Source organism: Miniopterus natalensis, chromosome 4, assembly GCF_054644295.1.
Source record: "Miniopterus natalensis isolate mMinNat1 chromosome 4, mMinNat1.hap1, whole genome shotgun sequence".
NCBI lineage: Eukaryota > Metazoa > Chordata > Mammalia > Chiroptera > Miniopteridae > Miniopterus > Miniopterus natalensis.
In genome coordinates this window covers 12,064,190-12,208,368 of record NC_142084.1, presented here as the reverse complement: position 1 = coordinate 12,208,368, position 144,179 = coordinate 12,064,190, and the positions used below count along the sequence as shown (strand labels likewise).

The following is a 144,179-nucleotide window of genomic DNA, read 5'->3' as shown; positions in this document are numbered from 1 at the left end:
ATGCATTCGATTGTCCCTTTCTGTAGCCCAAGGATGACCGGAATATGGGCTGTCTCTTCAACACCTCAGACTCCTCAGACTCCAGCAATTCTTGGTGACTGAAGTTCTGCAGTACTACACACTGTTTCATAACTGTGCCTTTGAACATTTACTTCTCTCTGTAGGGAATACCTTTCCCCACCTCCATGAAGGTGGTGAATGGCTCCATTAAGGCTTAACACAAGCAAAGCCCCTCCTTACCTAACTCATGCTAATGCTGTTGCCGGCACTTATCCTTCATGACAGAATCTCATTGTCGCCAATTGCTTATTTACCTGGCTAATGTTTCCACAATACCATGACCTCCTTGATGTTCCCATTCATCTTTGTATTCCAGCATGTTGAGCACTGCAGATACACAATATGCTCAATAAATGTTTATTGCATAGATTAGTGAATAAATTTTAAACTGATTCCATCTGAATGTTTTTGAGAATCCAGTTGAGGGGACAGAAAATGTTTAAACATATTTTTGTCCAGACAGCTCTGAAAGCTTGTATGTACACACACACACAGGCTCCAGGTGTACCATGCAGTGTGTTTGAGAATATTAGCAAAGGGAATGCTCTACCATCTACAGACCTTCTCCCAAAATAGCACCATCCATCAATCACACAAGTTTGGGCTGACACATCAAGAGGTAAACATGTTCAGAGTTTTAACCCAGAGGATGACATTTTGTCTAATGATGTTAATTTTATATTATAAACACTTTACATTACCAAAAATAATAAAAATAAATGCCTGTCAGGTCGACAATTACAAATGGCAAAGGAGAGACAGATTAATTCCTACAAGAAGGAGTTTGAATTATCCTAAAGACAAGTATTTAAAACACAACTGAACATAGATGAATTAGCTCTGTGTCTTCATAAAGCGAGATCTTTACACTCCAATTTGCCTGTAGTGTTAAGTATACAGATTTGGGATCCTTTACTTGCTTCCCCTTTACCTCTTAAATTTTCATTCTGAATTTTCCATTTATTTACAGCCCTTCCCACAATCATGTCTCCATTTAGGAACACATTTTCACTTGTATAGGGTTGGTTACCAAGTGGATTTCCAGCAAAAGCAACTATTTAATAAGAAAAGGAAATACAGGTGTATCTCACAGAAATTCAGGAAGAAGCTGCCTAATACTCCAGATGAATAAAACCAAAAACTGTCCACTTTAAACATTTCTTCCTCATAAATTCCTTAAATTACATAATTTTGTTGAACTTCATAACCAGTTCGAGAAACTTAACCTAAGGAGGACACCATATACGTATGCAAAGAGTTATCTTCACTTTGCTTTATTGTAGAATTAATCATAACAGCAATAAAAAGAATGAATTAAAAAAAGCATTCCTAACAATTCTTCAAAAATAGAAGAATTACAGTATTCAAGTAATGAAACACTACATAGCCATTAGAAATAACGTTGGAGAACAGGTAACAGTTGGGGAAATGTTTAAGCAGGAAGAAAAAAGCAAGTGCCAACCAATATTGTAAACACCGAAAATAGTGATTAAGAGCATGGATTCTGGAGCCAGAATGCCTTGGTTCAAATCCCAGTCTACTGCTCCCTAAAGGTATGACTTCGGGCAAGTTACTTAAGCTCCTCAGTATCCTCATCTGTAAAAGGGAGGTTCAGATCAGGACCTAGATCATAAGGTTGTTGTGAAATTAAGTTTATATAAACATAAATAAAGCACTTAGAACAGAGCCTGAAACACAGTAAGTGCAACATAAAATTGCTCTTATTAACATTTACAGCTTGCTCCTGTTTTTAAATACAATGTATAAAAATATTACATGCAGAAGGAAAAAACTTGGAAGAATATGCACCAAAATATTACCAATGGTTATGTCAATGCAAGTAAGGGCAATTTTTAGGTTTTTTCTTTAGCTTAATAATTTTTTACTATTCTAGAATAAGGATGCAGCATTTTTGTAATTTTAAAAGTTGGTAATTTTTAATGAAATATCTTTTCTTATATGCTTTTGCTCTTAAAATATTTTATTAATAAAACATCATTTTTAAAACAAGTATAGTATATTATGATATAATGTACAGCTGCAGATTTCACTTGAAATTACATATAAATACACTGTAGCTGAAGACTGTAGTTTTGCTTTGTTCTGTTTTTAATTGTTTAATTTCCTGGGATTAACTATCCCTGTATGGCATTAAGAAATGTCATTCATTTATTCACTTAACAAATATTTTAAGTGCCTACTATGTGAATAGCTACATAAAAATCCTTACCCTCATGTAGTTTATACTCTAGTGGGGAAAACAAACAAAAAACAAAATATACAAATAAATTGTGTAGCATGCTAGGAGATGGTAACTGGATTTTAAAAAAATGAAGCTGAGTGGCAGGGACTGGGCAGAGGGGAAGGAGAGAGGGCTACAGTCTTTAAAGGGGTATTCATCTGAAGCCTCACTGAACAGACACTGTGTGCCAGGACTGAGGAAAAGCCCTTTACAAAACACAAATATTTATTCCATCATTCCAAAAAGAGTTAATGAGCACACCATATGTGCCAGGTGCTGGGCTGGGTGCTAAGAATGCACAGTGTCCAAGAACTCAAGGTTCCTGCTGTACTTAGGGTCACAACACTATCTGACCCTTTACAGGAAAAGTTTCTTGACCCCTGCTCTTCACCATTATCATATCCAGAAAACTAATTCGAGGATTTGGGGAAAATCATAATTGCAGTCCATTTATATAAGAAAAGCTTCTTGGGAGGTAGTTGTGCCTCCTTAGTTTAAATCTACAGTGAGTTGAGAAATGCAGACTGTGCCTTTAAGGTTTAATGCAGTTAATGCTTGAGAAGAATTACAAGAAGGCATTTTGTGACATTTGAAGCTGTTTCAATTTCAGCTGCCTGTTATCTGACACTACAAAATAAAATCACTAAAAATTTGCAGCCTACTTACTTCGAAGTTCACATATGAGACCTGTGATTTTCCTGATGCCCCTCAAATACACACCAAAAAAAAAAAAAATCATTTTAGAGATCTGCAAGGCAGTGAAAAATATAAATTCAAGACTTTAGGTATTATTAACTAAAAATAGCACCCATACCTCTTTGCAAGCTCCATCATATAATATTCATATGCTCTTGCTCTTAAAATATTTTTTATAAATCTTAAAATGTAATAGAGATTATAAGTCTACAGAAAGTTCAGATTTCAATTCCAATCCACAAAATCTCATGTATTCATTCAACAAATTTTCATTGAGGGCCTACTATATGCCAGGCATTGGTATTAATTACAGAACAATTATTTGCCAGATGTCAGTAGCCTATTCAGTATTACATACCCTTGACCGATGATATTTTTACTTTTACTTGAGATGAAAGAACACATATGTCCCTATTATCTTAAAGTGTACAGTCTACTGGAGAAGAACGAACTGAAATAAACACAGTAACAAAAGTGATATCATTACAACTGTGTAGAATGTGTAAAGAATAGGGTTCTAGGAAGGAGAGTAACAGGGAACCTTATTCCTACTGGAAGACTTAGAAAGCTCCTTGAAGAAAGTGGCATTTGAGATGGGGCCCAGAGAAGAGGCAGGGTGAAGCCAAGTGAACTTTGCAGGAAGAGTACCCTTGCCCCTTGCCACAACATTCACACACTGAAATGCTAAGGACTGGGGGAAACTGGGACCAAGACATAATATGTAATATATGCAAGTTAGATATGAGTAGCACTATCAGCCTTGTGCACACACACATACACACACACACACACCAACTTACAAATGGGTCAACTGAGGCCAGAAGAACTGCTGATTCATCCATTTGCCAAATAATTGGCAAATCTGGGGATCAAAGGCTGGCTCAGTGGCCAAAGCTTTTCCTGCCCCATCATGTGCTGCTGAACACTAATGAAACTAGGAAGCCCCACTTCCTAGCTCCCATTTCAGGTCATGTGACACTGGGCTATTCTCAGGAGACACTGATTTCAAAGCCATATGATTTTGCTTTAAAATTTCCTAATTCAGGGAGAAGAAATGTCAAAAGCTGTCATTTAAACTAAGCTCAGTTTCACATGCTCCAGCACTCTAGCCACCCACACACCCCACCTTCCACAACACAGTTGCTTCACAAATTTCTTTTCTGGAAAGAAAGAATCATCATTAATTCTTTGGACTTTTGGAGATTCCAGAAAGAGCCCCTGGTGTTTTGTAAAATGCAATCTCCACTTCACCTGGCTTCCTGGTCTGATGGGGTTGCTCACTTCCTGAGTGAGTTCTGCAAATCTCTGAAAAATCCCAAGCAGAAAGCCATGTGCCTTTCAGAGCAAACACAGATATGGATAGACACAGCCACACATCTATTTGTGGCAATTTAATTCCCACTTGACAGGTAATGAAAAGTGACTGGAGGGCAGTGATGGGACTTTCACAAGTCTAATAGCCATTTAAGATGATACTTCTAAAGAGTGACTGGAACCCAGAGGTTTTTCTGATCATCCACAGGGCCCCCAACTTTCTTTCTTCTAGACACTAACCTGTACTGATCCTAGAACCAAGAGGCTCGGATTCAAATCTCAAATCCTCCATACATTGGATGTGTGACCTTGGGAACTTAACTGATGTATCTGAACCTAAGTTTACTAATACCATGTGCTCAAAAATTATTAATTTACTTTCCTATATCCCCTTCTATTGATATCCTGCTGGTTTTCACCAGTAAGGCAGTACTGGTTTATATAAGATTAACTGTATCTGCAGTTTTAATAAATAGCCACAGCTGTGAGCTCTCCCAGGAAACCCCCTCCCAGTATCCCAGAATGTCTCCATAATCCAGCAACAAAAGGGTTAATAACTAGCACATATGGGACCTCTAAGACCCCACAGCTAGTATCCATTCTTACTGGCTGATGCCCAAGACAGTCAAAGTGCCAAACAGTATCTATATGCTTGCTTCCCACCAGAGGTTCTCCCAGAGATCCCCAAGGCTCCCTCCATGCAGTCCTCCACGTGCTGGGGATCCATGACTATCTTGACACCCATATATAACAGCCAGTCCACTATGCTCCCATATGCCGATATTTGTTCCATCTGACAGTGTCTTGATCTGGCAAAAGTCGAGTGGAGGATGCCTTTGGCAGCACTGCTATCACCCATGTGAGCAAGCACTGCATGCCCATCTGGACCACAGAGCTATGACTGCCCACCTCGGGCCAGTGTTCCATAGAATCATCTCTGTGCGGCCACTTCTGGACATTGCAGCCATAATGAGCCAGGCTCTGAGAGAACCACAGAAAGATGGGACAGCAGATGGTCAGGCCAGGAGATGGTAAGAGCCACTGCAGGCTCAGGCCAACGGCTGGAGCTTCCAACTCTATGGCTGGCACTCCCAAGGAAGGAAAATACTTTTTTGAAGTCCTATATTACTATGACTTTTTCCCATTTCACAGATAAAGAAACTGAGGAACAAAAAGGCTATTTAAAATGTAAGTGGCAGAGTCCAAATCTAAATCCAGACACCTCAGGGGCAGAGGGTGTGTATTTACCCTTTACCCTGCACCACCTCTCATTTGACCTTAAGTATAGACTGAACTTAATTAAAAATGACATTGTAGTAAATGATTTTCATGGCTTAGTTGACTGGAGAATTCGTCCATATAAAAACCATAGGCAACATTATAAAATCTAGAAAAAAAATTAATGTAATTGCTTAGGTAAGCAGAAACTGAAGGAGATCTCGGGACTGTAAGCAATAGTATTAATTTTAAAAGAAATTCTCTACTTTTTAAGACTGCAAGTCACCTAGTGACTATCAACTGAACAGAGAGGTGAATTCCCTGTGTCAAACGACATGGTGTCACTTAGCATGTGACAGCACACTATCAAAAGATCACACTAACATCTAAAAATCAACAAATGATCTGTAAATCATTATCATTCTAATGAACTATGTGCACTACAACTTCTACCACTTGGTAAGCAGTTCTGTAAGTTTAGTTCAGAGAATAAAAAGAAACATTTAATTTCTGTGGCTTGATTTGATTGATACATTAACTTGTACTGCTATAATGCTTCCTTAGTATTTTTTAAATGCCATCCCTGCATTCACTTACAAAAAGGATGTTTCATGAGTGTACATAAGAGTGAGCTAGCAAATGTATGGGAATCTAAGTATAGTATTCAAGCACATTACCTTGCACAAAACGGCCCTCCTAACCTGGGAGTCACACAAATCACACCTTGTCCATGGCAGGGGTTAGAGCCACACACGGAGAATAAGGACATCAGATAAATGTTAAGAAACTATACTAGACATAGTTCACTTTTTTCTTTCTCTTTTTTTAGTGGGGGAGAGGGTGCTCTCAGCATCCCTCCTTGGGGAAATACACTCTCCCTTACTTTATGTGGTCCTGGCAGAATGCATCAGACTGCTTTCTGTGGTGTAAATTAAAAAAGAAAAAACAAAAAACCTGACAACTAGCCTCACATCATAAGACAACAATAATAACTGTGAAACAACAATTTCACATAAGAAGAAGCCAAAGAGAAAGCAATTCAGGGACATCAGGTCCCCTGTTCTTCAAAGAGCTAAGCAACCTTTCCTGGAAATAATCCCACCCCCAGCGGACAACCATTCATGTCTCATTGGCTGGAATTGAGCTACATACGCAGCTTCTAAGCCAAGTATTCACAAGGGGAAAAGGCACTGTTTCCATGATGCAGATTCATCCAAACAGTACGTCCCTGCATTCCAAAGCATGTCTAATGAATCATCACCAGCCAAAAGTCAGAAGATACCTCTTGGGCCTCAGTTCTACATTCGCTAGAAAAACTCATAAAGGTAGACCATATGGAGGAAAGGGAGTCATTTAACATATTGATATATAATTATTTCTCTTTCTAAAAGAGAGTGAATACTGTCAAATAAAGCAATCACTCATCTTTCAACCCTAACAAAAATGTATACTAGCCATGCAAACAGGAAGCTGGATCCAAACTGGAAGCTAAATTTGCCATTCCTTTAGCGGTCTGTGCAGCACCCACTGGCCACCAAATTACAAGTGTGTTAAACCTTTAGAAGGAGCTGGTTAAATTGCTAAGCAAATACAATCTATTCAGAGCAGACAATTAGTGATACTACTTATATCTGAGGGATAGTTTAAATGCTCATGTGGCTTAAGCAATCCATTCAGAGTTAGGGTGGGCTTTCAACGAAGTTTATTGATTCAGCAGCTCAGACATTTTCACTAAGGATCCCCCGGTGTCTCATCTTCTTTCTGCCTCTTAGTTCTGCCTCGCATGGGGCTGGCTTCATCATCACACTCCATATGGTGGACATGCCCCACACATACGCAACAGCTCAAGCTTTACTCTTAGGACAAAATGGCTGCCCAAATAATCTATTGGGGCGGGGGGGGGGTGCAGTTCCAATAGTACATAACCAAGTCCTGGGAACTGCCCTAGCCCTGAAATAAGTCATTTGACTAAATCCAAATTAATAAGTGCAACCAGGGGAAAGAATACACAAGTTGGCATGGGTCAATCACAGTCTATCTTTTGAACTGCATGTGGGATCAGTCCCACCCCCCGACCACAAGGAGAGGAGTATGTTCAGGGTACAGTTAGAGGGAGAAGGGGAGAGAAAAGCAATGGTTACTGATTGACAAACAACAAACTCCTGCTGCACCTGTCCTCCACACCTGAGTTCCTCTCTACATACAGGAATGATGATTCCAGCAAGCCTCCAGTTCCAGAGCTATTTCAGAGCTACGTTTTACAAAACCACATGGCTCATTTTACTCAAACTTAAAAGAAAAAAATCCATAAAATGATAGCATATTTTATTCAACAAGTGCCTCAGAATCATAGTCATGGTACCTGTGACGTCCTCCTCAGTTGGCTCAGCTGCAAATTTTGCGGATACAGCTCTCACTGATAAGACATCACTGTCAAAGGGGTTTCTGGATTCATGCTCACTTGGGCCGTAACCACTGCTAATCGAGCTTGGAGATTAGTTGCTGGCATTAGACATAAAGATGTGAGACAAAAAGCTGGCTAGGCGCTGAGATGCTGACCCAGATTGGCCAGTGAATCATTTTCACTCAATTTCCCTCTGTTGATAGATCAAAGTAAAGTACTCTGAGCACAGCAGTTAACCAGGAGAAAATTCCAAAACCCACATCTGTCCATCCGCCTCCCAGCTGCAGCCTGGAGACAGTAAAAGAGAGAGAGGGAATTCCCAGCTTTCAAAGACACACCAAGCAACAAGATGAAAAGTGAGCAAACTATGATCTGCAGCCCAAATAGGATGTTACTGCTGTAACATCCCAAGTCCACGGCAGGCAACAAGCAGCAGTTTGAGTTTGGTATACTCAAAACATGCCTGGGGTTGAAGTCTATAGACTCATATTTGACCTATTACTTTGCTTCTTGAGTAATTCACTTGGTGTCTCTAATACTCAATTTCCCTCTCTGAAAAATGGGAGCAATATAATGAAGTAAATAACTTTTGAAGTATCTGCAAAATTTACAATTATCCCTCTTAACTGTCCCCCAGTGTATAGAGAACCCATTTTGAAAGTCATTCCCTAGAAGCCATGTTCTATACTGGTTATGAGTGATGGGACCAGGGGTAAAATCTGACCAATTCTGAGCCAACTACATTTATCTCCCTGATAACATTTAGAATTGAGCCCAAAAGGCAACAATTGGGCCATCAGGCTCCTTCAGAGTGTTGGGGACCAGTAACAGGGAACCTCCTGCTGTTAGGAACCAAAATCTACCACTTGGACTTACCAGCAGAGAAAGCCAATCTATGGGAAAAGATTTAAAAGCTGACACACAAATCCCATAATCTCTAATCAATCCTCCTCAATCCGTTTTTCTTGTTTAAGACACTTCAGTTGGTTTCTGTTACTGACAAGCAAAGAATTCCCATGAACTCCTAATGTCTAACTCATGAAGAGGCTATGAAAATTAAATGAGATAATAATGCTTTGTAAATGAAAAGTACTATAAAAACTGATAAGGATAATAAAGTTATGACTGACAAAGATAACAGATCTGAACAAAACAAATTCACTGTGTGTTTAATTAAAAACTAAAATTTAACAATAAACAAGTAAATAAATAAATCTAAAATTATTTTGGAGGAAAGTATTTTCTTGACATGGAAAATGTTTAAGATGTATCATTAAGCAGGTGTTTAGGTAACCAAAGTAGAAATTGTTTATAGCAGGGGTCAGTACATCTTTTCTGTAAAGGCTCAGAGAGTAAATATTTTTAGCTTTGTAGGCCATACCATCTCTATTAGAACTACTCCACTATTGTATCAAGAAAGCAGCCATATATCATATGGAAACAAATGGGTGTGGTTGTGTTCCGACAAGACTTTATTTATGGACAATGAAATGCAAATTTCATATAAGTTTTACATGTCACAAAATAATATTCTTCCTTTTCTCTTTTCAACCATTACAAATATTAAGTGTAAAACGTATTCTTTGCAGAGCCTGCACATACACACATATACATACAACTTCGAAATTATTACTCCAAAATATTAATAGAATTTATCTTAAGGTGGTGGGGTTTCAAGGAAACCTATTTTCTTCTTTTTGATCAGCCATATTTTCTATTTTTCTAGCATAGGCATATATTACTTATGAAATTATTTTTCAGTATTTTTTTTTTAAGTGAAGTGGAGCCATGAAATATAGTTAAAGATAAAGGAGGTGGGGAAACAGCAGAGTGGGAATGTGCAAGCCCTCCTGAGGTCCCCTGGAGCATCAGTACTCTTTCTGGGAGCTCAGCTGGATGAGTGTCTCACTGAGAACCATAACTACACTACTACCACAAAGCAGGTAGTCCTGTCCGAAATGACCTTCCCAGATCAACACAGAGCCACCCTTACCAAGTACATGAACCTCAGCTATCCCAGTCTCTAGTTCCAGATGTTATAATAAGAATGCCAAAGCATGAAACCATGGTGTTTTGCAGAAGAAAAGAAACAAAAATTAGTTAAGTGTAACTCCTTCTTTTTGGACCCAGATGATCAATGAGTAGTGGGATTTTCTTTATACAAGGGAGCTCAAGAGGCCATCCACCCAAACCATCAACAAGGTCCAAATGCCTCCACACAGCAACCCTTCCCAGTCCTTAGCCAGCCTCTGCCAATACGAATATCATGTGCAACGCAAGTCACCTCCTATGTGGCAGGCACTGTGCTAGGTGCTACTGAAAAAATGTGCTCCCTCCACCAATAGCTGCAGGTCATGTTCTCAATGTCAGTACTGTTAGTGTTTGATTTAACATATCTAAAATAAAAATAGCAGTAATAATAATGGTGCTATGCTCCTGGCACCCATTGTCTCAATTTAAGTCTTCACTTTACCTATGATGCATAATAATCACAGTTAAGAAAATGAGGCTCAGAAAGGTAAAGTGACTTGCCCAAGATCACCCAGCCAACAACTGGTAAAGCCCTAGGAGTCAATCAGAGGTCTGACTCCAAAGTGACTGAGCATCCATGCCTTAGGACCTTACCACACAAGTGAACACTTGGGAGCCTGTCCAAAATGCAGAGCTTTGGCCCACTCCCAGGCCTGCTGATTCTGAATCTTCATTTTGACACAATCCCTGGGTGAGTCCTGTGCCCAATAAAGTCACTGTCCTAGGAGACTAATTCTTCCAAATCAAAGGGTCGACAGAAAGGAAACAAGATGTATTAAGTGCCCATGGGCCAGAAACTGTACCCCTTTAATCATTCTTTTTTTTAATCACACAATGATACTGTTTTCACACCCACTATAATAATATACAGGTGATGAACCTGAGGTTCAAGGAAGTTACATAACTTGCCCAAGACTGACAGTCACTAAGGCGCAGAGCCAGGATTTGACTCCAAGAAACCCTTCCTTACCTTTCCTGTCCAGGACTGAAGGGAGATGGAGAACCACAGAGCCAACTTGGAAGAGGGCTCAGTGAACTTTAGGACTTGAATTTACTAGCAATGTTGGAAAGAGATTAATTTCTATATTATAAGCCTTAGGCTTATAATAAGCTACATTAAAGGACAGTAGATATAGAATCCTTCATTGTATCCACCTGAAATGGGATTTTTATTTTTTTTTTAACCTCTGTTAAAGTAGAGTGTGTAATTTCCTTACAAATTTTATCCAAAAGGTGCTGAAAAGGCAGCCTTTGGGACTGGCAAGTTCCTCACCTCTAATAAAAGTAGAAAGAGAAATTAGTCTCAGGGCAACTAAGCCCTCTGTCACAGCTAAAGAGAAATAGAAGGCTCAGAATAACACAGAAATGTTGGATCTTTTCAGAACAAAGAAATACCAAACAATTATTCAAATCAAGTCAGAAAAATAAAAGACTTGCAGCATGGTTTAAGATCAAGTGTTGTCCCATATTCGAATGATAAGAGATAACCAAAACTGCATAGAAAGAAAGGCTGCCACAGGCAAGCAAGAGACAGAGCCCGAGAGAATGTTCTGCACCCTCAGCCCCACCCACACACACATCTTGCTTTTCCTTTCCCTATTTTCTTCAAGGCTCTATTCCTTTCACCTCAAAGGGTGTCTGGCTATAGTAAACACACAATAAAAGTTGCTGAATAAATAAGTGAATGAACAGTATCAGGCAATGATTATTAAATGTATCCAATGTTGCTCCACAAAATCTGAGGTGTTCCATGGGGGACATGAGAGGTGAGGATAACAGACCTTCAGCTCTCTCTTCTAAGTGAGATATGACTTAAAGAAAAAGTATCATCACAAAAAAAGAAAAAAAGAAAAATTTGAAAATCCCTGGAATAGAAAAAGGTTAATCAAGAAAGAAAATGAGGGGGAAGGGAGGATGGCAGCACTCAGACAAAAAGCAGATCGCCCTTGCTTCCAGCCAAAGACTGTATTTACAGTTAAAATACTGCTTAGTCACCTTGGAAAACCAAGAGAAATACACCTGAGTGGACATATTTCGAGTAAGGAGCACTGAAGAAACATCATAGAGTCTGGTAACAGAAAGGGGGCGTAGAAAGGGGGAGTTCCCCCTGAAGCCAGTGCTGGGCTGCAAGGCCCCAGGTTAGAGGCTGCAGCTCCCTCCCCTTAGGAATGTGGACTGGCATCTAAAAACTCAGTTCTCAAACCCAGAGTGGGGGAGAAGGGAAGGAGAGCCCATGCACTGTGGGCAGAGTGAGCCAAGGGAACAGTGTGCCTGCAAGGAGGGGACTGTGCCTTCCCAGTGAAAAACGTGCGTAATGGCAGCAGCACAGGCGGGAGACTTTCACCCCAGATGCTGACCACAGGAAAAGCTGTCCCCCCGAGGGTGTGGCTCCCAAACAGAAAGGGGCCAGAGGGCTGCATGCAGCAGTGACCTACAGAGACCCTCTGCTTTCCTACAAGGCATTGTGTAAAACCCCAGAAAGCATTTGAACTGTGTGGAGAGGAGAAGGGGAAGAGAGCCCTCCTGCCACCAGAAAGGGCCCAGAGCCACCAGCCAGGTGGATCCGGACTCCAGCCACTGGAGCTGCTGGTGAGGTGAATCACAGATTTTTGACCTGCTCTGAGGGGAGCCAGGAAGCGCACACAAGGAACTGCCCCAGCTTTACTGAGATCAGCTGTGCAAGAGACCTGCATGGGGCTGACTTTGTGAACCCTCATGCTTGGTCTGAAGCACAGGGGCTCTAGGACCTCGCAGGGCAGGTTCTCTGCCTGCTTGTTGTTTTGTGTTTTTGACTGCTGAACGGGCATCCACCTTCCTGGCTTGCATTGAGACAGACCAGTGAAAGCTGGGATTTGTGCTTGCATTGTGGAGAGTTTGAACTGAGCGCCCTGTGAGACCAGCCAACCAGATCTGGGAAAGGGGGGGAGCCCGCAAACCTCTCCTGCAGGCTAAGAGCACCACCCCCAACAGGAAAGAGGCTGGTTCAGCTCTCTGAAGCCCCAGATATTCCCCACAGGGCACAGTCCTCAGGGGGAAGGGAGAACAGCTCACAGGACGCCAATACAAGGATAAGACTCTCAGGAACTTTTGTTTGGGAACTGGAGTAAAAGCTTAAAACCCCCGCTGGGGGGTGGGCAGGCAATGTGCTCACCAGTCTTTTTTAATCAAATGCACTGAGCCCAGGCCACTGAAACTGCAGATACAGAAAAGGCAACAGACTGAAGTCAATCTGAACCTGCAGCAGGCCACTGTATGGGGAACTAGGGTTGGAGGATAGGGTAGAGGCTGAGGAGTTAGCTTTGAAGCAGAGATTAACTTCCCCACAGTGAGTGCCTGACAGCAAAACCTCTAAGTAAGGGAAGCAATATCCCGAGCTACACTAGCCAGCCTGCACCCTAAAGGCTCTCTTTAGAAGACTCTGGAGGAAGACCAGGCAACCACAAGGGGGAAGCAAAATAGCTGACAGGTAGAAGTGGCCCAAAGAGAGCCTCAGATCAGCCAGCTACCTAAGGACACCAGAGCCAAACCTAAATAGGTCCTCACATTGGCTGATACACACAAGTACCTTCCAGGAGACCAGAAATCACCATACAAAACAGTGAGCCTCAGACAACATAAGCTGCCCAGACGAAACTCACCTGATTGACTTGTGTGTTTTTTTAGAAAAAAGAGGGAAAGGAAAAAAATTTTCCTTTTAAATTTTTTGGTTTTGATTTTTTAATTTTTTTTGTTTTGTCTTGCTTTGCTTTTTTTTTTGCTTTGTGTTTTGTTTTGTTTTTTGTTCTATTATCAAGATTTTCTTGATATTCTCTGCTTTACTGCTGAAATATTATCATTATAACCAATAAGTCTACTGCCTTTCTCTATCGTTGCCCCCATATCTCTTATTGGCCTCCTTCCCTGCCCTTCCTTTACCTCTTTCTCTCTTCTTGTTCCATTGGCATAATTTTCTCTTTTTTTTCTTTTCATTTCCTACCCTTTCATTCTGTCTTTCTTTTTGTTTGTGTTTGTCTCTTTTTCATATTTCTTTTTCAACCACTTTCCTATTCCTACTCTCTACCCTTATTTTTTTGCTCACCCTTCTTTCCTTTCAGAATCTTTTCTCTGCCCCTTTTATCTCCCAGTAGCATGTTTTATTTTTATTTTATTTTTTTAGCTTTTTTACTATTAGCAATAATATTCTCTCTTTTTTTTTTTTTTTTTTGGCTTCAGCAATTGTGTTCTCGCTTCACTCTCCCAATTCTACTTTCTCTTGGGTTGTTTTCATTGTGATTGTCAGGATACTTTGTAAGTTACTGTTTGTTTCCTGGCTATTTGGTTTTGTTTAGTTTTGCCCTGTTAGCACCTGTACAGCAGCTCACACAATGGAGTTGTGTCTGAGCCTCACAGTTAAACAACCTGAGATGAGAGTCCTCCCAAGAATGGGTCAATAACAATCTAGACCCAATCACAGCAAGAAGGCCCAAAGAAACCACAAAAGGGATACCCACAAAGGGAACACGCCTAGAGCAAATAGCTCAGAAGTATAAGAAAAACACACCTCTGGGTCCCACTGGGAAAACACTACAAAATCCCACCCCACAAGACTGGGAGACAGCAAATATATATAACACACAAATACAAACACTAAGAGTCACTAAAATAGGGCAACAACGAAACACCCCAAACTAAAGAAAAAGAAAAATCACCAGAAAAAAACCTTGATGAGATGGAGTTTAAGCAAGTTATCAGAAATAGAGTTCAGAGTGATGGTTATAAAGATGTGCAACGAAATTAATGAGAACCACAAGACACTTAATGGGAAGGTCCAGGAATTTAGTGAAAACATGACAAAAGAGCTGGATATGATAAATAAGAACCAGGCAAAAATAAAGAATACTGTATCTGATATCAAGAATACGCTGGAAGGAAAAGCAGGCTCAATGAAGCAGAGGACAGAATAAGTGAAGGAGAAGATAAGGTAGATAAAAATCACTCAATCAGAGCAGCAAAAGCAAGACACTTAAAAAGCACAACAGCTTAAGGGGACTTTGGGACAACATGAAGTGAAACAATATTCACGTCATATGGGTACCAGAGGAGGAGGAAAGTCAACAAGAGATAGAGAACCTGGTGGAGTAAATAATCACAGAAAACTTTCCTAAGCTGGTGAAGGAGAAAGCCACACAACTTCAGGCAGCACAGAGGGTTCCAAACAAGAGGAACCCAAAGAGACCCACTCCAAGACACATCTTAATTAAAATGGCAAATGTTAAGAACAAAGAGAGAATATCAAGGGCTGCAAGACAGAGACAAAAAGAGACCTACAAGGGAACCCCCATAAGGCTGACAGCTGATTTCTCAACAAAAACAGTTCAGGCCAGAAGGGAGTGGCATGAAGTTCTCAAAGTAATGAAAAGCAAGAACCTGCAACCAAGACTGCTTTATCCACTGTCATTTAAAATTGAAGGTGAAATAAAGAGCTTCCCAGACAAAAGAAGGCTAAAAGAGTTCAGTACCTCCAAACCAGCATTGCAAGAAACGCTAAAAGGACTGCTTTAAGAAGAAGGAGGAATACTGAGAGAAAGGTACATCAGCATAAAGGGGAAAATGGCATTAAGTAAGTACATATCAATAATAACCTTAAATGTAAATGAATACTTCAATTAAAAGAGGATAGCTGAATAGATTAAAAAAAACAGGACCCATATATATGCTGTCTACAAAGACTCACCTAAGAGCAAAAAGATTCACACAGGCTGAAAGTGAAGGGACGGAAAAAATATTCCATGCAAATGGAAACGAAAAAAAGCTGGAGTAGCAATACTTATTTCTGACAAAAAAAGACTTCAAAATAAAGACCATAACAAGAGAAAAAAGCAATCACTGCGTAACTAAAGGGATCAATCCAACAGGAGGAAATAGCCCTTATAAATATATATGCACCCAATATAGAAGCACCTAAATATATAAAAATTTCTTGGTGAACTTTAAAACAGAGATTGACAGCAACACAATCATAGTGGGGGTCAGACAGACAGACAGATAGATAGATGATAGATAGACAGATTTCAGAGAGGAAGGGAGAGGGAGAGAGAGACAGAAACATCAATGATGAGAGAGTCATCATTCATCGGCTGCCTCCTGCACTCCCGGACTGGGGAGCAAGCCAAGGCCTGGGCATGTGCCCTGACCAGGAATCAAACCACAATCTCCTGGATCCCAGGTCAATGCTCAACCACTGAGCCACGCCCAGACAGGCAGTGGTGGACTTTTAACACCCCACTGTCATCACTGGACAGATCATAAATACAAAAAATCAACAGGGAAACAAAGACCTTAAATGACACACTAGAGCTAATGGATTTAATTGACATACAGAACATTTCATCCCAAAGCAGCAGAATACACATTCTTCTAAAATGCACATGGAACATTCTCAAAAACAGACCACATGTTAGGGTACAAAGCAAGTCTCTACAAGTTCAGGAAGACTGAAATCATACCAAGCGCCTACTCGGATCACAATGGCATGAAACTAGAAAAAAACTCAAAAGCATTCCAAGAAATGGAGGCTAAATAACATGTTATTAAGCAATGACTTGGTTACCGATGAAATCAAGGAAGAAATCAAAAACTTCCTGGAAAAAAACAAAAATGGACAACAACTCAAAATATGTGGGACACAGCGAAAGCAGCCCTGAGAGGAAAGTTCATAGCATTACAGGCTTACCTCAAGAAACAAGAAAAAGCTCTACTAAGCCATCTAACACAACAACTAAAAGAATTAGAAAGAGAACAGCAAGAAAAGCCCCAAGGAAGTAGAAGGAAGGAAATAATAAAGATTAGAACAGAAATTAATGACATAGAGACTAAAAATACACTACAAAAGATTAATGAAACAAAAGAGCCGGTTCTTTTTTTGTTCTTTTTTTTTTCTCATTAAACTTTCTTTTAATGGGTTTCAAAATTCTTTAACAGAATTTTGGTCAAGTTGTTTCCATTAAAAAGTACTGATTTTAAACACTAATAACTTAAAAACTGCCACACACATCAAAAAAACCCAATGGTCCACAAAACATTCTCCTTTCCTTCTGAAGGTTTTACGATGCATTGTAATCATTAACCAGTCTTTTACTATTAAACTTAAAAGGCCAATTGAGACAAATAATTCTGAGACCGTTCTTCCACCACTGATTAAGACTGGGGTGGCAGGTATTGGGGATAATATTTATTTAGCCTTCTGAGCTTTCTGGGAAGACTTGCTGACTTTGCCAGCTCCAGCTGCCTTCTTGTCCACTGCTTTGATGACACAAATAGCAACTGTCTCATATCACGAACAGCAAAATGGCTCAGAGGAGGGTAGTCAGAGAAGTTCTCAACACACATGGGCTTGCAAGGCACCATATCAATGATGGCAGCATCACCAGATTTCAAAAACTTAGGGCCATCTTCCAGCTTTTTCCCAGAATGACCATCAGTCTTCTCCTTCAGCTCAGCAAATTTGCAAGCAATATGAGCTGTGTGACAATCCTGCACAAGTGCATACCCAGCACTGATTTGGCCTGGATGGCTCAGGATAATCACCTGAGCTGTGAAGCCAGCTGCTTCCACTGGTGGGTCATTTTTGCTGTCACCAGCCACATTGCCACGATGAACATCTTTGACAGACACATTCTTGACATTGAAGCCCACATTGTCCCCAGGAAGAGCTTCACTCAAAGCTTCATGGTGCATTTCAACAGGCTTTACTTCAGTTGTAACACTGACTGGAGCAAAGGTGACCACCATGCCGGGCATGAGAACACCAGTCTCCATTCGGCCTACAGGGACAGTACCAATACAACCAATTTTGTAGACATCCTAGAGGGGCAGACGCAGGGGCTTGTCAGCTGGACAAGTTGGTGGTAAGATGCAATCCAGAACTTCAAGCAGTGTGGTTCCACTGGCATTGCCATCTTTACGATGACTTTCCATCCCTTGAACCAAGGCATATCAGCACTTGGCTCCAGCATGTTGTCACCATTCCAACCAGAAATTGGCACAAATGCTACTGTGTCAGGGTTGCAGCCAATTTTCTTAATGTAGGTGCTGACTTCTTTAACAATTTCCTCGTATCTCTTCTGGCTGTAGGGTGGCTCAATGGAATCCATTTTGTTAACACCAACAATCAGTTGTTTCACACCCAGTGTGTAAGCCAGAAGAGCATGTTCACAGGTCTGCCCATTCTTGGAGATACCTGCTTCAAATTAACCAACACCAGCAGCAACAATCAGGACAGCACAGTCAGCCTGAGATGTGCCTGTAATCATGTTTTTGATGAAGTCTCTGTGTCCCGGGGCATCAATGATGGTCACGTTAATACTTACTGGTCTCGAATTTCCACAGGGAGATATGAATGTTGATACCACACTCATGTTCAGCTTTCAGTTTATTCAAGATCCAGGCATACTTGAAGGAGCCCTTCCCCATCTCAGCTGTCTTCTCCTTAAATTTTTCAATGGTTCTTTTGTCAATCCCACCACATGTTTAGATCAGATGGCCAGTAGTGGTAGACTTGCCAGAGTCTACATGTCTAATGAAAACAATGTTGATATGAGTCTTTTCCTTTCTCATTTTGGGTTTGATTTAGTGGTGGTTTTCAAGACAACTGTGTTCTGGCTGCAAATCCATGGCAAAAAACCAAGAGCTGGTTCTTTGAAAAGATAAATAAGATCGATGAACCTTTAGCCAGACTCACCAAAAAACAAAGAGGACTCAAATAATAAAATGAGAAATGAAAGAGGCGATATAACAACTGACCCAACAGAGATTCGAAGGGTCGTAAGAAAATACTATGAGCAACTAAATGCCAACAAACTGGACAACCTGGATGAAATGGACAAATTCCTAGAAGCATACAACCTTCCAAAGCTGAATCAAGAAGAGGCAGAAAACCTGAATAGGCTGATAACAACTAATGAAATTGAAACAGTAATCAAAACACTCCCAGCAAACAAAAGTCCTGGTCCAGATGGAATTACAGGCGAGTTTTAGCAAACATTCAAAGAAGAATTAACACCTATTCTCCTCAAAATATTTCAGAAAATTCAAGAGGAGGGGAAAATCCCAAGCTCTTTTTATGAGGCAAGCATCATCCTAATCCCAAAGCCAGATAAAGACACTACAAAGAAAGAAAATTACAGGCCAATACCCTGACGAACACAGATGCTAAAATCCTCACTAAAATACTAGCAAACCAGATCCAGCAATACATTAAAAAGGTCATACACCATGATCAAGTGGGATTTATTCCAGGGGTGCGAGGCTGGTATAACATATAACATGCACAAATCAATAAAGGTGATACATCACTTAAACAAAATGAAGGACAAAAATCACATGATCATATCAATAGATGCAGAAAAAGCATTTGACAAAATCCAGCACCCATTTCTGGTAAAAACTCAGCAAAGTGGGAATAGAGGGAATGTACCCATATATGACAAACCTACAGCCAACATTGTACTCAATGGTCAAAAACTAAAACCATTTCCCTTAAAAGCAGGAATAAGACAGGGTTGCCTGCTTTCACCACTATTATTCAACACAGTACTGGAAGTCCTTGCCACAGCCATCAGACAGGATGAAAACAGAAATAGTATCCAAATTGGAAAAGAGAAAGTAAAACTGTCATTATTTGCAAATGACATGATATTGTAAATAGAAAACCCTAAAGACTCCATCAAAGTACTACTAGATTTGATAAATGAATTCAAGAAGGTACCTAGATACAAAATTAACATCCAAAAATCAAAGGTATTTTTATACACCAATTCTCAAAAAGAGAAACTAAAAAAACAATACCATTTACCATTGCAACTAAAAAAACAAGATACCTTGGAATAAACTTAACCAAGGATGTAAAAGACCTGTACTCAGAAAAAATACAGGACACTAAAAAAAGAAATAGAAGAAGGTATAAACAAGTGGAAGAATATACCATGTTCATGAATTAAAGAATTAACATCATTAAAATGTCCATACTACCCAAAGCAATATATAAATTCAATGCAATCCCTATTAAAATACCAACAGCATATTTCACAGATCTAAAACAAACACTTTTAAAATTTACATGGAATCAAAAAAGACCCTGAATAGCCACGGCAATCTTGAGAAAGAAGAATAAAGTTCGAGGGATCGCTTTACTGGATATCAAACTATACTACAAACTCATTGTAATCAAAACAGCCTGGTATTGGTACAACAGACATACAGATCAATAGAACAGATCAGAGACCCTAGAAATAGACGCATGCCATTATGGTCAGTTAATATTTGACAAAGGAGGCAAGAGCATACAATGGAGTAAAGACAGTCTCTTTAATAAATGGTGTTGGGAAAATTGGACAGGTATATGCAAAAAAAAATGAAACTAGTAGATCACCAAATTACTCCACACACAAGAATAAATTCAAAATGGATAAAAGACTTAAATGTAAGTCGTGAAACCATAAAAATCCTGGAAGAAAACATAGACTACTAAGTCACAGACATCTCATAAAGTGGAATTTTCACTTATACATCTCCTAGGGCGAAAGAAACAAAAGAAAAAATAAACATATGGGAGGACATCAAACTAAAAAGCTTCTGCACAGCTGGAGAAATCAGTCTCAAAATACAAAGGAACCCCACAGTATGAGAGAACATATTTGCCAAGGATACATCTGATAAAGGGCTAATTTCCAAAGTGTACAACGAACTCATACAACTCAACAAGAGGAAGACAAACAATCCAACCTGAATAGGCACTTCTCCAAAGAGGACATACAGATGGCCAACAGACATATGAAAAATGCTCAATGTCACTAATCATCAGAGAGATGCAAATTAAAACCACAATGAGATATCACTTCACACCTGTAAGAATGGCTACCATCAACAAATCAACAAATGACATGTGCTGGCGAGGTTGTGGAGAAAGGGGTACCCTGGTACACAGTTGGCAGGAATGCAGACTGGTGCAGCCACTATGGAAAACAGTATGGAGGTTCCTCAAAATATTAAAAATGTAACTGCCTTTTGACCTAGTGATGCCATTTCTAGTAATATATGCTAACAATCCTGAAACACTCACTAGAAAGAATATATGCACCCCTATGTTCATAGCGGCACAATTTAAAATAGCTAAGATCTGGAAAACGCCCAAATGCCCATCAGTAGATGAGTGGATAAAAAAGCTATGGGACATTTACACCATGGAACACTATGCAGCTATAAAGAAGAATAATCTTGTACCCTTTGGGATAGTATGGATGGACCTGGAGAATATTATGCTATGTGCAATAAGCCAGTCAGAGAAAGACAGTTATCACATGATCTCACTTATATGTGAAACCTAAAGAACATAATAAACTGATGAACAAAATAGATTTAGTGACATGGAAGCATGCATCAGACTGATGAATCTCAGAGGGAAGGTAGGTGGGTGAGTGGGGAGAGATTAACCAAAGAATCTATATGCATATATGCATAACCCATGGACACAGACAATAGTGTAGTGAAGGCCTGAGGGGGGGAGTGGGTGTGGGGAACAAGGGGTCAATGGGGAAAAAAGGGGACATCTGTAATATTTTAAACAGTCAATCAATCAATGGTCAAAATAAAAAATAAAGAAAATGAGCCCTGGCTGGCGTTGCTCAGTGGTTAGAGCATCAGCCCATGCATGGAAGGGTCACAGGTTTGATTCCAGGTCAAGGGCATGTACCTCGGTTGTAGGCTCAATCCCTGGCCCTGGTGGGTGTGGCATGTGGGAGGCAACCAATTGATATGTCTCTCTCACATTGATGTTCATCTCTCTGTCTCCCTGTCTCTCCCTCCCACCCCTCTTCCTTCTAATCTCTCTAAAAAAAAATTAATGGAAAAAATATCTTCAGGACAGGGAAAAAAGAAAAAGATTCTAAGTCTTCCTGTTATTAGCTATGTGACCTTGAGCAAGCTGCTTAACTTCTCTGAGCCCTGGTTTCCTAATTTATAAAAAGGTTTGTTCAGTTTGGTTAGATTATTTCTAAGGTCCCTTCCAACTCTACTGTAATCTTATTTCATTTTAATTACCTTTGAATTTTACTTTTTATTTTTATTTTTTATTTATTCTCATTTCTTTACAATAAACATGTGTATTTTTGTAGAAAGAAAAGATTTATTTTCAAAGATACATAAATTAAGTTAAACTTTAAAAGAAATCCCTCCCAAGTATTCCCTGCATTTGCATGGTTTCTAACAAAAGCTAGAAGAGATGTTTTCTATGTGCTCACCTGGGGAGAACAGAATTTAAAGTCATACTGTAGGGAGAGCTGTAGCCTTCAAAACAAGTAATGCTTAATCTGTTCTATTTCTGAAGCACAAAATAAAACCAAACAAAAGAGAAAAATAAGCCACCGCTTCTCCAGTGCCAAGTTTCCTCATGCATAGAGATCCATCCAGAAAAACAGCCTACCCAGTCGAGTGGGACAAATCCTGTGTGCTTTTGTGGAAAATTCCCCCAGCAAACTGGCATCAAGGACACTATCTACAGCTGCCTCCACGTATGGCCAGAAAACTGCACAAATGTTGTGAGATGCCATGAGCTCTGCTGGGACAAACGCCTGAATGAGAAAGCTGTTCTACCCGATCCCATGGAATAAATGTGGCGGGTAATTCTTGAGCTGATTGCAAGGCCATCCTGAGCAAAACTAGCATAGGAGAGGTCTGGTTTCAGACCGACCGCCTCCTTTTCTGTGTCTGTTCCTGGTCCATGAATGCCCTCCCCCCGCCCAATCCACTGTGCATCTCAGTAGTGCTTGGTTCTACATTTTCATGGGCCTAAGGTAATCCTCTCTCCTCCTTCCTCATTAATCTCTCACTCTGGAAGGGACCCTAGTTATCATTCCAAAACATAAATAATGATGTGACTTCCTATAACATCTCTCCCAGGTGAATATAATTTAATGGAAACCAAGGAATAATTTCTGATTTGGGTGACCTTGGTGGCAGGCATCAGGAGCAGGGGCAGCTTCTGGGTCCATCTGAAATCAGGCACCAAAACTGCCACATTCTGAAATTACAAGATGGGGAGCCGCCTCTTTCTCTTCTGCATCTACACCTTCCCTGTAGGTGAGCCCAAACCACCCCATGGCTTTAAATACCATATCTGTATTGAAGACTTCTCTCTCCAGAAATCCACACTCAGATAATCAAATTTCTGTGTGTCACTTCTAGTTGGATATGTAATGAAAATTTTTAATATGATCAAAACAGGACTTTTTCATTCCCTGGGAAGTCTTCCATCTTCTTCAGAGTACATAGCATCACCACTCACCTGATTAGTCATGACAAATATAGGAGTTTTCTTTGGCTCTTTTATTTCACTTATGCCCCACAATCAATCCAATGGCAGGTGCAGATAACTTTATATTTAAAAGAACCCCAACAACCATTTCTCTCCTCCTCCACTGCTAACACGAGCCATTATCATCTCTTGCCTAGGTTACTGCTATACTCCCACCTGATTTCTCTGATTTGAGTCTCCCTAAAACCCACGTCCCACAGAACAGCCAATTGGATGTTTCTTGAACATAGATCAATCAAGCCACTCTCCTACTTAAATTTATCAGATGCTTCCTATCCCGCTTAGAATAAAGTCTAAACAAACTCCTTGTCCTAGCTTACAAAGCCCAACACCATCTGATGCCTGCCTTCTTCTCTGACCTCACTTCAGCCACACACAGTCCAGTCACACACTGGCCTTTTTTCTATACTTCATACCCACCAACCCGGTTTCTGCTTTAGTCTTCATGTGTGCTATTCATTCTCCTGCAATGTACCTCCCAGGATCTTCCCATGGATGGCTTCTTCTTGTCATTTAGGTCTCAATAAGCTGTTACCTATACAGAGAAATCTTTCTTGACCGCAAATTTAAAGTAGTTACCAGGTCATATCACATCACTCTACTTTAATTATCTGCATAGCACTTATCATTGATATTTTCATTTGATGATTTGTTGGTTTAAGTATAAGACTTGTGTTATAATGCAAAATCCAAGAGCTTCCCCATTGTTTACCATTGTCTATCCAGTGCCTAGAACAGTGCCCAGCACACAGTGGGCTCTCAATAAATATCTACGAGATGTATGGACGAATAACCAAGAAGATAAAACAAAGTTGTTTGTAATGAAGAAAGAGGAGATCATGAGGAAGTCTTCATATCACGGTGAGCTACTTTGGTCTTCACTCATCTTGGTCAGAGCCACACTGGATGAGGGACCCAGTCTGAGGGTCCTCAGGATTTTATTTCTCATATTCAAGGGCAAGTCTAGATTTCTTCTCCTGTTTCTACATTTCTTTTAATTTTACATTAATATAACATCAAAGGCATTTTGAAAACATGAACAGCAACCCACAATACCATCATCATAAGCAAAGCAATTCTTTCCGCATATACATATTTCCTTTGAGTTTTATTTATAAGCAGATATACTTTTCACAAAATTGCAACCAAAAAATATACACTATTTTATTGGGTTGCCTTTTATCCTTACTATTATATCATAAATATTTTCTATGTTACTGCAGATCTGGATATTTTTATATTAATGAGAGCTAGCTAGCACTTATTGAGAGTTTGCTATTTGCCAAGCATAGTTCAAAGCACTGATGTTATTTTATCTGCACAATAACTTTTTAAGGTGGATACTATTATTATTTCCATTTTGTAGATTCTCCTGTTACACAAGGCACTTGCATGTGCACACCGTATGTGTCAACAAGTTTCAGTATGAGATTGTTGATAATATTAACTGGCTACAACTCATATATCCATCAATAATTGAATGCCTCAATAAACTATGACGCATCTGGTCTATATATACTATACTGCCATTAAAAATAATTACACAGAAATATATAAAATGATATGAAAAAAATATTAAGAGAAAAAATAATCAGAATGATGTGTTTATGATTCCATCAATATTTGTTTTAAAAAGTTCTATGCAGCTAGGTAAAAAAAAAGAAACTATGTATTTTATTTCATTTACATGAAATATACAAACAACACAAATCCACAGTGACAGAAAGTGTATTAGTGTTTGCCAGAAGCTGGAGAGAGAAAGAAATGGAGAGTGACAACAGGTATGGGGTTTCTCTTGGGGGTAATAAAAATGTTCTGGAAGTAGACAGTGGTAATGGTTGCATAACTGTGAATATACTAAAAACCACTTAATTATACACTTTAGAATGTTGAATTTTATGGTATGTTAATTGCATTTCAACGAAGAATACATTTTAAAAGTAACTAAAGAAAAAAAGGTTGATATATATATATATACACACATATATATTTATACACACACACACATACACACGATAAAAGGATGCCCAGAAAACTGTTAATAGTGGTATAAAGAGGTGGAGATGGACATATAAAATAAAAGGAAAGGGGTTTTTTTCCTATCTAGTTCTACATCATATGAGTCGTATGATTTGAATAATTTACAACTAGAATGTTTTATCATTTGTTTAATTTAAAATAATAGCTGATGTAGCTCAGTAGTTGAGTGTCTACCCATGAACGGGGAGATCACAGATTCCCAGTCAGGGCACACGCCTGGGTTTCAGGCTCAATCCCCAGTGGGGGGGGCACGCAGGAGGCAGCCAATCAATGACTCTCTCATCACTGACGTTTCTCTCTCTCCCCCTCTCCTTTCCTGTCTCTGAAATCAATATAAACAAATAAATAAATAAAATAATAAATTGTGTAATAAAAATGGCAACAAAATTTTTAAAATTCAAATCAAGTAAGAGACATTTACATTTGATTTGTTAGCTCACCAAAGTATTAAAATCAACAGATACTATACAAATGAAAAAATTTGTAAGAAATGTCTCTTTCTTAGTTTATTTGGTCTTCAAAGGCTAAATACTTTCTCCTCCATGGTACAAAGAAAGATATTTTTGGATTCATAACGGGTTTTAACATAATACTGTATTAAACATATACTGCCAGCTCTCAACCACACAGTAAGGGTAAGCATAACTGAAGTTCACATAAAGAATAAATCTAACACTGCTATATTTTGTTACTTTTATTTCACCAGAAAGTACAAAATAAAATGCTCAAAATGCAAAAGTTAGAACGTGGAGGCATTATTTATAGATTATATGTGATCATCACTTAGAAAAGCCAATATAATCTAGAGACAAACTATTAGAAAAAGTAAGAGAGCTTAGCAGCGTTGCCAATAAAGGACTGACCTACAAAAATCAATAGAATTTCTCAACCGTCAGCAACAAGCAATTAGAAGATACAGTAAACAGTAAGATACACAACAAAAAAACAAAATATTTAGCAATTAAGCTAAGCAATAAAACAGAAGACCTCTCTAAAAGATCATTTTTTAAAATCTAATAAAGGACATCAACAATATTAAAAATAAAGTGGAAGTTGTAATAATTTTTAACGTAAATTTTTCCATCACTAATGTATAAATTTAATTTCAATGTGAACACCTTTGAAAAATTCGTATTTACTCTAAACTTTACATGGGAGAATAAAGGTCGATGCATAGCTAAGTGGACTTTAAAACAGAAAACTAAAAAGCTGGTCATCGGATATTAAAGACTCACACGATAATGCCATTAACCACCGAAAAATAGACCCACAGGACAGAATAAATATCAGAGAATCACAATCATGTGTACATAAATGCGGATAAATAAAAAAAATTGATTAAGAAAGGATATTAGGAAAAAACTTGATCACTACACGGAGGAAAATAAAACTAAATCCCTTTATAAAACCATATAAAAAGCAGCAGTGGCCACACCAACTCAGGTGGTTGGGGCATCCCCGGGTCCACCGGAAGGTGGCGGGTTCCCTCCGGGTCTGGCACGTACCTACGTAGGCTGCGTGGATCCTGGCCCGGCACGTGCAGGACCTCCCCCTCCCCCTCTCCCTCCCCTCCCCCTTCCTCCTCCCTTCCCCCTCCCCCTCCCCTCCCCCCGATCAATTTTTTTTTTAAAAACTATAAAAAGTTAGACCCAAAGACAAGAGAAGTAGAAAATTAACTTAAGAAAATACCTTGGACTTCATTCTAAAAAAAAAAAGCGACAAAACAATTCCATTTAGATGACGGCACTCGGGGGTGTTCGCTTGGGTTACTCACACCTGAGCATCTCTGCTTCCGGCTCGGCCGAGGGTGACGGCGGCGCCTAAGTCCTAACCACTTGGCAGTTTTCCCAAGCCAGCTGCACAGATTACGCAGAACTACTACTAAAACCAGAGGCCGCCATCCCTTCGGGAGGCACAGGGCTCCCCACTGCCGCGTTCGCGGAGCGGGGCGGAGAGGGGTCCAGGACAGCGCTGCGGGGGGCGGGAACGGGGTGTCGGCGTGAGGCCGGCCTCGGGCCCTTAGGGCGAAGGGCTCCACCGCGGTTGGCAGCAGGTTGAATAAGCAAAAGAACTTACTTGGGATCAGATCTCCATCGTCCAGACCGAGAGGATCGTAGAAAGGTTACGTGGAAGCCTGGACGGGGTTCAGTCCCGTAGACCGTCCAGCTGGTCTCCATGCCTCGCTCCAGGGCCGCGGCTGGAAAATGGGTCTGGCTGTGGAAAATGGTGGCGTCTGGAAAATGGCTCTGGCTGTGGAAAATGGTGGCGTGTGGAAAATGGCTCTGGCTGTGGAAAATGGTGGCGTGTGGACAATGGCTCGGGCTGTGGAAAATGCTGGCGTCTGGAAAATGGCTCTGGCTGTGGAAAATGGTGGCGTGTGGACAATGGCTCTGGCTGTGGAAAATGGCGGCGTCTGGAAAATGGCTCGGGCTGTGGAAAATGGCGGCGTCTGGAAAATGGCTCGGGCTGTGGAAAATGGCGGCGTCTGGAAAATGGCTCGGGCTGTGGAAAATGGCGGCGTGTGGAAAATGGCTCGGGCTGTGGAAAATGGCGGCGTGTGGAAAATGGCTCGGGCTGTGGAAAATGGCGGCTTCTGGAAAATGGCTCGGGCTGCGGAAAATGGCGGCCGGAACCGCCGGAAGGCGGAACTACATGCCAGGGTGGCGGGAGGGGGTGAGTGCGCGTGCGCGCGGCCCTCCCCGTGGCCGCCAACAGCGCAGGTGTCCTCGCCTGAGACCGAATTAAAGTCACCTCCAGAGAGACAAAGTGCGTACTAATGGTGGCAAAACGCACCCTAGAAATGAGTGCAGGGAGGAGACCGGCAGGAGCGCAGGACCCAGGCAGCCGCCTAGACGCGGACACCTGGAGGACCGAAGGCCCGGCCGGGGCGCCGAGGGCGGGCGTGCGGGGCACAGCCGGGAGCTGGGGCGCCGTCCGCCGAGGAAGCCGCGGGGAAGCCAAGGAGACGCCCCGGCCTCCCGCACTGCCCGCTGGACTTACAGAGTGAAGACCCCGGAGCCGTCTGTTTCTACGCACACTCGGAAAACTGAAACGTTGAAAGCGGTGAAAATGCTCCCCTGTCACCCCCAAAACAACAGCAAAGCAGAAGAAACTGCAGAGCACAGCACTCCACGCGACACGCGGGGTCCTCGGCAGGGACGCGGGGCTGTGAATAACGCCGGGCGCGGGCGGCGAAAAGCTAACGCACAGGAGTGGATATAAAACAGAGTTGATTCAAAGAAACAAAGAAATGGAAGAAAAACCCTCTCCGCTAACGTGGCGGGGGGCTCCTTCATCACCACCCACGCTCGGGGCCAGCCCCCAGCCCCCCCCCCCCCCCCCCGGCGCGTCCCGCTCGCCCTTAAATTTCAAAAGACCAAACCCACCCTGCGGTTAGGGTCAGGATTTGGGTAACAGCCGCTCCCCTGCTCCAGCCCCTGTGGGGTTCCCGCCACATCACAAACCCCGGGCGCTGGTTAGACTACAAGCGCGCTCCCCCCGGTTCTCCCAGGGGCGCCCCCGGTTCTCCCAGGGGCCCCGCCGGCTGGGCCGGTGAAGCCCGTGAACGTCTCGCCCTTGCCGCGGGGCGACTGCGCGGGGCCAGCGGCGGCCGCCGGGGACCCGGCTGGAGAGAGGGACCCAAGCCGGGGAGAATGGTAATGCAGTCTTGTTCATGCACATCTTGAATTTTCCCCCTAAGAGATTCTCTTTTTTTTGGGGGGGGGGGGAGTAGGGAAATGGACTCCTCATGAGGATTTAAACATCATAGATTTTTCTGACTTTTTAAATCCTCATCATCATTTGTATTATTATTATTAATCCTCACCAGGGGATACTTTTCCCCATTGCTTTGCGGGGGGGCATCGATGTGAGAGAGACCCATGGATTGGTGGCCTCCTGGACATGCCCCACCCAATCTCGATAGGGAAAAGGGGGGGAGTGGGGGGGGGTATGACTAATTTACAGAGGAGGAAACACAAAAAGCTACCAAACATTTTTTAAATGGAGAATCATTGTTAGTTTGAGAAATGCAAATTTAAAAAACAATGAGATATTACTTAACCCTATTAATTCACCAACATTAGAATTCTAAGCATTCTAATGGCCGGTAGAAAGGCGGAGATGTAGGAACTCTTGGGCATTGCTAGCAGATCTGTATGGAAATGTAAACCGGTACAGCCATTCCCTATAGCAATTTGGCACTGCTGAGTCAAATCAAAAGAACGTACACTGTGAAACACTTCACTGGACACTTGTTAAAAACTTGAACCACTGCAACAGGAAAGAGATTGAACTCAACTCTGCTAAAACAAAAGGCAGGTGAATTTTTAAACACTGGGGTGAGCTAATGGAAAGGTCTAGAGAACATTGGGGAGGGGTCCATGTGATTGGGCCATCGGTGTTACACTGTCACGTTTCCAAATTAAGCCCCCTTCCAGAGAGACTGGGGGAGAGGGTGCTATCTCCTCCCATGGTTACATTTCAAAGGGATGACTTCCAGATCCCTGAGAAAACTTCTGGGTTGTACAATATTTACAGTACAATTACAAGACTTCTGAAGTAACTGCTCTAAGAAAGAGGGAGATCGGGCCTATAATCAGGAAAAAATTTGTTTGAAGCTTAGTGAAATTGAGCAGAATGCTAAGGCAGCCTTGGTCAACACCCATCAGTAACTCCACTCTGAAGATCTATACATAGATGATAGATCGACAGACACAGGACAGATGATAGATAGATGATGATAGATAGATAGATGATAGATAGATAGATAGATAGATAGATAGATAGATAGATAGATAGATAGATAGATGATAGATAGATAGATAGATAGATAGATAGATAGATGATAGATAGATAGATGATAGATAGATAGATAGATAGATAGATGATAGATAGATAGATGATAGATAGATAGATAGATAGATAGATAGATAGATAGATAGATAGATAGATAGATAGATAGATGATAGATAGATAGATAGATGATAGATAGATGATAGATAGCCAAGCAGATATGTGCAAGTATGAGGACAGGATTTGGAGCACAGGGACTCACTAGCTGAATAATCTCAGGCATGATTCTGAACTATTCTTAGCCTCAGTGTCTTTACCAGAAAATGAGGCTACAATACAGCAGGTCCTTCCTCCCTCCCTTACCTCAAGTTGTTCCCTCTCCCCCTCCCTCCTATTGAAATTAAGCTATGAGAAATGTCAAATTCAGCAAAGAGAAGGATCTATTTGCCTCCATTCAGAAATCTAAATACTCGAGCCTCCTATTAATAAATAAATTAAAAAATGGCCAAGGCCATAGGTTCTAGCTTTCCCCTCTCAGCAGGGACCAGAATAGAGAACTCTGTGTTGCTGATTCCAGGAAGCAACCAAAAGGTAGGAGCCTCACTTTGAAAACTGACAATTAGCAAACACGGATGATTTAATCACATGGACCTGCAGGCCTGTCTGGATATTCCATGCACAACCCCTGGTTACAATAATGACTCTCTAAACACAACTTTAAATCAACAGGTTTCCAAATTACAAAGCATTATATGTATGAGCGGCTATAATTATGACCTCAAGGATTAAAGTCCGTCAGTGTGGGATTCCTCCAGGCGGCAACTGGGTAGGGGCATATATGTAGTCCTTCAACTTGCTGGATCTAGAACTATGACTTCCAAGTCACTTACCCACCGTGAGCCTTTGATTCCTTATCCGTAAGTCACCTCCTATCATCTTCCCAGGGTTGCTTTGGGGACTCAATGAAATCATGGGTGTGGAAGTTCTTAGTCAATAAACCAGAACATCCCCGACAGATATGAGAGATTACAGTCACCTGTGAAACAGGTGAAGCGAATGAGCAGCACGACCAACCAAGTCATGAGACAAAAAGTCTTATCGGGGCTCCCTCTGAAGCAAGGAGAATCTTAGCTCATGGGGAAAATGCCAGCTTTTGTTTAAAACTTTGCTGATGTTACAGGCTTGTCACCCAGAACCACTCGTCATTGTCTCTGACATCTGGGAAATGCAAATCCCGTATAGTTTTAAAAGAAAACAAGATGACAAATTAAAGTCCAGGCAGGTTCCTTTTCATTTACATCCTAACACTGCAACTGGTTCTTGGTAAAATGGTTTCATTAAATCCAACTGTTCAATTCCTTCTTGCAATGTTACAGTGTTTAACCATTACTACACAGTGAGGACACACACTTATTATAAAAATAAAATACCAAAATCACAAGTACTTTGCCCCTTTTCTTTTTAAACAAAGGTTTACTCGGGTTCTTTAAAGTATAAACAATATAGTGATAAGTGGGCTGCTCAGACCTGTTTTTTGAGAAAAGCATGTTTGTTTGAATGTGTGAGCTGGGGAGGCAGATTAGAGGCTGAGTGAATTGTGAAAAGGATTGTCTTAATTTTCTCTCTCCTACTCCTGAGCAAAATACTTGATAGCCCTACAACTATTGAAGAAATTACATTTGTAGTTTAAAATCTCCCCAAATAGAAATCCAGGCCTACATGGTTTCACTGGAAAATTCTATCAAATATTTAAAGAATTAACACCAATTCAACACAATCTCTTCCAGAGATTGCTGAGTGTCTACTACGTGCCAGGCACTGTTCCAACTGTTTTTACATGTCTCGAACTCTAATTGTTTCTTTTTTTTCCCTTTCATTTTTTCTTATCCCCACCCGAGGATATTTTTTCCATTAATTTTTAGAGAGAGTAGAAGGGAGGGAGGGAGAGAGAGAAACATCAATGTGAGAGAGACACATCAGTTGGTTGCATCCTGCATTCACCTGGAGTGGGGCTGGGATCAAACCTGCAACCCAGGTATATGCCCTTGACCAGAATCGATCCCTTCAGTGCTCAGGCCAGTGCTCTAACCACTGAGCAACACCGGCCAGGGCTCCAATCTAATTCTTTCAATAACATTATAAAATAGCCCCCATTATTACTCCCTCCCATGTGAAGAGAGTGAAGCCCAGAGAGCTTATGCAACAGCTAGGGCATAGCATAACCAGGACTCCAGCTTAGGTTTCTGGGCTGAATTTGAATCAAATCAGAAGCTCAGATTTCTTACATTTCAATCTTCATCTAATGCCAAATGTACTGTCAAATTTCATTCTGGTGAAGGGAAATTCAGATCTGACCAGGATATGTTATTTCAACAAAGAAGCTGGGCTACTACCATAGTTGGCATTGTCAGCAGAAATATGTGTGTTGTGTAAATAACAATAAAGGTTATTCCTGCTGGCAACTGCCATACAATTTCCATCTAGATGACAGTTGTAATATGTCTGAGGGAATAAGCCAGAAAAGAGGTTCGTTACTGGAAAAGGCGGGAGCTTCCTTACAGCAGAACCCACTGCACCGCAGTAATTGCCAGAATCAGGAAGCCAGCCGCTGCTTCACTAATTTTTCCCTTGTTTTGTTTTTTCAGCCCACCAAGGTTAATTATGCCCCTTCCCACTGATTTTAGCAAGCACCCTGGATTCAACACTGTAGAGAAAGTGGCAGCCTATAAGTATATCTGAACTGCCTCCATTTAGTTAAAAACATTATATTGACAAGTAAAATTGTCCTGACTAGTGTTTGCTCTGAACAAAAGAGAAAACATGACTGCCCCTCCCCCAAAAAATTACAGAGAAAGCTAATTTAAAATTTAATATTCAATAAATGCTCTTTATTCTTACATACTCCTTCTCAGCAACTAAGAGCGCTCCATTAACTCAGTCTAAAGTAAGCCGCCAGGCCCTGATGGCAAAGCTTGCCCCAGTTTACTGGGTATTTGCCCCGTTTTGCAATACGAGGTGCTGGCAGGCCACGGCAGGCTGCTGCGATGGAAGGCTGACGCCGGGGCACGGGAAGTCTGCGAGTTCCAGGGGTCGGCGGTGGTCTGCATCAGGGCTTCTCAGCTGTCCCAGAGAGGGACGTGCCTCCCACATCACAGAGCCCCGCAGCAGCCGGCAGCGTTTGGGGGTGTCCTAACGGCCAAGCGCTTGTCTTAAGCATATCTAATCCCCTTCTATTCCACCTAACGCCTGCTAGGTACAAGGCAGCTTTCTAAGCAGTGCCCCGGGCAAACAGTCTTGTCTCTCTTTTTTCAAAATTAAGAATCTATTCCAATTTTATATTCTACAAAGTTATATGTTGGTTTTGATGTAAAAATAACATTTTCCCCACTAATCTGTGAGAAAAATGAATGCACTAAATGGAGGATTTGCCCATCTATCTCGAGGCTTCACACATAACCTCACTGAGGTGGCCATACATCCTCGAGGTACAAATGCCCTGTTTTGAGATTGCAGGTGATAATGCCCCCCAGGAAGAGGTTTCACAGGCTGATGGCTGGTGGGGGGGAGTGAATAAAGGCCTGGCTAATGCTTTGCTCTTCCCCCCTCTTCTCTGCAAAATCCTTCCCTTTAATAAAGCCCCAAAACATTGTTAGCACTTATTTTTTCCAAAAAGAAATGGTCCCCACAGCACTTGACATAACAATTAACACCCAAGGAAACAAGTGATAACTGGCTTCTCACTTCACACTTACAAAAAGAAGACTCCACACTGGATGAGTTCCCATTGTCTTCTGATGCCAAATTTAATCCAATTTAAAACTGTAATGTAAAAAGTGTAGTCAGTCACCTGGTGCCTCAGATGTGACTCCGCGTTTTCCAAGGGCCTTAGATCCAATCACCAACATACCAGCAGAAAATGTGCATTGAACTTTTTCTGCTCAATCTATGGATATGCTCAGAAAAAAGGGGGAGGGGAGACATGAACTGAGGGGCTTGAAACCTCCATGAGACATCCTCCAATCCTCTGAAATGTCATTTCAGGCCATATAGGTTTCTTCAGTCACCCCTCCCATTTAATCAGTGACAGGTATGGCCTTGGTAGCCTCCCCTTCTTCCCATCCGTGCCCCATATCCTGTTTCCACTTAACAATGACTACACTCTGGGGTAATTCATTCATTCACCCATTCAATTCTTTCTGGCTGCTTTTTGTAAACTTTCTGTCCTGGGATCAGGGAAACTTTTTTTTTTTATTGATTGATTGATTGACAGCAATGACTTGGGTTTTGATGAAATTGGTAACACAAATAACAGAGGAGCTTCATTCCAGAAAATAATTCCCCCTCAACATCTCAGGAAATGGGCAATGCAGGCATTTCAAAGTTTGAACAATGGATGGACTTTTGAATTGAGAGAGACACCGAAACCCGAAATGGGAAAACTAAAACATACAACTGGGTGGTTGGTTAGCATTTTCTCATTTGTCGTCGGATCTCAAAGTTCATCCTGGCACCAACACAGAGAATTAATGATTTCAGCAGCAGCCTAAACAGATGGCAGGCACGGAATGGCTCTAATCTTCTCCGACAATGCTGGAGAATAGCTCCATGGAGTTTAATTTAACAGGATGGGGGCTGCTATTTTCTCTCTGTCTCCTCCTGCACAGCACGCCTGTCCGGGGCTCAGAGACCTACATCTTAAGGTCCAGCAGTGCAGTGACTCAGGGTTGACCCTTCGAGACAAGCAAGGGTCTCGAGTTACTATGGGATCCTTTTCCTGCATGGAATTCTGTTCCAATAAACACAATTCAAACTTTTAATCATAAAGTGGGATGCCCACCATGGGGGACTTTTAGCATCTATTTTCCTCTATTAGCTTTGAAGAGACACTGAACCACATTTTTTCTTGGACAGTGAATATTTTTCTGAAGGGCTAGAGGCAAAGCATCAGAGAGGTCTCATTTTGCAAACTCTGGCCTCCAGCTAGCTTTTTAAGGGTCACCACTGATGGGACAAGACATTACTTCTGAAGTTGGTCGGAATCACTGCTCATGGCTTCAAGATCCCCTAGGGAGCTATATGCAATCCTGATTCCAGGGCTGCAACCGAGAATCTCTGGGGGTGGGACCTAGTCGTCAGTATTTTTTAGAGCTCCCCTTGGAATCCCCAGCAGGTTCCAACGGGCAGTCAGGTGTGCAAGAAATATTGCATCTGACATTTTAAATACTTCATTTTACATTTCTATAAATCGTTTCGATAAGTTAATTTCCATTCAGAATCCCCACTACAGTGGGTTTGCCTCTACCTGCTTCAATCTCTCCAAGGCCTGGTTAAGGTTCTGGGGTTTGCAGGGTTAGCACGCCCGGCCCAGACATCAGGCAAACACCGCTGGTGCCGCAGCCCTGAGTTCAGGGATGTCCTGAGACCAGGCTGTAATAGCCAGGACAGTCTGAAAGTAAAAGACATTTCTGCCTGAATATCCTGTACCTGCAGGCACCGTGCACTGCGGAGCTGCTCTGGGGCTCAGATGAGGTGGTCTCCTGCAGGCCGGCTCCACCCTTCTGCAGGTAAGGCGGGGCCTAAAGAGAACTGGTTCTCTTCCAAAAGGCCTGATGTGCGCCTCCCTATTCAGACATTGTCATCCGCAACTATGCAATGTGCTGGCGAGGCCCTGGGGCCACCGAGCTACGCATTTTTGCGCTGCTCTCCCCACTGTGCACCCTGTACTGACTTTCCTGCATCCATTAAATGAGCAATCATCGTCTGCTTTACCCAAGAGGTCAGAGAGCCTGGTCTTACCATCAATCGGTGCCTACTACTGCCATCTGTCAGTATAATGATGGTGCAGCGCTTCTGGAAACCCACTGGATACAGACACACAGTAGGTGCTCAACAGTGCTGGTTAAACTGAGGAATCTACCCCAAAAGGCACCCAGGCTCTAACAAAAGAAAGGTATCTGTACGGCCTGGACAAGGCTTTCTGGAGGCAAGGCACAGAAACCCAAAGACAGTCAAGTGAAAAGGAGACAAATGGCAGGAAAAAGACAAATCTCATGGAGACAAAGTACAGAAAGTACAGCTGAGCCTCACAGGCCCACAGGCGGCCGCTCCGTCCCTCCCTCTTTGGGACCACCTGACTCCATGCTGCTGTGTGTCTGCGCTGTGCTTCTGTCCTTCACCCTCTGCAGACCCCAGTCCTTTGCTCCATTAGCACATGGCCCCCTTGAGTGACCCAATAAGAGCGACCTCCATTTATTTCTGGGAGAAACTTTAATCTGTCACCTCAGGGGAAAGGGGGTAGCTAACGTATGGTTGGAATAATACTCTTATCTGGGGCCACTGAAAAGAACCAGGGTCATCAGAACAAATGAGAAACACAGCTCTGCTGAGTGATGTGATGATACCCCAAGAAATGAGAATTCAGGCACAAACATGAGTTGTAACACCTTTATTTCACAATGACTGCAGGATCAGATTTCACAGACAACTAATTTATAGCTCCAATCACAACAACACTGAATCAAAAACAATCCTTCATAAAAACTTGGCCTGAGAAATGTTCATTTGAATTTTAATCTACTTAAATTTCACATCATGGAACTGTACATATAAAAGTACTAACACGATTGGGGGAGACAACAGATTACAAATGAAGAGGAACCACTTGTAGCAACCTCTCACTTGTCCTGACCAGGAAGCGAGCTGGAAGGTGGTGAGTAACTTAAGGAACGTCACTAGGTCAATGCACTAACTTCCACTCATTTCTCTGCTGGAAACGCCGCTCAAAGCCTCACTCAGATCCCGTCTGCTGTGACCCGACACACAGCATGCAGTTCCATGGCTTCCCAGCTCTCGGCACAGGAGAGGCACATTCGGAGAGGCAGGCAGGGGACTGGCGGAGAGAAGCGACAAATACAGCGAGGGGAGAGAAAACTGACCACAACTGCCACGGAACCCCCATCAGAGCCATTCAGGGCCACTCAGTGCAGGGGCTCCAACAGCTGAACAGGACCTGAAAGAAAGAGTTCAAAACATACGCAATGGCCCTGAAAAGATGTCATTAATCTTGGTAGATTCTGGTTTGCAAAACCAGGGACGCTACGCTGACTCAAGAAAGTGTTCCATGAAAATGGCTGAAATAAAGCCAAAAAGACGTGCAACTCTAAAGAATAACCTCGCGTTGTCGGTACCGTGCACCCACAATGTCTGGTAAATGAGATCTTTCTACACACACACACACTACCTACATAAAACAAATATAGCACCGCTTTTTTATCCACATATGACTGAAAACATAAAAGCCCCTTCATGGTAAAAGCACCTCCATCGCGTAGAGACAGCTTAAGTCAGCTTCTCGGCGTAAGAACTTCGTATCGTGTCCTGAGCGGTCCACTGTATTGACCGGTGGGCCCAACGATCTGCAAAACCTTCTTTAAATGATCGAAGATGCAGAGGCCAAAAACACCTCTGCTAGACCGGTATTTCTCAAAACATGGTCTGTGCAACAGCACCACCCACTCTCCTGGGGAACTTGTTTTAAATTGCAGATCCCGAGTCCCTACCAAAATGGCATGAATCCGAATCACTGGGGGAGGGCCCGGACGCCCCAGGATTTCTGGTCCAAGTGGAAGACTGGGACTCGCTGGAGTGAACCATTACCTTGAAAGGGGAGACTGACCACAGCTGTGAATTAACCCCTTCCCAGCCGTGTTCCTAATGTGCCAATAAGGCCATACCCCTGGTTTTGACATTTCTTATACTAGACTACAGAATAAAGATGAACGTGGGCTTCTAAATGTTTCATCCCAGGAAAAGGTCTCTAACATATCATAAAAATGAACTCTAACAAGCCCTAAGGAATTTTTTAAAAGCCTCAGATTTCTAAGCCATAGATGTGAAGCCTGTAGCCATGGGTGTCTGCAGGAGGAAAAGGGAGTGAGGGAAAGTGTCTGATACAAGTCCAGAGGACTATAGGGAAACGGGAGGAAATACATCTAAAAGCAGTCTTACAGGAGCGGCAGAAGGCAGCTTACATCCAGAAGAGGGAAATGCAAATCTGTTCCATATTGGCTGGGATGTTTAGGCTGGTCCTTGACACTCTTGAAGCAGAGGCTGGAAACTACTAGCAAACATGTTTTGTTTGACCAGCACAATGTTTTAAACAATTCTGAATTTGTCGCCAACATGTAAAAAATCAGGAGGTTTCCTTCCTTCCTTCCTTCCTTCCTTCCTTCCTTCCTTCCTTCCTTCCTTCCTTCCTTCCTTCCTTCCTTCCTTCTTTCCTTCCTCCCTTCCTTCCTTCCTTCCTTCCTTCCTTCCTTCTTTCCTTCCTTCCTTCCTTCCCTCTCCCCTCCCTTCCCTCCTTCCTCCCTCCCTCCCTCCCTCCCTCCCTCCCTCCCTCCCTCCCTCCCTCCCTCCCTCCCTTCCTCCCTCCCTTCCTTCCTTCCTTCCTTCCTTCCTTCCTTCCTTCCTTCCTTCCTCCCTTCCTTCCTTCCTTCCTTCCTTCCTTCCTTCTTTCCTTCCTTCCTTCCTTCCCTCTCCCCTCCCTCCCTCCCTCCCTCCCTCCCTCCCTCCCTCCCTCCCTCCCTCCCTCCCTCCCTTCCTTCCTTCCTTCCTTCCTTCCTTCCTTCCTTCCTTCCTTCCCTCTCCCCTCCCTTCCCTCCTTCCTCCCTCCCTCCCTCCCTCCCTCCCTCCCTCCCTCCCTCCCTCCCTTCCTTCCTTCCTTCCTTCCTTCCTTCCTTCCTTCCTTCCTTCCTTCCTTCCTTCCCTCTCCCCTCCCTTCCCTCCTTCCTCCCTCCCTCCCTCCCTCCTTCCTCCCTCCCTCCCTCCCTCCCTCCCTCCCTCCCTCCCTCCCTCCCTCCCTTCCTTCCTTCCTTCCTTCCTTCCTTCCTTCCTTTCCTTCCCTCTCCCCTCCCCTCCCTTCCCTCCTTCCTCCCTCCCTCCCTCCCTCCCTCCCTCCCTTCCTTCCTTCTTTTTTTGGAAAATTGGAAATTAGAAGAAGTAGACAAACCGGCCCCATGGTAACACGGTGCTGGAGCCGGGCAGCTGCTGCCGGCCCTCCTCCAGGCACATGCGCCCAGGGCTCCCCAGCGGCGGCCAGCCTGCTTCACTCATCAGCTCACCTGCCAGACCCCTGCAGGCATCTGCACCGGCCACCCCAGCTTCAAGGAATTCAGGCAAAAATTCAGCCTCTCTGTACTTCCCTATTTCTACTTCTAACAAAAATTCTTACCACAAAGATCCTTTCCTACCTCAGGGGTGTTAAGAAAGAAATCAGATGTCTGCAGATCACCTAGAAGTCACTGTCCTGCTCTCCTCCTTAGCTGCTCATTGGAATCACCTAGGGGGCTTTAAAAGATACTGATGCTTGGGTTCCGCCCAGAGATCCTGATTTATTGGTCTGGGATGTAACCGGGGCATCAGGACTGCACAAAGCTCCCCAGATGGTCGTAACGGACAGCCAAGGCTGAGAACTCCTGCCTTCGGAGGATGCAAGCTGTTGCGTACAAAGTAGTAAGCTTATTTCAATGTCAGCCTCCAAATACAAATTTCTTGCCTCTCACCTCTATGATAATTCACATCACCTCTTATTTTTGGAAGTGGGCAATTATTCCAAAAGCTTACAAAACGGCATTGACAAACTAGGAAAGGACGTCAAAGCGTATTCTGGTTTCTACCATTCATTCTCCCTCCTGTTCCAACACAATTAGCAAACATAACACTAAAGAAATGAGAAGAAATTATCCCAAGTAACAAAACTCAGGTAGCACAAAAAAATATTTCAAATATTTAAAGAAAAAAAACAATTTCCCCAAGACTTTCCATTAATGGTCCAATTTTTACCTTTAGATGGAGTCCAAATTTTTGCCTCTTCAAGCTTTCTGTTGGGTAGTATGCATTTATAGTTTGGCTTCCAATCACGGGAAAAGCAAACTACTGTCATCTGATTTTCAAACAGTAATACTACTACTTTACATTACATCTGAAAAGCACATTTTCAGAATGGTTTCACATAAGAATGGCTCCTACTTAATGGACTTCTACTATGTACCGGGAACACGAGGCACTGCATATATATAAGATCTGAAATTGGTCCAACAACCTCACAAAGTTAATTCCGTCATCCCATTCTACAAATTTTAAAAAACTGAGCTTCATAAAGCTTTAAAATTATGTTCTAGTGAGCTAGTGGGTGGTAGTGCATGAACTCAATCCAAGGTCTGTCTGTGCGACTCAGAAGCCTGTGCTTCTCACGCTAAACACTTTGTTTAATCATCACAAGCCACAGGTAGTAAGATCTGTTCTGATGATCCCCACTTGCCCAGTGAAAACAGAGAGGTTAGGATCTGCTCCACATCTCCGAATGAGATAGTAAGAGCCAAGATTATACACACACAACCTTCCCACTCTCCATCCAATGTTTTTTCAGCGGACCAAACCACAGCTCACAAGTTACACATTAAAAGCTATAATGATGGCAGTTATGTGGTACTTATGGGTCTAAATCAAATGCTCCTGATTTCTGAGAATCTTCATCATAACTATAAGCAGGGCTTCACTTTGGCTCAGGTCTGGTACATGCCTGTCTGTTCCAGGCCACCTGTGAATCAGGTATCAGGTTCGATTCATTTATTTTTCCCAGAATCCTCTCATGAGTCCTACGAGCAATGATGCAGATGACATAAAGGCACAAGCACCAGCGTCCAGGTCTGTCTTTGGCCGCCTGACACCATCACCAGGCAATCAGCAGGACATCCTGAAAAAGAGTGACATCACCTTCTACGAGTTTTCCCTTATTTGTAAAATTGTAGATTCTGTGCCGTAAAAATCCAGCTGGAAGGACTCATCTCCACAAGTGCCACTGTGTAAAGCTGGCTCCCAGGGGTGTGTCATTTCAAGTCCTGGCAGGTAGGTGTCCTCTTCTTTAAGCTGACGACACTGCATCCTTATACCTGCATTTCGAAAACTGTGTCTTGGATGTGTTGTGTCCGAGAAGTGATTCTCGAATAAGAGCAGACACAACACAGCTCCCCTGCAAGAGAAAGCAAACAGGCTTTATCACCCCATAAACATGTCCCACCAATCAATACTTATCTGCCCTCTTTTCTGAAGCAACTCTTAAGAGTCACTTGAGTTCTATTACTATGGGTAATTCTTGAAGAAATTGCATTTCTGCCTCCTAATGATCTTGGAACAAAGCAAGCACCTCGTTTTATTAAGTCCAACTACCTAAAGGAGCTGGTTCAAAGATATAGTTGGAACAGAGGTCTTAATCATTCGGTGTGAAAGAACTCCGCTATGTTATCGAACCTCACCATGCCCCGTCTCCCAACCGCCAGCAGCAAGAACAAACACATGTCAGGGCTATTTGTTTTATTCAAAAATGACAGGAAATCAAAAATCTATCCTATGGACGTGTCAGCGGCAGCCCCACAAGCATATTGGTCAGTAAGATTTATGAACCTCCAGTTTGGCTTGTGACAAATCATCTGCTGCCCGGCCTGCGTGGCTCAGTGGGGAGCATCCGCCTAGAACCAGGAGGTCACGGTTTGGTTCCCGTCAGGGCACAGGCCCAGGTTTCGGGCTCGATCCCCAGTAGGGGGCATGCAGGAGGCAGCTGATCAATGACTCTCTCGTCATTGATGTTTCTATCTCTCCCTCTCCCTTCCTCTCTGAAATCAATAAAAACATATTTAAAAAGAAAGAAAGAAAAATCACCTGCTAAGCTTTCTAACCGCCCAGTACCCACTTGGATACACAAGCTAAAGGTTTCTGGGGCGTGTCTAAGGCTAGGTACCGCACACATCATAGTCACATTCTATGTGAGTGTAAATTATGCAAAGTTTTTTGACAGAGAAAGAAAAATACCATCATATTTCACTTGTATGTGGAATCTAAGAACAAAATAAACAAACAAATGAGATAGAAACAGACTCGTAAATTGTGCACATTTGAAATGTGGTATCATATTGAGATATTAAATAATGTCTCCTTACCCACATTTGTGCAAACTCCACAGAATGTTTTTATTAAAAAGTAAAAATTGCAAAAGTCTGAATCTGGCAAATGAAGCACACGGGCCACAGCACCAAATCCACTGCCACATCCCAGCACTACTTCACCTGCTCACAGGATGCCTATAGGTCTACTCCATTGTGCATGTGCATTGGAACTTTATGAGCAATTTTAATGATCACTGTTGCCAGTAGGTTACTTTCATTGTTGTGTTCACTTTAATGCCCTTTTATGCCTTAAAATAACATCATCCAAGCGATGATGTTGGAGCTAATGCAGAAAACATAAACTGTCACACCATTAACTTTGGAATACAGGTAAGATGTGATCAAATGCTATGATTTTAAAAGGCCAAACCACCCCCACAAGGTCCCCAATGTTAATTTAGGAGAGGGCATGCTCTAACCCAGGAGACAGAAAGCTTTTTCTTAAAGGACCAGATATAAATATTTTAGGCTTTGCAGTGTATAAGATGTCTGTCACAGCAATTCACTCTACAGTTGTAGCTAAAACACAGTCGGGAGCATAGCTGTGTGCCAATAAAACTTTATTTGCAAAAGCAGACAGCAGGCTGGATTTGGCCTGTGGGCTAGAGTTGGCTGATCCTTGCTCTATAGCTACAGAGCTCATTCGTCCCACCTTTTATTTCAATGTGGCATTTTACTGCTCATAAAATCAGTAGTTTGCTCATTTAAACCCTTCTCTCATTTTCCATAGAGCTAATTTTGGGAAAATAAAAAATTCCATTAAAACAGGCACATTTCAAGCTTGCAAAAACTTTGTAAAAATAGTCAAGAAAATGAGGTGAAAAATGGGAAGCCATAAGTGGGCAACAAAATTGCAGCAACATCAGAGCCTCAAAATGTTCTATCTCATGTTTTTGGTGATGCTTACCTAACTGTATGTATCTGTCAAAGCTCACCAAGCTTTGTGCTTAAAATTAGTCAACTTACTTGTACAGAGATAATACCTCAATGGAGCTGATTTTGAAATAAGCTTAAAGGTTCAGCAATAGCCTCTAATTTGTCGTAACTGTGAATGTAATTGTGGATTTATGTGGTAAGGGTATAATACCTCTTACTTGACATCTGCTCCTCTGAAAACTGGTCACAAATAATGAGAGTCTGCACTACGTACATCCTTCAGGAACCCTCTGCGTTAAATGTGTTGGATGCAACTGTCCTGCCCAGACCTCAACCACTTCACTTAAGAGAGAACAAGTTACCTTTTAGAAACAATACAAAGCCCCAAGTTCATGGCTTAGCTCAAAACACACAAACAACAACAAAAAAAACACATAGGTAACTGAAGACAATAGGTAATGGCTAATTTCCTCATTTTCACTAGCAAAGCGTTAAATCAAAAACACAAGTTGGTACGAGTCTTGTCTCCTTTCTTTTCAGTTGTCTTCGATCCAGTGTGCAGCCTGTCAACATTCAAGCAGGAAAAGAAAAAAAAGGCAAGAGGAGGCTGAGATACTAATATGAGGGGAAAGCCACACAAATCATTTCTCTGATTAATCTAAAATCGATGGAACTTACGACAACAGTGTGAAACTCCAGCCAATAGCTTTCTCAGAGTCTCTTCACTCACTCTGTCTCCATTCAGAGATGAAAACTCATGGAAAGCAATGGTTCTCCGAGTGTGGTCCCTGGACCAGCAGCAGCGTTAACTTGGGAACTTGTTAGAAATAAATTCTCAGGCTCCACCCAGATCTCCTGAATCAGAAACTCTGGGGCTGGAACCCATCAATCTATGTTTAAAAAAAAATCCTCCAATGATTCTAATGTTCACTGAAGTATCAAAATCACTAACTTTAAGTTTGAAAACCAAGATATACTCTTCCTAAATAAGCGGCGTCCCTCATTTTTTTATTTCACAAGGAGCTGACTTCAGATCCCACTCTCCAGGGTAAGATGGAACCTGTTCCTGAGCACACAAACACTGGAGGGGCTCAGTGAGCCTCCAAAAACATGCGCCTGGAAAAACAGGGAGCACACACTATCCAGGTTCCATTCCAATATCTTTTGAGCACCTGCCGTGCGCCATGCCTATGCTAAATGAAATGATCTTGTTTCCCTTTTCCAAGAATAAATAAATCTATTAGTATGTGTTAAGTATACAGAGGCCTAACATTAATTAGAATGGAGTCAAACCCACAAACGAGCAGAAACACTATAATTCTCAAGTTCTCATTCATAGGTGTGACCAGCATGCTCAGAATGCTGAGGTATTTGCACATAAATGCTCCTTTCGCTGCTTCTTGGGTTAATTCATCTCAAACTTTATTGTATATCACAATTAGAGTACCAGGTTGCTTATACAAAACCATGTATATTAGAGTTTTAGGCCAACATAAGGAAATTGGAGGTAACTCTGAATTACTCAAGACACTGTTTGCTCTACTTAAAGGTCTTATCTTCTCTCAGATGTTAAAAATCGAAGTCTGATAAATTTCTTAAGATGCAATCCACTATACTCATTTATCTTAGGCTTTGATTCTCTCTTAAATAACTTTGTTCTGCCCTTTCCACTATGAAGGCCATTCTCCTTGATGTAGAAAATAAAAACTCAAGGAAAAAAATTTAAGCAATTCGCCTGGCTGGGCGTGGCTCAGCAGTTGAGCGTCGACCTAGGATCCTTGGCGATCGGGGTTCGATTTCTGGTCAGGGCACATGCCCGGGCTGTGGGCTGCAGCCGAACAATGACTCTCTCATCATTGATGTTTCTATCTCTCTCTCTCCCTCTCCTTTCCTCTCTCTGAAATCAGTAAAGATATATTTTTAAAAAAAAATTTTAGTAATTCTGAAGTCCCCCTGCTGTCTGTTAACCCTACATAACTTGCCCCAAACTAGAAGTGGCATGTGCTCCTGCAAAAGTGCTCTTTCTTCCATCCTGTGCCCATGGCAGACATTGCTAATCAATCAAGGCACTCTTACTCAGAGCCTGAGAATTATTTTCAAGGCCTCAGAGTCCTTCTCCATAGCATTTCCGGCAGCCATCTCCAATTGATGACTGATAAAATATATTTATTTCACTGCCCAGTCACCACGCCCCTTTCTGCAGCTCCTAAATTCCTCCTCTCCTTGTTCTCAGAACAATAAAGTTAAAGCCTCAGTTGATCCTGAGCTGCAGTCTCTACAGGTCTCTGCCACCCTGAGGGCTGTGATCACGTTGGATTGCGCCGAGCAGTTTAAGCAATCTGAGTGCAGTTGTAACCCAGCACGTGGTACAAAACTGCTCTGCAAATCAAAGAACCCAGTAAATAAAGGTACAGAACAGATCATGAAACACATGTGAGGCCGTGCCCTGTGCATATAACTGGGAAATGTCGCCTGAATAGCGCAGGGACAGCTGCACAGCCCCGGGCTTACAAGCACGAGCACGCGGCCTGAGTAGCCAACTCCGGTTTGGCTTCCGGTACTCACCGATGGCGTTCACTCGGCCGAGGGGGCGCCGCACTGCTCCTTTAGCAGCATCTCCATTATTCTAATTCCCTACGGAGAGAAAAAAGAAAAATCAAAATGCGTATTTCATGGACAGGTGCTTATTTTTAACCCTTACGCAAGGGTATTTTTCCCACTGCGTTTCAGAGAGAGTGGAAGGGACAGAGAGAGAGAGAGAGAAACATCGATGTGAGAGAGACACATGCACTGGCTGCCTCCCGCACGCTCTGGCCACTGAGCCAAACTGGCCAGGGCCCGGACAAGCGCTTTCACATTTATCCCAGCCCTTCCCCTTCAAGGAATCCAAGTCACGGCCGTATATTCAGCTCAGAAAAGTAGGCTCACGGTCAGGCCGTACGTTTTTCTAACCGTCCGCTCATCGGTTTCACACACATTACCGCCGTGTGTGCTCAGGACGACTCGGGGAGGCAGGGAGTGCAGGCTCCCCGTTTTAAACATAGGAAGGCAGTCCAGGAAAAGTTAAGTAACTTCTCGTAAGTGGCCCAGCTACTACGTGGCCTGGCCAGGGCTGGAATTATAACGGCAAAGATCACTAGTAATTAAACGCAAAGGTGTTACATTCACTGCTAAGGTTTTGCGTGTGTTATCCTGGGGAGTGGGTGCCGGGTGCACTGATGACATCTGCTCCGGGATGCGGGCACCCCTCCTGCCGTCTGCTAACACTGTCCCCTCTCCAGGGGCAGCCCTTATCCAATGACCGGTGGATACAGGGGTCTAAAGACCTGGCTCCCTTCCTTCAATTCGGGACAACTCTGAGTGGCCTAATCCTGCTCTCCTCAGTCCCTCACAAGGGTTGTCCCTGAGTGTCCTCTTGGTAACCCTCTGCGCCCAGGTCTCCGTCACTCAGTGTGTCCTGACAACTGACCTTGCTCAACACACACAAAGCCCTGAACAAGTGCTGTTCTTACCCCTCTTCTTACTAATGAGGCAACAGGAACTCAAAGAGGTTTAAGTATTTTGCTCAAAGCTATACAGTTATTAAGTAATAAAGCAGGGAAAGAGCACGGTCATCCTATTCTGTTTCAGGGACCACGCCTTAACCTTCTCACGATGCTCACTCCACTGCTGTGCATTTTGGGCTGTCTGCCCACCAGCCCTGGCCAGTCAAGTCCACCCTGGAGGAAACAGGAAAGCAGATATTCCCTCTTTCTTCCTTCAAGGGCAAGTTCTGAAGACCAGAAGATGGCGTCAGGTGGAAAGACAGGATTGTGATGTAGTTATGAACTAGGGTCGTAAGGAAGTCAAAGTGGGATCCAGGGGCATGGGACACACAGTTCTTGGGGACTGGAAAATAGCTTAGAAAGAATATTAATGATCAAAGCTAACTTAAAATACAGGTTCCAGGATTTGATTCAATGGTACTTGAATAACAAGCACCCGCATGATTCTCATGATCAGGTGGGGCTGGGAAACACTGAGCGGGCCTACAAGAGAAAGGCAGGGACTTCGTATCTGGGGTGTAATCTGAGTCACAGGATGGGGAAGCATCTCTAGAGAAGATGATAAAATATACAGGGGTTGGCAAAAGTAGGTCTCAGTAGGCCTAACTCTGAGTATGCAAAACACAGAGTTTATTCTTGTACTATTATTTATTAATTATTGTATTATTTATTTGTATGACAACTGTAAATCTAGTTTTGCCCATGCCTGTATTTAGTACCAAATTACACTCAACAAAATGTAACGTCTCCTTGAAAATTTCAGAAGGCCCTCCAGATTCTGGCTGGCTATCACCGCAAGTATTGCCACTGTCTTAGAAGGAAGAAGCATTAATTAAAAGATCTTGACAGAAAGTCAAGGAGCATGAAGTATCTGGGGAATGAAAGCAGGAAATAGTAGGACCAGGCACGCTGTCGTCAGTCAGGAGGCCTGGGTCACAGCCCTGCCAATTATTCCCCTGAGCTCCAGGGGCTAGCTGCCTTTTCCAAGAAATGACTTAGACCAGAGAGCTCAGGGGACAGCAAAGCTGGCTGGAGAGTGCTTTCCACACCCCACTGCTCACGGGAATTCCTAGGAACCCACAAAAGCACACACTGCTGCCCAAGCGCTATCCAGGCCAACTCAGTCACAGCATCAGTGGCGGGGCCTGGAACCTTCAGGTTTATAACATACCTCGTGTGGTTCTCAAACTCAACTAGTCCATTTACTAGAATTTGTAAATGGCAGCTTGACATCACCTCCAAGATCCCTTCCAACTGCCAGTCTGGGAATTGATGAAACAGTTCTCCTTAAACGTGTCTGAAGATACAGTACATATTGCAATCTTATACTTTCGAGCTACTCTTCCTTTAAAGAATTGGGGGGGGGGGGGGCAGAAAGGGGGCGAGGGAAGAAGTGAAACTAGCAGTAGAATGAAATTTAACCTAAGACCAGAACTGTTCTCATTTCTTCTCTCATTAATTCAACAACAGATCCAGCTAACAAATATGTATTGTGCACCTACTATGTGCACTGGCGATAAATGATGAACAAACAAGACAAAGTCCCTGCCCTCACCTAGTCTAGCAGATTTCCTTCCCCAGTTTCAATTTTTAAATAAATAAAAAATTTCAACCAACCCCTGGACAATAATTAAATATCTTCCTTCTATTTTAGGAAGATTGGAAACTGCCATGTTAATTCTGTTTCAAGCTTCTTTTTGCAGAGCAGGCACCTAAACCCAGACGGTGTGTCTTTAAAACCAGAAAAGCACACTCTTCCCTTAGGAAGTGAGCTCTGTGAATTCGCCCCATCCGTCTGAATTAGGAACCCACCACTTGCTGAGATGAACACTAATTGACATAAGTGAAGACTCTGAGGTTCGCCTGGGGAATTGAAAGACGTTATTTATTGAATCAATTATGTTCACAATGTGACAGCTGATCTTCCTTCCCCTTTCCCCTTCTCTCATACCACTTTAGTCTTTTTAAGCAGAACAGCTGGAAATGGAAGGTGGAAAAATGGGAGCAGAGACAGAGAGACTTATAAAATGAAATTTAAAAGAAAAAAAAAAAATCCCTATGAAGGAGGCCAAACCATTGCTTAGTACCTCTGTTTGGTAAAGAAAGACCAAATCAAAGCTCAATTGATATAGTCCCTTTAAATAAAGTTCTACTTCTTAAAACTCAACCCCCAGGAGACCAGGCTTAAAGGGACTAAATTTACACCACTTATCACACAATGATACCTGAAATGCAGAACAAACATTAAGTGGATCCACCTTACACATGTGGCTTAAAAGCTTTTTGGACTGACAAACCATGAACCAGCTTGATTTTATTATTTCTTTCCCTCTGAGAATTTTTTCTCTATTACCAGGCAGTTTGTTTTCCACTTTCCAACAGATAGGTAAGTGAGCTCGTTCAGTCTCATTTTCCTAATACCAGAGCTGTGCCGGCCAAACGCATCCCCACAAAGGAGACCCAGCATCCTCCAGACCCAGAACACATCACAAAAACCCCCACTCTGCAAGTCTCCGATAGCTGATTATTATGGAAAATGAAAAAGCTTGTCTCCAGAGGAGCAGCAATAAGTTAGAAGTAAATGTGGGTAGATCTAGGTAGTACATTTACTTTATCAAATGGATGCTTCCTTAAGAAGCTCTGATTTACCTAGGAGGCCCTGAAGAGAGTGATATAGACCTTATAAAAATTACAAAGTTCTAAAGCACTTCTCAAAAGACACATCTATGGAGGCTCTCTTAACAAAAGAAAATTCCTCACTTAATTGCCACGATGGTAAAAGATGGGTGTTAGATGCCCAGAGGGTTAGACTTTCTTGTGGGTCACCGCTTGGGGAGTAAGTACCACCCACAGTATGGGGGTCCCTGTGTGCAAGGAATGGCACTGATGCTGTGAGCAATAAGGATGCATGTAAGACATGAATCCACTACTCAAGGGGTCATTAGTCTCTTGGGATGAAACAAAGGAATGCAAAATCACTGACATGCAAGACCCCCTCTGGGCAGGGCTACCATGTTTAAAAGAAGAAAGTTCAATGAGAGAAGGAAAGTAGAGACTAATCTTGCGGCAGAAACCACTGGAAGAGGGAGATGAGTCAGACCCAAAGTGTGGTTATGAACGTGACACACAGATGAACGGAAAGACCAAGCACAGGGAGGCCTGAGAAAAGGCCTGGGTGTGGGAACAACAGTGGACGTGTAGTTAAGCAATTGCCTTCCTGAAGGGTGAGAGAGTGGCCTGGAGATGAGACATTTCCAACCTTTCCACCCTCCCCATTCTGTACCGACACACACACCCTTCCTCCCACCTTAGCCCCGCTCTTTCCTGGAAGGGACAACAGTGCATAAGCCACCCCAGTATTGCCACATACGGCACTGTGGTTATGCAATGACACTATCAGAAAGATTTGGGGTTGAGTCCAAGGTTGTGAAACCTTGGGTATTTGGCTTAAATTCTCTAATCTTTAGCTGCCTCACCTTTAAATGGAAATAGTAATATGGGCTTGTCCTACGAATTAGTTCAAAAGGAGGAGTAATCTGGTTATCACAGCACCTAGCTTCCGGTAAACGCTCAATAAATGAAGAGTGGTTCATCTGCATCTCTTTAATGACCATCTAGTCTCACCAGAAAGAGGCCTGGTCGGTCTGACTCAAGTTGTGTGCACAGGCCTGGCTTCCCTCCACGGGACCCGTCCCCTCCCTCCCCCGGGCCCCCTTCCCTCTGGCGATCCCCCTACTGTCGTCCACCTATGGCTCTGTTCCCTCCTTTTTCACTCACTGTTCCCTTTGGTCCCAGCAGGCGCAGGCCCAGATGTTCCCGTGGCCGGCTAGCTCCAGACGATACTCAGACGGCAACTCCCCTCCTCAGAGACCCCCGATTACCAAGCTAGGCCGCAGTCTGGATCACAGCGCCCCATCTTACTGTCTTGACAGCATTCATCACCATAAATAACTGTCCTGCTTTTAAAATATTTTGTACTGTCACTCCCCCCCCCAAAAAAATGTAAGCTCCCTGACATGGAGGGGGACCTGGCCTGGAAGAAGAGATGGAGGGAGGGAGGTAGGGAGGGGGGAAGAGGGGAAGGGAGGGATTCGCATCCAGTTTTTACTGGTAAGAGAAATACTACTTAACGTCTCCAGGAGGAGACCTTTGCCAGAATAAAGAGCCTTCTAATCTGGTGCTGTCCAGCCCCTTTTAGGACTTCATCTATGAAACAACACTAAGAGTTAAAATTCATTGCCACATACTGTGTGGCAAGCACAGTGCTGAGCGCTGTACCTGCACTGGTTTATTTTAACCTTTTATCTGCCTTAGAGGATTATTTTATTTTTCTGGATGAGAACAAGACTCGGAGAAATTAAGCATCCAGGCCAAAATCACGCGATCATTAAGAAGCAGAGCTCTGATCTGACCATGGGCAACTGGGGTGGAGAGTCCAGGACCCAGGCTGTCCCAACACTGGCGGCAGGAGCTCTCAATGAGACTGAGCATGTGAAAATACCTATTAAAATAACAAGACACAGCAAGAGCTTTTCTTCCCTTCCCTATTGACTATGTTCTAAAAACCTGATATATAAATCAGACTTCGGTTCTCCTGCCAAACTAAATGGCATGATTCTAAATATGTGAATCAATATTTAATCACATCTACAAATTATTTTAAATACAATGCTTTTCAAGTAGGAATATCCTGACAGAATGTATGACTTCAATATAATTTTCCCAAAGTGGCTAATAAACTCTTGAGTAAGATTCATTATTATTTTGATAAGTAACCCAAAATCTTTAGGTGTAACTGCAGAACATTAAACTGATACAATAATTCAGATGTCTTTGCTTCACATTATAAAGCTTCCTCTCTCCTTACAAATATTTAATCTCAATTTGTAACGAAAAAGAATATATCCCCAAATAATAAAATCTAAAAATTGGAGGTGACACTATATTATTTAGTCCAGATAGAAAACTCTCAGCAAAGGATTGAAAGTGGCCCATCTGACTGAGAGAGGTGTCCTGGGATCAAATGTCAGAATGAAAGATTACCGAGCCATTTCCACATTGCCAATTTTCAAATACACCCTGATCTGACATGAACATCTTAGTGGCTAAAGGGCAGTTAGTTATTGGTGTTTTTCTATTTTATAAGGTTACTTCCCCACCCCAACCCCAACGGAACTCAAGTAGTCTACTTTTATTTTCAATGTTTAAAAATGTGACCTGTATATAATTTTATTGTTCTTGACTTTGATATGATGCAAAATATGGCTTTTTCACCACTAATTAAGGCCAGCCTCCCACCTGGTGCCACGGCCCATGACATTTCATTAATCATCTCTTACCTGCTTAGAAACCTCCATTGACGGGAAGCTTTCTACCCCATTCCACCTGTGCCACCCCTAAGGATAAGCCAATCTTCCTTACGCTGAAGCGGGAACCAGTGCCTGGCACCAAAAGGGCCCAGGACCAACTCTCGTACCATTTGACAGACAAACTAAAGAGCAACAAGGTTCCACTCAATTCCCTTTATCAGTAATTTTTTCAGAATTCATCAGATTTAAGCTCAGTCATAATCTCCCCTTGTTTCTTCCCTATTCTGAGAGGTAAAATATAATTAGCAACTTTCTCGTACAATTCATCAATGACTTGTCTCTAACAGGATAAACAAATCCAACTAACATCCAGATAATAAATAAATAGATGCCCAGATAATTCTCCTTTTGTCTTTTATCACTACACTTCTCCTTCCCCCAGATTCATTCATTTCTATAAGTCAATGACCCTCTTTACATGCAGGGCCAGTCCACTGTGTCTTCAAATCGGGTGTCTCCTTTGAACAAAACAGAACTTTCCAAAGCTCTGTTTCAGTCAAAACCCCATCCCACCAAATCTCAACAATATTGAGGTTAATAATAATTTATCACGGGCTCACTACCTGCCAGGGGCCTTGCCTACGTCATCTCATTTAATCTTCTCAACAGTCCTATGGGGTAAGATACTTTTACTCTCATCATTTCCAAATAAGAAAACTGAGTCTCAGATACAGCTTGCTTAAGGTCACATAGCTAGTAAGTGTCCAAACTAGAATTTAAACCTGGGTTTCTCCAACTCTTTCTGCAGGGAGTGTCTGCCTCGCTGCATTTGTTTCTGTGCCTGTGAAGTGGGTGGAGAGAAGGAGCACAGGTCCTGGGCAGGATGGCTCTGAGGGTCTGATGGGGCAACAGAAAGCTACTGACACGAGACCGACTTCGGTGAACCGCTGCTGCTGCTTCTCCCCGTGGCCCGAAGTGTGGCTGCTGATTTCCGAACGGACCTAGATCTGACTAGGGGCCCCTCACAATGGGACTCTCCCAGTAAGGCACCCCCATTCAGCTGGCAACTGGTGACTTAGAGGAGATGTCAGCAGGGGCTCACCTTGTGTTTGTCCGTATTTCACAAAGCATATCTGACCTGTTCTTTGCATCCCCTCTGGGGATTACTATTACTCCTGTTTGACAGCCCTGACCCCAGCTGGGTAAATCAGTTTTCCCTTGGTCACAGGGGTCATCAGCAACAGAGACAGAAGGAGAATCCCAGGTCTGGGACAGAAGTCGTTCTGGAGAGGCGGAGACCCCTACGTGGCTGTGCTGAGCACACTGTGTGCCTGGTCTCCTTTAATCCTCACGCCCAACCCGTGAAGATTAAAGGGACATGAGGAAAAATGAGACTCAGGTAGGTTAAGGAACTCGACTGAAGGCACCCAGCCAGTAAGCGCAGAATCCAGGTTCACACCCAGGTGTTTGTGACTCCGAGCCCTCGGTACACCACCTCCTTAAAAAGATATGTTTATAGGGCTCTCATCTCAAATTACTAAAAAGGACATGTTGCCTTAGGCATGGTCCTTCCTGCCATCCTGAAGTTATTTTCATCTACATCGAGGTGGTTTTCATTTTATAAATTTAGGGGAGGCGGGGGAGACTGACCCACGTGTGCCTCTTGAATACAAGCACCTCCCCACATCTCCAAGTGCATTTTGTTTCTTGTTGAGACCAAGACAGGCTCCCGTGTGCGCTCTGGAGAGGCTGAGAGCAAACGTGCGCAGAGGCATTTCTGCTGCAACACAGCATCTGCTGATGAGAATTCCTTGGTTGGTTGTCAAACACCAACCTGGAAAGCCCTTTCCTTCCCACGAAAAGGCTTTCGGTGCTAAACATGATCGTCATTTCTTGGGGACAAAACTGAAGGAGGGTGAGCGAGGTGTCAGGTCACTAGCAGGAGCTGGAGTGCTGTCAGGACCATCAGCAACACAGGCACGGTGGCCCCTGCACTCCGCATCCTTTACGCTACCAACGTGGTGGAGCCATCACGGCCATGGCAAGCTTAAGAAGTGACGCTTTTGTACAAAGTTCTAAGCATTTAATATCACAATTAACCAGAGAAACCAGAACAAAAGCTACATATACATGACTAAAAAAAAAAAAAAATCAAATATCTATATGCAAATAGCAGTCTAAAGATATTTTAAGATTTAGTCATTTGAAGGGGGAGGGGGAACCATTGAAGTGCTTATAGACACAAATGTGTGTGTTTTTTTAAAGTTCCAGCCCCAAAATAAACTAATAAGGGGAAAGTGGAGTAAAATGGAAAAACTCAGTTTTCTCCCTGGGTAGGGGAAAACCCAGCTCTTCCCTACTGTGTGTTTCTTCCCTGTGAGCCTCCTTACTACTCTCACAAAAGACTACTTCTGACACTTCTGGGGGGAGTGTCCCCACAACAACAAGCAAGTCTCTGACGACAGCTGGTGTCCGACAATCTAACTCAATTCTCACACTATCTACCCGGAGATAACATCAAATCCCACAGGTTTAGAGCTCAGTCCCACAAGACACACACACACACACACACACACACACACACACACACACACACACATGCCAGACACTAGTCACAAGCCCAGGTTATGACCAACTGGCTACAGACTGGAGGTTCCAACAGCCCCCTCCTTGGGTTCAATTAATTTGCCAGAGCAGCTCACAGAACTCAGGGCAACACTTACTTACACTTACCAGTTCATTAAGGGATATGATTAGGGGTACAGACGACCAGCCAGATAAAGAGATGCACCAGCTAGGGTCTGGGAGGGTCCCGAGCACAGAAACTTCTGTCCCTATGGAGTGGGGGTGAGTCACCCTCCAGGGGTGAACTCATCCACCAACCTGCAAGCTCTCTGAACCTCAAACTAACGGGACTTTATAGCCCTCGCCACAGAGGCAAGATCGATTATTAACCCCAGTTCCAGCCCCTCTCTTTTCTGAAGAATGAGGGGTGGGGCTGAAACTAAGCTTCTGAGCCATCAGGAAGTCACCTCATTAGAACAAGACACTCCTGGTGCATTATGACCTAGGAATTTACAACAGTTTTAAAAGCCTTGTGTGGGACACAGGGTCAAAGACAAATATTAAAATAAGAGATGCTCTTAGTGCCCTTATCACTTATGAGTAACACTGGTTTTACAAGATCTGTGCCAGGGACTGGGGGTAGAGACCAATATGTATATTTTCTATGATCTCACAGAGAAATGGAAGAAATGACCGTAGTAACAAAAAGTTGGTACTTTTTTTTTTTTTTAAATCCTGCCCCAAGGATATTTTTCCCATTGCTTTTCAGAGAGAGAGTGGAAGGGAGAAAGAGAGATATCGATTGGTTGCCTCCCGCACATACCCCAACCTGGGCCGGAGATGGAGCCTGCAACCAAGGTACTCGCCCTTGGCTGAATTAGAACCCGGGACCCTTCAGTCCAAAGGCCGACGCTCTAACCATTGAGCCAAACCGACTAGGGCCATAGCTGCTACTTTTTAATAGTTGCTCTACCCTTTCAGTTGCTAACTAAACGGGAAGCGTTTATCACTAGGACCACATCCTTTGTGTTGCTTGGCCCCAGCTACTCCTACTTGGATTAGCGACGCCCAGGCGGACAATGTTCTAAACCTACCCGCTGCCTCGAATGTTAAACAAGTAAATAAAATTCTTCCCTTCGAAAAAAATCCAAGGCTTATAAAAAATACATTCACACATCCTTCACTTGGTGAACCGCAAGGGTGAGAGTCCTTTTAAATACCCAGCGGTAAGCAATTCTGGCTGCCGCCCTGAGACTGCTGCGAGATTCTTCAGGTGACTCACGCCTCATTTGGATTTGGCCAACGAGCTGGGGCTCCCTGGGAAGTCACTTGTTAGACTGAAGTGTAAAGGGATTCGCTGCTGGAAAAGTAAAACCAGGGGGAGAGATGCCTCATCACCAAGGGCTCAGGCTAAGGCTGCGACGGCCTGGTTTGAATCCAGGTCATACTACTCCCCACCTGTGTGATCCCGGGCAAGTCAACGTGCCTCTCTGCGCTCCTGGTCTATAAAATCGTGGTAATGGAGCTTGCCCAGACAACTGTTGAGCAAATTGGAGGAGGTAATGCATATAATATGCTAAGGTTGTTGCCTGGGACATAGAAAGTGCTCAGAAAATATTACCTGTTATTGTTACCTTTCCTATTGCCCCAATAGACAAAAAGTTTCTCTGCTTTTAAGACTATTGATAAGGTAATAAAATGAAAACATGAACTCTCACCATTTTTGGAAAATAATACATTATGTACATGTGTTCACTAATTTAACCAAATATGCACTGAGCACCAAGTATGTGCTAGGTATTGAAGATAAAGTGGTGAGCCCCACACAGACGCCTGTCCTTCAGCGAGGGAAACAAAGGATACATTCAAAGAATGTTGAAAACAGACACTTACTGCGAAGAGGAAGAGGACTTTGGGGAATCTTTTTTTTTATACAAACTATAAAAGTCTCTATGTATAAAGATGTTTCACACGGTCTCACTTATAATGGTAAAACTTGGAAATAACTCTAATGTGCGATACTAAAGGAACAGTCAAATCAATGATTACATAACTACTTGATGAAATATTATGCAGTCATTAAAAGCCTGGCTTTGAAGTGTGTGTAGTTACTGTGAAAGGGACTTGCAATAAAATATTACCTGAAAAAAGCTGGACCTGAAATAGTACTTACGCTGTAATTCTGTGGGTTTAAAATTTGCATATGAAAGCCTAGAAGAAAATATGCCAATCTGAGTCATAATGGAAAGATAATTATCATTTACAGAGTATTTGTTGTGTGCCAAGGTATTTTAAGCACTTCTTTACACTATTTCCTATAATTCTCACATTCATAAGGTAGGTGAGAACTATTTATTCACATTTCACCTACAAAGAGATTAAATCTGTATATACCCTATGACAGAGATTTAAACTCAGGTTGGGTTGACTCCACTAAACATCTGTCAATGTCATAAGGGGGAAAATAAGTTTTTGCTTATAGCTTCATTGCCTTTTTCTTTTTAAATAACTGATCGTTTGCTGTGTGCCAAGTCCCTGCCGTAAGTGTTTTATGCATATAACTCAGTTACCCCGCACAAGTACTCTGTAGTAGGTTCCGATACTGTCCTCATTTTACAGATGAGGAAAGTGAGACCCCAAACATTACACGGCTTGACCAAAGTCACAGGGCTTATCGGTACAGAGTACCCGGCTGGTTTCAAAGACAACTGGGGCCAAAAAAATGCCTGGCTCTCTAGAAAATATAATTTAGAACATGCAGGGAGTGCCTAGTCAAAAACGTTTCAAATAAATCTTTTAAAAAATTATGTTTAAAGACTGAGTCTTTGGGCGGGGAGGAGTGCAGCAGGTTTTTAAATTAAGAAACTTTTTGAACAAATCGAGAAGTGCAGAGATTAGAAAAACCAGTGGGCTCGAACGAGTGTTAATGTCTTTAACAGTAACAAAGGCTACATCCCCACCAAAGACCACTGATCGAGAGAATTTTTCATTATAGCCTTTAAGTTCTTCTTAAACTGGGTGTCAGTATGAAAGGAGTTAATTAAATCCCCCAAAAGCCACCATTTTCCTTTACTAAGGAAATTCAGAGAAAAATAGGAAAATGGGTTAGCTAGAATCCAAGGAAGAACCCTAATCAAGGAATAAGGGGGCCCAATCCCAAGCAGTCAAAGGGTTTCAAAAACATCAAAAGCAACAAAGAAATATCGCTCGGGCAAACCCAGGTTCCTGAGACACAAGGCCGCTTTCCCCGTCACAGGCAGACGCTCCCACCTGCTCCCCTCACCTTCCTGGTGCCTCAAGTGCCACAGAAAGTGGGCACAACCAAAGAGTCCTTGAGCAAGAGAAGAAAGTCCACAGTGGAGTGGGGAGGCAGAATAAGAAGTCACAGACAGAGGCGGGGGGACGGACCAAGGGGAGCAGCAGGACACCTCCGAGAGCGGGGGAGCATTTGGACAGCATGCCGCAGGCCTTCTGGGCTTGAACCAGCGGATGTACCTCTGAGAAATGGAATTGCCTTTGCAGCTCAAGCTGCTCTTCCCAGGATTCTGCATTAACCCCTGATCGGGGGGCACCTCAATGGCATTTCCCTGGCCTTGTTGGTCAAACTAAGAGCCTTAATTTGGCACAAAGAGCCTAGCTGTCTCCAAGCACAATCCTGCAACGGATTTGATCCACCAAAGATTTGTGCCTCCAATGTCCTGAGTCCGCACCATCTGCAGACGCAGCCTCTGGTATTTCAGTGCAGCCTGCACAGACCTATTTCAGTTTTCAGTTCTGAGCCAGCCTTAGGTTTATACAAGGTATGTGTAGATTTATGGCAGTCAAAGATTTCTATTTTCTCACTGTCTTTGAGTTTAGCACAACAGAGGGCGAGAACAGGCTCAGAAAAGTGATAGATTGGCTGGGAATTCTACCCGGGATAGCAGGGAGCACGTGGCTCCCAAGTCTCCAGAGATACCGGGTTGGTTATAAGATCAGAAGAGCAATAGGAAAGCAGGTATCACAGTTAAGTGTGATGGAGACAAGAACATTTTCTCTATGTTCTGACGCGTCTACTTCAAAGTCATAGGTACACCCCATGCTCATGGAGACAAGTCACCCACTTGTCTTGTCTCCCCACCCAAGCTTTTTTGGGTAAAGGATTCTGTACTCTAGGTCTAGGGGTCAAAGTGGACGACAGTTAAGAAGCTCAGCTCGGAGGTCAGACCACCTGGACTTCCAGCTCTGCCGCTTACTGGCTGACGACCTGGAGCAAGTATTTAACCTGTGTCCCTCCATTTCCTCACATGTTAAGAGGAAACGTGGAAACAAGTCTCTCTTTCAGAGGGTTACTGAAAGAACTCAATGTTCACAAAACAGTGCAGGGCTTGGCTCATGGCAAACATTCAATACATTTGTAACTACTACTATTATTATTATATCTGGCTTTCTCCGAAGTTTTCAGAACAGTCTGTGCCTACAGAAGACGTGGATTAAAAAGTAAGCCAACATATCTATTACTGGGCACTGAAATTTCAGAGGCACCGACAATATCTCCAGATCTTTGTAATGTGCAATTTATTTCGTTCACATGCACTGGATTTTAAATGAAACTGTTACAACCTTACCAGTATGCTTACCACCTAACAAGTATTTTATAAAAGTATATTTTCATTTTTAAATATTTTATTGCCACCTTAAGCCTTGACCATCTATTTGTTATATGAATCATGACACTCTTGAATCCATACTTAGATTAAACGCCTTAATTTTTATGCAGGATTAAAGACTATTTGTCAGACAAATTTTTTATATCTTGGTATTTACAACATTGGGGAAAAAGAGGGCTGGCTGGAAAAAAAATCATACGTGAAAATTGAAAGTGAACTCCTAGTCCAATCCCTGATTTTACAGACAATGATAGTAAAGTTCAGAGCAATTAGTCCAAGCAACATGGCCATCAGAGTGTAGCCAGGGCACGGCCAGAGCCCAGGCTTCCTGACTCCTGGCTCAGTGCTCATTTCACTTTGCGGAGACATGACGTCTGATCGCTACTCAAATAATGACACTGCGCTCAGGAAACTATTTTCTGTCATTTCAAGTAAGAGCTTAACTTCCCAGGTTTCATCTAGTTTCACAGAAGGCAAAGTCCCCGCATTTCAGCTGGCTGATTTAAGGGATTCCGGAAAGCTTCACCCCTGAGCAGTCCATTACAACCCCAATGAATTCAAACAAGCCATAGGGGGAGTGTGGATCCCTAAGCCTCATAGTCAAGGCAAAGGCATGGATTTAAACTCAGTGGAGGGAACAGAAACTGTAACAGAAACTCACAGAATACTCAGTTTCCCCAAGATATAGTCAGCAGAATCTTCCACAGGTGTTCTTATGTCGGGCTTGTGACTTTTATTTATTCTTTTGAATGAGTTTTATTTGCTCTTTTCCTTTATCTTGCTCTTGTGGGTCTTGAAATATCCACTCTTTGTTAGGATTGTGACGACCGTGCACGTACGTGCACTAGACATTCAATTCACATCAGGGAATTCATCGGCTCAGGATAACCAGTCCAAGGTAACACAATTAAAAGGCTTGAGGAGAACTGAGATCAAATAACTAATGACAGAAGCATTCACTTTTAATGTCATTAGAGTAGAAATCAGAAATCTGGAGCTAACCATTTCATTTCTTCTTCACAACGATCCTACGAGGGTAGAATAATTAGCTGCTTTCCTGACAACAAATGGAAGCTCTACGAGGGTGAGTCATTCATTCAAGTCATACAGCAGGATAACTGATAATACCCACAGTCAGCTCACAGTGGAAGCTATAAATTGGCAGAATTCTCCTGGAAGGAAATTTGGTGATATGTATCACAGGTCTTAAAAATGTGCTTTAATCTAGGAAGCTCCCAGAAATATACATGAGTATTTACAGTCACAGACCTACCAGGATGGCAGGAGTTCTGACGTGGCTCCCAGTGACCCCTGCCTCCTCCTGGCTATCCCTTGTGTGAATATAAATATATCTACACACATGCCCACACAAGTACAGCATCTTCCGGCTCAGGGAATTTTCTCCCGTATTAAAATGGATTTTTGTAAGGCTCAAATAAGCACATATGCTAAGGAAGCAGCACATTCAGATCTCTTTAGCTGTAGCATGTCTAGGCCAGACCTTCTTCAAAGGCGAAGCTCAAATTGTTTGAGTCGCCTGCATTGCTCCATTGACAAATATTTCACATGCTGTTGCACTCAATCTTCCTTCCGCCCAACGCAGCAAGAATATCGACGGAACTAATAATGGGGCTTTGCCAGGGCAGGGGCTGAAATAACAAATTACTTTATCACATATTGAAAATGTACTTCTCAAACTTAAAAAAAAAAAAAGGAAGGTTCTATGCAAGTGCACAATGAGAGCTCTGTGTTTTCGCAGCATTTGCAGTCGGCTCTAAGTACTCAGACAACTGGGCGAGCTTTCATGGTGACACTGTAATCACCCGTGGTCTCTCTCTTTTCTTTTTTTTAAATTTTTTCAATGACGGTTTACATTTAATATTATTTTGTTTTAGTTTCAGGGATACAGCACAATGGCCAGACAATCATATACCCTACAAACTTTCCCCCCAATATTTCCAGGACCCACCTGGCACCACATAAAGCCATTACGATATCGTTCACCATATTCCCTATGCTGTCCTTCACATCCCCGTGACGACTTTGTAACTAGCCATCTGTACTTCTCAGTCTCTTCACCTTTTTCATCCAGTCCCCCAACCCCCTTCCCCTCTGGCAGCCATCAGTCTGTTCTCTGTATCTAACCCATGGTATCTCTTGAGTATCTCCCAGAAAAGTAAAAGAGCCACACCTAAAAGTTCTTTTGATTTTGGTTAGAAATTTTTTTTTTGGGGGGGGAGAATGGGGGTGAAGGAAAGAACTAGTGAATGTTTTGTTTTGATTTGGAGAGATGGAGGCCAAAACTCCAAAAGGCAGTTCTACCCAATGCAGCATAAAGCATGCTTTCTCAATGGGGCAATATCAAAACAAGGTGACGATTTGTCCTTGCGAGTGAAAAGCACTAACACTTTTTGTGTATAAAGCAAAGATACCATACAGCCTATAAACAGATCATCAATATATCTATTGTACTAAAATTTCATAGAGGCATGGGACATTAGGAAAAAAGTGTCTTGCCTGGCCGGGCGTGGCTCAGCGTTTGAGCATCGACCTAGGATCCAGGAGATCGTGGTTCGATTCCCGGTCAGGGCACATGCCCGGGTTGCGGGCTGATCCCCAGTCGGGGGCGTGCAGGAGGCAGCCGATCAGTGACTCTCTCATCATTGATGTTTCTCTCTCTCTCCCTCTCCTTTCCTCTCTCTGATATGAATAAAGATATTTAAAAAAAAAAAAAAAAAGTCTTAAAAGGCTCCTAGGGGGAGGGGGTGATAATGGAAAAAATGCTGAGCCACACTGGCCTAAGAAATGCGTCCCCCAAACTGGGAGGCGCCTGCAGAGCCGCGCCTGCCCTGGGGAGTGGCCTGATCGGCTTCCTCCTCTGAGAAACCTGAGGTCGGCCTGGGCTCTGGCCTGGCGCCTCCCCTCCAGCTTCAGGGTCGTTGGCCATTCCCCTGGGCTGCAGAAATGGGCCTGAAGCCTTCCTGTGTCCACACTGCCTCTGAGCCCTGTTTTCCTTCACACTCACACCTTTCTCCATGTCCCTGGTCTGTTGGAATGTGCTTGCCTACCTCGGGCATGTTAAAGTGCACGCTTGGCACCCAGCGTGCTATGTGTTGTGGTGGCACTTTTTCTGCACTTCTGACCCATCCTCTGTTGGCTATCTTGGGTCAAAACTGTCCACCAGAACATGAAATCAGGACAAAGCGACAGAGACTAGGACGAGTCAGGAGGGGGTGAGTGCCTCCGAGACTGAGGAAAAGCACCCTAGGGCACATGCAGTCGTGTCAGCAGTGAGAGCGGAGGGCAGGTCACGCTCCTTCTCCCGCACAGGCCTGAGAAAAAGGCACGGTCATGGTGCGCCCCATTGCTGTCATGGACAACGGTAGGTGGCTATCTTGAAAACAAACTTTCAAGCAGTTCCTCAAAAAAAATTAGACACAGAATTACCACAGAACCCAGCAAAAGAACTGAAAACAGAGATGTGAACGGATATTTATACACCATGTTCATAGCAGCACTATTCACAATAGCCGAAAGGTGGAAGCGACCCAAGTGCCCGTCGATGGGTGAACAGGTCAACAAAACTCGGTATAGAATATATACACACAACAGAATATTACTCGGACTTAAAAAGAAAGGAAATTCCGACACACACTGCAATATGGATGAGCCTTGAAAACATGATGCTGAGTGAAATAAACCAGACACAGAAGGGCAAATATGTAGGATTCCACTTACAAATTCATAGTAGCAAATTCACAGAGACAAAAAATAGATTGCAGGTTCGATCCCTGGTCAGGGCACATACCTAGGTTGTGGGTTCAATTCCCCGTAGGGAGCGTGTACAGGAAGCAACTGATTGGTGTTTCTCTCTCACATTAATGTTTCTCTCTCTCTCTCTCAAATCATTAAAAAAGCCACATCTTGGGGTAAGAATTAAAAACAAAAATAGAATGATGGTTGCCAGGAGCCTGGAGGAGAGAGGAGTGGGGAGTTCCTATTTAATGGGTACAGGACTCTGCTTAAAATGAAAAAGCTCTGGAGATGGATGGTGGTGATGTCTGCACAACACAGAATGTACTGAGCGATGCTGGACTGTACTTAGAAATGACTAAGATGGTGAATTTTATGTCATGTATATTTTACCACAATAAAAAATTTAATATACATTTTAATATTCTTTCTTAATATAAAGATATCTTCAAAACAAGAAGCACAACAAATCTGTAGTCCACAGGAAAGCAGAAAAAGGACACGTCATCACAGTAAAAATGACAGACATGCCAGCTAAACACACCTCAACCTGCACGGCATTACGGCATTTTGGCATTTCGGCCGGCCAGTCTGGGTAAGAACAGAGGCTGGGGGCTCTGAACAGAAGGAGGACACTGCAGCCGCTCGAGGGCCCTTTCAAGTAACAACGTCATGGCCCCTCACCCCTCTGGTCCACGGCAAGTTCTTCCACGGTGACTGAGCTCCTTGCTTCCGCAGGTCCCATCCTTACTGGACACAGCACATCTCCTCGCACATCTGGCCCCGAACAAGCGGTCTAAGTGCAGAGCCCATGGATGTGGCATAGATACAAGATCCCACCTTCACCACCACTAAACAGTCGTGGTGCAGTCGTCACGAGCACACTCTGGAGTCAGACAAGCTTGGGTTCAACTTCCAGGTTCATTACTCTCTAATGCTGTGACCTTGAGATGACTTCTTTGCCACTCCCAAGTTTCCCTATGCGTAAAATGGGAATAGCTCCTGTCTCACCGAATTGTTTAGCTAAATAGGTAAGGTAATGCCTGCCGAGCACAGCACCTGGCCATCAGGAAGCTCTTGTTAAGCACTGGTTGCTTTTAATATCCTTGCAGGCACTGAGCCAGTGCTGCGCACTAAACACCAAGTGGGTTCAATGAATTTTCACACTAACTGATGTGTATTCATCGCCTGTCAGGGAGTTCAGCTGTCTTACTCCTACTTGTGTCTCCAGCATCCCACCCCATGCCTGGCTCACAGCTGATACCCAAAGTGTTTGCGGAACTGAACGTCTGAGTTTAAAATCTAGTGTGTGCTCATAAGAGTTTGAGGAGTAAAAACAAAACAAGACCAAAAATGTAATCATAAAAAGAAAGTATAAAAAAGAAGCATGTGAGTAGGATTTTTAAAACCAAAGAGGACACCCCACGCTTATTTGACCCGTGTTCTCCAGTACTGAAAGCTTTCAAGCGTTGCCGTCACACCTCTCTGTGGGAATGCATTAAAATTCCCACATGTGGACAAGTAAACTCAGGATCAGAGGGGTGAAGTGACTAGTGCTACATCACAAAGACAACGGCAGTGTCTGGGCTTTAAGATCAGAACTGCTTCCATCTCAAGGGCCTATTTGTTGACTTGAGTACAAAGGGGAAACCCCCATGCTCCTACCCACATATTCACATTTCAAGAGCAAAGTGGGGACTGAGTCATGTATGGAAGACAGCATTTGGGTCAGAAAAGCCCTTGAATTGCAGGTCACCTCTGAGTGGCGAAGGGAAAAGAGAAAAGCAACGAATAAGCCCCCAGAGGCACTGTGACCTCACTTAGGGGTCTGTGTCAACGGCTTTTAATTTACAAACACAGGGATATATACTCTGTCAATGTCTAGTTTTGCTGTTTCTGGGGGAAAAAAGATATCAGATCCCACCTTTACCACCACTCAACAGCCTCAGGAATACACTTCTAAAGTGAAAATAACATTGGCTGAAACCCTCCGTGGTGACCTCTACAAAAGCCATTTACACAGGCTCAGCTGTGCAGGCTTTATCAGGAAACCAGGCTGACACCGGAAAATACCACCACTCAGATAAAAGGTAGAAGACACTTAAGCCGAGTGGCTCCTAGCATTGAAAATCTAACTAATTAAACTTAGTCTCTTAAAAGAAAAAGTTGGAAAAGCTAAAAGCTGGCAGAAAAAAAATATACTCTTACTTTTGAGCATAATGAGTGAGAATACAGAAGAATCCTTTGGCTTCCTCACTTTAAAAATTTAGTCCCGTAATTATTTCCAGATAGTATTCTTCAGAAACCAACTGTGGACCTCTACTCATTTCCACGCAAATGTACAGAGCGCTGTCCAAGGTACTACGGGTTGGAGGGAAACCCTCTCTGCTATCAAGAGCATAGAACCTGCTGTGAGGCCAGAGGCCTGTGGGAGTTCAGGCATTCCCACGCCTCAGCAGCTTGCACTGATAAAGCGGCAAGGGGTAATGCTCATTGTAAATGATGGGGATGTGAGTCCAGACTCTACTTCCTCTAGTCCTGTGATATTGAGAAGACCCATTTGGCCCACACTTAACACACTGCCTGGCACAAAGCAAGTATTCAGTATATGGTTGTAAAAGGAAGGAAGGTGGGCAAGCAGCCACCCACATGTTGGGTGCACTTATCTCTTCAAGACATTTCTCATCAACAAAATGGGAATAATAATGTCTACTTTATGTACCTCACAGGATCAGAATGTATGCAGCCACTGTATGCTTAAGTCATTAACAGGTTCGGATTAATGGACAGGTCAAATACAGACCCACTGGGTTAATCAAACAAGTTATTTATGCAAAGCAAGGTCTGGCAAACTATAGCCCATGGGCTAAATCCACCCACTACCTGTGTTTGTAGGGTCCATGAGAAAAGAATGGTCTTTACAAATAAACATTTACAACCAATTTGATAGTGAGGAAAACTAATTTTTTTTATCCTAATTCAGCTCCATGTTATCTCCACCTCTCCCCCCAATTCCATTCTTCTACGAATTATATTCTTAGTAAACCAGTATTACCAAAAAAGTATACTAGACTACTATTATTATATTTTTTAATAAAATTGGTGCAAATTTGTTTTTCTCTTGTTATAAAGTACCTACAGAAGATCTCAATTGTGCCTCTTGACCCACAGAGCCTAACTTTATCTGACTCTTTACAGAAGAAGTTTCCCGCTCCTGATCTAAACAACGTACAAGAAATTAATTCAGTCAAGGACGTGACAATAAGATTATTTTTCTCATCAGCCTTATTATTTTCAGAGTGTAATTTTGCGGAACATGGACCTTGTTACACATGCATATTTTGCAATAGAGCAGAAAAACCTGCAACAACTTCTGAGTGAGTAATGGTCAGACCTTCCAGAAGCTCAACTACCCTCTTCACGCCAGGCCAAAACAGGCTAGGCCACTCTGGAGACGTGCTCCTCAGGGCCAGGAACAGATCATTAATCTCAACAGTACGTCTATGGATACAGTACAGTACCAGACACTCATTCATCACCCTCAGCCTTCCAGACTAACACACCATGGACCAGGCTCATTCGTGAACCATGATCTGCAAAATAAAAACAAAGGTCCACTACGCAGAATACCTCTGGGGTCATAACTATAGTTCCTTAGACCAGCCAAACTACGTATGAGGTAACATATGTGTAAGTCGTGAGTAAATCCTGGGAATCGGTGATCATGCTCATAATCATAATTAATAACAATAATAATATCATAAAATAAACATAAGTAAAATAAATATTAAATAACAATTTAAAACCACTTCAGAACAACTGTAATAGGCATATAAAGATGCATAAGGAATGGACTTTTCCCTAGGCAAGAAAACAGGACATAAGGATCTCATGTGAAATATCATATTAAACTAAATACTGAATAGCTCTACCTAAAACAGGTACATAGGACCCTAAACACCAAGGTGGCCTCTGAATCACCTTCCTGGAAGCCAAAGGTCCCCAACTACAGAGTCTGAAAACCACAGAAATGGACAACTAGGAAATCCAGATTTCTGTGTCTTCTTTATCCCTAATATTGGGACAATAATTACAGCTTTCTCAAAGGTTTATAAGGGGGAGAAAGGCTCTTCCTTTCCGTCTGGCCGCAGCCATCAGGGTTCTTAAAAGTTAAATGACTTCCAGGAAACGTAGCAGACTCATAAAACCTTAAATTCCTTTCCACTCAAAAATCTCAAACCATCTATTTTGTGTGTACAGGTTGTTCAACTAAAGGAATAAATGTCTGTTAAACAAAAAGGTTTGTAAGGGATAAATAAGATAAATAAAAATTCCTTTTACAGTGAGTAGCACACAGTAATAATTAGCTATTATTATCATTTTTATTAAAGAGTTGGCATCAGATTGTATATACTATAAATGTAATTATTCATTCTGATTATTTCTCTTAATTAGACTATAAGTATTCTCCATATTATCACATACTCTTCATTGGTATATTTTTAATTTAATGGGCCACAAACAGCACTTTAGTTTTACTTTGATTTGGATTTAAATAATTAGTGAGGGTAACTATTTTTGTATATATAGAGTGTCCCCCAAAAATGTATACACACACTTTGAATAATTATAAAGGAACTGTTTATTAAAAAACATTTCGTTTTCAAAATTGAGCTATCAGCTGTTAAAGTGTATACACATTTTTTGGGACACCCTGTATTTGTTTATTAACTGTATTTTTTCTTCATATGTCAGTTTATGAGCCTTGTTCAAGAACCCAATGGGAATATCCATGGTTTTTTACAATTATTAATGTTGGGAGATTAAAGATGGTGGTGGGCTGAGTGGAAGCTACACTGACACTCTCCCGGGACCAAACTAAAAATACAACAAAAATATAGAAAAATCACCCTGAATACTCAACTGCAACTGAAGACGAGCTGCGGAGCATCCTCATAACCAAGGACGTAAAGTGGAGACTTCATAGAGACTGGTAGGAAGTGCGGAGGCACAAGAGGGCTGCCTGGGCTCCCACAGGCAGCAGCTGAAGGTCTTGAAGGATATCTCAGCTGTGGGGGTTCCCACTGAGGACTCTGGGGACTAAACCCCAAGCTGGGCTCCCCAGCCCAGAGCACCAGAACTGAAAAAGGTGCCCACATAACATCTGGCTGTGAGAAGCAGCAGGGTTTCTGTCTGCCAGGGAGATACATCTGGAAATGCAGGCACCCTCTTAAAGGGCCAATGCACAAAGTTTCGTGTGCAGTCACTCACCGTGGACTCCAGCAGAGGGAGGGCAGAGTGGATTAGAGCTGTGTGAGGAGAACCTAGGGTTGTGGGCTCTGGAGATAGAGCTCAGAGGGCACCCCTCTGGATTCCTGTGCCAAGTCATTCCTCCATACTGCAGAGGCAGACATTTACCTTCCAAGCAGCTTTTGCCTGAGGGGCAAGCAATTGCCCCACCCTGCTGGAAAACCTCTTACCCTACCCAGAGGAGTTTCTACAGCCTGAGGTTCATTAAGAGAATCAGATTAATCAGCCTGCAGGCAGAGGCAGACTTCACAGTGCTTTGAGTCTTTGCCTGACCTGCTTCTAGACCTGCCCCTTGGAAAAGCAGACTTTGGTATGCATCTTGGTCCTGTCCAAAGGCACCCAGCCCCAACAGAGGGAACCTCAAGCTGTAGGTTGTTGACAGCTCCAAACAGGGTACTCAAGGCCAGTCACAAACAGTGTCTGACAAACAGCACCAGAGACCCTCCAAAAAGACTGAGAGTCCTAGCAGGCCTACCTAATATATAGAAACAAACTCAAATAGGCAGCCAAAATGGGGAGACAAAAAACAAGCACCAAATTAAAGAACAAGAGAAGTCTCCAGAAAAAGAGCTAAATGAAATGGAGATAAGTAATCTATCAGATATAGAATTCAGAATACTGATTGTAAGGATGCTCAACAGCATGAGAAAAGATATGCAAACTATGAAGGAAATTAAGAATGACATAGCAGAAATAAAGAATACATTGGAAGGAATAAACAGCAGATTAGAGGAAGCTGAGGACTGGATCAGTGAATTAGAAGACAGGGTAGAAAAAAAATCACTCAATCAGAGATCCAAAAAGAAAAAAAACAATTAAAAAACAGGACGACGGTCTAAGGGAGCTGTGGGGCAACGTGAAACGTAACAATATTCACATCATAGGAGTGCCAGAAGAGGTCAAAAGTAAGCAAGGGTTAGAGAACCTGTTTGAAGAAATAATGGCAGAAAACTTCCCTAACCTGGTGAAGGAAACAGTCACACAAGTTCAGGAGGCACAGAGTCCCAAGCAAGAAGAATCCAAAGAGGCCCACACCCAAACACATCATAATTAAAATGCTAAAATTATTAATGTTGATTCCAAATGGAAATAAGCTTACCTTCTGGGCTCCCTGTCTTAAGAATGTGCTGGCAAAAGTTTCCAAAATGCAGTTGAGAAAGCCAGCCCCTGTGATTGAAATCTTGCCTCTCTGAATAAACTCTGTCCTGCAAAAAACAAAAATATACATCTTAGATGTCATTTTACATTCAGATATTTAAACCACAGGGATTTCCAACAGCCTAATTACCACCTATAATCACAACAAAAGATTTTGTTAAACAGAGACAGTTTATATAACAGAAGCAACAGCCTTATTCACACTAGAGTATTTGTTTCAAGTTGCTAAGGGAGTAGATTTAAAAGTTCTCACTTTCCCCTCCCCCACCAAAAATTTGTAACTATGGGAGGTGATGGATGTGTTAACTGACCTTATTGTCATAATCATTTTGCACGATACACATATATCAAATCACTACATCTTAAACTTACACAATGTTATATGTCAACTGCATCTCAATAAAACTGGCAAGAAGTGAAAATATATGGCTGCATAATCCTAACGACTGCAGAACATAGGATTTCTAGTCATACCTAATAAATAATTCCATGATGATAGTCCATGATCTTTAAAAAGTTGTTCTACTTGACCCACAATAAACAAATTTAACTAATTCTACATATTTATATCCATTTATTAATTCTAAATATGTATGTGTGTCTATATATACCCGTTTCATGCTGTAAAATGGCTTTTTAAAACTGAGTCTGAGACTATGATCAGCAGTATGATCTTGAGTAAATTATTTAGATTCTCTTAACTCAGTTTCCTCACAAGTAAAGTGGGAATAACCACAGTATCTTCCAACTATTATGAGAGGTAAATGAGCTAAAGCATACAACAGAAACAGGAACAGTTCCTGACTTACAACGAGCATTCATTAAATGTTAGAGAGACACACAGACAGAGATGGGAAAGCCGGACTCCTGGAATGACTTCTTTAATCCTCGATACGAAAGGGAGGTAAAACAGATTCGATGTGCCACGACCCTATTTAAAGTTCTGCCAATATTAATTCTCTCCAATTCATAAAACAGGTTTGGATCACACTTGAGAGTGATGTCAGAAAGACGGCAGAATGGGAAGGCCAGGCCCTCCTTCCCCCTTGGAGGCACTGACTTAACAACAACAGATGGACAAACTGCCTTTGTGAGAACTCCATCAACCAGTGAAGAGGGGAGCGCAGAGCCAAGCCGAGCCACATCCAAGCGAGTGAGAACGTTTGTGGCACCTACCTGTCACGGCCCCCCCACCCCGCACAGCGCAGCACCATCCGGAGAAAACTCCCAACTCCTGGCTTCTCGGCCGGGAGGGAAAAAGAAGAGTGGGATGTACGTCCAACACGCAGGTTTTCCATGGGGGCTGCCGGAGGAACCGGCTCCTGTCCCGCCTGTGCAGGATGCTGAAGGGGGGGCAGTGCACCCGGGATGCCGGGGGCCTGCTAGGATCAAAGGTAAGCATGGTGGCTTATTACAGCACCAGAGCCCACAGGCCGACACCCAGGGGTGGGTGTCACATCAGCCAGCGCAGGAGAGCATCCCACCAAGGGGAACCCACAACGACCCGGGCAGAAGGCGGAAGGCAGAAGGAACAGGGCTAAGGACTCGCTGCTTTTCTGAAGATTCCCCCTAGGTGGTAGAGTCTTTGTGATTGTAAAGAAATCTGATTCTTCTATAGGACTGACTGGAGAATAAGGTGGGTATAGGAGATGTCAGGAGATGAAGCTAGAAAGACAAATGGAGACCACCAGTCTTCTCAGCCTGAGGAGCTTAGACTTCACCCTGGAGACAACAAGGACTTCTCTTCTGAGGCCACCAAGTGACAGGTACAGATGAACAGGTATCTGTACATCACTGACTGAAAGGCTTGTTTTCACTGCTTAATGCTTTCAGACGATCTCCTATCCCCCATTCTCGCACAATGCCTGCACTCAGTGAGTTCAAGGAGCATCTGTGAAATGACTGAATTAATTGATTTAAATTTCTTTACAATCAAAAAGAATCTACAAAGGAAATATTTCCCCTACCTTCTTAGATTTCTATGGAAAGGAGATATGAACCACGGCTCTTCTCTTCTCTGTGTGTGTGCGCGCGCATATATGAGCACATTTACTGACACTAAGAAAAATGTTCTAAGAAAATTATGGATCCAAAAAGCTATGATTTGGGTAAGAATAGTTATCTAACTTAATTATTAATTAGACCTTCTCTCCAATCCTCTTAGATCAGTAGCCTCTACATTTAGACCATGCACACAGAAAAACAAAGCCTTCAGAACACTTGTCCCCCCCCCACACACACACACACGTTATCCTAGCCAATCCAACATAAATAGTCTAGGCAAATAGTTAAGTCTAGGCAAAGCAGCTTCCACCTCTTAGATTTAAGCCTCTATAAAATGATTTGTTCCTGTGACACTAATCTTTCCCGTCTTCACTCCTGATGAGTCAGAGTAGAATTTAACAGTTATTTTAATATTTTAAAACAAAAAGTTGAGCAGTCTTACTCTCTTGGGACAGATGCACTCTTTGATCCTCAAGGCAACTGTAGGTGAGGGATTAATAAAAGTCTCTCTTACATCATATCCTAATGATATTTCTTTTCGCCAATTTTGGGAGAAGTCTAAGTGCTCAGAAAAGCACGCTCAGGGCTTTCCCACACATGGGAGAGTAGCAGGACAGGGAGGCGGGGTCGGGCCCTTGCCGACAATGAGATGAGAGTTTATTACATTTTAAGTCTGCCAGAGAAGACGACGTTGCATTCCCCTAAATAACTCACTAGCAAAGCACATCAGATATTTTCTTCTTACTGCACATAGGTCACCTAAATCCCTCATGCAGGATAAGCCTCACGTAAGTTCCTGTGCAAAACACAGCAGGTTACACAACAATATACAGTTTAATTTCAGCTCTTTCTGACGAAGAAAGAAAAGGTGGGTGGATGGATGGATGCATGGATGGATGGATGGATGGATGGATGGATGGATGGATGGATGGACAAACAAATGGATAGAGCTAAAATATTAACAAGAGAATCTCTGGGCATTAGAATTATAGGTGTTACTTATTTTGTTTTTTGTTTTTTTTACTAATTTTCTGTAATAAACATGTATTACTTGGCAATCAGCAAAAATATTAATAAAGCCCTGAGGATCATTTTTATATAAATAAAAATTCTTCTTTATATTCTCTGCGCTACCAAGAACCATCTCCAGCAGAGGAACATGCTAACTTCTGGCTTACCCTTCACTTAAAGCCTCATTAAATCTCCTGTTGCCTTTCCTTTTCCCACACTAGGTAACCTCGGTTCTTGGTGCTCTTTGTCCTAAGACTTCCTCCCACACCCAAGCTTGACGTGGTCTGTTTCACACAAAAGACATAAGGTGACTCAAGTTTTCCTACACACGTCTTTTATCTGTTAAGCCTAAAGGAAGGACTGCATCTCCTTTACGATGTTATATACCTGGGTCACACCTACTCTTCAAAAAACCGCATAATAACAGTGTATATTTTCTATCAGACATTGCATTATCTTCTGAGGTTGTTGCTCTTAAATTTTTTTCTAACTTTTACTGAGGAAACTATGGTAAAGAGAAGTTAAATAACTTGTCCAAGGCCATATAACTTGATGTCACGCAGATTCATTTTCTACCATCTCAAAACTGCAGTCCTGCTCCTACCCCAGTTAACGACACAACCATCCTCTTAGTCTACGAGCTTAGAAGTCTCAGCAACATGTTCTATGGTTCCCTTTTCCAATCAGTCCACTCAGTCAGTCAACAGGTTGTGTTTCGTTCCTTTCTAACGTCTCTCCGCAGTCAGTGTCATTCTCTCCCTTGCTTCTGCTATCACCTGAGTTTAGCACAGCATATTCTCTCTCCAGGACCATCTCACTGCCTCCCAGTGGGGTTCCTGCCTCCAGTGGGGGCTCTGTACCATCCAACTGCCCACAGTCAGCTTCCCAGGCCCACTCTGATGTGGTCCCTGGCTGTTCACTAAGGCACAGAGAATAAAGCTGGCCTACTCGGTAAAGATTCATCCCTCTTGCTGCATAGTGTTCCACTGTTTGAAAACACTCCAGATTACTTATCTATTCTACTGAAGATGGACATTCAGAATGCACCCAGTTTGGAGCTACTACCAACAGTGCTATAATAAAAATATGTATAATGCATCCAGGTACATATGTGCACGAGAGTCTCTAGAGTATCTAGCAATTAAATATCCGGGCCACAAGACAGGGATAATTTCATTATTTTGTTTCCTGTTACTCCTCACAGGAGGATATTTTTTCCATTGACTTTTAGAAAGAGTGGAAGGGAGAGGGAGGGGGAGGGAGAGAGAGAAAGAGAGAGAGAAAAACATGGATGTGAGAGACACACATCGACTGGTTGCCTCCCACACGTGCTCAGACAGGGCCCGAGAATGAACCTGCAACCCAGGTACACGCCCTTGACCAGGAACCGAGCCCGAGACCCTTTGGTGCGTGGGCCGACGCTCTGACCACTGAGCCACACCGGCCAGGGCACAGTTTCAATTTTAGTAGATCATGCCACATGTTTTTCTGAGTGGTCGTACCTATATTTTTTTCCCTTCATTGCATCAATTCCAATTGCAACGACTAGCACATGGTAGGAAATCGACAATCCATCAGGGACGAAAGGATGGAGCAAAGAAGGGAGGGTCGGGAAGAGGGAAGGGAAAAGCAAAAGGAGGGGAGAAAACGACAGCCCAGCTCAGCACTTGGCTGGGGTCAGTAGGGGGCAGCCTGCACCTGGCTGAGAGACCAGCCGCCCCAGCATCTGGCAAATGATGTAAAAAGAGGCTCGTTCACTCACACGGCGCCATATCTGAGTCACATCTATCCGTCTGTCTGTCCACAGGCGGACCCAATTCAACACAGGGCACAATGGAGTCACAACAGAGGGCGCACGGCTCCCGTGTCGGAGCAGCTCTGCCAGGGTGAAGGGCAGCTCACGCCATCTCTCCCCTCCGTTGGGGTCATTTAAAATCCTGGTGCCTCCTGGACTGGGGGAAACAGCAACGTTCGGAGGAAATATGGATCAGGAATTAATGCCCAGAGCACACAGCCACCAGCTCAGGATCCTGACAAAACAGGGGTTCCCGGGGAAGCGAGCGCCTTGAGAGACGCTGTCCTTGAAGTACTGGCAGGGAGGAGTCGCAAACCTTGTCCAATTGTTTTCATGACGGGAATTTAATCCAAGGTGTCTGGGGGAAAACGAAGGTTCCACGGATATTCTTGCCGTGGTGACATCGCAGGTCTAGTCACGATGCTGCCGACCTCCTGCAGCCACATCAGGGGGGCCCCAGAGGAAAGGGGGGTCTGCGGTCAGGATGCCTGCCCCGGGCCTGACGCTTCTGCGGAGGCCGTGGGCGCAGACATCCACTCCACTGTGCCAGGGCACGGAGCCTCTCCTACCCTCTTCCCAAACCCACCTGCACAATGTGTCATGATGTCACCCGGCCCCCATCTCCTCTCTACAGGGCCTGCGGACCTGCCGATGCGGGCAAGCCCGCGGAGCTCCGAGGCCGTCTCCTCCGTGCCGTGGGGCTCACGCCTGTTTCAGAGGTTGCTCCAGCGGTAAGGCGACGCGTGGAAGGCACCGGGGGGATGTGGGTAAGAACCCAACAGATGTCAGCTAACACCAGTAATGATGGCGCTTCTGTCCCTATTGTGCACCACCATTCTCTCCCGCATCCAGAAAGGGGAGCACAGCGCCTGAGGTCAGTGCCCACAGTACAGGCCCAGCTCCAGGCAACTCGGGGACCTTTGTACTTCACTAACTTCTGGGTGGCACTCAATCCCCACACACCGCTCAGCGGGGAGCCCTGGAGCTCCAGAGGCCGCACAGTCCCCAGGCCTCTCCCCCATTCTGCACGCAGCCCTGGGAGCCCGGCCCCCTGCCAGCCGCCCCCGCCTCGCTCCCGCAGGGCCCTCTCCATCTGAGCGGCTCTCCTCACCCGGCCCAGGGACCAGCGGGGCGGTGCTGAACTGCTGGCAGTGAGCCGCAGGGGGAAGAGCGCGGCACTAAGGAGTGAGCAGAGGGAGAATCTCAGGGACGCAGCAGCCCCGGGTGGGTGCATATTATAGATCAGGGTGCCTTGGTCTCTTAAAGCATAGCATCTTAAGAAGTGGCTGTCAAGCCCTGCCCGGTGTGCCTCAGTGATTAGAGTGTCCCTTCCCCTCCCCAGGCACCAAAAGGTGGTGGGTTCGATTCCCAGTCAAGGCATGTGCCTGGGTTGCAGGCTGGATCTGTGGCACCAGTAAGGGCCCGTGCAGGAGGCAACCAATCGATGTTTCTCTTCCTCTCTCTCTCTCTCTCTCTCTATATATATATATATATATTCCCCTCCCTCCCTTCCACTCTCTCTAAAAATCAATGGAAATAACATCCTCAGATGAGAATTAACAACAAAAAAAGAATTGATCATCAATAATAACAGATAACATTTTTTAATAGCCTAGTATGGTAAAGCATTACATTAACTCCTTTATATGTATATATATATATATATGTGTGTGTGTGTGTGTATATATATATATATACACACACACAAGCATCAGTAAATTCTCACAACAGCCTCATGAAGTTGAAAAAAGTCCTACAGGTGAAAAAAACTGAGGTTCAAAGAGGTGAATTTGCTAAGATCACCCAACAATAAGTGGCAGGGCCACCATTTGAATCCACACTTAACCTCAAAACCCTCAGATCCCCTGTCCCTTCCCACAGTCCTATACCTAGAGAAGTGCCTACGCAATGCAAGCTTGCTGCCATAAGGCTTCAAAATACACAACAGTCTGCGACCTGGTCTGATAGGAGGTGTTAGGATATGGGTCCCACAGGTGCATGCCTCCCACTCAGGGCTGGCTTCCAGGATGTGTGATCTATGCGGTCGCACAGGCTCAGCTGTCAGAAGGGCTGCACACTTAGCCAAATGCCCTGGCACCAGTGTTGTGAAATTCTTAACCATTTTTGAACACGGGATCTGCATTTTCATTTTAAACGAGGCCCTGCAAAATGATGTAGCTGCTCCCAATCCCCTTTCAAAGGTAGGTCTACACAACACTGCCATTTGCCGTGCCCCTGGGGAGTTTTCTGAGATGCTTAAGAATGCATGTTTCAGTAATAAAACCCTCAAACATACACAAACTCTTGGGCACATAACATCTACCTCCAACAATGTCTAAGCAAATAACCTTAGAGGAGGGCTTAGGCCAGCCTATAAAGATACTCATCACATCATTATTTATAAGAGCAAATCATGGGAAATAATGCAAATGCCCCCAAATTAGGACATTAATAAAGCACACTAAAATGATCGTACCCAATAAATACGTCTGATCAGCCATAAAAAAAATTTTTCCAAAAATGATATATTTAATAAGGAAAGACAGTCCCAAATGTAATGCTAAACTAATGTAAATGTCAGAATACCATGTATGGTGTAATTTCATGTTTGTAATGAGTAAATAAACTATAGCCACTGTAGTATATAATCTTACAGTGGAATGCTACACAGCAACATGAAAAGAACAAACTATTGATACACATAAGATGACGCTCATTGGCATGATGCTGAAAAAAAAAGAAAACTAAAATTACAGAGCACAGACTGTACAATTCCATCCATGTGAAGATCAACCCCAGCAGAACTATAATCTTAATCCATCCTTAATCTATAAGGATGGAGCTCAGAATATTGGTGTCTTTTGGGGTCACTGACTAGAAGGGGCACATAGCTGAAGAGGGCATGAACATATTCCATTGTTGTTTTTTTATATGTATTTTTCATATGTATTTTTATATGTATTTTATATGTCCTACCACAAACATGGAATACATATAAAAAAAGAGGAAGCATTACTTATCAATATAATAAAGAATACGTGGAGCAAGATTCATCCAAAGTCGACGTATGTGAGGGCTGGAGGGTTTCCCTAACTTCGGACATGAGGCTGCTGGGTCCCCCAGAGCAGAGGGGAGAATCGAACAGGACAAGCTAGGAGTGGCCACCTCAGTGCCTCTCAATGCTACAACCCTCCTGAAGTCAGACGCATATTGAGTTCAGCAGCCTCCACTTCCAGCACAGAAAATGTCTCAAAATGTAGCTGTAAATGCAAACCAGGAAACAGAACTCAGCTTGTCAGTTTTATTTTCCATCTCTTCGCTTAGCTACGAATATTAGTCTTTCTTAGAAAGAAGGGCATGAAGCTCCCAGATGTTGATGCTCAACCTGATGGAGGGGGCAGAGTCTTAGACTAGGTAGACTGTCTATTGTCTCATGACCTCTAGGTTATTCTGCACGAGATCCATGCCTGGTTGATCAAATATTATAATTTTTAATACTCAAACTTTTTATTTACCACAGAAGCAAGGGAGGGAGGGGGGAGGGGAGGGGAGGGGAGGGGAGGGGAGGGGAGGGGAGGGGAGGGGAGGGGAGGGGAGGGGAAAATTAAACTAGCATCTGCTCCATAGGGGAACACAACACAATTTTGAAACAAATCCAACTCACGTCTCCCTTACTTCCCCTGATTATTCCTCTCTTGCATAAATTCAAGAGGGCCCTCATCTGAATTTTTCTAAACTTTCCAACAGGGCATTTCTGCTGAAAAATGTTCACTGTTAGCTGGAGAGCCAGATTACCAACTGGTCATGCCTCATAAGACTGGCAGGAACATCACACAGAAGAGAGCTCCAAAAGGGGTGCCAGCTAGATGTTTGCTCACCACTAGGCCCACGGGATAATGACTGGTTATCAGGGGTTTTCAAACTGAGCTGCTCAACAGACTTACCTAGAGGACTTTTTAAAAACATGGATTTCCAGGAGCCAGCCCAAGCCCACAAAACCAGAATAATCTACAGGCTTAACCTCCCCCCTGAGCCTTGGATGAACACACAACTCAAAACCAAAGGGGAAAGGGGTATGGAAAAAATCCAGAGGCAGTCACAAAAATATTTCAAAAGCTCTTACTTGGAAATGGCACAGAATGCTCTCTTGGCTAAACACATTGTTTACAGTTCAGTCATCACCGTCATTTCCAATAAAACAGCTTCCTCCACTTTTCAAAGTTAGTATTTAAGGAATCACCCTACTTTGAACACAGCATTTATAGTCACCATTAGTTCCACCAACAACTCTCATTTATCTAGTGCCTTGTAGTCTCCAAGTGCAGCACATCCCCACTTATTGTCTTATTAAACCTTTCTATCGCTCTGTGAGGGAGCTCGGGCCAGCTTCACCCCTTTTCCCAGGGTCAAGCGGCATGGAAGTGACCAGGTAGCAACACCAGGAGAGAGGCCTCCGTATTACCGGTTCCAGACTCCTTCCACGTCAAGCTTCCTACCAAATCCTACCGGACTTTCCCAATTTGCACTTGTCCTCCTGTCCGTTCCATTCCTTTTTGCTTCTTGCCCTTCATTCCCACTGCAGCCCATAAAGAACACTATCTGCAACCCCTTGAGCAGATGGTCATTCATCATTCATTCAACAAATGGCCGTGGAGCCTCCTCTGCAAGTGGAGCCCTGTGCTAGGCAGACGCTGGAGGTACAGATACAGCCGAATGGGAAAACAGAGGCCTGACAAGAACGCAAACATAAAAGGCAGATAAGTGTGTTGTTGGGAGTAGTCTGACTGAGCCAAAAAGAGGCTCCTGCCCAGATGTCGTATTTACAGGGAAAAGGCCTCGTTGCTTGGTTTTCGGTAATTGGCAGTGCGTTCTAATTGTTTGATCGCCCACTGGCGCACTGGAAATCCAGGTCAATGTGAGCACAGGGACGAATACAGTGATATTTATTCAGGCTCTTCGATAACTATACCCTCAAGTCCTTTATCACCAGGATTAGAGATTAGAAATAATACCTTAGTAAAGTTAACAGAGCCAGAATGTTTTAATATTGCACTGAAAGCAAGTTTGGCAGTCAAAGAAACACGCCAGTGCTAAACACATGAAAGTCAACAAAATGTCAGATTTGCTCCTGGAAACAAATACGAGACTTAAGACAAAGAAAAAATGGATACAGGAAGAAAAAATGCCCAAAAATGAGCCCCTTGAAATAAGCACATTATACTATTTGTGATTCACCAGATGAAAAGTCGAGACTTGGGATGTTTTAATCCAGGAGTTGAAAAATAGAAAATTCAAAATGTTATATGCCTTATTTGTTAAAATGAAGACTACTCATACGAGAAACTTCAATTATAAGGAAAACTTATTGAACTAAGAACAGCCGCTCATCCCATTAATTTAATCTGTGTGTAAATTTTGACTTTGGCTTGTTTCTTTCACTGTATTCCAGGAGAAATTCCTTTGATAGTTTATACAAATTAAGACAACATATCAGATGTGATTAATACACAGTCTACTAGACCAAGCATTTTTAAATCTCAGAAATCAGATCTGTAAGCAACAACGGGTACGCAGGGACTCTGAGGCAGGGGCCATGAGGATGCTCAATGCCACGTATGGAAGAATGGTCTTGCTGCTCAAAAGCAAAAAACCCAGCTCAGCAGCATCACAGAGTGAGTCTCCACTGACGGTGATAACTTAAACCTCGCTTCAAGATAATGGAAAAGCTATTACTTATCACAAAAACACAAACAGCTTTGGTGAAAGACTAACACCCAAGAAAATGCTTTTACAAGACGCTTATCTTCTAGAATTGCAGTACTTGGATAAGGTAAATGTCCATTATTAAAGACAGATCAAATGCATATCCGTTATACTCCCACATAGTACAATAAAAATAAGGAGACCCAGAAAAACTAACAAATAAATATATTTTAAAGAACAGAAGCAAACCCCAAATCATAAGAAATGAATATGCTTATTTCAGAATGTAGGGTTTCAGAGGGCAGAAACCAGGACTTTTCCTTCTGAGAGATTAAAACAATGTAAGCCATTCTCTGGTCACAAGAGAGAGTGCCTGTGTCCTGCTCCACGAAATAAAGCACATTCCTAAAACAGCTGACATCCAATTTTTTATTTTTTTATTTCTACCTTCTGATTCGGCGCAAGTGTCCGAGGGAAAGCCATGCACGGGCCCGGCGTCTCGGACTCTGGAAACAGCCAGCTCCTCAGAGCACCGTGCATGATGCCCCCCATAGTCACGGGGGAACCCAAAAGAAAACCCAGAACACAAGGGGACTCAGTCCCTGCCACATGCTGGCATCGCCCCCTGGATGCTTTTCTCTCTCGTGCTCAAATCTCACGCTGGAACTAAAACAGAAGGGTTCCTCCTGCCCCGACTCTCACACTGAGGAGCTCTCATCCCCGAGCTGGTGTGCCGAAGGGACTCAAAGTCACAACACGAGCACCTTCCTGCAGCCTGACGGCAAACCATTATAAACGCTGTTTCTACATTAAAACAATTCATGCTAAAGATTAGAGACATGTGGATTTTTAAGATTCTGATAACAGCAGCAATAAAGGTGGTAATATTAAACATCAGCATTGATTGACCACTATTCTAGGCTCTCTACGTGGACTGTCTCATTTGATTGTCACTACAACCCTCTGGGGTAGAGATATTTTCCCCTTCACACTGATGGGGAAACTGAGGCTTAGAGAACCGAAGTAAATTGTGCAAGGGCATATAATTATAGTTCAGAGGTGGGAATACAACCCGAGATGTAGTCGGGTTACTCTGGCACAGGATGAGAGCTGTACAAGTCTGGAGGGGCCAGGAGGGTTGTGTGAATAAAGCAGCCTCTGGACTGTTGGACAGATGAGCCAGGCGTGGAAAGACAAGAAACTATGAGGCTGCCTTAGTTCCTGGTGGCTTTCCAGTTCCCGGTTCCTGTTCCCTGGGAGGCCCGCTCCTGGGTAGAGATCCCTGTATTCATGTCCAGGGGTAAGTTTCTATTACATCCATAGCATAACAAAGGCAATGGGCACCGTGGTGAAGGGGGAAAAGGGCATGCAGTGTCTCCTCCTTGCTATTATATTCCAATTATTTTTGCCCATCTCTCTCCCACGCAGCCCTTTTGTTTCAGGGGGATCTGACCCGACCCCCAGCTCTAGGGGCAGAGCCTGACTAGTCAGGGCCAATCAGCCCCCATCAGTCCTCTGATCACTTTTATTAGTCCAGGAGGGAGCAGTTGATATAAGTTGACTTAAACATTTAGAGGAAGGACTTTGGTTGGGAGACAGGTTCTCTCCCTCTCACGGGTCTCTTTTCCTCACTAAACGTGGACAGAGAAGTATGGTGACCCTCGGTACACGAGGACTATGGAACTCCAGCCCACCCAGTGATGAGACGCCACGGATCCTCGCTGACAGGGAGGCCAGTGTCACTGCCAACAGCCGAGGCTCCGGGGCCTCACTGCCCAGGTCTGAATCTGGCTCTGACACTTAGTGGTCATCTTACTTCGCACAAGTGACTTCAGTTTGTAAAACGGGGTAATAATAGTTCCGAAGTCATAAGGTTGTTATGAGGATTCAATGAATTTATATATATGTATATAAATTAAATGAATTTAAAATGAATTTATATACATACACACACATACATATATCAAGCACTTAAAATAGCGGCTGGCACGCGGCAAACACAGGCAGTGCTGGCGGGTGCCGGCTGAGTCAGGACTCCAGCTACTGGCCCTGAAAGGCAGCCTGATCGATACGGGAAATGGCCCTGAAAGGCAGCCTGATCGATACGGGAAATGGCCCTGAAAGGCAGCCTGATCGATGTGGGTACGTGTGGGAGGACTCTCCGGGCCATGCGGCGCCACGCTGGGCTCCGGAAGAACGAGACGAGCGGGAACATCCCATCACTCCATCTCCCCCGAAGGATACAAACTCCATTTCATAAAAACTGCGGGACGGAAGTGTCCGATGGAGTTAAGAAAGTGAAGAAGCGTATCAGAAAACAGCTGAGCGGCGACAGAGGCGGGGAAAGGCCGCTGTCGCTCCGCCTGAGGAGGGGCCACAACGGCGGAGACGTCAGCGGGAAGCCCAAACGGGTCGTGTGCAGGGACACAGAGCGAGGCCCGCGTGGTCAGAGGCCACGGGAAGCCCATGCCGAGCCCACCTCGGCACGGAGCCCGCGGGCCGCGCTCAGGGCCCGAGTGCCGTCGGGTTTCCCGTCACACCCACACCTGCCGGCCAACACGGAGCCGCGGGTCTAATTTTAGACTCAGCAACCGTGACAGCTTTTTTTTTTCTCTTTCAAACAAACTGTCCATATTTCATCTCGGTGCAGTGGTGAGACGCTCCGCTCCCATTCCTGGCAAAGGAGGGGGGTGAAAGTAATTACGGGACCTTTTTTCTCTGACGTCCCCTGCCCCCAGATTACCTCATTTAGTTAGAACGCCTGCCTCAAGGGCCTCTCTACATCCATGTCAAGAGCTAAGAAAACATAGGTTTCCTGGAGTCTGGATCGCAGCTTTCATCATATCATCCCCTGCTCGGAAACCTTCATCTGGCTGCTTGTTGCTAAAAAAGACAAAACGCATAATCCATATCTAACCTGGGAGCCAAAGCACTCTACTGTTCGCAATAAATCCATTCTTTAGGAAAGTCCATATTGCTGCCAACCACTTTGCTCAGGTATCAAGTCGGTGACACCTGGTTTACACCCTGGCTCCGCAACTCACCGACTGTACCACCTTGAACGAGTTGTTTAACCTGAGCTTCGAAACACTGCAGGGGAAGGGTCTAGCTTTGACCTTGACACAGCAGGTGTCAGTGAATCTGGGCCTGCTGTGTCAGTAACCTGAGAGTATTCTGGACAGGACGAGAAATGTAACAAACCAAATAAAGAAGAAAAGTGTAACTGGTCACACCTCTCTACAGAAGAATCTGGTATAAAAATATAAAATGCACATAACCTTTGACCCAGAAACCCCACTTTGCTCCATCCACCTTAAAAGGTCATTGGATAAGTGGGGAAATATGTAATCATAGGGGTTTTATCATAGCATGGTTTGGAATAGCCAAAAATTCAGAAACAACCTAAATGCCTTTAGGAATGGGCCAAGAAAATCATGTAAACTAGCGCTAGGTCATGAAAATTGTTTCTCTTTTTTTCCAGAACTGTTTGATATTTTTTTACAAGACACATGTATCATTTTTTCCAGAACCAGAGGGAAGATTTAAAAAGTAATTTTTAAGAAATACACAAAGGGGAAAAGTCTGGAAGGATGTTTTCCCTGGATTCTCGGGGCCAATTATTCTGTATCTTACTGATGGAGGTCTGGTTCGCTTTTCAGGCTGGTAAATAGCCAGGATGGCTGAGAAAACTGAGGCTGAAACAAAATATGAAGTGAAAGACTTCTGTGGTTTTTGCATAAAATGAGACAATTCTGTCCTTTTGCTAATTCTGTATACAAAAAAAAAAAAAAAAGCTCTATTCCCTGGCTATACTTAATCCCAAACATCTAAGTTCTATGTGAGGGCTCTTGCCAGGAGGGAGACTGAAAAAATTTAAAAAAACAACTAGTGGGTCGCTCAAAGCAAGCCCATCTCAGATGCTATTAAGACTTGGCATTCCCACTCACTCAATGCACGGCGTTCTAGAATTATCACTATAGGACTACAATTATGGGAGCCGTAATGATTTGGACAAGTGATAGAGCTTTAGAATGGATTTAAGATTTTTGGTCTTTAGTTATTTGGATTTGAGGGCCTTAGTATTTCCATTAAAATGATCAGTACATAATACAAAAATTCAAACCATACAAAATAATACCGAAAAACACAGTAAGCTGTCCTCTGAAATCATACTTCACAGCGACAATCATCATTAACATTTGGGCCTTGTTATATTTTGCTTCTATTTTTAAACCTATCTCAAAGGAACTAATCATTTCTAACTCATTATATTGGCAAAATTTAACAGTACGTTAAGTGCCAGCAATATTGCAGGGAAATAAACTCTTACATACTGTTGATGGGAGTGTAACTTAATGTATTAACACATTGGGGGAAATGTGACAAAATCTACATAAATTAAAAATGTACATGTCCTAAGAACCAGCCAGCTATACAGTTTGTTTGTTTTTTAATTGATTTCAGAGAGAGGATGGAAGAGAGAGAGAGAGAGAGAGAGAGAGAAACATCAGTGGTGAGAGAGAATCACCCATCAGCTGCCTCCTGCACCCCCCTTACTGGGGATTGAGCCCAAAACCCGGGCATGTGCCCCAACCGGGAATCAAACCGTGACCTCCTGGTTCATGGGTCGATGCTCAACTGCTGAGCCACACCAGCAGGGCCAGCTTTCTTGTACTGAGATATAATTCACAGACCATAAAATTCACCCAATGGTTTTAGTATATACACAGAATTGTTCAACCACTAACAGTTCCAGAACATTTTCATCCCCCCAAAAAAGAAACTCCATACCCACTCACAGTCACTCCCCACTCCCTTTTCCTCCTTGCCCAGAGTAGAAATCTTTCTGTCCCTACGGATTTGCCTATTCGGGACATTTCAAATAAACGGACTCATACAATACGTGGCCTTTTGTAACTGGCTTCTTTCACTTGGCATAACGTTTTCCAGCTTCGTCCCTGCTGTGACAGGAACCTTACTCCATTTCTTTTTACGGCGGAATAAAAAGAATGTATGGATCTCTCACATGTGTTTCTGTTTCATCAGCTGATGGACATCTGGCTTGTTTTCCCATTCTGCCTATTGTGAATAATGGTGCTAAGTAGTGGTGCTCTGAACGTTCCCGGACAGGTTTTTGTGTGGACATACAAAACACAGTGTAGAGCTGCTGGGTCAAGCGGGAACGTTCCGTTTGACTCTTCGAGGCACTGACAAGCTGCTCTCCAGGGCGGCCGCACGATTTACATTCCCACCGGCAGTTCGTGAGGGTCCCAATCTGTCCCCACCCCCTGCAGCACTGGTATTGCGTCTTTTCCATCACAGCCACGCAGCAGGGTTGAAGTGACAGCTCACTGTGGTTTTGATTTCCACCTTCCTAACGACTGCTGATGTTGGGCATATTGTTGTGTGCTTACTGGCCATCTGTATATGTTTTTGGAAACTATCTACTCAAAATTTCGCCCATCTTTTCTTCGGGTTGTCTTTTTATTATTAAGTTGTAACAGTCCTTTATATATTCTAGATACTAGACCCTTATCTGATATATGGTTTGCAAATCTTTTCTCCCATTCTCTGGATTGGTTTTTTTCCATCTTCTTGACAGTAGCCTTCAAAGCATAGAAGTTTTTAATTTTGATGCAATCAATGTTACCTATTTTTGTTTGGGCTTTTGGTGTCATATCTAAGAAACCACTGCCTAATAGAAGATCACAAAGATTCACACCTATGTTTTCTCCTAAGAGTTTTATAGTCTTAACCCTTTCATTTAGGGCTTTCATCCATTTTGAGTTAATTTTGTATTTGGTGTGAGGCAGAGGTCCGGCTTCATTCTTTTGTTTGTCAATGCCCAATTGTGCCAGCACCATTTGTTGAAAAGAATATTCTTTCCCCGTTGAATTGCCTTGGCATATAACTTTTAAAACTATACCTAAAATGGTCGAGCTTGATTGTGGCAGTGGTTACACATCTGCATATATGTTTGTTAAAACTCAAAACTGTACACTAAGAACAAATTTTATTACATTTAAATAATATCTCAATTATCCTGAGAATTAAAAATTCTCCTTTAGAGAAACATTCACATACAGCATTTACAAGGGTCATATGCCTTACCAATACTGTGGTACTGTTTGTAATCAGAGAAATTGGAAACCACCAGAACGTCTGTCAAAAAGGAAAAAGCTAAACAGAATATAGGAATACGCTATATTTTATATATGTATAGGGGATAAAGTTTAGAAACAGTCCATTAAGCAGAAAAGGTAAGGGGGCAATGGTTCACACAGAATGAAAGTATGTATGTAACAAAAGATATACAAAACCATACTACACAGCCTCTGTGAGCACACATGTAAGTACCTCAAGGTATCTTAAAATCTAGAAAAATGCTCAGCACACTGATGACACCAACTGCCTCTGGAGAATGCGAAAGACACCAGGATTGAACAGGGTGGCCAGAAAGGGACTGAGCTCTGTCATTTTCCCTCCAAAGGGAAATCTATTCATTAATTACTTGTGTGATGAAAAATTAATAATGTGTACCTACTGTGGGTTATAAACAGAGATTATAAGTATGAAACCATAGCTTTTCAATACATGTGCTCACCTGGGCGGCCTTGCACCCAGCCCCCACGTCCACACACACATGCCCAAACACACGCACAGGTGATCTTACCAATTTGGATTCTCCATGCTTTCCCGGAAGACGGACTCTTCCTTCATGGATGCATACTGTGTCCACGTAAGGCAGTGACTCTGTATGGCCATGCTTCTTTCCTGAGGATTGAGCCACGATTCCTCTTCTAACTGGATATTGGGTACCTTTAAAATGCTCACCTGTCCAACAGAGGGAGGATGGCTTTCTCAATTTAGGAAGAGCAGGCTGCACAAGGATTGTGCCCAGAACTGCTTTCGGTCTTAGATAATTAAGGGGACGAGTGATCCTGATATGTGGATGGTGGCTCCCCAATGGCTGTAAGTCCTCGATAATCAAACATACTACGACCTTACTAAATGCTGGTGAGGACGTGCGAATGGCCCAGGATTTATGCAGGCTGTACAGCCCCCGGCCTGATTTCCCTAACTGCTAAACACCAAGCAAATTATCAGCCTCCTTCGCGTCTCCTCCAGGGCTGGTTATGGCCTTCTTAAATTGATGGATTCTAATTGGGCCCACTTACGGGCTCACGTGCGGGACGATACCGGGTAAAATATTTTCTTCATTTTAAACTCTGTTCAATACCTAGAAATGCATTCTTTCCTAGGTGGGAGAGACATGGAAAACTACAAAGGCAGAATTGTACAAGTCAGAGGTGGCCTTAAATTATTTAAGAATTGAGATACAACACAAAGTTGAATGCCTTTTTAATAATAGATTCAAGCATGTATATAGGGCAATGGCAGGCAGGGTACATACTCTGGGGAAAGAGTCAGTAATAATTTGCTGCACATATTGCAACACCTTTTACCACCTGGAAAATAAAAGGAAGTTCATTTTCATCTTCATGTCACACTTCTTTCCACTAAAGAATGGGACGGAGTCTTAATCCATCGTAAGGAAGTGCTAGAAGCTGCCATCTTCTCTACAACAACACAGCAAAGACATTTTTGAGCTCGTTGGCAGGAGCCCAGCGGGTTCCACGTCACACACAGGACCACTTCTGGGTTGAAACCTCCATCTGAGACATTTTTTAAAGTGTGAATCAGGATGTTCTCCTCTTTTTTCCTAATGATTCTAAAAAGGCTCTTGTCACTACTTTCTCTACGGTTCAAGCAATGTGATTAAAAATTTCCACTTACCCTTTTTTCCAACAATCACCAGTGTGCTGAAGGATTTCAAAGAGAGAAAACAGTTTGCTATCATGACGATTTCCATCATCAATGCCATCACTTTACAGAAACATACACAAAAAGGCTTACAGAGAGCACTGGGAACATTATACTCCCCGAAATAACGGTTCTCTCCGGCAGGGAAATAGAAACTGAAGCTTTTACCTCCCTTACAAATATCTGTCTAAATATCCACCGTCTGCCCACCTCTGGTCATTCTTACCTAAGAGTCATATCTAACCGTGACCAGATAAGGAAAGATGGTCACTTGATGTCCAGCGTCCAAGGTATCTTTAAAATAACTGTAGACCAGCCCTATGTCCACTAAGAGTCCTCCACAAAAGAGACAGAACCAGACAGGAAAAAACTGTCTCTGGTGGCATCTGCCAAAACTGAGGTTGGCCCTGGCTGGTGTGGCTGGTGTGGCTCAGTCCCATGCACTGAAAGGTTGCTGGTTCAATTCCCGGTCAGGGCACATGCCCGGACTATAGGCTCGATCTCCAATAGGGGGCGTGCAGGAGGCGGCTATGGGTGTTTCATTCTTATATCAATGTTTCTCTCTCTCCCTCTCTCCCTTCCTCTCTCTCTAGAAATCAATTTTTTAAAAAGCTTAAAAAAAAGCATTAGTTCTCACACCTGTCCTCAGGCTAGTTTTCTAGGGCACTGAAAATGGTTCTAGAAAGCGGGCCCTCAGGGGTTCATAAAAAGGGAAAAAAAACTGAGGTTGGATATAACAGACCTTTCTTCCTCTGCAAGGCTATGAGGTAAGAGAGCTGGGAAAGTTCTACCACTCCTTCCCATCAGAAGATGCTCTTTTCATGACTCTCAGAAAATTACCCAATGTTACACCACAGCTGGTAAAATTTTGAAATGAAGTTACCTTCCTTAAAATTTCTGGAACCACATTCTGACAGATTGCAATCCTCTTTCTATAGATGATCCCTGTTGACGCATCTAGAAATAGAAAATTTTTACACTCAAAAAAATATTTAAGGAAATGTACTCTTGTCTTAAGGTCAAGAAAACTTTGAATGTCAATCTCAATTTTCTGTGCGTAAAATTCCTCAGAAAATGTTTAACTCAAAATGTAGTGTCTCTGACCACTTTTCTGGGCCAAATTACTCCAAATACACTTATCTGTGATCAAGGAATATGTGTAAAGCACTCACAAGTACACATCCTAAAGTCAAGGATAAAAGAATCGCAAATTGCTCACTGCTATGAACTATCAATGTCAACACTCCAATGACAATGGCCAATGAACCTCCTGCTCAACTCCAACAAAGAGAATGTTTTAACAAAAATAAATGGAGAATTTGATTCTGCTGCCTTCTGCACCAAACAGGTTTTCAAGCCCAGATTTCTAGCTATGAAATTTAAACATAATTAATTATATTAGGCATACTTTTCTCTTATAGGGAAGCAGACTCCCTGTGACTTGAACTACTGTTTTGAAAGGAAGTTTCCAGAATAGCACCAGGAATATATTTTTAAAATGACAACAAGCACACACACACACACAAAAAAAAACACTCAATAAATGTGAGTTAAGAAAAAGGAGACCAAGTAAGAGAAAAAGATAAACTTAAAGTGTTGTCGTTTGCTGTGTGAGTTACTGTGACTCGGCCACACTCCTACAAGGTTTCTCACAGCTCTGGCTCTAGGAGCCCTGACCCTCGCTGCAAACAAGCTTCTGGCTGTTCAGAAGCTGCTTGTCTTCTCTGCCGATCGGCATGCCTCTGGGCACCGCATCCAATGTTTGCAGCACGTACTGAAAATGAATTAGCCGCTCCTGCAGGCAAAGATGCCCTTGTCGCTGCTGGAAATTATAATTAACGTTCCCATGCCACTCTGGAATATGCACATTGTTCTCTTATTCGATCTTCACAACCACCTAAAAGCAGGTTTATTACTTTCCCACTGAACAGATGAAGAAACTGAGCCTCTGAGAAGTTAGGTTATACAGATAGGAACAAAATCAGGACTTGAAATTAGATTCCTCTGATGTCAAATAACAAGTTTCTCCCATGCTGCGTGCAGGTATCTGAGAAAATGGTTTTTTTAAATGTATTTATAAGCGTAATAGAAGTACAGAAAACAACCTCACAAGCAAAAGACAGTTTTCTGTTCACCCAGCACAGAGAAGGCCTCGGAGTCATGTCGCTCACTGGGAAGGCTTAGGAACATGTGAGACCGGGCGCTGGGCGTCTCCAAAGGTTTAGACGTGGATTACGCCCATCGTTACAGTTCCCTGCACTGCTTGGTTCTCAAGTTCAAATACTGTCAGAGAAAATGCTTCCGCAGGACATGTGAGTGACGGGACAGTAAAGACTCCAACACTCCAGGCCAGCGGTCGGTAAACATTTTCTTTAAAGGGCCAGCTGGTAAATATTTTAGGTTTTGTGAGCCATATAGTCCCTGTTGCAGCAGCTCAACTCTGCTGCTGTCACAAGGAAGCAGCCCCAGGTAAAATATAAACAAACGGGCATGGCTGAGTGCCAATAAAACTTTATTTACAACAGGCCACACAAGCATAAATTATCAACCCCTGCTCTGGCCAATACTGAACCACGTTAAGTAGAGTTATGACCTCACAATCTAATCACTTTACAGTCACATCTCACACACATGCTATTAACCACATCCATTTATCTATAAAATGATACATAAATATGTTATAGGGGTAGGGCCATGTGACCTTGGACCGGTTATTTCTCTTTCTGCCTCGGTTTCTTGGGTCATTAAATAGGAGTAATCATCATACCTACCCCACAGACTGTTCTGAAGATTAAACGAGTTAATAAAACAAACTGTGCCTGGCACATATTAAGTGTTGAAAAATGTTAGCTGTTATCACTGTCATCAAGGATTAACTGAGAAAGTGGCAAGGGAATAGGAGGCCAGCCTTCGACTGCTGTAAATGTTGGGCGCTCTTTTCTATTAGTCACTTCAAATACAGAAACAGACCAGTTTGAAACAAAACAGGCCACACACACACCAGCCACAAACACACATCTTTACAAAAATCAGTATCATCTAATGCTCATCACTGAAGGGAGGTGAATTCAGGGAACCTACCTCTTTTTTCCTCCACAGTTTGTACCGAGACGACATTTTTATCCATGGGGTTGGGATACTAAAAGAAAGCAAATAGAGAAGAATTACCGTCCATCTTCCACCAAGTGAGCTATCCCATGGTAGCCACGGTTATGTGCAGGAACAGGAAACATTTTCCAAGCACTGCCTAAGGCCCGTTTTCAATCAAGGGTCTTAATTTTACTATTTCAGCCTAGGTAAGTGAGATGCTATCATCAGCTGGGCCTGCATGAAATCTAGGAGGAACCTTCCTTTGCCCCAACCTAGCCCTCCATGCAGAGGGGCAGGTTAGGTTAAGCTACCCAATAACTAATACTATTAATACTGAGCCAGCCTTATTAAATCAAGAGTGTTTTTGTGCCAGGCACTCTGCTAAATGCTTTACTTGCACAGTCTTATTGAAGTCTCGTAACAGCCTCTTTGTTGTGACTGGGCTGTGTGATATTACTCCATCTCTCAGAAATGGTCAGAGAGCGGGGGGTCACCCAGCCAGTGGGTGGGAGAGCCGGAAAATTAAACCACGGCTAAGACAGAGGGAACCCCTTCACTACTGTCTTACACCACTGCCTGGAGCTGGGTTAGCATCACAGGAGTATGATCCTACAAGTAGTCTGCGCCAGGTCCTCAATAAACAGTTAATTTATTGACTAAATTCCCCTGAAAGACAATTTGGATATAATAAGGCTGACAGTAGCTACCATTTTTGGCCTAGGCAGTGTATATACATTATATCAGTTTAATTCTCCAAACTATCCCGTGAGACATATGCTATTTTTCCCCTTTCACATGTGAGAAATGAGGCTCAGAAAAAGTAAGTAATTTGCTCAAAATCAGCCGGCTAATGATCACCGAGAGTGTAATTTACCCACAGATGCTCTCTGCTGCCTTCAAAGTCTGTCCACCTAAACTACAGGTAAGTCAGTTACTCAGATCCAACCCTTTCCATCTGTTCAGATGCACAAAGAAAGAACTTAGGGAGCAGAACTGACTTCCCCAAAGCCACAGGACAGGGTGGCTGCTGACTCAGGCCTGCTGAGCACCCTGTGGGCTCTTTTCCCAGAAGTTTACTGCTTCATCATGTGATCAAATCTGAAAAGAAAATTACAGGAAGTCTTACCCAAGTCATCATAAGGTGCTAAGGGGGAGATGAGAGCAGCAAAGAGGATGGGGGGGGCAAAGGAAGGCCCTCCACTTGGCAAATTTGAGCTGTAAGTCTTCTGAACCCCAGGAAATAGTATGTGAAACTCAGTGCGTGTGGGTCCCCCCAACCCTGTACAGCAGCGTGTGTGTGTGTGTGTGTGTGAACTAGAACTTTCATCCTAGGTAAAATGAGAATATTTCCATTACTGCAGCCCCAGTTTGCTCAGTACATCCTGACTGAATACTGTAAATGTGACGTAGGTTGTAGGAAGATTACTGAACTAAATTACGAAAGAGGTTGGATGTGTAATCACCAGAGAAGGGCAGTGGTCAATGTTTTCAGTTCTTATTACTTCACTTAGTTATCAGTGAAATTCCTAAAGAGTATAATAAACTCAGTTCACACTTTTACATAATTGTTATATTTGTTTACCAAGTCAAAGGGTATCAGTTTAAATAATAGTGAATATTCTTCATTCAACAGTTTTTTGAGTAACTATCATGCCAGGCACTGTTCCAGGCACTGAGAATATAATAATAAAACCAACAAAATTGTAGCCATTTAGAGAGTTTACATTGTTAGTTGAGATATATATATATGTGTGTGTGTGTGTGTGTGTGTGTATATATATATATATATATATATGTCAGACTAAGGAGTAATAGGGGGATGAAAATTGTCAAGAGAGGCGGCTATAAAATAAATTCTTAGGGGGTCACCCATCAGACAATGCTTGTAAATAACAAAAGTAAAATGGAAGTTTTATTAATCAAACACAAGAGATCCCGAACTATTCATTCCAATAAAGTCATCTGCAAGATTCAAGTCATTTTCCTATGCAACTACTTTTGGAGTTGGAGAGACATGAGCCTCAGGTTTCCATGGAAGAACAGGAAAAGAAACCAGAGGTTTGTTTACAGTAGCTAAATACGACAACATAAAAGGCACGTGTTAGAGCTTGTTTAAAAGGATTTATTGTGCTGAGGCTCCCCTTACCTGGCATTACTTGAAATGATCTGACATCACCTTGTGGTAACTTGAATATTCATGATTTAATTCACAAAAATTTATCTGAAGTCAGGTAATAAGGGGTTGAGAGAGGGTCACCTACTCAGAGAGGGTCACCACCAGTAACGCCAATTTGGGAAGACAGGAAGCAGCTGACCAGGTTTTTCCTTTCCAAGCAGTGTGGCAGTGGAATGGACCAAGCTCGGTCAGGCTCAGCCCACGGAAGACTTACTGAGCATTTACTGCGCCCATGCAGGGTGCTGCATTGAGACGACCCTATGTATTATCTCATTTAGTCACCTCCGAAACCAGTAAACCTATTAACGATTGTTAAGATAAGGAGTCTGTGTTAAAAACGCGCCGGCGTAAAGCCAGCAAGCAGGGGCGCACTGGGATTTTCCAGTCCCCTCTCCACACTAGAAACTCTCATGAAAGCACAGTGGCCTGATGACCCAGATACCTTCCCGAAACCCTCGCCACCCTTGGACCTGGCCCAGTGGATCACAGACTGCAGTGGCATAAGAATGACTGAGTGGGACGTGCACATTCGCCATGCACGCATGGGTGATGGCCTTTTTAAGGTATATTTGACTTCATTTTGAACTCAGCATTTTTACTTTCTTCACAGAATGCATTAACTAACTCCTTTCCCCAAGAACCTGATCTATTGCAAATAATCACTGTATACATTATACGTATGTAACAGTCTAACAAGGGCAAAATGTAGACTCTTCTGCATTTTCATATACCTTGCTTTCATTTATTTTTTACATATTAAAATGTAAGAGGCCAAAAACGTGCAAAATACTGGGTAAAAAAACAAAATATACATGAAAACAAACATATAGCTAGAAAAGTGAGAGGCCAAGAAATTGAGTCCACCTAATTACAGGAATAACACTCAATACATCTGTAGGGGGAGCTTCATAAAATATGGTATTTACCTTTCTTATTTACAGGAGAGAGAAAAATATATATATGTGTGTGTGTCTTCATAAAGCCTACCCTTAGGACAGTAAGAAGTTAGTAAAATATCAACTTTCCAAAGAGCTTAGAAGTCAATGCCTGCCTTTTATAACACACTCCTTACCCCTCCCCCTGTAAAAAAAAACAAGAGGGCTGATGACCTCAAAGGAGTCATTGTTTACCAACTTCCAAATGGCATGATCCAGGAGAGCACAGGAAGCAGATAAGCTGCCGGATCCATATGATTAATCCTGCAAAGATGACTAAAAGAAGCCTGGTATATTAACATACCTGTTTTATAAACACTAAAGAAATCTTTGCTACCCAAGCTGCTTCCAAACATGTACATGGAGCTGCTGAAAAGAGATCCGGTGCGTAGCTACACAAAGAAATCACCATGGGCTATGCCAAATTCCCCTTATGAGCCACATGCAATAGTTTATCTTAAGGAAAAGCAAAGTTAATTTTATACCAATATCAAAGGGGTCACTGATGAAACAAAATTCCAATGATAAAAAAACTAACCTTGTTTATGTCGATAGATATTTTGAATTGGCCTTTCAGGCCAGCGGGATGATGAAGTAGAAAGAACAAAGGACCAGGAGTCAAGACATGCAGACCAGGATGCTGCCGTCTGTGAAGCCAGGGTGGGGACCACCAGATGATCCTCAAAGGCCCTCTGGCTGGGAAGTTACGCTAAACAGAGGCCAACCACTGTCACATCACCCTCATTCATTCCAAAATGTCCTAATAATTAGCAAGGACATAATGACTGAAGTTCTTTGAAAGGAATAGTTTTTAATGGTGACACAAAGGAAAATCCTCTATCTCAACATTACATGCATACATAACCCCAAATGCACTAAGATACAATCAAAGTCTCCAGAACAACTGGCCAGTACTCTTTGAAAGTGCCATGGTCCGGAAAGACAAAGATTAATGAACTCTCCCACGCTGGAGGAGACTAAGACAGGATAACGAAAGGCAAGGTGGGATCTTGGATTGGTTCCTATTCTGGAAAAACAAAATTAGTGGACACCTGCCAAATTCTGAATAAGTTCTGTAGATTAGTTAACATTGTACCAATGTTATCTCCATGGTTCTAAAAATTATACAGTGGTTTGGAGAAGCTGGGTAAAGAGTGTACTGGAATTCTCTGCTGTTTTTGCAACATTTGATACATCAAATTATCTCTAAATTAAAAGTTAGGAAATAAAAAACAAAATTTAAAAAGCACACAGTGTTGAAACAGTTTAGAACTCAAGAGATCTCAGTTTGAAGCTCATCTGTGGGAGTCTTGGGCAAATCACTTTCATCTGAGTCTGCCTTAGTTTCTTCATCTGTAAAATTAGACAAAAATACCTGCTTCAAAGAGTTGTTATCGGGTAAAGTGTAACGCCTGGCACCATGCAGGTCCTCAATAAGCAGTGGCCCGTTCTGCTACTAATGAATGCATCCACATCTTTGAGATCTTGCAATTTCCTGTGTGGTGTGGTGTGAAGTATACTACTGGTATCCATCTGCCACCCAAGTGTATTTAAATGACGATTAGAAAACTATTGGAAGATATTTCTTCCTTTACTAGACAAGTAAAACCTCACAAGCTCATGCTTTAGCAATTCAGAATTTGTATGAGATACACCAGGCCTCCCTGACACATCCCTCCCCACTAGCATTAGAGAGAGCACCGCATCCAGGAATGAAAGGACTAGCAAGAAGACTGACTTTTTGAAAAAGGCATCAAACTCTAAATATCCTAGAAGTTCTCATAGGTTTATAATTAAAATACAAACCATGCCTCACACTGTATGTCTGTGTTATGTCCCTGAAAAAGCCCTTATCACAAAAAATCCATATATTTCCCTCTGTCCCCTTGACCATGAGCTCCTTGAGGCCAGGGCGATGTTTTACTTTCCTTCACATCTCCCACGGCACACACTTAGTGTGAACGTCTATTAGTAGACATATAATGAATGTTTAACTGTTAGTACTTTGATAGTTAAAAATCTCCTGTCTTTTATGCCCAGATTAAGCTACAACCTCCATGAGATAAGTTACCAAGTATACTTTAATGTTATTTAAATGATATTTTAAAAATAAGTCATAATTCAAAAATGCAACTTTATTCCTGTTTACTCCAACCTTTATTATTCCAAGTTAGTAAAGATTTCTGCAGACTACTTCTCTTAGGTCTTTATTTTTAGGTTCATGGAATAGTGTAATAAATTATTATTTGCAGTAGTATCACTATCATAATTTTTTTTTAATTTTATATGCCTTTATTGATTTCAGACAGAGGAAGGGAGAGGGAGAGAGAGAGAGATAGAAATATCAATGATGAGAGAGTCACTGATCAGCTGCCTCCTGCACACCCCTGACTGGGGATCGAGCCCGCAACTTGGGCATGTGCCCTGACCAGGAATCAAACTGCGACCTCCTGGATCCTAGGTTAATGCTCAACCACTAAGCCATGCCAGCCAGGCTATCATAATTTTTAATAAGTACTTTTAAAGCACCTACTGCCTACCAACATTAAGCTATGTATATTATATGCAACTATGTGCATTACAAAATTTATTTCCCCCAACTCCAGACGATAGCTATAATTCCTCTTATTTTGCAAACTAAGCCATAATTCCTCTTTTTCTGCAAACTGAGCCATAGAAAGATGAACTGACTTGTCTAAACTCACACAGCGAGAAGCACTCGGGCCCCCCATCTGATGTCAGAGCCCTTGTTCTTCATGTCTGCCCCATTCCCCTCCACGTCATGCCTAATCTCCTAGCAGAATCGAGACAGGAAGGTAAAGGGGAAGAAATGCTATTACAGTGTGAGCCAAAAGAATAGCAATCATTATGCTAAACTAGGCCTATCACTTGTCAGGTCACTCATTTTGGAAATGTGCGTTCACCCCAAATATTTCAGGAGCTCTGCAGGGGGAGACGTTCCAGACATGTGTCAGATTTGCAAGGGGGAAGAGATAGGATCAGAAATGGAAACATTATTAATTACCCAATCAACTTTCTACTCTAAATGGAAATAGCCACTCATAAATCCCCTTTATGAGTTTAAGGGAAAACACTCAAACCATTCTGTTCGGCCCATTAGACTGCTGGCTAGAATAAATAAAGCCCGAGGTCACTGTTGAAGCAAAGAAATTATTTTAATCTGTCCATTTTACTACAGTCCACATAGTAAGGGCACGTTACTGAATTCCACGCTGACTTGGTCTGAAATTACGTAAGGCTAAATCTCAGAAGAGTGTATTTCACTCATTCATTCATTCATTCACTCAACAAGCGTTTGTTGAGTACCAACTATGTTCCAGGATCTCTTTGGGTACTTGTGACACATCAGGAACAAATGACAATAGCCCTTACCCTTTACTCACAATGACTCTTTTGCCTATAGCATAAAAAGAAAACCAACCTCAACAACTCTACGGTAAGAAAAACTGTAACTTCTCTGCCCTCATTTGAGACTGAACAAGAAAATCCAGTCAACACAATGACTCTCTGGGTCCTTTGTAATGATTTTAAGTTTCAGATATACAAAACTTAAGAAGCCTTTGAATCCAGCTCATGAAAGGTAAGCCCATTAAACAGACCGGTGTGGGCTGCGAGAGATGACTGAGCTTCTAGACTGCCACGTTCATCTACGCAACTTTGTGTTCACTTTGTCATGCAAAGAACACAATATGCATTGTCAAGTGCATTGGACGCCACAGTTCGTGGAAAGCACCGCTTAGCACTGGATGAATAAACCATTGTGGGTTTCATGGTACTCCTCCACAAAGAGTTCATTGAAAAACACTATACACATTTCAGGAAAAAAAAGAGCGTTGTGCTGTTTGTTTTCAAAGTGCCACTTAACTTTGAAAGCACGTAGCTAATATTTTGCCTGTGGTACCCAACAGGCAGGTGTAAGAGGAGCAAAGAGTTCTCAGGTTTTAAAAATAGTAGTATATTCTAACTTGGGAGGCAAGTCCTAACATACCAAAAGCCACAGATCAGGAGGCCCTGTTTAAAATAGAACCTCCTTGGTGCTGAAGAGGCGTCCAACAGACCATTGTGCAAAGTCAGATTCGAGGCCTCCCGGAGATCCTGACTGTCCCTTCCGCCAAGCGCTTTCCTTTGAAAACACTACATGAAGGCAAAAAGAAAAAGAAAAGTGTATTTTGCCCAAAAGATCGTTCCTGCTACTTTTAGGCTGATAAAAAGCTTATGCTTGTCAAACTGTTACACATTTGATGTCCCCAACGATCCTGGGAAATAGGTGGGGTGCTAAGGTTGCCTTATACAGTTGTGGGTGCTGTTCACTGCACAAGGGCTCCCGAGGGCACAGGGCTGCAGCCACCTAGAGGAAGGCGTGCCTTTTTCTAATTTGCACAAACAGGCCCATTTACTTTCCTCTAGCCCCGCTTCCTGTGAGCCTGTGGAAGAGAACCCCTAGATGATGTCTCTTTCTAATTCGCACGAGGGTGGAAACTGTTTCCCAGGGCCACCCGGAACTTCTTCTAACAGGGACAGCACAATTACTGGGATCCAGCTCTACTGACTTCTGGTTCGTGGCTTTGTGGTCGGCAGTTGGACAGACATAAGCAGAGCAAGGACCATGGGCCAGGTACAGAAGTCACCAGGGAAGAAATCCCTGGGTGCCTGGCAACTGGGCAAACAAGGACTTGTCCCCAGGGTAATCTTTCCTCCCCAGCAAATTGCTGGTCATGTGGTTCAGACCCTCCACTGACCTTTCCTCCCCTGGCATGTTGCTAGTCATATGGGTTAGACCCCCCTTAGACCTTAGAGGGGGAACATACAAGGGGGGCAGAGAATAGAGGTTTTGACCTGCATCAAATACATCTAGGCCTCAGTTGTGTTTCAGCTCCAGGCCCAGAAAAGCAGCAAAGTCTGACAAACAATGCCACGGCTGACATCAGGACTAATGGCCCCCTGCCCGAAACCCTGAAAGGACATACCTGGAAAGCTGATACTGAGATCCTCCCGTGGAAACTACCCTAAAATCCCCACCATTAAAAGCCCTTAGGATAAAAGACCCAGCTAACTCTCCCTCCCAGGAGCAGGAGCAAGCCTGTGCCTCTCCTCACTCCATGCCCACCCCCTGCCCCCTCCTCTGTCCCCCAAACATCATTACCTTTACTCTTCTCTCTCCTAACCTCCAAGGGCCCTTCTTTTGCCTAACTTGTTTCCTGAGCCCATTTCTTCTAGCACTCACTTCTTCTAACTCTGTGACTTTCTAAATAAACTTTCTCATATAGTTTATACATACCTGGAAAGCTGATACTGAATTCTTGGCTCTGAACCAAGGTCCAGACAGACCCCACTGGTCTAACACCTGGTGCCATTCTTACACCACCAACAGCTTAAAATAATGAGAGATGAAAATTCTCATAGCCATTGGGTTTACGGATGGCTCAGAAATAGTCACACAGCCCCTCCCAGGGGTCTGTGAAGATCGCTTTTGAATAGAAAAAATGGAAGTGTAGTGTCGTCCGTAGCGCTAACACTGCCCCATCACTGGGCCTTTTCTGCAAATGTTCTCCTTCCCTTTCCCTACCCCTAACTTCCAAAATGTCCTACTCAGTCTTTATTTACTATGTGCCAGGCACTTTGCTAAGTATTTTATAAGAATTCTTCCAGACCCTAACTAAATGCAGCTCTATAGGTGATTTCAGCTTACAACACATGGAACACAAAAAAATTCCCGGCTGAACCCAGTCAACCACAGAATCATGAGAATTCAGTCATTGGTTTAAGGCACTAAATAACAAGGGTGATTTGTCACATTGCCACAGATAACTGAAACACTGTATTTTCTCACCCTATCACACAGCAAAGCTACACCCTTCTATCAGGCACAAAAAGTCAACCCAGATGAATAAACCTAGAGGGAAGACTGTGGACAAAAGGAACCTGAGATTGGATAGAGAGCATAGCAGAGTTGATTCTGAAATATTTTATTCCCTCAATACAATCGGTCCTCTGTACCCAACCAACCATGGGATTGAAAATAGTTGGAGGTGGGTGGGGAAATCCCAGAAAGTTCCGAGAAGCAAAACTTGAATTTGCCACGCAATGAGCACTACCCTGAATCCTCACAAATGAAGTGATGTACAAGCACACCCTACTATAGCTTATATGCGAATATAGGTTATATGCAAATGCTGTGCCACTTTTTATATGAGACTTGAGCATCCTTGGATTTTAGTATCCAGGGGGGTGGAGTTCCTGATACCAATCCCCTGGGACACTGAGGAATGACTATAATCATCTATGTTCTTATTAGGTGCCAGGCAGCACAGCCTGGTGATTAGGGGTATAGGCTTTGGATTCAGATGTGTGGAAATCCTGGCTCTCCCACCTGCCAGCTGTAGGAACTTGGAAAAGTTGCTTAAACTCCGCCATACCTCAGTTTCTCCAGACTGCGAAATAGAAGTCAATCATAATTACTTCCTGAAGCTGCTGGGAGAGGTAAACATGAAAATGTATGAAAGCACTTCCTCCCCTCTCCCCTTTTCGTCCGGGAAACTCCTGTTCAGGCTTCAGCCGTTATTTCACAAATGCCACTATTTCAAGGAAGCCTTTCCTAACGGCCACCGGGCCTTCAGCAGGCCCCCCTGCTATATTCAATCACAGCAAATTGAACTTTCCCTGTGTAAATACACATCATGAATTGAAACTGTGTTCTTTTGTTGATCATTTATTAATGTCACCCTCATCCAGGACAGACCACCAGCTCTACAGAGCCAAGCACACAGAGGGAAGTATTTCTAAACACCTGTTGAATGAAAAAAAGAAAGCAATTAGCCCAGAATCTTGACATGTGCCGAGCACTTGAAGTGAGAGCTTGGCGTTGTGCTACATGCTTCTACAGAGTAAGTCCCGCCCTGAAGAAGCTTGGGGTCTAGTGAGGGTGAAAGACTCGTGCAGAAGTAACCATCCAACACCACATGGTGAGAAAGTCCTCCACAAAGTGCCCCTCCAGTTCTAACAAGGCAGAGATCACCTCTTGATGCCTATAATCCAGAAAGGCTTTCCAAGGAGCAGTGGCCTTAGCAAATCCACCCTCCAAAGTGCCAATTCTAACAGAAAAAAAAGGGTGTTGACTGCTTCTCTTTGGACCCAGAAGCCTGGCCTAAGGCAAAGACTACATCGGATGCATAATTCATGCTTCATTCGTTTTTTCACTCGTTGTTCATCAGGTTTTTTTCATTGAGCACCTAAGAGGTGCCATGAACAAGATGGCATGCCCCGCAAAGCGGGTCTCCATGGCAGCATCATGTTCACCAGCATCCTACTCACGCCTTCATGACCTGGGCCCCCAACTTCATCATCCTCTCTAATAAAAGTCAGGTCTGGCCTGACAAGTGAGAGCATCACGCTGGTTGAGCATCCACCTATGATCCAGGAGGCTGTGGTTCGATTCCCGGTCAGGGCACATGGGAGGGGGGAGGGGCTGCTGGATCCCCAGTAGGCGGCATGCAGGAGGCAGCTGATCAATGACTCTCTCATCATTGATGTTTCTCCCTCTCCCTTCCTCTCTCTGATACCAATAAAAAAAATTTTTTTTTTTTTTTAAGTCAGGTCTATCACTAAAAAAATACCACCTTCCTCCCCCAGCATCTCCCTTACTTTTGCTGCCAAGTAGCACACGGAGCACAGTCCACTGCCCGGTGGGTGCTCCTTCGTGCACATGCATGAAATCTTACTTAACAATGTGAAAGCTGAAGGGAAACCTGAAAGACCACTGGTACAACACCCGGCTGAGAAGCAGATACTGGGGCCTGCAGAAGAAAAATGACCTCTGACCAAGGTCATCAAGTGAACTAACTAAAGGCAAAGCCAGACTAAAGTCCAGGGGCCCCACCTCCCAGGCCTGAGTGCTTTTGTTTTTTTCAAAGAAATTTCCCATTCTCCCACTGCCAGGAGCCACAGTGCCCCCAAGAGCCCTTGGGAGGAGGCCTCCGCGCGCTGAGGCTGGGTGCTCAGTTACAGCGGTGCAAACGGGTCAGAGGCCCTGCTACCCGCACCAGTCACCCTGATAAGAATTAGCTCACTGGATTCCTCACAACCGGCCCTTTGAGTTGATACTGTTGTTTCCCCATTTCACAGATTACAAAACTAAGGCACAGGGAGGGTAAGCGACCCGCCCAAAGTCCCACAGCTGTTTAATAAAAGAGAAAGGGGGGAGGCTATAGAAAAAAAAAAAAAAAAATGCAGAGAAAACTAAGATGATGGCTTCAGTGCCCCCCCCCCCAGCTTTTAAGGGGTCACTGATGTCCTAGAAAGACCACTCGCCGTACCCAACATCAACAGGGCTGCAGCAGCTGGGCTTCCCGGAACTCTCCCCACGGCCTCGCGCTCCAGCGGGCGCGGGTGTGGACGTGGGGCCGCGCACGGAGCCGCTCGCGGCCGGAGGGGGAGCCTTCGAGGAAACGCGCCCCCGCCCGCGCCCCCGCCCCCCCCGCGCCCCCGCCCGCGCGGGCAGGAGGAAAACCGCGGCCGGGGAGCGCGCGGCGGGGGGACTTTCGCGTGGGGAGCGGGGAGGGGACAGGAGGGGACAGGGGGAGAAGGGAGTGGAGAGGAAAGGGGACACGCGTGGAGAAGAGGGGAGAAGGAAGAGGGGGCAAGAGGGGGAAAACGGGGGCAAGAGGGGAGAAGAGAGAAGAGGAGGGAAGGGGGGAGAGGAGACGCGAGGGGCGATGGGCACCGGGAGGGGGGGCGGCAGCTGCGGGCAGCGGGCGCCCTGAGCGCGCCCTGAGCGCAAACAGCTGGCCACACGGGGACCAGGGCGGCGGGTACCTTTCGGAGGAAGCTGGCGACCACCTGCTCGAAGGGGTACTTGTACACCTGGCGCACCTCCACGGTCACCCCCATCCCGGCGCGCGCGCGCCCCGCCGCCGCCTCCCCGGGCGCGGGGCCACCCGAGCTCGGCCCGCACCGCAGGCGTCCGCACGCGGGCTGCCAAAGGGGCGTGGACTGTATCTCCTGCTTCAAACTTTCGAAACTTTATTGTCCGCTCAGACAGGCAGACAGGCGGCCCCGCCCCGCCCGCCCTCTTCCGCCCGCGCCCCGTGCGGGGGGCGCGCGCGCGGGCGGTGCCCCGGGGCTCGGTGCGGGGCCGTCTCCGCCTGGAGGCGCCGGGAGCCGCCCGAGCGCCCCTCGCGGGCCCCGCGGGACCTGCTGACCCGGGTCTCCCCGCCCGGGAGCCGCCGCGACACGCCCTGGGGCCTGGGCTCGGGGACTCGCGCTTTGGTGTCACCGCCTCTTCTGGAGCCGCCGCGCCGGCCTGAAACTGCTGTGGGCGACCCTGGAAAGTGAAATGCGGGAGCTGCCCGCCCTCCACGCTGGGGGCTCGTCGTCACCCTCCTGGCGTTGCTACCGCAGGACCCGGGCCTGAGGTTGGGTGGAAACTGCCTGTGTCACCCCCGAGTGTCCAGGAAATAAAGAACCGGGGCTTAGCGTCGCAAAAACCCTTCTGCTCCCAAAGTAAACACCACGGAGCAGCACCTGGGCAGGGTTGGCAGGTAGGAGCAAGTGGGGCCATTCACTCAGCGAGTTATTCAGCGCGTCGCTTACTGAGCACCTACTATGCTCCAAGCGCTGGGGAGGCGCTGGATTCAGCGGCGTACACAGCACCGTCGGTAGGACGCGTTAGCCCGGTGACAACAAACAATTAACAAAACGGGACGGTAAACAGGGTGATGGGTTAAAGTTTCAGGGGGTGGGTAGGGCGTGATGTCAGCTAGAATGAGTAAGGAAGGCCCGTGAGGTGGCCACGTGTACATTTATCATTTCTCCATCTCACTTGCCCCTGACACGTGGTCACACTGGTCTGGCATAGCCTGGCCTTGGATAAGTCCAGCTGTCGGTCACTCACCGCTTCACCCCAGCTGCTGGACAAGCCCGGGCACAGGGGAAATAGCCACCCACTGTTTTCAGGCCTCTTTCGAATTCACAACCACTAACCTCTCCGGGGGCCTTTGGATGGCTCCCGATAAAAAATGCTACATTCCTCTAACCCATCTACTGCCCCACACTCCTCCCCCCTCCACCACCTCCTTCCCTGGCCTTATTTTCGGTGGATACCTTGCTTCCTTCCTTTTTCACTTAGTAAGTAGGAAACCGCTCTCTACCGCATCTATCTACCCACCTGTCCAAATGGCCCCCTTCTCTCCTGTTCTTCTGCATGATCTGTCAGCACTTAACTGAGGGCCAGTCCCTCCGCTTGTCCACAGAAAGCAGCATCCAGTGGTGGGCCGGCAGAAGGTTCACAGACAGCTCTCAGGCCCTGATTTGTAATGCTTGCGACTTCTGTGGCATAAATACTCCCACTAGGGCCAGTTTCAGACTACCAACATGGTATCGCTAAGCGTGGCCCTGCGAAGACTAGCGCAGGAGTGCACCATTGTGTGGCGTTTCCACCATCCACGCACACAAGAACACATATAATGGTAAATGTAGTAACGTAATTAGGAAGAGGTGAGTGTGGAATGCCTATTGCCTTTTTAAGTACAGTTTATCTAATTGTAAATTTATGAAATTTAATAATAGCTGTAAAAAGCAGGAAGGTCGCTGTGACCTTCCCTTCCCCTCCCCCCAGAAGCAGGTCATAACACCTGATGTGAGACGTGCCCTCTCTATGCCCGCAGGAAAGGAGCATCCGTATGTCCAGGATGGATGGTTCAAAGGGAAGAATCTGAACAAGCAGGACTTGCCGAGTTTCCCTCAGTCTGCTACACGTATCTCGTACGCTGCTGAATGACGGGGATATGTTCTCAGAAATGCGTCCTTAAGCAATTTTGTTGAGCAAACATCATACAGTTCACGTACACAAACCTAGATGGGCTAACCTACTACACACCTAGGCTATGTGGCCTGGCCTATAGCTCCTGGGCTACAACCGGTACGAAACAGCACGAGATTAAAATCAAGCACAAGAGAAATGATGTAATCAAGAGACTTGGTAAACAGGAGCTGTAGGAGGGAGGCTACCGCCCCCGTTACACAGCACACCGTTTACAGCAAACTTATTTTATATAACTAGAAAGAGGACACTCTAAAATGAAAATAAAAAGTATAAATACATAAACCGGTAGCATAGTCGATTATCATCATTGTCAAATGTTCTGTGCCGTACATAACTGTATGTGCTATGCTTTTAACACAACTGGCAGTGTAATAGGTTTGTTTACACCAGCGTCACCACAAACATATGCGTAACGCATTGCGCTAGGACGTTGCGATGGCTGAGGGTCACTAGGCAGTAGGAACTTTTCAGCTCCATTACAATCTGTGGGACCACCACTGTAAATGTGATCCATCGTTGACAGAAACATTGTTCATGGGCTCAGGACTATAGCTAATTCTTAGTCCCCGCCTTACTAAACCTATGGGCAGTATTTCTTTGAAATACTGAATGAGAAGTTGGGTGGAGCTTTAGGTGCCCAAGCCATTACGTGTTGAATGGATGTACAAAGCATCTCTACTATATCACCAACCCCTCCTTACAGCGGGGTAAAAAACACCTCCCTGGGGACTGCACAGGCTCATACAGGAGAATTTACTCGTAGGAGTTTAAGGAGTCCCATACCTGACTCTACTACCAGAGAGTAGCTGGGAAGTGAGTGTGAAACAAAAAGCTCCCTGCCAGGCTGGGCCCTGTTCCCTCACTCCACTGTGACCACACATTTCTTCCAGATGGGAAGCTGCTGGCCAACTCCTAATTAACTGGCCACAAAATGCCAAGGTTTATGTCCCGAAAGATTAAAGGACCTAGCACCTGTTGGCTCTACTCGGGCTGGTTGGCTGAGTGACTTGTGTAATGACAAATGCCACTTACTCATCGCAAGGACATTGGGTCACTCTGAAGGTGGAAATATGTGCCAGGCTTGTCTCTGTGTCCAAATTTCCCCTTTCCAGAAGGACACCAATCAGATTGGATTAAGACCCACCCAGTTCTAGTCTCCGAATTCCACAAGTTGCCTGCAGCTCCTCCTTGAATTTTCTGAGCTCCTCCAGGATCCTTCCATTAATTCCCGTTTTGTGCTTAACTTAATTCAAGTTGAGTTTTCTATCACTTTCTACTGAGACTCCTACCTAATATGATGTGGAAGAAAAATTTCGCTGTTATGAGTTTATGTGCCAGAGGAAAATGAAAAAAATAAAAAGAACCATTTATTGCCTGGTCTTTTTCCATCTCCAATCAGCCCAGCTCCTGGGACCATTGAAAGTTGAGCTGCCTTTCACATTTATATTTTCTATTCTCTGTTTTTTCTCTTTTCACCTTGATTGCTTGGAAATCCAATAAGAATTTTATTCATTTTGTTTGCTTGGTATAAAATTGCATCCTTTAAGGCCAATTCAGCTCACAATATTAGTACAAAAGGGGAAATTTTCTTTGTGATAGCAGTAGCAATTAATGGCCTGCATTTTAAAGAATCTATTTACGATATTTGCTATCTGGGAAGACAAATTTTAAAAGACTGATCTCACACTAGGCTGAAGACCAGAAATGATTGAGGGGCACTTGTGGCCATAATACAAAAACTAATGATAATGAAACCAAAGGCACACAGAGAAAATTTCAAATGACACGTAACTTAGAAAGCTAACGGATAACATATTCGGCCTCAATGTGAATAAGTTTGCTGGGTTTTTTTCCCTTCCCATTATCTTCCTGGGAGCAGAGAGATTATAGAGGGTTGGAGTGGGTCCAGGGGAAGCAGAGGGAGAGACGGGCCCAGGAAGGAGGCAACCATGAAGGCACCAGGGCAAAGGAAGGGTGAGTTGAGGGACAAATAAACTTAACAGAACTTAACTTTGCCTCGAGCTAGTTATTACATTATTTTTCTCAACGGACTATCTGATTGATGAGATCAGACAGAAATGAGACTGTTTCAGTCAATGACATACCACCCAAGAACAATGACAGCTATCCAATATTCCGTCCATTCCCAACTCCAAAGGGATTGCTCTCCAATAGGCTTTATATATTCGATCTTAGTAACAATCCGAAGAAGTAGCATTTCTTTTAGATTGGGTTCCCAGGAAACAGACTTTGAGACAAGAAGTTATGTACAGTACAGGAGGACTGGAGGGGGGGGGGATACGCCCATAAGGAAATGAAGAATGCAGGATTGGGCAAAGAGACCATCTGTCTGTCACAAAATTTGGTTCCAGCTGAGGCCTCAGCTCATCCTAGGAAGCTCTGGTCCTCGGTGACTCCCACTGAGGTTAGGGGATTGGGTGAGGCAATTCCCTTGCAGCGGGGGACAGTTCCCCGTAACTTTCAGGGGGGAGCACAGGCCCCGACGAAGGAATCTGGGTGGAGCACAATTATTATCCAGTTTACAGAGGAATAAACTGAAGCTTCCAAAGCGAGTAGAATCCAGTCTCTCCAAACTTTTGCCTGCAAAGGTATAAACTAACAGGTACAAATCCCTGGAAGAAAACTGAAATGATTTGAAGGCAGAACACACAAGAGTGTCCAGATTAAGGGTATTTATGTTTCTCCAGGAAGAATGAACCAATCCAAAAAGGTCTGGATGACTTACGAAAGCATAAGAAAATAAAATTCAAGAGGTAGTCATAGATACTGGAGAAATTATCCCATAAGTAATGTAGGACTTTGAATAACTCTTTCCTCGTTGGGGAAAAAATATATAGTGTTTTCCTAAAATGGTCACATCAAGATGAACCTAAGCCATCAAGCAACTGCCTGATTCCCATCTCTGTCTGCTCACCAAGCAGACCGATCTTACCAATAAGAGCATTTCTAATTGGTGTAGTAGTGACATCTCAAGATATAAAGTGGCTCCTAGTTTTGCTTTAGCTTCCCAATTGCTCAAGTGACTATTGTGGATAATGTTATGCTGTGGTTGTGTGTACTTGGTTACCCCAAGTCTGTCCCGAAGACGCCAACACTCCCTTAGTTAGAGATGAGATAAAACAGATGCTGAGCCTGCAAGTCAAAGGGTTAATTCCAGGGATGTAACAAATATACCTATGTCACATGCACCCTAGCATTATCCTTATGTGTGACCAGGCATAACAGACTTGCTTTTTGCATTATAGTTATTACTACCATTGTGTTACATATGGTGACCAGGAGGCTAGGCCAGCCTGTAGTTTCTGCATGAGAAAACATTCCAGTAATGCTCTCAGACTTTCCCTGGGACAACCGATTAACCAACTGCCAAAGGATGGGGAGCTCATCCTTAGTGCTCCTAAGCTGCTGATTAGCCCATCAGCAGTTGCTTCCATAACCTCAGAGCTGGAAGCTTAAATGCCAGTTTCTGTGGGCACAAATCTTAAAAGATTGACTCATCTGCCACGACAAATGATACCAACCAGCCAAAAGATGCCCCATGACCTGGGAATGAATGACGAATATCACAGCTTATAATTACTCAGGGAGGCGAGTCAAGCAGAAAGGGCCAATCCAGACCTTCCCTCCAGCACTCCTGGGACTGGCTGGAGCCCATGGTCATGGCACCAAAAGAGAAGACAATTTACAAGGAAACACTGGTTGTGCTAGTTCCTGGGACAAGCGTTTCTAGGACTCTGGTGGCTTCAGTAAAGTGAATAAATAATTCTTTGTTCAGTCTATTTACTACCCATTCTTTCCATTAGTATGTAATAAGTGTCTACTCTGCACCTGGTATGGGGTGTGTCAGAACGTAAAGAAAAGTAAGTGCGGTTCCCCTTCAAAGGGTAGACTGGGAATGGTTGGCTTTTACTCTGCATTCAGCCTACCCTCTGTCTTCAAAACAGAATTCTGTTTTCCCTCAGGTTTTCACCCCACTCCCAGCTTCAGAGGGGGGCTTGTTGGTTCAGGTGTCATTTCCATTGCCAGGGATTGGCAATAGAGCGGGCCTATGACCTAGTCTGAACATGAAGAGTGGCCTACTGGGGGAGGGGGGTGTCTTCTGTTCATTAGCTCCCCTGCCCTGGATCTGAACAAGGAAGCGTCCCTGTATCCAGCTAGCAGACATCCTGTGGGTTTGACTCTTGATTTGACGCCATCCCGGTGATGACAGGAACCAGCAGATAGGAAAATCTGGGACTTCAGTGAACACTGTGGGGACCCTGACCAATCACCCCTAAATACCACACTATTTTCATTGTCCCATTCATGAGCTAACAAACCCACTTTGTAGCTCAAGCCAGTGTGAGTTGGATTCTGCTCCTTTCACCCTAGAGAATCCCGATTGGTAAAAAGGTAACAGTCTAAATTTAGCTCCCCTGAAAGGTAGTCTCTAGAATCAAGCCATAGGATGAAATACTCTGCTGGAACCAGATGGCAGATTTCTCAAAGATGGGACAGGGTCTAATATTTCTCTGTGTCTCTGGCACCCCACGAACACTAAATGCTGAATCTCTCTTGCATTCAGATAAGATAATGTATAAATAAGTTCGCTGGTGGAGCAAACTGCTATTCAAATATAATAATAAAGGGACTAAGGCACTAATACAAGCTCCTCATAATAACAGGTAACATTTCTTGGGCACTTAGGATGTGCCAGGCACTGATCATGTATAATTACGCCGAGTAATTTGCATGCACTGACTTCATGCCTCACTGCGATCGCCAGGTACTGTTATTACCCACGGTTTACAGGGCAAGAGGCTGAGGCACCATGTGTTTGCTCAGACAGGTATAGAAAGGCTGCCTGTTTAAGATGAAAATCCTCAGTAGTTAAATAACTAATAACTAAAATTCTCAGTAGTTAAATAACTAATAACTAATAGAATTAAACCTTCACGTCTCCATGTTTCAACCAGTAGGACTTAGCTAAGCCGGTTCATAACAGGACTGTGCTTCATCTTCTAGACAGGTTGAGGGGGTGAAAAATACAGATTTGCTTAGCTTTCCACTAACACTTTAATATGCTGTGTTGATTTATAGATTCTTGGGAACGTGTTTGTTTGTTTCATTTTGCTGCGGCCTAAAGGTTATTGTGGAACTACTTGATAATCCCTGCTATTAGCCCAATCTATTACCTGTGCTGTCTTACTAAAATGTATCCACGTGTTATCATAGACATACCAGGCCATGTATCTTCAAGCCAACCCCCCCCCCCCAAATTCTGCTCCATATCTGTATTTGAGAATCAGTAAGTATCCAACTTCTAATATTTGCTGTTAACTTCTTTCAATAGCTATTTTTGAGAACCCACCACATGCTAGGCAGTTTTCTAGATGCCGAAGAAACATCGATAAACAAAACAGGTACAGTTACTGCCCTCAAGGAGCTCACCTTCTGGTGAGGGAAATGGGTGTTAAAACATGACACAGATGAATACAAAATTACATATTTTGCCTTGAAAGAGAAGTAAAGGGACTGATAAAACGATGTATATGCCAAAGGGAGCCCTCCTAAGGAAGTGACGTTAAACATGAGACCTGAAAGACAAGAGCAGTAGCTACTTTTGTTATTTTCTTGCCCAGCATCAATTCACATTCTTCTATAACCACGGCCCAAGCCTTTCTGGAGAGTATTTGCGTGTGAACTCTGAAGACATTTCTGCCACCCCTCGCTGCTAAGGTGGGGCCAAGGCCTAGGCTACGCCAATCAGTGGGTTCTGCCTCCCTGGCCGGTGGTGCTTTCAGTTGGTTCAGGGGTGAGCAGGTAACATCTGTTGGGCCAGTTACAGCAGCCAGGCTCCATCCAGGGGCCTTGGTTTGTGCTATCTCACCCATTGCACTAAGGGTTGTGAAGATAGGACCTCGAGGCTAAAGGAGGGGATGACATATAACTGAGAGACAAGGAATGGATCCCCTTGATGTCATTCGATTTCTAATTTAAGCTGCACCTGACCGTATCGACCCCTGAACTGTTCAGCTGTGAACCACAGCACATTCCTCCCTGGCTAAAGCCAGGCTGGTTGGCAGTCTCTGGCGCTAGCCATGTCTTTTTTCTGGTTCTGCTCTTGGACGTATGGTGGGGCTGTACTTCCTCACTGCTTTAAGTTAGACACGAGACTTGACTGGACCAATAAAGTGAGTTTGGAGGAAAAACTAAGTCTAGTAGCTCAGTTTTCCCTCCTTACCCTTTTAAAATTTGTTTCCACCCGGGAGGACAACTTCTGCGCAATCCTTGGCTATGGAGTAAATGGGGCCACACTGTGGGGAAGGCCTGCAGGTGGATCTGTCTGTCCAAGCCTGGGCTCCACACTTAGGGAGCCCATAGCTGTCCAACACCTGAAACATCCCCCTGTGCGGCTTTTATTGGTAATGACTTTGATATTTTGAACTCCAGTTTCCTGATTCTTGTCTGTATTTCAGGTTGTGCTAAACTTGAGTGAGGGAAAGTGACGTTTATTGAATCCCCTGAAATTCTAACACTTGTATATCCATCCATCTTAATGGATACTGGAAATATATGGCCAGTTAGTTATACCCTGTGATTCCACAAATACTGATTAATATGAATATAATCCTTTTAAGGGATTTTAAATTTGATTTTTTAAATTTTTAATTATTTCAATTATTTTAACTTTTAATTTCAGTTTAATTTGATTAAACAAAATATTAAGAAAACAATAATAGAGGTGGTACAAAATTATGAATTTGGCAAATATGCAAAAAAAGGAATTATAGGAGTGACAGAAATTTGGAAATTACTGTACCAAAGAGGAGAATGGGATATAAGGCATGTCTTGGCTCCATCCAGGAGTTTCATCATACCAAAAAGATTGTCAGTTTCAGGAGAAGGGTTTGTAGTGGATGAAACAAACCTTATATCATATAAGAAAAGTATGGAATAGCAATATAATAAGTTAAATTGGAAATACCAGTGTGAAATAATAACCTTAATAAGTATGTTTTCAGCTCTGAGCCAGCAGCGACATCAGTGCACTCTTGCTCACCATGTATTCTCATGTGCACCTCAGAGTCAGGTCCTGATCTTTAGAATTATTTCCTAGTAAAAGGAAACAGAATCCCTTAGAAGACAGCTAATTCCATGATTTAGGATGTTAAAAAGGATTTAGAACATTTTTCCAACATCCTCATGTTGCCAGAAAGCAAGAATGTTTTCAAGAATCTCGGGGGCAATGTATAAAGGGCCCCTACTGACTATATGGTGACAACTTTTTAAATGAAACTCTTATTGTAAAAGTAAAGCACAGATACCCCACATACACGGGTGCACACACATGTGCATACACACATACACACATCATATGTATGCCCAGGTCAAAAAAAATAGATCTTTGCCACCCATCCTGTAAGATCCTTCCATAAGCATCATTCCCTTCACACCGCTTCCCTTCTGCATATTTTGTAATAATGACGTACTTGTGGGGTTTTTTTGGTCTTATCACTCAAATGTGCATCCCTAGATGCTTTAGTCTTCTCCATTAAAAAAGTCTCTTAAGATGAAGCTACAATTTGAGCATCAAAATCACTATCACCCGTCATCATCATCACCACCATCATCATCATGGATCATAGGACAAGATGAGTCTTGTGAAAGGCCCTGAATTCAAAATGACTTAAAATAAAAAAGTTAATATGAAGTTCTCTCAAAGGGTCATTATAATCTAAAACAATGAATATAATAGACCATGTTTCTATTTTATTGATTTTAATAATTAGGAAGGTTTGATATTTCTTCTCTTAATGTTGTATGTTATAAAAGCACAATCATATAGCTATTTCTGTCTGTTTAAAGAGAATAATATTGGACACTGTAAGCCCCATAGTCCCAGCAAAAGTAAATTCTAAGGACCAGAAGAACTATTCAGGTTGGATGGGTACCCACAAAATAACCAACCAGAGAGAGGGTTCCACATGTTTGCCAATAAAATGTATTAGCCAGATGACCCACAAAGGCACTTGAACTACACAGACCCAATGTGTCAACTCCTAGGAGACTGGATCTCAAGGCTAATAAGGAAGATGTAAATTTTTAATGCTAAGAAACCAAAATCAATATTTGATTATGGTAGGATAATGGGTTATATAAAAATGGCCAAGTGATAATTAAAAAAAACAAAAAACCACACACACACAAAACACACAACAATGTCAGAGCTAAATACTAGGTTGCAAAATTAAGCCCTAGGCATAAGGCCTGAAATAGTCTCGCTGACATAAGAAATACCATTTAACTGTAGAAAAGCTCACTATAAAGAGGTGTTTTGGGTTAGAATCACCTTGGGAGAAACAAACAAGTCTGACCAAGAATTACTCAGTCAATAAAGCAAATCAAGGTTGCTCTCATAAGTAATCTTTTCTTTGGGATCTGCTAAGAATTTTGTGGCTGAAGAAGAAGAATAAAAATAATAATACTGAAATCCTGAGGGTCTATCAAAAGAGGCATAGAAAATCAAGAACAGAAACTTAAAAAGGCATTAAATCCATGATACTGGTGCTTCAGAGTAGATTGAAGTGAAACCATAGCAATAAATTCTGTAATCTTTATTTTATGTGTTTATGAATTAAGGTTTTAAGTGTTTAAAAGGATGAGCCATTCTAAATGCCTAATGGCACTTAGTTTAAGTTGTATAAATGATATGCTTAATAAATTTATAATCAATGTTTAAAGGCCCCAAGAAAAATTGGTTTTTAGTTTGGGGTATTTGATTCATGAGCTTAATAAATAGAGCATTAAACAAAGAACTAATGATTGTATTCCTCTCCATGGAAAAACCTTTTGGAAGGAAAAGGATCTATCAATAAGGACCTAGCCAGAAGGCAGTCTTATCTTGTGTTAGTTATCCATCCCTATGTGACAGATGATCCCCAAAATTCCTGGCTAGGGATTTTATCAACCCACAAGTGATGGATCAGGGCAGGGCTTGGCTGAGGGGTTCTGGCTCCGGGTCTCAGGGCTGCAACGGTGATGTCAGCCATGGCTGAGTCTCAAGCTCAACTAGGAAAGGAGCCCCTTCCAAGCTCACGTGTGTGGTCGTTGGCGGGTTTCAGTTCCTAGCCGGTTGCTGGACTGACGGCCCCAGCTCCTCCCTGGCTGTTGGCTGTCAGCCACCCTCTGCTCCTTGCCACGCGGGCCTCTCCATAAGGCAGCTGACAACACGGCAGCTGGCGCCATCGGGTGAGGAAGCAAGAGAGGCCAGAGAAAGCATCATAGCCTTTTACACCCTGACCTCACAGGTAACATCCCATCATGTCTGCCACATCCTATGGTTAGAAGCACATCCCTATGTCTATTCTCACTCAAGGGGATGGCGCAGGGCAGAATTCCAGGAGGTGGGGATCGTTACGAGCCATAATAGAAGCTGTCTATCTGTGAACTTTTCCCAAGGCCTTAGCCCGCAAGACGACAACGCACTGTGGGCTTATATGTGCAACCAAATGCCCTTTCTCTGCAAACTCCAGATCACCAAATACTTATTGAACACCTGTGCACTGGGCACTGTAGTAGATGCTAGGCACACAGTGGCAGATGAGGCACGCTTCCTGCCCGTGAGGAGCCCATAGCTGAATGAAGGGGACCAACAATTAAAGGAGCTTGAACTGCTCTCTACTCTCTTCCCTTCCTATGGCACCTATCATTTTATTTTGCAAATATTCATCTAAATCTCTGGTTCCCTGTGAGACTATCATGTCCCTGAGAGAAGGTACTATGTCTGTTTCATCTTCTGGCTCCTTGTGTCTTGCACGTGGCCTGACTCATAGGAGGCCTTCAAAAATATAACATTTTGAACTTAAAAAACAGATATGGTCGTCTATTAGCCAATCACATGTTAGTGTGAATTTATGGCTCCAATCTCCTGAGAAATAATCATTAATAAGGGAAGAAGTACTTGGGAGCTAGATAAAAGCGATACTAAGGGCACTGTACAGAGAGGAATCGCGTAGTGTTGAGATAAACATTGACTCAAGTTTTTGGTTTTTTTAAAATTATGTCTTTATTGATTTCAGAGAGAGGAAGGAAGAGGGGGAGAGAGAGATAGAAATATCAGGGATGAGAGAATCACTGATCGGCTGCCTCCTGCACATCCCCTTCTGGGGATCGAGCCCACAACCCGGGCATGTGCCCTGACTGGGAATCGAACCGCGAACCGCTGAGCCACACCGGCTGGGCTCGACTCTAGTTTTGTCAAGGCCTGATTTAACTGCCCCATTCCTCCCTCCTCCTCTCCACCTCCCCAACCCCAAACAATGAGGAAATCGTACTATATTCCAGGTCTTTTCCTCTCTGGGTTTTACATGTTCTTTAACACAGGCAGTAATTATACGCCGTAATTCTGACACTAACGCAATTCCATTTCTCTCTCACATAATTGCATGAATGTGAACTCTCTATAATTACTGTGTTTAATTAGAAAATGAGGAGATCCAACTAATGAGGACAGGTGATAAAAACAACTGCGAACATTTCTTTCAAATTTACTTTATCACAAAAATCGCTCAGAGTCAGCTCTAGTGAACCACAGAAATTTTTTATAAATGTCACTGGCACCGATCTAAATGAATGTATTAGCAGAACAAGCACATCTGCGGAAGACTTCGAATGAGAACAACATCTTTCCCGCAGACTTGAGCTTAATTGTTAGCTTTGGTCCATTTAACTTGGAAAGGGAAATTACGGGTAACAAAGTTAATGCTTGATGTGGATTCCAAACATTAAATGTGCAACTCCCTCTTCAAAAGGGATCTTACCTGAAAGCCAAAATAAAAAAAAAAATAAAAACAGAAATAAGGTAGAGTTGTTCTAGGAGCAAAGGCATATGAACTCTGCCCTCGTCACCCCAAAGAGCCCCCTAGACAGGCAGGGAGGGGAAGATACAGCCATTTCAGGCCACAGGTGTCTTCCAAGAAGGGTGGGGTCTGTGAAAGGAAGCCTGGCCCTGCACACCTTCCGTGTGTAGAGGAGCAGAGAGCCTTGGAGCTAAGCCCTGTGTGGGAAGAAGGCCCCTAAAGATGTTAGGGTGCCTCCAGAGGAAGCGGCACAGCGGGTGAACTGGGGTGGAAAGGCAGAAAAGAAGGGAGGAACAGCAGGATGGTTGGAAGTGGCCAGCAGTCAGCAAAGGAAACTTTACTAAATTCTCTCGTCACTATCATATAACACCACCCCCAGGCGCCTCCCCCAGGTCCTGCGCAGTTTGTTACTGTCACAAAGGCTGGTAAGGCCAGGTGTTTTTGACATCACAGGAAGGGCCTCCATGTTTGTAGTCTGGGGGGATGTGACGTGGACAGGAGCAGCATGTGTGGGACTAAGAGGTGATCAACAGCCCGGCAGGCGTGGCTCAGCGGTTGAGCATCGACCTAGGATCCAGGAGATCGAGGTTCAATTCCCGGTCAGGGCACATGCCCGGGTTGCGGGCTCGATCCCCAGAGCGGGGCGTGCAGGAGGCAGCCGATCAATGACTCTCTCATCATTGATGTTTCTCTCTCTCTCTTTCCCTCTCCCTTCCTCTCTCTGAAATCAATAAAGACATATTAAAAGAGAGAGAGGGAGATATGGTCAACAAACTGAAATAAATCAATTGTTAAACCGATTCCAGAAGTTAATAAGTATAAAGTGCTTAGAACAGTGTCCTGCTCACAGTGCAGCTGGTACGTACTTGTTAAAATAAGTAAATAAAGTCTGCGACAGAGTCCTGACAGCTGGCCCAGCCCCCCGGGCCAAGCACAGGAGCTGGTTGTCACGGGAGCAGCAGTGACATGCCCAAGTTGTAAGGCCAGATTCATGCACTATGCTGACTAGAGGCCCAAGACTATAATATCCTTAATGATAACTACTACGTATATTTCCATCTTTGTAACCTGAGGAGCTAGACAAATGCCTGGAACATAGTAGACAGCCAGTGAAAATTTGCTCAATGAATAAATGAATAGATAGATGTCTTTTGAAAAATGTGTTCATTTAAAATTTTTTTTCCTTTTTCAAAGGATATAGCATTATTTTAATCACAGCATCACTACATTTTTTAATCTTCGTATTTGTTTCTAGCTCTGAAGGAATTCTTGGAATCTTAGGAGTACCAGTTTGCCAACCTTGCTCTAAACTTAGCCCTGATCCTGCCCAAACGGCTGACAATGTTTTTAAGGTCACGATCAGGAAGTGATAGTTTAGTGCCAGCTTATCTCCACTGGTAGGCAAATAACTCAGATATGTTTTGCGTACAGTAGGTCAGAAGCGGTATTTCTGGGTACAAAGGACAGTAGGCAGACCCTATGGCTCTACCTTCAAAATCTATCCACATTACGACCACTTTAACCAGTTCCCCTGGCACCACACTGGTTCAGGCCACCCTAAGCTGTCACCAGGAGTCTTGCAATGGCCCCTGAACTGGGCTCCCACGTCCACCTTTGTCCTGTAGTGTCTCCTCTCACTCCAGCAGCCAGATGGCTTGTTAAAACGTAGGTCAGATTGTGACCCTCCTCTGCTCAAAGCATTTCCATCCATTGGCATCCAGTCCAGAAACCGATGTTTCAAAGAGAGGGAATATGTATTCCAGGGAGTTGATGACAAAGATTATTATCGCAGGAAGCCACTCCCCCCGTCGGGCTGGAGGAACAGGAGGGAAATGGTGTTGCATCCAACCTGCCTGCAGCCAGAGCTGCCCAAGTGACGCCTGTTGGAGCCGAGCTGCCCGAGCCCCACTCCCAGCGGCTGCTGCCACCAACGCAGCTGCCCTGTGGGGAAGGCCGCCAGGATCCTCATTCGGGGAAAAAGGGAGACCCTTCCTCCCACCTTCCAGCCCTGCCAGTACCTCCCAGGGGCAGAACCTAACAGGAAGCCCCGAGCCAGGGAGCCTGGGGAACGTAGTTTGCAAGTCTCCTGCCCCAGCAGTGAGAGGAGGGTCTAGAGGAGAGGCTGTGGGCTTGACAGGCCCCATCCAGAGCAGCACCTCACGCACAGTAAAACCCAAGCTCTTGCATGACTTCCAAGGCAGGCGACCCCTCAGCCCACACCAATGCACCCGCTTTCTGCCCTGGCTCCCCGACACTTGTCATGTTACAGCGCCCCAGCCACACCGGCTCCTCTGCTGCTGGTTGCACCTGCCAGGCGCTCCTCCCTAAGGGTCTAGCATTTGCTATTTCCTCTGCCTGGGATCATCTTACCCCAGACACTCTCACAGCTGGCTCCCTCACCCCCTGCAGGCCTTAATTTAAAGGCCACCTTCTCCATGACGCCTCCTTGAAGGCTAATTTAAAACTACAACCCCTCCCAACTCCCAACCCCCTTTATAGTTTTATTTTTTCATCACAGCATTTATTCTTTTCTAACACATTATACATTACATATAGTTTTATCATATAGAAATGTTTTTCTTCTATATTGTACATTTTTAGTTTTCCCTCTCTTACTATATATATATAGTCAGCTTACCCCCTCCAAAACATAAGCTCCATGGGGATCTTTTTTCTGCTGATAGAGCCCCAGTGCTCAATAAATACTAGTTGACTGAATAAATAAATATCATCATTCCTAAATGTATTTATTATGGAATGAAAAGTATTCAAGGCTCCTAAGAGCCTGGGGGAAGGGAAGGAAATGTTGCTACACCTCTACCTCTTCTGACCCCACGCAGGCTACGTTCTGTGTCCCCTCCATGTGCTTCTAAGGCTCCCTGTGACTCCCTGTCCCAGAACTTGTCGCAATACATCGTCATGACATGTTTACGTATCTGTCTCCATCACTGAAACTGTAAGTCCCATGAGATACCAAAGGGCTGGTGCCATCCGGGTAACACCACACACCAAGCACCTGGCAGTACCGTCCTGCATGTCCTGCATGTCCTGCGTGTCCTGCGTGTCCTGCGTGTCCTGCGTGTCCTGCGTGTCCTGCATGCAGGGCTCAAACAGTATCTGTTGTCAAATGTTACCACCACAAGGCAGAAAAACACACTTAAAGGTCTCTCGCCATCATTCCTGCCTCCGATATTCTGGAAAGACATAAGAGTCAACAGCTGTGAGAAAACAGGGACATAGTCAGGAAACAGACGGGTACAGAAGCCAAGAAAGTTGGCAGCGGCTCGATCGCTCCGGCTAAGTGAGGAGCAGCGGAATCATCACGGCTTCGGAGAATATTTTAATCTTTTTATTAGAAGTATTTATACTGCCTGAAAAGTATTCCATGGGTGAGTTATTTTAATAGCTGAATATCATAGGGTAACAAACAAATCTTGAAAAAATTAAGTTATGAGAACCCAAATAATTATCGTAGAAAAGCAACTCATCTCAATAGGTAACAGATTGTACAGTGTTCTTCTCAAGGGGACTGGGCGCGAGAGCTACAACGTTCATTAACAAAAGCATTTTTCTAATTTTGCTTTTCTAGGTTTGCAGGAGATACCTAGAAAATATCCACAGTCTTTTATGAAGAGATCATATATCTTACACATAGAATAGATTTATTTATTTGGTAATAATTCAGGGGCTGGAAGAAGTCATATCACTCGAAAGTAGTGAAGCACCAAGTTTATCATAAGGAGCTTTGACTTGGCTTACATGCTCAGTAGCCTGGAGGCACGCAGACATGCCTCATCTCATCTTGTCCTAAGAAGGAGCACTGCTGTCACCTGCATGGGTTCCACCCGAGCCCATCACACAGGAGGGACTCGGGACTTGGAAAGAAAGGCCTCCTCAGCCGGCCTATCTTCAGCACAGAGCCCGGACCTGCTCTTTCGTGTTTTGGTGGCCTGCTAGTGCACTGGGCATCGGGCATCCCTTTCTTCTGCTGCTTAATTAAAATTTCAATTTGACCAATGACGATTTGAAATGCATTCTAAGCAACAGGAATTCAGGTCATCAGAAACCTGCCTTTTTCATTCATACCTCCCTGCACACATTTGCAAAATAACTCCCAACCAGAAAATGACTTCAACCTGCTGCCTGAAATGTACATTTATTTGTTCCCTAGCGCAAGGAGAAAACTGAGCTAAGTCAAGGGACGTTCCACGCACACGTTCCTAGAAGGATAATTTGAGGACCAGTTTCAAAGCGGACTCTAATTCGAAATGCCTCTGCCACTTAGACCCACATGGAGATGTTATCAGCCTTGTGAAATGTCATCAAGTAACTGAGGGTTTGTGTGTTTTTGCCAGTGGTGGAAGTGATCACAGCCACTGTGGCTCCCTTGCTGGGAGAGGGAGGGTGGGGGCAGTTTATTAGAAATAACCTTAGAGAAGATGTGATAAAAGCAGACATTCAGAGCCACGGGCTATTGATTGCAAATCTGGCAGGGCTGCAGGCCATTCTCGTTGCAGGCAGGGCACCGCAGGGCCCGATAGGACTCCTTAAATCTGTTGGCCAGCATCGAGAACTTGCTGCCGTGGCACAGAGAGCAGGTGGCACTGCCCGACCCTCGGCAGTGAAAACAGTTGTCATCTGGAAGCTCCCCCTCCTGCAAGAGACGGGTCAGGGTTTAGTTACAGCAGCAGTTCGAGTCCATGATCACATGCAGGTCATAACAGCACTGGGCTGCCGCAGAGGCCGGGGGAAAATATAAGGAAAACGCTTCTCACAAATGCCAGCGAGGGCACTGGCCAGGGGTGCGAAATAATCACAGCAAGTTTATCAAAGAGGGTTTCCCCGGGACATCTCTCAGACAGCGTCCCCTGTTACCATGCCTCTCGCTCTTCATCGCCCTTGTCACCACCTGACCCGTTATTTCTGTACATTCCATGAGGGCTGAGACTTAGCTTTCCTGCTGCCAGACTCTAAGAGTGCACATCTGCAGCCTGCCTGCTAGGTGCCAGGTGTTGTTCTAAGAGCTTTCTTTCATGCATCAACCCGTCTAATCCCCACAACGTCCCAGGAGACGGTGTAAGGCAGGTTTTGATCTGAGGCAGTCGAGCACCAGGGTTTATGCTCCTGTTGACACAGCCCCTCACTGCAGTTGTCCAAAGTAGATGCTCAAGAAAGATTGTTTTGTGTGACTGAGAAACTAGGTGGATGAATGAATCGATGTTGCAATCCTTGGGAGCTTAGCTCTGAATTATCGCAATACTTTATCTTTGTTCTCTTTGAGAACTGTGATAAGGCCCCAGGATTAAGAGCTCCACTCGGAGTCCGCAGCCTGGGACTGAGGCCTACCCCTGACACCTATTGTGCGCCCTGCATAGTTCCCTTAACCTCTCCAAATCTCCATTTCTTGACCTGTGAGCTGGGAGTGATAATGCTTTACCTCTGAGTAGCTGGAGTATTAGATGAGAGAGTATATGAAAATACATACTATATTACCTGGCATGTTGTGGGTTCTCTGGACGAGTTAGTTCACGCCTAAGCCTTGCTAATAAGCTCCAGTCTTTGACTCCCACCCTCCGGAAAATGCCCCCTTGTCGACTGTCATGCTCTTCCCCTAAAACACCTCAAGAAAACTGGCAATCTTTGCACCCCTGTGCAAAGACAATACAGAGACCTATAACCTTCTAAGAAATAAGGGACGATACCAGATCTATGCCAGGTGAGTCCAGCATCAGGTCCTGTCCATTCACCTTCAAATCCATCCAGTTCTTTCCATCCCACAGCCACAATCCTAGTCAGACACCTACCAGCTCTGGCAGGAATTCATGTGCACGCCTGCCTCCGGTCTTGGGGGCTGTTCTCCCACTGATGCCAATCTCATTCAGCTGCCTACAATTGCCACAAAGCACTCAAGAAACCTTTTCATGAACACTTGCCTTCCAGATATGCTTCGGATTAAAACACAATCTCCTCAGCTGGTTTAAATGTTTAGTTCCATCTTTTATCAGGCTCTTTTTAAAAATATATATATATACATATTTATATATATAAAATATCCTCACCCGAGGATATTTTTTTCCATCGATTTTTTTAGAGAGAGTGGAAGGGGGCAGGAAAGAGAAACATTAATTGGTTGCCTCTGGCTCGCACCTTGACTGGGGCCGGGGATCGATCCTGCCACCAAGGGCCGATGCTCTAACCACTGAGCAAAACCGATCAGGGCTCATTATCAGGTTCTTGTCCTTAAGTCTCTCTCCATCTGGTCTCCAGGAACCTGTCCCTCCTCCCAGCCCAGGCAACTCCCCCTATTTTCAAGTGTCAGGAGGCCGTGCCCACCCACACCTCTGGGCAGGAGCCCCTCCTGCGCAGCCCCAAGCATGGCAGGCCTCATGCTCTCCTGAAAGCCCCTGCTGACCAGACAGGACGCTGCCGGGTGGGCCTTTCCCCATCGCTTCCTGGGCATCCAGTGCGGTGCCAGGAGAACATCTGCTGTGCACATATTTGCCAAACAAGTAAACAAGCGACACAGTGCTGCCTAGAGAACCCTTTCCATTCTTAAATTCTAGGAACCGCCAACACAGCCGGAGTCCACTGGGCGGCTCCACCCAGCTAACAGCTTCTTTTACAACCTAATAATAAAAATAACCTCTGAAAAGGGAGGCATTAGATCTGAAAATAGCTCCGTTGTGCTGCACAGTGCCTAAGAAGGTATTAAATTTTATTCATTCTAGATTTAGGGAATGGAAGTGATTATCCAACTGACAAAAACCTAAATCACGTCTATGCACCCTTTTGTTAATATTTTATTGATTGTTGCCATACTTTCATATATTAACAACGCAGAAATTTGTTTTTTCCCTTAAAATATTCAAAATATATACATTTCCCAAAATGTTCTTAAAACAAATTGCCACAGTCCCTTTTTCTGCCAAATCCACATTTTTTATGTTTTACAGTTGATCCCAGTGAGATTCTAATGGTACAAATCAGTATTGTCAAAGAAAGTACAATAAAACCCTAACATAATGCTATACGTGGCATCTGAAAATTAGTTTGTATGGCATGCCAGGTCGTACAGTGAAAGATTAATAAAATGGCCTTGGTGAGCCTGCTGTAGAAAACAAAACCAAATCATCAATCACATTTATCTGACGTGTCACTGGAGCTTCTAGTCTTACCCTGGGTTACCACCCTTCTCCAGCCACTCACCCTCGACGTGTTCATTTAATTATTTAATGATTCATTAAATCAAGGATTTACCGAGTGAGCATCTACTCTCTATAAGGCAGGCAGGATATAAGTATCTGTCTTCCATTCTTATTATTTTTAAAAATTCTCAGAAAAGATTTAGCAAGAGGACTTAAACCATAGTTGTACAGCATAGTGTAGGTTCTAGAACTGACAACCCTTCCTGAACCACCCCATAACAGCTCCTTGAGCAAGGAAAGGGGCCTTGGCTTTCACTGCAGACTCCAAGGTTAGCCCTGAAGACGTAATCAGCACCAATTTAAAGGCTGCTTAGGAAAGCGGTTATGATCATGAGATTGGTGGTCAGGTGCACCTGGGTTTGACTACTGGCTCCGATGACCTCTGGCAAGTTCCTTGACTTCTCTGAGCCTTGGTTTCCCCAGCTATAGAAGGAGACTAATAATATCTACCCCGCAGAGTCCTTGTGAGCATGACACAGACTATGGCATGGAAAGCATCGGGCACGGCGCCTGGCAACCATCGGCCCTCCATAAACAGTAGCTAGTATTAATATTATTTCTTTTTTGTTACTATTATTTCAAAGGCAAGATCACATAAAGCATACAGGAGCCCAGGTGATGCACGGTCTCGAATCCACGGAACCGGGGCCTGATTTTCCCCTCCCGTGTTCCGCTGCGGCTCAATTCAATTGTCCCTCTGCTTTACTTTGCTAGTTATTACAGAGGTGCAGCGTGGCCCGGCTTTCAGCCTCGCCTGGCCCTTTCATCAAGGTCCCCAGTGCTTCCCCGCTCCACATAACACAACAAAGTGTCTCTCAGTCAGGAGGGGCTCCTTGGTGTCCTTTGACCCCTTTCTAGAATCAACTTGTCTGGGCACTTACTGCAGGAGGGATTGGGCAAACACGTAGCAATTTAAACCAGAGTTTAAAGGACAGGCAAGTGAAATATAACCTGTCACAGCAATTTCCTGCTGTACAGCTCTGTCCTGGCTGATGGCATTAAAGACAAGAAATGTGGCTCTGTCCAAACTGAGTTGAGAGATAATTGTCATATCAGGCCTGTTGTTGCTTTTGCATTCAGGGCTGCCGTGGGACCCGTATGTTAGCATTTCTGGCTCTCTTCTGATAACATGTGCTCCTACAAGTTGTAATACGGTATGACAGAGAACAGAATTAATGAGCGTTCAGCGGGCAGGAATGCTCCTGATGGCAATGCTTAGCTGCTAGGCCACGTTCTGAGTAGTGCTACCTAGAGAAGGCAAAGGGAGGACGCTTCTTACCAGCTGGGGCTTCGGTCCCCAATTCCAATATCCTTTCCACAAACATTTAATATTTACTGAGCACCTATTATGCCGGGTTCTGTTCTGGGAAGCAATGGAACTACTATGTTACACCCAACACGGTGAGACCAGGCATTCACCAAATAAATACAAGACTCCAACTGTGAGGGCAGGTGGGGGGGGCCCTGAGGGGTCCCTTCTTGGGAATTCTATCCTCACGGAGGTCAGGGAGGCCCCTCTGAGGAAGTGGTGCCTCCACGCAGATCTCAGGGGCTGAGGAAGAGGTGGGAGGGAATCTGGAGAACATTCTAGGCACAGGGATGGTGCCTCTGGTAAGAAAAAGCCAAGAACACTTGAGGGGTAGCCCGGGAGGCATTGTGTCTGGGGTAGAGAGAATGAGGAGGGATGGGTAAGAGAGGAGGCTGAAGGGGCCCAGAGTAGCCAGGGACACAGCACTTTCTAGAATAAGCGAGGGGTTTGGGTTTGATCCCAAGTGAAGAGAGGCCATTGAAAGTTTTGGGTGGTGGGAAAGGGTGACAAAGGGATGACATGATCAGATTTTCAGTTCAAAAATATCTTACTGAGTGTGAGATCAGGTTAGAAAGAGGTGTGAGTGGTTGTGAGCAGAACTTTATATATATATATGTATATATATATATATATATATATATATATATATATATATATATAACATTTTTATTTTTTAGGTAATCTGAGAATGAAGTTTTTACTTTTTTTTTTTTTTAAAGAACTTATATATTTATATATGTAGCCCATGAACACAGACAATAGTGTGGTGAAGGCCTGGGGGGTAGGGGCTGGGTAGAGGGGGGTAGAGGGGGGACGTGGGGAGCATCTGTAATACTGTGAGCAGAACTTTTAACAAGAGCCTTTCACTGGAGTCTGGTCATGACCCCCCTGTTCCTGTCCCCTAAACCTTCCCAGGGTGGGGACATCCCTCAAGTACAAGGAAGCCCTTGGCTCATTTTGTTACACCAACAAACGGGAGGCGAGAGTGAGCCCCACAGAAAGCTTCGAGCCCCAAAAGATGGACTCTAAAGAGAGAAAAAATTCACTTCTGCTACTGTCCAGGCTTTCACTTTCTTAGCTTAATTTCATCAAAATTGTTTTTCCCACCCTGACCCCCACACTGTGACCTAATGAATGTTATCAATCTCCCCCTCATCTGAGCATGTATGAGCAATGGTTTCCAAGGCGGGGAGTGCATACCTCTGAGAGGTGTGGGGAGAAAATCCCTCAAGATGTTTATATTTTTATCTAAAGGCCACAAGAAATTAAGCTTTGATAATATTTTCAAAAGAAAATGTTATTCTAATTTTTAATAAACTAGTAGACACTGGCACCCTCACTAAGACAGACAGTCACTACAAAAATGTACCCAAGGGACCCTGGAATACTCATGATGTAAAGCGACCGTGGTCCCGGTTCACTCAGTCACTTTCCACATATTGCAACATTTCTCAGATTACTTGTGCCTGATCTAGTGGATTTACAAATTATACTCTTTAGATTTAACTAAATTCACCTCTACAAAATCTAAGGACCCATGGCTTTATTAGGTGTCTTCAAGGAAACTGTGGGTCGAGGAGGACACCAATAATAGAAGCACAAGCAAGCCCATAAGAAAAGGCCAGAGCTGATTTTCTCCATCTCTAGAGCAAGTGAAAACAGTAGAGACCTAACCAGATCTCAAAAGAAGTCATCCAAAAAATTAAAATCAGGAGTGTTTGAAATATGGACTTATAACTATTCCTGCTAGCAATAAAAGCCATGCCATCTTTAATATTTAGATATGTTAAGTAGTCATATTTGAAAGTTTCTACTTAAACAGGGTACAACCAAGACAATCTGGAGACCACTGCAGTAGGGCCGCTCGAGGGGGGACAGTGACCCGCTCTGACTCACCTGGGGGTACTGGTTGTGGGGGAACGTGCTTTCTGTCTCTCCCAGAGGCCCGTCGTTCTGGTTGCTGTCTCCGTAGATTTCTTCTTTGGTCATCAGAGACTCTTCCTCAATCTCTCCTTCCTTCTGAAGAATTTTCCTCATGAAATCTCTCTTGTCCATTGGGGTTCGAATGATTTTCAGGTTATTCGTGTAGATGATTATCTTTCCAAAATCTATAATAGGTGGGGACTAGAGAAATGGAGAATGAGCGTGGAACCTCCACCAACAAATAAACACAAGCTGCAGAGCCCGCTCAACGTCCCAGGAACTAGGAGAGGAGGATCGTCTACTGCCCAGCACTTGGGATCCTATCAGACCACAAAGCTACAATTCATTCCCTGGTTTGTTTGCTCTCTCTGAAAACCATGACAACCATCTCCTGTTGATGATCATTGATCAAAGCTGAACCAGTCATATAACTAGAGTGAAGGACTCTACAGGGTAGGCTCCAGAGTGTCTATTTCAACCACATACCACACAGCTGATGCAGGGCCGGGCACAATGAGTGCTTAATAAACACAAAGGAATGTTCTTTTTACAATAAACGTCACTCCACATTCTTTCTGTATGCATAAATAATAAAAATAGTAGAAACAATTTAGTGAGCATTTTTTTATTATTATTATTATTATTAATTATTGTGTCAGGCATTGTGCTAAGCACTTTATAAACATTACCTCACTTCTCCCCTGAATATCCCTATGAGGTAGATGGTATGATTTCCACATTCTACAGGTGAAGAGACCGAGTCTCATTGGGGGTAAGTGCCTCTCAAAGTTACAAAATTACTCAGGGTCTGTGGCTGAAATTCAAACCCAACTCTTTCTCACTCTAGAGTCCATATATATATATACATATATATATATTAATCCTTACCCTAAGGAAATTTTTTCCATTGCTTTTCAGAGAGGTTGGGGGGGGGAGAAACACTGATGTGAAAGAGACACATCAATTGGTTGCCTCCCTCACGTGCCCCGAGAGAGGCCTGGGATTGGGACTCTGCAACCCAGGTACGTGCCCTTGGCCAGATCGAACTTGGGACCCTTCAGTCCAAGGGCTGACACTCTAACCACTGAGCCAAACCAGCTAGGGCTCCATATTCTTAACACCTATACTAAACTATTCATAAGCACTTTCCCTCCAAAATATAAGATCATTATATTTATTTATACATACTTATATATATTTATAGATATATTCTGTTGTAACTCGCTTTTGTTATTTGTATATGAAAATCTTTTTATGTCAATTAATATACTCCTATAGCGTCATTGTTAATTGCTTATGTTCCCGTGCATGGATTTCTCACGTTCCTTAATCACTTGCTGAGGAATAATCTGAACGACGCTACAATGCAGTAGAGAAGCCCAGGAGTAAATGCTTAGGGATTATTCAGCTAAGAGCACGTATTTCTTCCCAGAGCTACGATAGCTCTCAGGGAAACAACGCTGGATCCCAGTCCTGCCATTCACCAACTGTGTGGCACCTCCTAGCCTCAGCGTGCTCGCTGTAAATGGGCTGCCACCGAGCTGGAGCGCACTAACTACCACAGACAAGCTGATCATTAAAACACGGAGATACCTCTGCACCGGCTGGGAAACAGGCGCTGTCCTGAGACTCCTGCGTGCTCTCCTGTTACCCCAGCCTCTCTTCGGGGAGCCTCTAACATCCCCAAACCAGTCACGTAAAAGTTAACACCTAGGGCCTCAGGGGTTAGGACCCTGCCCCAACATTCTGCTGGCTTCTGGGGCGATTAAGCAGTTAAATATTTTGACTCCCATCCCTGAGGCTAATTCTATCCTCTTCCAGGGGGGGCGGTGCTATGGAGAATATATAAAACAGGGTTTGCCAAAGCTGAAGGTACTGTTATGCTGTTATTATTGAAAGTTGTTCTTTTAGTGGTTGGTGCAGGCGCACTCGTGCCACACAGCATGCTTGGCAGGAAGCACCCTCCCTGCGTTCACAGGCAGGATCGAGCAAATCTATTTACATGCTGCTCTTAAGCAGTCTCAGCTGGCTTGTGCGGGACTTCAGGATTCAGGACCCCTTCCTTGAAACACCCACGGAGCGTTCAATAATTATTTATGAAGCCACAGCTTCCTGCCCGGCCCTGCTCTCTCCCTCTCTCCTGGGATCGTGTGGCAGCTTCCATTTCCTGCTGCCTGGCGCACGCGGGTTCCTGTTTCACACTCTGGACTATCGGTTTCTGAACATCGGCAGATAAAGGTGGTGGCGCTCTTGGAAGGTTCCATTTCCACTCCCAGTAATAGCCGAAGAGGTTCAGTTACTGGGGGGCTTCCTTCGCATCTACAGCTGCTTTCTCTTTTCAAGGCAAAACTCTCAATATGCTGAAGAATATCTGCTCGTCTGGTTCAACCTCCTGCCTCTAAGCTGGTCATTATGTGAGACACCCAGGAGAGTAAATGTATTTTTAATGTATTCCAAAGATGGACGGTCCCAAATCACCCTGAAGGTGTGTTTAAGTTTCAGTCACCCTGACAGCCAAGCTCGTCCTTGTGTCTAAGGAAACTCTCCGGGTGTAACTAAACTTCACATTATCTGCTTGCATCCGATTGCCCGGGAGGAACACCCGCTCTTACATTACAGAGGGCCGGGATGGAGCCAGGAATTTTTTGTTTCCTTCCATAGTGCCCAGAAGGGCAACCTATGTGACCGAGCCTCATAAATACACTGGTGACAGTGGCAGTGTGCCCAGACTGCTATTGGTCACCATGGCCCCTCCGCAGCTCTGCGTTCAAATGCAGAAACCCGCCGCCGGGTAGGGGAAACACAGGGGCTTGGGAGGCAGGCAGACTCAAGTTCAAGTTGCATTCAAACGTTATTTGACAGTTGAGTGAGATTTGCAGCTGACTGAAACCCTATGAACTTCTGTTTTCCCGCTCTGTAAGATTCTCTCCTGGAATTATTGCAAAGATGAATGAAATATTCAGTATAAAGTGGGTGGGGGCTACTTCTCTGCCTCTCCCTTCCATTTTTTATGGACCTTATAAACTTCCATCAGTTTCAGTTCCTTAAGATATTTGATTGTTTATAACCACTCTCTCTGTCTACCACTTAAAATGTTAAAAAGACTCAAAGTTTCTTTCAACTTGGCCATGATCACAATGGTAGGTAACATTTACTGAGCATACAGTGTGCCAGGCACAATGCCAAGTGCTTCTTAATCAGCACAGTGATCTTCGTAAGCAGGTGCTCTTATTACCCTCATATCACAGATTATGACATTGAATCTCGGCAAGGTTAAGTGGTTTGCCCAAGCTCACAGGGGTAAGTGGGTAGAACGGACATCAAGCCCAGGTTTAACTGACATCAGAGCCCTTGTTTTAAAAAATACATATTATTTTTAATGTGGTAAATATACCTAACATAAAAGTTACCATTTTAACCATTTCTAAGTGTGTAGTTCAGTGGCATCAAGTACGTTCACTTTGTAGTGTCACTATCACCATCACCCATCTCCAGGACTTCTTCTTATTCCCAAACTGAAGCTCTGGACCCATTAAACAACAGCTCCCCCTTCTCCCTTCCCCAGCCCTGGTAACCACCATTCTACTTGCTGCCTCTATAGATCTGGCTACTCGTATAAGTGGAACCATACGATTGTCTTTTGTGACTCATCCCACTTGGCACAGTATCTTCAGATTCCATCCATGTTGTACAAGGTGTCAGAATTGTCTCCCTTTTGAAGACTGAGTAATATTCCACTGCGTGTATAGGCGACATTTCGTCCGTCCATTCGTCCATTGATGGGCATTTGGGCTGCTTTCACCTCAGGGCAACTGCGAATACAGCTGCTATAAACCTGGGTATACAGATATCTGTTCAAGTGCAGAGCCTTTACTTTCAACGATTGTGCTTAACTACTACCCAATGTTGCCTCACAGCCAATATTAACTTGGGGTTATTTTACAGTTGGGTTCACTATTGAAAAATCATGACTTCCCAGCTCTCATTTCCTTAATTTTCACAAATGCCACATTGACAGCCTGTTTCAGCAGGAGCGGGTGCACACATCCACCCTGAGCACTCTCATACCTGCAGGCTGGCTGGCTGGGGACGTGGCATTTTGATCAGGCAACGAAGAAAACAAGGATATCGGGACCAGGCAGGAATCTAACCCTGAGCATGGCCTCTAGGGTCCGGTGTTTAAATCAGCTGGGCTGTGCTACCATGAAGACTCAGTCTTGTGGTTTCATAAATCTATGCCTAATCATGCATTTACATGAATGTCAAGCTTGACATGCTGACTTATGAAGGTCAAGCCGTCCAGTATTATCTACTGTGGCCTCGTACAAGGTATAGTACCAACTACAACTTTGTAAATTCTGTATCTACAAATAAGATTTAGGTAAAAGGAGATACTGTAAGTACCAGACAGCTAAGTACCTAGGACATAACAAGCACTCAGTAAATGGTGACTATTATGACTATCATCAACATTATTAGTAGTGATTGTATTCTCTAAAAAGGAATATCCCATAGGGCAAAAAGCATGGGGAGTCAGAAGACCTGGGTTCTTATTCTGACTCTGAACTTAATGACCCTGTAATATTGAGGGAGTCCCTACACAGCTTGGCATCAGTATCCCTCATCTGCGAAATGGGAGGGCTCAACTTGGCCTTTCTCCTCAAGACTGTGGTCAACACCTAATGCGACAGTGTGTGATGGTGCTTTGCAGTGAGTAAGCCTCTCCAGTAACATGAGGGGCCCTTCATTCCAGTCTCCTTCAGTACCAAAAAGAAACTGGTATTATCTTTGATAAATGTGGACCGTCCATAAATATACTTTTATCAGTGCTGGCAAGGCCAACACATTTGTCTGCCATAGATGTATTATTTGTTCCCCTAGGAAAATACCAATAAAAATGATTAGAGAGTAATTATCTGAATTTTTCACACTTTAAAGAGAGTATAAATCTTACTCATTAATGCTATTCATTAATAACCTGGTACATTACATAATAGTATTTAATCATTTTTTAAAAAACACAGTCATATACACATTGCCTACGGAATTCTAAAAATCATTGACTACATTTCTAGGCTCTTCTAACTTAAAAAGAAAAAAATCATGGATGGGCTTTCGATTATCCACGAAGATAATTGAAATTCACAAATAAAATACATGTTTCAAATGAACTGTTAGCTCACACTTCTTTCTCAGGTAACATTTCCTCTGGTAGATTTGCTTTTCAGCATCTCTTCCTAGGACTCCACCTACCCAGCGTTCATGCTAATGGGCAATGGAAAGGCAAAATAAATAAACTGACAGACAGACATTTTTTGAAAGCAGGCCGCAGGAGGGGAAAAAACAAGACATGGATAAACCACAAGCTGAATAATTGCCTGGAGTGAAACGAGCACCTCCAAACACTTAGCTCTTTCGGGAAACAACACAGCCCGTTGCTGTACAATTTTCTGCAACAGCAGTCCGGCAACCTGAAAACCAACAGCACCTCTATTTAATTCGCTTCCTGATAACCCAGCCCAAAACCCAGGTGCAGTTTTTTTTACCCCAGATGGAATTCGAATACTATCATGCTTATTGCCCTTTCCAATAAGTTGTCAACAAGCATGTGATTTCTGTCCCAGGGATATTCTTCTAAGAGCGGCTTCCCATTTGGTGCGCCTATAGCCCTGCTTGGTACCGGAGCGTGAGCACGATACAGATGCGAAACATTCAGGCGCCTCTCTAAACACGTTAGTCCTTAAAGCTTACACGCCATGCCCAATACCAACCTTGTGGTCATTTGCCTTGTAATCATTGAAGAAAGGCTGGCTGCCCGCCAAAGTATAGGCATTGCCCTCTCTGAACACGCTGATCCTTTGAGCAGTCAGCTTGGGGGAGTACGGCCGGGCCTTGGGGGCTTCCCCGGACCCGTAAACAGCATCCATGGGTTCCAGGGCCTCTTGGAGGAAACTGTGCGGGTACTCCTCCTTTGGCGATTCTAATTCCTGCCCATCCTCGAAGACCTGCTTCAACACGCGGCCGCTGTAGGAGGAAGAGATTTTGAACCGAACTTTCCGGGGTTTGCCGTCGCTCTTCTGGTTCAGCTTCTTCTCGGGGTCCTCCATCAGCAGACGCTTCCCTCTGCGGTTCCCAGGCCTCGGTGCCGCCGGCGAAACCTGGAGCTCAGAGAGAAAGGCAACTTATTTTCTCTCCTCCTGCGTATAATTAATTCAAGTCGCTGCTGGGATATGCTCAGTTTACAGCAACTGACACCCACACGTTAAATATTGATAGACCCTCATGCAAAGGCAGGAGATCGTGGGTGTATGGGGTGCAGGGAGCAGAAGACAAGATTGGGTCCCCTCTGAATCCCAGACTCACCCCGAACTTCACCCCAACCCTGGCTTTTCTTAACCTGAGGGGGTTTGTTTAGACTGAACAAGTACCAGTTCAATAAGGATCAGTTACTCAATCAGTTAGCAAATGTCTTGTTATTCTTACCAAGAGCTATGATCTAATAAGCATTTAATAAGTGCCAGAGATTTTTGCACGAATTAGCTTACTTCGGCCTCACAATAACACTATAATAGCTAAGTAACAGGGCAGGGATTCGAACTCAGTTCTATCTGACTCCAAAACCCATGACCGGTGCACAAAGTCAAAAGTTTTCAAACTGTGTCTCATGGAATCTTAGACAAGAGAAAGCCACAGGTCCTGGATTCTGGGCCTTCTGCCTCTGTGCTAACCAGAGCTGTTCCACTTTGTATCTATTTTATATAGACTTTTTTTTTTGCATGCTGGTTATACTTCAAAGGTTTTTTTAAAGACAAAAAGAAAAAAAAAAAGATTCATTTGCAAGCACAGCACTAGGCCCCACTGCCTTTTGAAGACAGCACCTCACCCGGTAAATGCCCAACACTGAGACGGTGGCTGGGTCTCTGGGAGGGATATCAGAGAAGCATGAGACGTGGAGAATGACAGTCCCTCAATGCGGTTTAGGAAACAGACCTAACACGTATGAAACCGCCTCCTGCTTAGGGAGCAGACGGTCCATGGCTGACTCCCAGGATAGCTCTTCCGGGAAGAAAGGGGTCCCTAAGGGGACAAGAATGGCAGAGGAAGGTGTGTAAAGGAAACGGCCCTCGGGTTGGACTTAAAGAGCTGGAATGGTGGGGGTTAAGCTTTCCACCCCCTTTGCTAATCACTTCATCCATTACCTCTTACTGGCTTCTCTCACGCTCCTGTAGCCATTCCTAGGAATCCTGCCACCTCTGCCTTCTTTCATCCGCCCCAGCACCTCGGCCCCAGGTGAAGTCCTCATGCTTCTGTTTTCAAAGTGGCAGCAGCCCCCTAATGACTTTCCCACCCATCACAAATCCATTCTCCACCTGGATGCCAGAGCCATGTTTCCAAAACACAAGACTGTCGGTGTCAGCCTCCTGCACGGAAAGTCCCAACCCTCCCTGTCCACAGGCAAGGCTCCTCCAACCCTGACCCTACCTCCCTTCCAGCCTGGTCTGCTTCACCCTTCCAGGTGCTGCCTGGAACCGAGTTCTGGGCACACGGCCAAGCCCACCTGTCTCTCAAAACCACCAGTTTCTGTCCCTTATCCAGTGCCCGTCCCTCCTTGAAATGCCACACATCTCCTCCTTGAAGTCACACCTCAAATGTCACTGCTCTGGGAGGTCTTCCCACCTGCTCCAGGGAGAATGCCCTGGAGCTCTGGACCTACCACCATGGATCAGTCGAGAATCTTTGTTTTCTTTACCATTCCCGGGGTCCCCTCCACCAAACGGTGAGCACCTTACACTCAGAAGCTGTCTTTGCCATTTCTCTGTCCCCAGTGTTTAGCAGGGTGGCTGGTACATCACGGGACGCAGGTAAGAATCGCTGAAGGAATGACTTCTGGATGAGAGAAATCAAATAAATAAAACTTTTGGAAAGGAGCTAAGTATATTTGGGGGGCAATAGTGAAGAGGTAGGATCAGAAAGTTGCCAAGAAAAATATCTATATTTATATTAAGGAGTTTCACAGTGATAAGGCCCCTGTGTAATCAATACATGGGACAGGTTAAACACACACACAGAAACGGCATCTTAAAAAAAAAAAGATATGCCCTTCAGGACATCAGAAGATACATTCCTCTAGGTTTCCTGGGATGCAGGTCTGGCCTGATGTACCATGAATGTTTACTAGAAGGCAGAACCCGGATCCCTTAGCCCTTAGGACAGCCAAGGGGGGGAGGGGAGGGCAGGCTTCCAGACAGTCTCCTCTGACTACATCAGCCTCATTCATTTACTCCAGTGTACAGAACAAATATTATTATTTTCTACATATGCCATGCCATGAAAAGGATTGGGAAGCCCTAAAAAGGAGAATATTTCCTCCTATTCATCCCAGAAACAGGTCTGAGTAAATGACCAAGAGCCTACCTTCATCCGGAAGGATTCCTGAGCTGACCTCCACTGCTACTTGTCAAAGAGGCATTTTCAATTGCCCAGGAAATGAGCACCATTAACAAGGCAGCCTTTCCGAAGGGGGTAGAAGGCCAGAGCCTGTGCACTGATGCATTTGCACAATTGCGCTTCTGCCACCTTGAAAACTGTTAAGTGAAAATTAAGTTAGAAATATCGACACAACTGAATTAAATAGGATCCTGACTATGAAAAAAGAATCGTTTAATTATGTGGACAAATAAAAAACTGGAAATGAGTTTTCCAAGTAACATTTGTTCTATACGCTTTCAGGCCTTGTGTCATGTTCACAACAGACTTGGAGCGAGCCAGACCAAAATCGTGGCAAGTTTTGAAAGAATCATGCCATTTGATAATTTTTAGATGTTAGTGTTTACAGAATAGTCACAATTTATACATTTCCAAAAGGAAGGTAAAACTGACAAATTGAAAGCAATTTTGGCAGTACTATGAAAAGCCTTAAAAATGTTTATCTCCCTGAACCTTACTAAGAAAGAAAAAGGCTCCATAAATCAGAAGAAATAAGGTCAAAACATTAACACTGATTGCCAGTGGGTGAATGGTTCTGAATTTTTTCTTTCCCAGTTTCATTATATTTTTAATGGCCTATAATAGCTTATCTTACTTTGATAATCAGGGAAAAAACAAATGGAAAAAAAAATCCATTCCTTTCAACCCAATAATTTCTCTTAAGGAGATTTTTTTCCCCCTCAATTTTAAGAGTTTATCTGAGCAAAAATCGATTCAAATTGGGCAGCACCAAACCAGAAGTGGTTAGGAGCACTCCGCCAGCAGGAGCTTGGGGAGAGGCTTTTACAGAGAAAAAGGGAAGCAAAGTAATTGGCTAAAGTTTAAAGCCTAGTTGGCTGTTTGTACCATCTTGATTTTGTAACCATGAGACACCTGCAGGCCTAGATTTTGGTTTGCCAAAATCAAAACTTTAAGATTTTGGTAGAGCGCCATGGCATTAGAGCCACATTAGTTTAATGGCCTTCTTGTTTAATTAATTTAGTAACACACACACACCCCTTTCAGTCGCCTTCTCATACATGAGAGATGGACCAACCATTTGGTACTAGTGCCACTCTCAGTCACCATCAGCGTTAAGGTGCTCTTGTCTCATTGGGAAACTCGTAGGCTATGATGTCAGATCTGTGGAAAAATTGTTTTTGCTGTTCAGCTCATTGTTTAACTTCTTTCTGTTTCTCCAAGTGCAATGAGACCATCTGATGTCTGCAAAAAATGCATTTAAGACCTCTGAGGGAACATAGCATACCAGGAAGACTATGGTAACTATGCTTTCAACCCAATAATTTCTCTTAAGGAGATTTTTTTTTTTTTCAATCAGAGGATTGAAATGAGAGGATAATGCTGAGAGACTTAAGATACTTCTTAGCCAGGGCCTCCCATGAACCAAACCAGTTTGTATCAAACAAATCAAAGAATATACCGGACAGGACATGAACCTGTTTTAGCCAAGTGGCATGTTTGTTAACTTTTGTATTTGCTGCAATACCAGAGGTATTGATCCAAGGACAGCAGGAGGTACTGGGTGTGGCACAGACTACTCCTTGTTCAGCCAATAAGTCATCTAAAGCAATTCTACTATCTAAAACTGCGAGAGCAAGGAAGTCTAGGGAATTCTGTTGTCCAGCCATGGCCTAGTGCATTCAGGGATAGTTGCCAGAGTTAAGGAGCATTGTCTTCTTGTGAATTAACAGAGAGGAAAGGCACGTAGCAGAAAGGCAAAAGGAATAAAGTGTTGATATTGGAGATGGAGATCATAATCCATGATCTTGGGAGAGCTGTCCACCTCCAGATGCCATCTTCTCCTGGGGAGAAAACTCTCTAGTCAGGTTTAATGCTAGATCTCCAGCTGGTGTGTAGTTCCCAGTCTGGAGGAGCCCTTTTTAATTGGGGAATGTGGACCCAAGTTTCATCCCTGAAGTCTGGCCATCATCTGGGTAGCAAGGAGGGCCTGGTATGGTCCCCTTTCAAGATGGTTCAAGGCAGTCTTTGTTCTTAGTGACTACAAATCAGAGGGTGGGAGAAAATTGGAAACATTCATTTGGAGAGTTGTAGCCAGATATTTGAGGAAACTAGGATTTAGGATCCAGTTCAGTTTACAGGTCTGTAACAAACCTCTAAGACAATGAACAGGACTAGAACCTGATATCCACAGGTTGTGTTATAATTATCCATGAAATTTGATTTTTCCCTCACAATCACCCTCATTTCTATCAAGGATAATTATAAGAAGACGATTTTATTTGCAAAAGAAGTCTAGTCTCATTAAGCTTGGCCTGATTATTTACATAAGTGCAGCAAGAATAGTGATTGACCATACAGGAAGCCTTTTAAATCTGCTTTGCTGGAGCTTTTCATAAGGAATCTTAGGTTGGACCTAAAAGATATATATATATATATATATATATATATATATACACACACACACATATATATGCACATATATACATATCTTTATTGATTTCAGAGAGAGGAAGGAAGAGGGAAGAGAGGGAGAGAAACATCAATGATGAGAGAGTCATTGATCGGCTGCTTCCTACACACCCCTTGCTGGGGATCGAGCCCGCAGCCTGGCCATGTGCCCTGACTGGGAATCGAACCCTGGTCACCTGGATCCTAGGTGGATGCTCAACCGCTGAGCCATGCGGGCCAGGCTTAGATTAGACTTTTAAAAGCCTCTCCAGGCTAAGACCCCAAGCCAAGAACTCACCATAAGGCTTCGCCTGGAATACAGATTTGGGCGAATTCCTCTCCTCTTGAGGGTATCTTGAGGTTCCTGGGCCTGCCAGGAGGTGACCTTCCCTACTTACCTATCTTGCTGAGGCAAGGTATCAGGCCAGTTTTTCCAAGAGGCTTTTATGGGCTCCATAGAGTCAACCTTAGTTCCTTAAGCTGTCCTGTCATAGCTGATTTTATGTATATTCTCAAATACAACATTCCAGTCAAAGCTTTGGTAATATAACCAATGTTCCTAATTGTGTTCTGTTATCAGGAGAACAAATTCTTATTGACTTGTGCAATTAACTATATATGGCCATGCAAATAAGAATGTTCAATCTGTTTCTCAGTTCTGGAGGGATTGGGTAGGGAGAAGAAATAAAGGTTTCAATTCTGTTTACAAAGGTATACTTTACAAAATTACTGTAAAAGAGGCAGCTTGAGAGAAAATAGAACAGGGTTTCCTTAAATGTGGGACAAAAATTAAGGAACCACCAATGTTTCAAAAAAAAAATCGATGTGTGTCTCTCACATTGATGTCTTTCTCCCCCCCCCCCCCCTTCCACTCTCTGAAAGGCAATGGAAAAAATAGCCTCGGATGAGAATTTTTTTTTAAAAAAGGCTACATTCGGAATTTAATTTGGAGAAGTTATTAAAATGTCAAAAGGTTTGAACATTTGACTAAATAGAATCTCAAATCATTATGAAATAATACTTAATTATCAATTTAAATAAAGCGGCACTAAAAGATTTTAAAGGCCAATACAGAAGGTTACAGAGTTGTGAATAAACCTTAGCTCCTTTCATAGAGAACTGAGTTTCTTAAAGTAATCAAAGACCTGATAAAGAAGAAGTGAAGCACAGTGAATTATGCTGGTAAGACACAGAAATCTTTGCTTTCCAAGCAGATTACCCCAAAGGTTAAAACAGACATACAAACAAACAAAACCTTTCACAATCTCTTATCGAGATCAGAGCAATACGCCAAGAAACCTATGTCTTTTTACACGAAGTCAAATTCTAATTTTGTACCAGTGCACTTTTGATATGATAACTCTTTTTTTTTTTTTAATAATCCTCACCTAAGGATATGTTTATCATTTTTTAGGGAGAGAGGGAGAGAGAGAGAGAAACATCAATGTGCAAAAAACATCAATCAGTTGCCTCCCGTAAGCGTCCCAAGCAGGAGTCGAACCCAAAACCTAGGTATATGCCCTGACTGGGGGCAGTAACCGGTAACCTTTCAGTAGCCCAAGCCACCCGGCCGGGGCTAAAAACTTACTCTTGAAAAACTTACATAAATCCATTCCCATTTTAGTCAGCTTGACCATACATAAAATTCCTTTTTCAATATTCATTTTCCACAAACCTTTTTATATCCACCCAGGTTTTGTCCTACGTTTTTCTTTCTCGTTTTTTTCATGCATAGCTGTTTCCTTTCACTCTTATTGTTACTGAGTAGTTTTAATTACTTACATGGATTAGAATTCCTAACCCTAGAGCCCTTTACTCCTAGTGAAAGCTCAGGAGTGAGCACTGTAGCATGTCTATTACAGAGCATTCTGGGCGTTGGCAAACTTATCAATACATTTCAAGATTTCTGGAAGTATATTCTTCCTCCTAGTAAAATTTTTAATGAGGCACAAAACACATTTGCTGATAGACCTAACAATCTTTAATTCCTCTGTAAAAGGAACCCCAAAGTGGATAAATCTATGTTGAATAATTGTTTCAGTATTTTATCTTATTTGGGAATTATCTAGATATTCAATGAATATCTCTCATTTAACCTATAAATCTCAGTATAACTTTAAGGTTTCAAGTTACCAAAAAGAGTTTGGAAACTATTTTAAGCAGGCATTCTATAAAGCATAATTATTGTTGAAAAATCCATTTATACACTTTTATCTTACTTGCATCTATTTAATGTCCTTGTTCTTAAAAATTCCACTTGGATTACTAATGAAAATTTCATGAGACATTGAACAGCTAACTATCATTTTAAATTATCTCTCTTGTAGACAAATTTGGTAACAGATAACATGAGCTTATTTGACTTTTAATAAACCTGGGTAGGATAAATGTATTATATTTAATGCTATTAGTTCTAAAGACAAGCCTGTTTTAATTAAACCAACAAGCTTAAACTAGCTTTTATTTACCAAAGATTTATCCTAGATCACGTGAACTTCGAAAACATTTGGGTTTCTAAGAGTATATTTGATTCATGTAAATTGCTTGCTTGTCTTTAAGCCAATTAAATAGTGCTCTTTACAAATTAATTTTGGAAATAACACCTGGAGGTAGAAAAATATCACACATCTATAACATACATACATAGACATACGACAGGTGCAGAAAGCTTACAACTTTTGTTCCTAAATTTTAGCCAAGAGAAAGATATGATAATGCAGAACTCACTAGCTCATAAAAGAACAATTTGATCCCAATTGTGTTTCTGGTGCATAGAGTAAGTTAAGATAGCTAAACCTTCTAGCAATATTTGTGGAAAAGATTTTCAAGATTTTTCATTCACCTAATTTTCAAATAGCTTCTTGTTTTTTTTCTGATCAGAATTACATCCTGGAAGTTTCAGTTCAAGAAATGTCCCTGTGTTTTGAGAGAAGACCAGGTAGAACATTTACATCTCAAAGACACGGAGGAAGGATGTCAGTTCCTCCAAGAAGGGCTCCCCCGCCCCCAAATCCGGTTTACAATATTTGCTAGCCTTTGAGATCAACAGAGGAGAGATTTGGGGACTGGTGAAAAGAACAGGTGAGCTCTGGATTGTTTCTAGAGCCAAATTTCTGTTTTTATAAAGACTCAATTTATACAGCAAGTATAGTTGTTTTTAATTCCTTCAAGAGTTGGGTTGCAGGCTGAATGACATCCAGAGGCTGGCCCAGCCACTCAACTACATTATCCTATTTGCTTCCTTACGTCAAGGAGATGGTCAACTAAGATGGAAACCAAAAGGGGGCCTAATATATGGTGATGGAGGGAGGCTAGACTATGGGTGGTGGGCACACGATGCAATAGAGGATATATTATAGAATTGTACACTTGAAACTTACTCATGTTATTAACCAATGATACCCCAATAACTTTAATTTTTAAAAAAGACTCCTATGTTCTAGATTTAGAGCTGTGTTTCTTAGGAATGTTTTAGTCAATCCTTCCATAATGGCTTCGGGATGTTTTTCTTTCCCTCTGGGTACACAGCTTTATTTTAGCTTAAGGGAGAAAGGCCTTTTTAAAAAGGAGTTCTTATCACGCTCTGAATATCAGCTTCCAATCTGGCCAACTTCTGACCATAAAGCTATTTTTTTTTAAAAACCCTTTTGAGTATCTTGTCAGGTTTCCCCAGGACAAACAGCAAACGTTCCTGGCAGTACTGAACAATCCCATAGACACAAAAGGCTTCTCCAAAGAGGGTGCAAAAGATCCAGAGCCACTCCCAGAGATAAGCAAAAGAAAGAAAGAAAGAAAGACTTAGACAATCCCCCGAGGGCCAGCAGCAGTCAGCAGGACCCTAGTCGCAAACAGAGTGCAACCCACGTTTCTGTCCAGCTGCATTTTGGGGGGCACCCAACCTGACAGTTGCCAAGAAAAGTACTCAGGACACAAAACAAGACAAGCAAGAAGGCAACAGCTGTCCCTGGGAGAGGACAGATCAATAACTAATGTTTTTTCCTGCCAATCCGAATTTGGAAAGGACAGGACATGCAATTGCACCTTCCTCTCCCAGCCGGACACAGACAGGGATCCGGGCCGGCTGACTTCGAGAAGAATCCTTAACTTTGCCGGCTCCTGCCAGTTTGCCCAGGAAAGCATCTGCAGGGGCCGCGGAGAGCAGGGCGTCCCAGGCCTCACACTAGCCACCAAACACTGACGCCTCAGGCTGGACCTGCCCACTTGAAGTTGGAACCAGTCCAACCCAGGACCAGTTCGGTTTCTAAGATGGATCCAGTCAACTTCTGGCAGTTTCCAAAAAGAAATGTTCAAATAAAGTCTAAAAGCTCATAACTCAAAAGCTGTGGAGCAGGATCCAGAGGCAGCGAGGAAACACTGAGGTCCAGGGGCTCAGCGGGCACCTACGCCCGGTGGCAGGTCGCTCCTGGGGGCTTTTGGGGTCTCCCTCAGTTCCCTCTGCTGACATCCGAACTGTTAAAAGACAGAGGGAGACTTAATAAAAATTCTAAGAGTTTATTTGAGCAAAAATTGATCGAATCGAATCGAATCTTGCAGTACCAAACCAGAAGTGGTCAGGAGCACTGCCAAGGAAATAAGTTTAAATGGAGGAAAATATGTTTTCCATCACATTGTTCATAATAGGAAAAACTGAACAACACTTCAATGTTCAACAGTAGGAATTCTGCCACGCTAAAGATTGCATAGTCATTTTTTAAAGAGTTACAAAGAATTTGGAATAATATGCAAAAGTAGTTGTGATACAAATTAAGTGGGGAAAGGTAAAACACAATTTTTGGTCCCATGACTTAGAATTCAGTATGTAAAATTGTATAGGAGGAAAAGACTCAAATAAAATACATGAAAATGTTAACAATGGTTCTAAGTAGGTGATTAGTGGTCATTTTTATTTTTTCATGCTTTTATATATTTTCCTAAATGACCATAATGAGCTAGCATTGACTTTATTATTAGAAAACACAGTATTTTTTTTAAAGTAAACTATGCCTAACATTTTAAAGTACAGGTGAATTTATGCAATTTGTTAGAGAAAATTAAATCTTCAAACTTCTAGCATTTTTCCTCTGGTTGAACTCAAACAATAAGGAATTGTATTTTATTGTTAAAAATGTATTTTTCATTCCATTTAAGTATAAAAAGAAATGACTCTGACTTAAATCTCACTTAAGGTAGGATCATTTACTCAGGACTGTACCCAGCTGCAGAAAATTTTGATGGGTCATTGAAAGTAGAGATGACCTACATAACAAAATCGATCCATTTATAAGCTCATTATGAGGCTCATTACTTTTTAAAAGCTCCCATGGACATCTAGCCAAGTGATTAGACTCAGTGTCCCTAATGGTGGGACAAACTGACATTCTGTGTCTCCAGATGTGGTGCTTCATTTACAGATGGGGTGTCCGACCAGGAGGGCATCCTTGGAAGGCACTATTTACAGTTGTACTGGGACAGGAGGCAAACAGGAATAAATAATCGCCCCACTGGTGAGGTGTTCTGGCCAAAAATGTTCAGTCTTCATCTAATCAAGTCTTTAGACCTAACTTTTCGTTTACAGGAAGCACAGGAGCTAGAAGAATGAGCTAAATGACCACAAGAGGAAACAATCAGAGGGATGGGCAAAGCCACTGTGTGAGACATCCCATAAGACAGCTGGTCTCACCAAAAAGTCAGTATCCTGGGGGAAAATGTCGAGGTGAGAGGAACATTCTAGGTTTAAAGAGATATAACGAAATATAATCTATATGAACCTTGATTGGTTCCTGGAGAAACTGACTCTAGAGTTAGCATCAGATGCAACTAGAGAATTATTGTTAATTTTCTTAGGCAAAATAATGTTATGTGATTATGTGGGAGAATCTTCTGAATCTTCTTAGGGGTACAAGTTTTATCCTACCTTATCTGATGCCATTTACCGGACTTTATGTTTATGTGTACTTTGGGATTTGGGAGATTATATTAGATATGTGTCTCGATGAAAGAAGTATGCAATTATTGCAAATTGAGTATTAACATTATCCTCTAGTGATCTTTCCACATGTATCATTTCTAATCAGAGTAGGGCTTATAAATTAAACATATCTTTTTCATCTGCTCTTTCATTACTGTGCAGAGAATATGTGTATATGAGTGTGTGTATGAGTCTGGCATTTCCTTTTGAAATATTGTTATGGCAGAAAAGTTATTATAGTTATTGATCATTTGTAGAGAGTTGTGAGAGTTCATGGGACTTTATTTTTTTAAATGAAAAACAAAATCTAAATTTACCATCTTCCTACCTGCTCCACCACCAATCAAAATAGAAATTTCCACCTGCCAGGCGTGGCTCAGCAGTTGAGCATCAACATAGGATCCAGGAGATCGAGGTTCGATTCCCGGTCAGGGCACATGCCCGGGTTGCGGGCTCGATCCCCAGTGGGGGGCGTGCAGGAGGCCCCTGATCAATGACTCTCTCATCATTGATGTTTCTCTCTCTCTCCCTCTCCCTTGCTCTCTCTGAAATCAATAAAGATATATTTTTTTTAAAAAAGAACTTTCCAAGCCAGTGTTTTAAGAGACTATCATATCTCATGTCAGCATTTTTCTAATTTTCCAAGGTTTCTTAAGCTCCTTCATAAGTGAGTTTTTCATTATGAATCTAGGTGACATGGGATATAGTCTGGTGGCTTGTCCTGTCTCCCCACAGGTCACATGACAATGTCATGACAAGTCAGCCCATTCAAAGTGTGGGACCAAGGAGTTTTGACTAGAAGGTAGGATATTTTCTTCCATGCCATCTTTTCCCAAAGTATGACCCACAGAGCTAATAGTTAGTTCTTGAAAAAAAAAATCCTAACAAAATAAGTTTGGGAAATGCCAGGTTAAGCCAAGTTAAACTGATTTATTTGCTGTAAGACTTCCCAAGATGTTAAATATGCTAATGTACTTTGTCAATCTCGACTTGGGGGTGCAGCATTTCCAAAATGTAGTGCCCACAAAACTCTTCATTGTTGGATTTCTATTTCATAGGTTCAGTATTCTGAGAAATAGTCTTGAAGATGCTGTCCTAAGGTGCTTGCCTGCTCAAAAACACTCTCCCCTCCCACTCTCACCCTCTTCATCATGAAAAACTGCTGCTGCTATTGAGCACCTGCTGTATATGAGAGAAGTATTTCACAGATAGGAAGACTGGAAACTGAAGCTCAGAGAGGTTAAGTTTTTTCCCCGGGTGCCCACAGCCATGAAATGTCAGTCATCTCCACCCAGGCCTGACCCCAAAGTTCATGCTTCTCAGCATT

General features: G+C 43.5%; 2 protein-coding genes and 1 pseudogene across 4 annotated transcripts; all 3 read right to left on the bottom strand.

The window, feature by feature from the left end:
- Positions 1–16,856: 16,856 nt before the first annotated feature.
- On the bottom strand, positions 16,857–18,581 carry LOC107529473 (elongation factor 1-alpha 1 pseudogene; annotated as a pseudogene).
- Positions 18,582–39,137: 20,556 nt separating this feature from the next.
- Positions 39,138–102,756, bottom strand: PRELID2 (PRELI domain containing 2). Of its 3 annotated transcripts, none has more exons than XM_087816289.1 (7): positions 102,682–102,756; positions 90,730–90,787; positions 88,532–88,605; positions 86,498–86,658; positions 69,253–69,358; positions 45,588–45,656; positions 39,138–41,176 (listed from the first exon to the last, which is right to left on the bottom strand). In XM_087816289.1, the coding sequence occupies exons 1-6, from the start codon at positions 102,754–102,756 to the stop codon at positions 45,597–45,599; spliced, it is 534 nt and encodes a 177-aa protein (XP_087672415.1). In that variant the 3' UTR covers positions 39,138–41,176; positions 45,588–45,596. The 3 variants fall into 3 exon arrangements, with proteins under 3 accessions (XP_087672415.1, XP_087672417.1, XP_087672416.1); XM_087816291.1 differs by lacking the exon at positions 102,682–102,756 and adding an exon at positions 97,859–97,868 and having other exon boundaries at positions 39,140–41,176; XM_087816290.1 differs by lacking the exon at positions 102,682–102,756 and adding an exon at positions 94,388–94,498 and having other exon boundaries at positions 39,140–41,176.
- Positions 102,757–120,022: 17,266 nt separating this feature from the next.
- Positions 120,023–132,095, bottom strand: GRXCR2 (glutaredoxin and cysteine rich domain containing 2). Its single transcript, XM_016202907.2, has 3 exons — positions 131,760–132,095; positions 125,962–126,189; positions 120,023–120,205 (listed from the first exon to the last, which is right to left on the bottom strand). The coding sequence occupies exons 1-3, from the start codon at positions 132,093–132,095 to the stop codon at positions 120,023–120,025; spliced, it is 747 nt and encodes a 248-aa protein (XP_016058393.2).
- Between the last annotated feature and the right edge of the window lie 12,084 nt (positions 132,096–144,179).

Excerpts from the sequence above, each read along its gene's own strand:
- PRELID2 (XM_087816289.1), bottom strand. The coding sequence starts at position 102,756 with ATGGGGGTGACCGTGGAGGTGCGCCAGGTGTACAAGTACCCCTTCGAG. Across the intron at positions 90,788-102,681 it reads TCGCCAGCTTCCTCCGAAAG|TATCCCAACCCCATGGATAA; the intron begins GTACCCGCCGCC and ends GCTTTCTTTTAG. Across the intron at positions 69,359-86,497 it reads AGCATGGAGAATCCAAATTG|GACAGAGTTTATTCAGAGAG; the intron begins GTAAGATCACCT and ends TGTTTTTTGCAG.
- GRXCR2 (XM_016202907.2), bottom strand. The coding sequence starts at position 132,095 with ATGGAGGACCCCGAGAAGAAGCTGAACCAGAAGAGCGACGGCAAACCC. Across the intron at positions 126,190-131,759 it reads ACAAGGCAAATGACCACAAG|TCCCCACCTATTATAGATTT; the intron begins GTTGGTATTGGG and ends CCATTTCTCTAG. Across the intron at positions 120,206-125,961 it reads CCCACAACCAGTACCCCCAG|GAGGGGGAGCTTCCAGATGA; the intron begins GTGAGTCAGAGC and ends CGTCTCTTGCAG.